The sequence below is a fragment of the Kogia breviceps genome, chromosome 6, assembly GCF_026419965.1.
Source record: "Kogia breviceps isolate mKogBre1 chromosome 6, mKogBre1 haplotype 1, whole genome shotgun sequence".
NCBI lineage: Eukaryota > Metazoa > Chordata > Mammalia > Artiodactyla > Physeteridae > Kogia > Kogia breviceps.
In genome coordinates, this window is record NC_081315.1 from 72492540 (window position 1) to 72636718 (window position 144179).

The window sequence follows — 144179 nt, forward strand, 5'->3', positions numbered from 1 at the left end:
ATTTTGAAGCTGAGGAAAAAAAAAGTTCAGTAACTGGCTATTTACAGTTTTTTGCTATTTCAAAAGTGCTTCCATGAATAGCATTCTGCATATACCTTTTCATGTATTTGCCAGTGCATTCTGAGATAGATTCCTAGAAATGAGATTGCTGGGTTAAAAGATAAATGCAAAATATAGCCAAATTCTCCTTCAGAGAAATTTACCATTTTCCATTCCCAGTAGCAATCTATGAAAGTGCCTGTTTTCCCTCAACCTCATCAACATTTAGTCAAACTTTGGGATTTTTGTCAATCTGATTGGTGAGAAACAGTATCTCAGTTTAGCTGTAATTAGCACATTTCTCTTACGGAAAGTAGTGAATATTTTCATGTATATAAGAGCTATTTGCATTTCTTTTTCTGTGAACTGTCTGTTCATATCTCTTTTGCCCATTGTTCATTTACCTCTCTACTTTCAGAAGGCTTTTATATATTAGGGATATTAACTCTTTAAATTGACATAATTTTCAAACACTTTTTCTGATTCATCATGTGATTTTTACTTTGCTTATTGGAATTTTTGCAATGTAAAAGTTATTTCTTTATATGGTTAAATTTATCAATATTTTTTTCTCCTTGCATATGGACTTTGATTCATAATTAGGAACAATTTCACACTCTTGCATTAAAAATTCCCCCATGTTTTCTTCTTGTTTTATATTTTCTTCTTGTTTTATATTTTCATTTTTTGTATTTAGAGATACAAATCAGTCAGAATTTATTCTGTCTTCAGTGTCAAAAATGGATACAATTTTATCTATTTTCCTTGTGGTTGACTAGTTATCCCAACACTATTCATTAAAAGTTCATCTTCTCCCCACTGTGTAAATGCTACTGAGGCAAGAGATAGATGGGCCCCAGGGTGAGCAGCAGGGGTTCATTCCCTGTGGACAGACAGGAGGCTGGGCTCTGCCCAGATAAAAGATAAGAAACCACATATTTCTCATTCTCAAAACCACATATTTCTCATTCTCAAAGTCAAGGAGACCTTCCTGACTATAAAGCTTCTTGGAGGTCAAAAGGGGAGTGATGTTAAGCTACCCATAGGCCTCTTTGCTGGAATCCATCTTGGCTAAGAGATGCGTGTGCACACATGGGAGGTTACTGAGATATACCAAATATGGACTCAGAACCAGGCAAATCAAAATGATTTGCCAAAGGAGACCCAGAAGAAATGCTCTATAAAAGTGATTGAAACTACCACAGAGGCTGCGACTCTCTCTCTCTGAACCAGCCCATGTGTCTATCCACACATACCCTTTTCCCTCCCAATAAACACTTCACTTGTTTCACTACTTTCCGTCTCTAAGTGAAAATTCATTTCCACACAGTGACGGGCCAAGGCCTTGTCACTGGCTACTGGTCCCTTGTGGTCTAGTGGCTAGGATTTAGCGCTCTCCCTGCCCCATCCTGACTTCAATCTCTGGCTGGGAACCGAAACCCTCCTTCAAGCCGTTGCAGGCCGAGGCCAGCCGAGATCACTACCTTTGTCATATGCTAAATACAATAAGGTCTATTTACGGATTCCCTATTCTCTTATATTGAACTTCTATTTGTACACGATAGCACAGGGCTTTAGAAATACAGACTCTGAAATATGTTTTAATAACTAAGAGAGTCAGTCACACACTTACAGGATTTTCATGTGTCCTGATTATTTGCTCTGATAAATAAATTTTATAATTAACTTGCCAAGTCCCAAAGAAATATAATTTATTAGTATTTCCTGGAAAAGCTTTAATGTTATAATTATCTCAGGGAAGATTAAACTCTATATGACATTAAGTCTCCCTGTCCAAGAACATGGTATGTATTTTCATTCGTTCATATAGACACACACATATATGTTGGACATATGTCTATATCTAGGTGTTCTATGTGTTCATTTATTTTTCCTTTTGTAAACAGAATTGCCTCATCCACATTATCCTTTCGAACGTTGATTTTATGATTTTATAATCTGATCCCACCCTGGAATTCTCTTATTGTTTGTACTTACCCCATCAGTGTTTTTTGGTTTTCCACATACATAGTTCTATCATCAGCAAAAGAAGTTAACTCTTTCCAATTCCTATGCCTCTAATTGCATTTTAATTTTATAAACTAATTCCTCCAATAAAAATATTGTGACGACAGAAATACAGAACATATTTGCTTTGTGCTTGATAGTAATCAAAAGTCTCAAATGTTTTTCCATTAGGTAAGATGCTGACTTTAGGGTCAAGGGTTGTAGTGGGTGTGTGTGTGTACGTGCTCACATGCATGACTCATATTTTTGTTTTTAAAGCATAATACATTTTAAATATTGTTAAATATTGTTATACATCTATGAACATGAGCAGATGATTCATCTCTCTAGCTCTATTAATACAATAGTTTATATACATGTTTGTTGATATTTAACTATCATTACACATTGCATTCCTGGAATAAATCCACAGGATCATCATGTATTATTCCCATACTAATATTGAGATTGGATTGTAATTTTATTTTAGGTAAAATCTTTGTAATGTTTGGAGTCTATAATACACTGTCATTCCTAAATTGAATTTGGAAATTTCCTCCTTTTTTTCTGTTCTAGAATAGTTTAGATTGAAGATTTTCTTATTTTCAAAGTTTGGCAAAATTTTCAACTGGGCCTATTAAGGGTTTTGTTTGTTTGTTTGTTTTTAAATTGGAGTCATCTCTCTACTTCCTCTGTTTATTCTATGTTAATTGGTATGTTTAGACTTTATATCCTTTAGGATTAATGCATTTTGATAAATTACTCATTTTATCTAGATTTTCAAATATATTTGCATAGGAATATGCAGAATAATCTGTTACAGTTTTTCCTCAGTTTGAAGGAAACATTGCACATATATATATATATATAAAATTCATTCCAGGTGGATGAGGCTTTCTGTTTTATAATTTGGGGATTTTTTTTTTTTTTTTTTGGTTTTAATTGTAATAAGGTCATAGTATTTATATTACTTCAATCACACACACACACAACACAATCTTACTGTTTCTATAACCATATTGTTTGGGGGGAAAAGAGTGAACTTATTTTGACTTGAGAGATATGTAAATCTCCTTCCTTTTATTAATGCTTCTTATTTGTCCTTGCATCTCCAGTGGCCTCTGTTGTTGCTATGGTGTTGCTTCCTGCCCTGAACCATGTGCCTATACTGAACTGCTAAATCAGAGAGAAATAAATTTCAATTTTCTTGAAACTGCATTTTAGATTTCTCTCTTTAGCTCAGCCTTACTGTATCTAACCATAGACAAACTTACCAAGTTTACCAAGTTTATAAAGTTTAGCTCTGAAGAGAGATTTGGCTCAGTGACAGGGAGCTTTACAAAATGGTCAGTTCCAACTAATTCAAATAAGGTGTGGCATGTATTTGGGACTAATTCATAAAAGAAGATGCTTTTTATTATTTTGCCACCCTCTTTCCCACAGTCACTTCAAATTCCAATAATCCTATTCCACAGACTAGTTAATTATATTATATTCTGAGGAGATTCATAATGCAACCCAATAAATTATAAATTTTGAATGAATAAAGTATTCAAAACATTTGTCTTAGTATATTCAGGCTGCTATAACAGAATCCCATAGACTGAGTGGCTTATAAACAAGAGCAATGTATCTTTCACAGTTCTGGAGGCTGGGAAGTTCAAGATCAAGCTGCTTTCAGATTCAGTGTCTGATGAGAGTCTGCTTCCTCATTTAAAGATGCTTCTTCTGGCTATGTTCTCACATGTCCGAAGGGCAAGTGGACTCTTTGGGATCTCTTTTATAAGGGCACTAATCCCGTTCATGAGGGCTCTACCTTCATGATCTAATCATCTCCCAAAGTCCCCACCTCAAATACCATCACACTGGGGATTAAGTTTCAACATGACTTTTGGAGGGATACAAACATTCACTCTATTGTAGCATTCTATTAATTAAACAACTATAGAAATATGTGACATATAAGTAAAGACCAAGAAAATAATCTTGCTTAAAAATTTTATGTAATATTTCAGAAAAAGTAGTTGTAGTTGTGTGCAATATAAAATTCCTCTTCATCCAACTGTCCTGGAATCTTCCTTTTAAGTGTTATTAATGGCATTTTTGTTTCATTTTACAGAAGCAACAATCCTAAATTTCTTCACTTCTTAGGTAATAACTCAAGAATTGACTACCGAAGTTGGATAACATTTAGCAAATAAAGAAAACGCTATTTTTTCCTGTTGGTTTGATTCTTTAATTAGCCAAATTTTAATGCTGTTTGTTCCAACAAGGTGAATTAAATTATTTTTTTTAATTTACAGAATGATTCTCATGTTCAACAAATCATTCTATGTTGTCACATTAGGAAAATAACAAGCATATTTCAAACTTATTTGTATTTCAGATATAATATTGTGAAAGTACATTGAAAATTAATTTTCACTCATATATGAAGTGGGTGGTTTCTTACAAGCTTAATTTATGATTAACTTTTAAAAAATAATTATAAGGTCAGAAGTCTTACCCTATTCCACTGAGGATAACAGCTTTTATTGCTTTTCAGTATTCTTAGGGAGTAATTTTTACAGTTACTAGAACTGAAACAATTTCTTAGTATCATAATTTAGAGAATGTAGGAAGTAAACAAACTTTGGCAGGATAGCATATGATCCTAACCAGCATTCTCATTAACATCGAGTGATGTAAAAATCACATAATGTCTTTATTACTACAGTCCTAAGAGTTAAAAACTCAAGTTCACAAATTATTTAGTAGGTAGGGGAAGTAGGTATATAGAGAAAAGAAAGAAATTGGAGTGAATTTAAGGTTTTGCTAGCATATGCCCCTCCTATATATTAACATTTGAATGTGTTTCATCGAGAAAAAAAGGTGTGTGGTCAAATGTAAGGCACTTGAAATTGTAACATAACTGAAAGCCTATATCTTAGCCTGAGGTAAGCAAAATTTTAAAAATATAGTTCTTTAACATACTTGAGGTAAATAAATTATAACATACTTGAGGTACATAAATTATCATACAGCTTATGAATGTTTAGTTATTTCCTTAAAAAACAGTTTGAGAAATTCTATAATCAATGTGTATTTAAAATACTTTTTTGAATATCCATGACTTCTTAACCCACAAAACATGAATGTTTCTATTGCTTTCTTTCCTTATTTTTGGAAAAATAAAATTCTGAATACAGGCATAGAAGTTTGTTGTATATCATTCAGCATGTGTTGCAGCAGAGAAAGTTTAAAAGCTGCTTAATTTTAATATTGTTTCCAGGGTGATATAGTGGAGTCACATCATATGTATTTAATTTAATCAGATTCAACTACGTAGACGTGGAGACAAAGAGACAGGAACAGAGGAAAGGAAAATGGAAAGAGGTGTGGGGAGAAATTAAGAGACTGTAACAAAGATACAGAATGACAGAGACAAAAAAAAAAAAAAAAGGAAAAATAGTGCATACAGGGCAGAACATTCCATTTATTGTTCTGCTCCATAAGTCTGTGTATTCTTGAGTGGTTCACTTTGCTCTCACAAAAGGACATGTCCTCACACTCTGTGGGGGGTATATTGTACAATTATATTTGTCATGTGTATGTCTGGTAAACGTATACTACTGTATCTATTCTTTATATAACAGAACACCACATTAAATGAATACAGAATTTTATGTGTTATTTAAGGTAATTTTGAAAATATGATTTTCACCTTATGGGCTTATTTTAGAGCCTACTCCTATAATATGATGAAGTCCCTTCCCCACCCCATTCATATGACCCAAGCTCCAAACAACAATCTTAAAAATAAATTTTTGGAGATTATTCAAATTTTGAACTAGGGATAGTCTTTGTATTATCAAAGCTAAATCACAGTCAAAGCCCTTGACAGTTACATTCCTATTTAGTCTCTTTCACCTAGAACAATACTATCTCTTAACCATTCATTAAAGGGCTGAAATCATAACCCTCTACCTCATCCTCATCTTCAGCAGTACTTCCATCACTCATTTATTCATTTAACCAGATAAAAATTTATAACTGCTTATTAAGCATTTAGTTTAACTCATTAGCAAACAGAATCTGTAAATCAGGTATTATATCCCTTAACTTTATAATAAAAAAATTGGGAGAGATAAGCCAGAGAGCTAAGGGGCAGAGTTAGGCTCTGAATACAGATCTTTCTGAATTCAAAGTCCGTATGAGTTTAGAAAGTTGCCTTTAATGCAAAAATCTAGAAAGAACAATATTTAAATAGAGTGTCAGAACATTGTTTTCAAAACTGTATTTTTATTTCTGTAGTTGGCATAATACTTACCATTTAAATGTTCTCATTTATGAAGCGGTTTTAAAAATCTTCTGAATGTATTATATAATAAAATATCCATATACTTTTTTTGTTGGTGGTGGTATATTTGTCAGACACCCATCAGTTATGGTTGTGTGTCTGATTGGAAGATCTTTCATTTCAAGAAAATGTGATATGTTTCCATGGAGATCAGCTTGAGATAGCCCAGTGACGAACTTCTTAGCTATAATTTCACATTGGTTTCTATGGTTTCCAGATAGGGGAAGAAAATGAAGTTGCCGATTTTTTTGTAACATAAAAGGTTATTGGAAAATAAGAGATACTGCTCAAATTAATGTCATTCCCCCAGGAAAGCAACTGCTGTTACTGCAAAACATGAAAGATTTTATGATGTATGTCGTACATCTCTGCCATTTACTATACTCATAACAGATGAAGAACTAACATAATACTTAAACAATTTCCAAATTTCACGGAAATTTCTCTTAAAAGGGGGAATTCTCTATTGAAATCTGTTTTAACAATGGCTGCTAATAACTAGCTTGCTATCTCCACTTCATTTTTCTTACATCTTTGAAGATGGCACACACTGCCTCTTTAGATCAGTTAAGGACGTGAGTGAAAACTCTAACACAGACATATGTCTTACATTATTTTACACCCGAGACCAGAATTTATAGTTTCTTTTGGATAGTTCTTGTCATTGTTATTAACTTATCTATAAGTTTGTGTCATGAAGCAAGAACTAGTAAATACTGGACCTCATATTCAAATCTCATTAAAGTGGCTGCACATAAATTAGGCTGATCAAACACACACCACCCTTTCAGTCTTATTCTCCAGCCTGACTCTTTAACTTACCAACCCTCCCAATAGTTGGCATGCAGCCACACCAGTTATTTATCAATTTACCATCATCACATAGGATAAGATCAGGGTTGTCTTTTCTTAGAAAGCATGAGAAATTCTAATGGAACAGTAGACCAAAAGCCAAGAGATGTGGATTCTATTTCTACATTTTTAGATGGCTTCCATGTCACTTAATCAACCCATGGCTAATCATGTGTATACATATATTCAATAGGATACATGACCAGCTTATGTACTCTACAGGATTACTATAAATTTCAAATGAGAAAAGCATTCAATCCTTCAACAACTATAACAGCACAAAGATATAGAAAGCTTTATTCATTCTTCACTTATTATTCATACTTAAACCCAGTACCAAAGTGTAGCCCTAGTAGCCCAGTGTTTCCAAGTAAAGGGGGAGTATGTGTCAAAATGAAGTTCTCCTCCTTTGCTGACAGCAAGCAAATGTATTCAGTAACTGCCAAGTAATATTTTCCTCAAAATAATATATAATAATATAATTTTCCAAGAAGTGTATGAGGAACTATAAGAATTACATTATGGCTGGAAATTTGATAAATTCATTCAAAAGTTAGTTTTAAGACATATGGAGAACAACAAAACAGCTTGCATTTGATGTTTTATGTATGATCAGATTATAATAATACAGTGAGAAAAGTCAGAAATAGCAAAAGATTCAGTATCTCAATTTTCTTATAAGAAACCAGTGGTCACAAATTTTAATATAAAAATAATTTACATATTTATGTGTATATACATTCCTAAAATAATTGTTTTTAAAATATATATGTATATGTATGTGTGTATATCTGTATAGATATATGTGTGTGTACATATCTATATCTATACAGATATACCCACGTATGCACACTCCACACACACACATACACACACTCGCACGCATGCGGGCACATGCTTACACATACATATATAAACCTAAAGAGGTAGGCTTTAATCCTCACTTGAAATCAGAAAATATTCAGGGTGAAGGTAAGAAAGAAAGAAATTGCCATTTTAAAATATAGTACTCATTGCATGCCTCATGCATTCCCTATGCCTACTTCCTTGTTGATATACTCTCTTGATAATGTTTTTCACCCCCATGGTTTTCACAACAATCTAGACAGCTCCCTATCTTCTCTAGCTCCAGCTTGAATCCTTCTCCAGAACTTTCAACCTGTAAACTTGAAAAAAGACTAACAGACAGTGTAACTTGGAAATAAAAGAACATATTCTAAAGCTTGACTCCAGGCTCCACTGTTTACAAGTTTTGTGTTTGGGAAGGTTTCATGTCACTTCAAACCTAGGATTTATAGGTTTGTAAACCATTTGACCTAGGAAGAAAGAATTTGGATCTGGTTCTACAAAATATGCTGGCCATACCTGAAAGCAGATAGCTTCAGTAATACAGCTTAATTCCAAACTGGCCCTGAGGAAGGGAAATCTTCCTGGTGGGCAGCACATGAAATAGTACACAGAGTTGTTGCTTGGCCAGAGGTACAACTGTTTACCAAGCCATAGATGCCAGCTAATGGCTTGGCAGGCTGGGCCAGGAATTAGAAGGAACACTATTGGAAAACTGGTGACAAGCATGGGAATGGATTATGTGACCAGACTTCTCTAAATGAGCACAGAGTAGGAAGATATTCAGGTCCCATATAAATACTCACCAAAAGGATACTCAGCAGAGGAGTATCTTAATACTCTGGTGGACAAGATGACCCCTTCTTATGGCGATCACTCTCTTTCTCAGCCACCCTGTGCTTTCACAATGGCTCAGAGACAAAGTGGTCATCACAGCAGGGATGGAGATTATGTGTGTGCTCAACAACGTGGACTTGCACTCGTCAAGGTTAGTCTGGCTATAGGCACTGTTGAGTGCCCAATCTACCAAACGTACAGACCAACACTGCATCTCCATTGGCACTATTCCTTGGAGGAAGGAAGGGAATCATCAGTGCCAGGTTGATTTCATTAGACCATTTCCATCATGGAAAAGGCAATACTTTGTTCTCACTTTAATACACACTTAGTAACAATGTAGATTTACTTTCTCTCCCTGTGACTTTCCTGTGAATACCATCATCCATGAACTTACAGAATGTCTTAATTACTACCATGGTATGCAACACAGCACTGATTCTGACCAAGAAGCTTATTTTTTATAATAAAAAGCAAATAATGTATAGTAATGGGTTTATGCTTATGGGAGTCACTGATCTTACCATGTATCCCATCACTGATAAAATGGTACAATGGCCTTGTGAAGTGTTAGTGACTGCGACAGCTGGGTAACACCACCTTGCCAGGCTGAGGTAATGTCTTCTAAGATGTTGGACATCCTGTAAATAACCAACAGATATATAGTGCTATTTTCCCAGAGTTGAGATTTACAGGTCTGGGAATCAAGAGGTGGAGATTAGAGTGGCTTCTTCACAATTACCCCTAACAACACACTACAGAAGTAGTTTCTTGTTTCCTGTCCCTATAACTTTGAGCTTTGCTGGTCTAGAAGTCTTAGGCTTTCATTAGAGATCACAGCAATGGTTCCATTAAACTGGAAGTTGAGAGTGCCACACTGCCATGGATAAAGGGTCTTTGTGATGTCCTCTTTTGGGGATAGGATTAGTTTTAAGAGAGAAAGTTGCATCATGTTAGGTGAAAGCCTATTTTTGCTACTGTCTTTATTTGAAATATAGGTACAGTTAGGAAGGATGTGCACTGATGTCCATTTGACAAGGGGTGGATTACTGTGGCTTTCTAAATGTCAACTTAGCTAGCCTTGAACTACTTTTTCCAGAATTCCCTCCCCTCTATGGTTTCAGGTTAGGATTGGCCACAAGAGAGAATGCATGAGATAGCGATGGTGGACATGAACCAGCATCCATTTTACACTTGGAAGGTTGGTGTGGAACAGCAGCCCTGCACTGCAACAGCCTGTGTATGCTGCTACTGATCTTTTGGCTTGATTGATAAGAAAAAGCACCTGGGCCTGTAGCAATTTTAACTCCTATCAGTTCTTCTCTAGCTCTTTTGAGTCCTGAGCAAGGTGAACATGTAGTTACACAGTGAAGGGTACCAGCTTCTCCCATAAATCATCCATGTCACCTTGGTTAGAGACAGTGAGAAACAGGCACAGGTTCCAGTTTACAGTCAGGATCCCAGTGCATCCTTCTCAATTCCCATTGGCCCTGGCTCTCTCTTTCTTCATGTTCAGTTTTCCTCCTTTACTGTGAACATATTTAGTACCAGATACAAAGGCAACAGTCTTGTAAAAATTTCTCTACTAGCTCTCACAGATGCATTAGTTTTAATTCCCCCAATCAATCCTATATTCTATACTACTCACACTGCTTCTGCCTCTCTGATTAAATCCTGACTGAGATAATTAGTATAAAGAATATACAAAAAAATTCTACAAATGATTAATACACACAATTGAATAGAAAAATGGCAAAAGCAACAAATAAAAAGGTCAGGGCTTCCCTGGTGGTGCAGTGGTTAAGAATCCACCTGCCAACACAGGGTCATGGGTTCGAGCCCTGCTCCGGGAGGATCCCACATGCCACAGAGCAACTAAGCCCATGCGCCACAACTACTGAGCCTGCACTCTAGAGCCTGCGAGCCACAACTACTGAGCCCACGTGCCTCAACTACTGAAGCCCCCGCGCCTAGAGCCCATGCTCCACAAGAGAAGCCACCACAATGAGAAGCCCATGCACTGCAATGAAGAGTAGTGCCCACTCGCCACAACTAGAGAAAGCCCACAAGCAGCGATGAAGACCCAACGCAGCCAAAAATAAAATTAATTAAACAAAAAAAAGAATGATTAAAAAGGAAAAAGAAAGGTCATATACACAAAAACCCCCTAACACAAGGTGTTTGACCTGATCAGTAATCAGGGAAGCATAAATTAAAATATGAGCTATTATTTCATGCTCATCAAAGTAGCAAATATTAAAATACATGAAAACTCTTAAGAGTGAGTTTGGATGTGGAACAAGAGGAGGTTGTACACATTGCTGGTGAGAATGTAACCACTTTGGGGAATAACTTAGCAATACTGATAAAGCTGAAAATCAGCATTCCCTAAGACCTATAAATTATATACCTAGGAACATGTCTTTTACCCAGAGAATAATGATATCTATATATATTTGAGCTTGAGGAACAGTACACTTACCCTGAAGCTGATCATCCAGGAGTAGGAGGTGGTCTCCATTGCCAACTGTGATAAGTCACCCATAAGATAGTTCCAATTATCCTTGCCTTGAGACACTCATGCCCTTGTAAAATGGGGAGTCATGGTGTTTTGAAAAGAGGAGTGATATTACTAAACTGATTTTTTAAAAAAATTATCATTCTCACAGTTGGGCTTAAAAAAGATTGTGTGTGACTGCGTTTGGGGGGGTTCAGGGCAGGCTTGACTGTCATCAAGTGTAAAGGAAAGGAGACTGGCTAGAGAGTTTTTATAATAATCCAAGCGAAAGTATGGTGGTTCAGATCAGGGAAGGAAAGATAAAGGATGTGAAAAATGGTCAATTATGAATATGTTTTTAAGAAAGATTCAATAGGATTTGCCAAATAATTAAATTGATTTGTTAAGTACCTATGTGTGTATGTCCACTGAAAGATACCTAGCATAAATCATTAAGCCAGAAAAATACATGCTTCATTAATTCTACTTTCAAATATTTATTATTCATAATCCCCTGTAATCTATACCCACTGTTACTGCCTTGCTTTCAGGCACTATAATGACAATTTTCAACGATTTTTTAATGTTTTCAAATGTATTTTATTTCTTCGATTATGCTATATTTCAATGAACACAGAATATTTAAATGACAAGCTGACTTTGAGACAATTCTGTATTACAGTAACTGTGATGCTTATTCATCATTCCATTCTTTTGGGGTGGCTCTGCCAACAGGGGAGGGGTTCCATTCTATTCCAACCTGTGTGGCTGTAAACAGCCACACAGCAACACAGAAAGCGGTTCCACCAGCTAGTAGAATATCACCATATTTGTCATGAAAATCTGGTGAGTGTTTTGAGTGGCTCTGTCTTGCCCTCATTTGCTGAATGCTTCGAATCCTGAGACTACTTAGTGCATTTCTGACCAAGGGAAACATCATGAAGGTATGACAGAACTGCAGTTGATTGAAGCTGCTGGTCTATTCCCTTGCAAAGAAACCTGCAAAAACAAAAGATAGGCGATGACATCTGATCTACGTTTAGTTCTTCCCCCTTTGAAGGTTTCACCCACACCACAACTTGCAGTGTGGCCAGGCAGGTAAGTTTTGATATCATGATGTCTGGAGTTGAGTCTTAGCTCTGTCACTGATTAGCTATGTGAACTTGCGCAGTTAGTTAACCCACTGATTAGAGAAATTTTCCATCTTGCTGAACTCCACATGACTTACTTCTACAATAAATTTTGTGTTATCTAGGAGCCTTAAGCCTATTACCCAAAGAACTGAAGCTATAGATTCTAATAACCATAGGAAAGCATAAAAAAGGAAAATTCAATCGCAAACTGAGACAATGTCCAGCTGATAAAATGGCTAAAATTCCAACATGCCCCACTAGTCCAATGACCTGCCTATGTCTACTATAAACTCTGGTTTCAGTCAGAATTACAAGGCATTCACAGGGTATGTCATACCTCCTCCTCTTCTTCTTGCTCCTTTTCTCCATTCCTTTTAACCTCCTCCCTATTTCTCATTTCTACCGGTACTTCTTGCCTTGTACTTTCTTACAGATAAAATTCTACTTGCCTTTTAAATCCCACTCTAAAAGCCACCATTTCTGTGAAGTCTTTTTAAACCTCCCTAGGTTGAATAAGCCAACTCTTCTCTGAGCTTCTACACTTTTATAACCCTTCTTTCACACCATGTGACATGATGCATTCGCTTTATCATTTTTAAAAATAATTTTTTAGAGTAGTTTTAGGTTCACAACAAAATTGAATGGAAAGCACAGTCTCAAAATAATTCCTGACTCCATACATGCATGCCTTCTCCATTCTGTACCAGAGTAGCACATTTGTTATATTTGTTACAATCAATGAACTTAATTACAGTCCTTTATCACATATGTCTTTTGCGAATATTTTCTTCCAGCCTGTGGCTTGTCTTGTCATTCTCTTGAGGAATTATCTTTACATTCTCCTCCAACAGTCTGCAAACTCTTCAAGATCAAAAGATGTAATTTTGCATACACAATAGCTGACTCAAAAGCAAAGAAAGAACATTTTTGAGCTAATCTGAAATATAAATGAATGTTGGTATCCTCATAAGAAGTTAAACCCAACTGAGAACAAGCCAAAAACATCATGAAATCAGATGTACATGTCCATAATACCCCTAATAATTCTTTTTTTAAAAACAGATAATTATACTGAACAAAAGATATAGAAGCAGAAACACATGAAGGAGTTCTTTCTGTCAATGTCTCTTCTCTGTGCAAGCTGTCAAACAGTGCTGTCTCTAGCAATGACATATGTTAACTGTGGCCCAAATGCAGGCAACATGGATACAAAAGGGCCTGAGGTCAATACTTGTAAACTTATAACTGCTCACCGAGATTTGCTAACTCAAATTATTTTATTCCCAACTTAGAAAACAAGACCCTAAGGTTCTCTTTTATTTCCTACCAGATGGTAAAGTGGTACTTTTCGTGATGGTGACAAACAGGGCTAAAACAGAACCAAATGTATTTCCTCTAAGGTTCCAAACATTCAAAGTTTTTTCCTGTTAGTCATGAATCTCTTCACCAAAAGGCACTACAGGTTTGATTTGAATTGAATTCAGAGAGTTGGCTGAAAGTGAAATGGATCAGAGTATGACACGTGCAGCCTTAATCCAACACAAAAGCACTTGTGCCACACACAGCTTTCAGTCTTTATGAAAGCACAGAACCAGAGAATAATTTGTGATAATAGGGATCTCTTGTGGATCATCAACTCATGCCTGCTACTTTATGACAAATTGGTTTCATTATTCCTATCCTTTCCACGTTAAGTTGAAGCTCAAATACTTTGTCTCTAGTGACAATGATCGCATCCCTTTGTAAATCAGTTCATCCTCTGGCTATTCCCGTATCTGTGAACATTTTCTTTGCCATCTAGTCTGAATTTGCCTGTACCAATGTACCCATTATTAAGAATCTTTTATTAGGAATGCCTTCTGTAGTACCTTTGATCTATTTTTGTTTATGAAACACATGTAAGAGCTAGGAACCCACTGATTAGAGAAATTTTCCATCTTGCTGAACTCCACATGACTTACTTCTACAATAAATTTTGTGTTATCTAGGAGGCTTAAGCCTATTACCCAAAGAAATTAACTATAGATTCTAATAACCATATGAAAGCATAAAAAAGGTAAATTCAATAATATAATGCAGATAAAGAAAATGCTTCTCAAAGTAGATGCTTTCTGATGAAAACAGCCTACAAAGAGAAGGAATAAGACAGATTTCTCTAAGTAATAAGAACAAAGCAGAGGTTCTCTCATGCCTGTGGCAATAAAAGAAAAGAAATATGTTCTGAATAAATATAAATAGTTAAAGGGAGCGAAGTATCCTATGAGGATGAAAAGGAAAGAGTGATCATCTCATCTATTTTATACAGCAATGCTGAAGCTGTTCAGGAAAAATAATTAATACTGGACCTCAATCTAATGGCACTGGGGAGGTATACAGATTTGAAGCTTCACTGGTAACAATAAGAATTTTAAATCACTAAAGGCCATAAAAAGAAGTAAAGCATAATGCAGGAAGGAAACTAATATTTATTATATATGCTTGTTTGCCAAACATCATGCCAGAATTTTGCACATCTGCAAAAAGAGTGTGAGATGGTGATTATCTCCATTTTACACACAAGAATAAATGACAGGACAAGATGTGAACTCAAGTCCTGTGATTCTAAATCCGGTGCATTTTTCAGCTATGTCATGTTTCCTTAAAGTATATTCAATTCCAAGCATTGGAAACAAACATACAAAGAAACAAAAAACAATGTGGTTACCAGAGATGAGTCTTTAGTTGAAAATGTTTCACTTCAGTTTACTATATATTATATTTATGGAGTGACTACTGGAGTGGCAGGGCCTGGTCTGGGTGCTATTGGTACCACCCCTACTCTTAAGGTAGCTCTTGGTAGAGGGAGGGGATGGACAGAGCATTGTTATAAGGGAGGAGACAAGGCTACAGAAGAGCACACGGTGCCCTTAATCCACAGAGGAGAGGTACATTTCAACCTGGGGTTCTAGGAATGGTTTTAGAGGAAATGACACCTAGGTTAGATCTTGAAGGATGATTAAGAAACATAAAACACAAAACTGGTGGAGAAAAAAAACATAGACCAAGTAGCACAAGCGAAAGCACAGACAGCTGAAATAGTATGGGGGCAGGGCAGCCTGATGAGCTCAGTAACACTAAGTAATAAATGCTGAAGCAGCAAATGCCCACAGATGAGCCTGGAGGGATGAGAAAAGGACAGCAGCAGACACTGAGGACTTCATATGCCTTGCTCTGGCATCTGGACTCAATTCTATAAGTCAGTGTTTCCTGTTGTTGAGAAAACCGTGCTCAAACTCAAAGCCTTTTATGTGAGTTAACAAAGACAATTCTTAATTCTGTGATTTTTCCCTTCACAATAATATAAAGAAATACAAGAAAATAATATTCAACTATTCTTTGTTGAATAGTTTGATTCATTTTTAATTTGAAAATTTGTTTTGGTTTCATAGTTGTGTTAAGCTTTAAACATAGAGGATGATTTTGGTTTTATGTTTACAATATATGTGATTTTATAATCAAATAATTTAAGATGATACAAGTTGAGATGAAATAATTTTTTTCCTCTTTAAAAAGATGCCATATGTATACCCAGAGAAAACCATAATTCAAAAAGACACATGCATCCCAATGTTCATTGCAGTACTATTTACAATCACCAGGACATGGAAGCAACCTAAATGCCCATCAACAGACAAATGGATAAAGAAGATGTGGCACATATATACAATGGAATATTACTCAGCCATAAAAAGGAATGAAATTGAATCATTTGTAGAGACGTGGATGGATCTAGAGACTGTCATACAGAGTGAACTAAGTCAGAAAGAGAAAAACAAATATTATATATTAATGCATATATGTGGAACCTAGAAAAATGGTACAGAGGAACCAGTTTGCAGGGCAGAAATAGAGACACAGATGTAGAGAACAAACATATGGATACCAAGGGGGGAAAGCGGGGTGGTGGTGGTATGATGAATTGGGAGAGTGGGATTGACATGTATACACTGATGTGTATAAAATGGATATTTAGTAAGAACCTGCTGTATAAAAAAATAAAATTCGAAAAAAAAAGATGCCATATGTAATCCACATTTGAGAAACATTCTTATAGGTGAGGAGAAACTACTGATTGGTTTAATCAGGAAAAGGCCGAGGTGGGAAAAAATCTGGAGGAAAAAGCACTTTACAAGATAGGTTAGGTGGAGAAATGGTAAGAAAATAGCAAATGTGGCAGAAAAGTTAAGAGGTTAGTTAAGTGTTTATTTCAATGGTTTATTAAAAAGATGATGAGGATCTGAATTAAGTACTGATAACAGACAGAGAGGAGACAGAATTGAGAAATATTAGGAAAAGAAAATCATACTGATTTGGAAAATAAGTTGTTCTAAGTAAATTGTGTATTCTATTCACATAGCCTCTGCATTAAGATTATGACCAAACCTCTGTCTCAATTTCTGTTAAAAATCAGCAGACATTGACACTGTAGCTTTTAGCTGATCCCAGGGAATTAGAGTTTGGGTGATTTAGATACAGAATGCAGAAAGGTCAAAGGAGACATAATTGAGGTGTGCTAGGAATGACAGGTCTAGATACGTGAGTAGAAGAAAGAGGAGGAATCCTAAAAAGATTTACTGTATGGTCTTAAGGTGGGAAAAAAAAAAAATTCATCCAGTCTAAGTATAGCCTAACATGGATCAATAAATGACCTGCTTAGCTATGATATAAGGCTTTCTATCTAACTTCAGGAAGAAAATTGGAAACTGTGTCCTACTTCTCAAATGTGTCCAGATAGTACTGTTAAGTATCTCACAGGGAGATAACGCTCAAGAAGCAATCAATACCAAGGTTTCCCAACCTGGACACTATTGATATTGTGGTCCAAGTAATTCTTTGTTGTGGGTGGATGTCCTGTGCATTACAGGGGGTTTAGTAGCATCCCTTCCTCTATACCAGTAGTACTTCTTTCTCTTTAGCTGTGACACCAAAAATCTATCTCCAGACATTGCCAAATGTCAATTGTGGAGCAAAATCATTCCCTGTTGTGTACAGAGAATTCCACTGTCATATAGAGAGTAAAGTGTCTCATCACTTCTCTCACAGTCTTCTAAATGGCATTGTTCTATTCAATACTGTAGGCTTAAATTCTAAGAAAATACATTCCCTACTATGGGATGCATGAAGGTTGCCCAACAATATTTCTTTTCCTGAACTAATCTCAATTTTTCAAATTTTTTCTGCAGTATAACTTGGATGAATCACTTAATCTATCTAGGCATCTGCTTCCTCATCCATAAAATTAAAAAGTGGAACTAATTTCGCTTTTCCCAAACCTGCCTGATCCTAAGAGTTATTTGGACTCTTTGTTACAAAATGTAGATTCCTGGGCTCCAAGTCAAATATATTGTAACAGAGTATCCAGGGGAGTAGCCTGAGAATCTGTATTTTTAAAACAAGTTCTCAGGAGAGTCTTGTTATCAGATGAGTTTATGGAACACTGAATCAGATAATCTCTAAGGTCCCATCCAGCTCTAATATTCTAGACCTTTCAAAGAGCAAAACATTTAAGGAAGACCATTTATTCTTTTAGGCCACTGAAAGAGTACAGTAGTAATTGAATTCACCACCATGGTAATTTAGAAAGCAGTACTCGAGTAACCTGAAAGAGTTACAGGGACCCCCTGAGAATAAGTTAGTCAACAGAAACATTTGGCGGCATTTAAAAACATTAAAAGCACTAGTAACACTGGTGTTCTGCTGTATAACGAATGATACACTTCCAAAGCTAAGGCTCCTAGACTCCATTACTCAACTGTAACACCTTTATTTCCACCTTTTATTTCTACTTTTCTTTGACAGCTTCAGAACATCAACAGAAAACAAGAAACAGTAAAAAGGCAATCTTCTTGAAATGAAATGCACCTAACCTGCAGTGTCTTCCATTCATTTATGTATTTCTCAGAAAAGTAGGTTGCTCAAGGAGGGATTAAGTGTACATGGAGCAGTGTCTCCCATCAGGATTACTTCAACCTTCAGCCTTTTTGTAACAGGAAATCTCGGAACCCTGCACAAGCAATGCTGCTGGTGGAAATGCTGAAAAATGGTTCTGTTTCAGATGTGATGGTATCATCTCCTGAGTCACTGAATCAATGGACGGTACAGCCATTTGAGTAAGGCTGTAGATTATGTCACTTTATTAAGCCTAAAAAGTGACATAATGGATGTTACCTCAACAAATAAATGGGCAGATTACAGCGGTGGATTATTATGCCAGGAGGGAGAAATGACAGAGTGGACAACTCACGAGTCGATGTCCTCAAATGGCAAATGTTGCTTGAAGAGTGAAGGGATATAAGGTATGTACTCTCCCTCAGGTACTTCTTCCCATGGCCACCATGAACAGACTGTTTCTATCCTATATAGAATGCTGAAGGTATTCAATAATGTCCATCCTGGGAATAACCACAGTGTTCATTCAGGCAATTCCTTTTATGAACCTAATTACATTAATATGGTTCACTCATGAACCCCATTATATTTTTTTAGTCACAAAGTGCTCTCAACTATACTCACTTTTTCCCTTTCTGATAGCTATGTGTAAACAATAACAGAGACACTGGGAGCTTTTCTCCATGCCACACTGCATGTCAAAGGCATGACTGTTCTCTATTAAACTTTATTTTGTTCTCTATTCAACTTTAGTAGGCCCAGCAAATTGCCTTAGAGCCCATGTTATTTTTACATTACAGGCATTTCAAATATTGGAAATTACAAGGATTGAATAACAAATCCTTGTTATTTCAAGCAATGTATTAAGTGTTAGAAAGTGGGCTGCTGTGCTTACTCCCAAAAGATTTCATATTAACTACATTCCACGGCTTGTAGGTTGTGATATAGTCATGTCCAGCTAGAAGAGTCTATTTCAGTGGATCTGGCAAATCAAAACATCTGGATAAATGCATAGCATTTCTCCAACTTAATCTTGGAAAAGAAAGAGATTGTGGTTATAATAAATTCTAGAAACGTTGAAAAGTATCCAGAAAATGATATGGAGCCATTGAAAGATATTAGGAATGTGAGTTATGGGGTCAAATTTGCAGCTTAGACATTACTCTGGGGTGGGGAAGAGTTTGCAGGGGAATAATGCAGATGTTAGTGAGTAATAGTAAGCACTTGTAAAGTTCACCCAGTCAAGATCTTAAAATGTGCCAGTCCCTTATTTCTGCAGTCATTATAATTCTGCATCCGATCCTTTGTTTTGCAGAGCCAGACCACAATTCTTTTGCACATGCACACAAAGGTGAGAGCCTCTGAGGATCCACCTTGGGCCACTGGAACTCTCAGAACTTGACATATAAACTAGAATGTGAGAATTTATTTTATTAACTTTAAAAAAAGAATATTCCATTCCAGTGACTGGAATACATAATTTATCTTTTAGCTTAACTGGCTTGACACTGATTCCAAATCGTAAAGTAACCTTCTATCAGTATTTCCCCAAACACGTGCCTATTTCAGTAGTTCTGTTTGATGCTTGCGGGTGTTATTTACAAAAACGGCTTCTGTGTCATTAAGTTTGAGAAATATGCAGGTAACAAAGTCAAATTCTTTTTTACCGAAGTATTTCCCAAACCTCTATGGTGCTAATGCATACAGCTATTCTCTGAGAGGGATACCATGTGGTGCTTTCCAAACTTAGCTGAGCATGCCATGCTTTTTTCCCTCTGGAGCATATCTCCCTATTAGTGTTTTCCAGAACACACTTTGGGGAATACCAAAGGATGTCTCTGTTTTCTCAAGGCTATTACACCATTGTACTAATTTTAAATTGTTTAATAGTTCCAGGAGGCATTTCACAAACTAAATCACTTCCTTGTGGGGACTTGTAACATATGACTCAGGGAGTACAGAGTGTGTGGTAAGCCTATGGTATCATAACAATACCCAGAGCAATTAACTCTTGCCTTCGTTATGTGAGTCTAACTTTTGCAGTTTTAGTATTTGTGCAGATGTTTTTCTCCTCTTCACATCTACCTTTATTCATTAAATGCTCTATGAGCAGAAAGATTGTATGATTCTTCAGTGGCCATTAGAGTTGCATCAGTGACCCCTCATTGCATAATTTGAAACTTTCATTTAAACCTTGAAATGAAAATGTACAAGCCATTCTTGTCTTTAAGTATGTCACTGATATAGTCATATAAAGAAAAAATAAAATATTTAACTTTTAGATATCAAAGACATTTTAATTTTGAAAGACACATTTTCCAAGTGTTTCTATTTTTCATGAAAATTGTTTTCAGTTGCTAACCAGAAATTAGGCTAGCAGGGGTCTACTCCAGAAGTTAATTATGATCAAATTCACATTGGATTCTAATATTTAGTGCTGCAAAACAATACTTTCCCTGTTGTTTCCAAAAACTCCAGATTTTTAAAATTTCTTACTTGGACTATCTCTGCCCTCCTAAACTCTGTTCAAAATATATCTGTAAATAAAACCTTTATGAGTAAGGCTTTTTTATTGCCATCACCTGGGCAACTTCTGGAGCATTTGCAGAGAAATTCCATTTGATGAGAAGAGCACTTCACAGCCCTGAAGTAGTAACTGTGATCACTTTGCAAGTTGTTTTACCAGGCTAGTTCTGTCTTTCAGTATAATTTATTTTTTTCTTTTCACTTTCATAAAATTTTGGAAACTTCTTGAAAACTCTTAACAAGATGTTGGCATTCTACTTTTTTTTTTCCTTTCCATTTAGAATTCATTATTTGGAAGTGAGAAAGACTTTGGCCAGAGGGGCTGACTTTAGTAAACTGATTTTTTTTTTTCTTTGTAGATCCTCAGAAGAAACAGTGAGACAGGATGCACTTTGCCAAACCTTGGGGCAGGGTGCCTGTTTTAGTGAACTGATATTTTATTTTGGTTTTTCTTTTAAATTCCCGAGGGAAAAAGGCTAAAGAAGAAAGCAAGCCTGAAGGAGGTTACCCATCTAAACACATACGACAGAAATTCAGAACAGATTCTTGTTTTGAAGTCTTAAGATTTCCAATTAGAATTCTGGTTTCAAAGAGGTTACTTTCAGTTTCTTTAATCTAATGGAGTCTAAAATTTCATAGACTAAAAGGGTATGCTTAAACTAAATTGGTATAATTTAACCATTTGAACATTTGTTAAGGGAGAAGTGAGATTTACATGCAAATAGGCCATAATTTTGATTATACATACAATTTATGCAGCTTAGAACGATAGCTGATGGTGGATCTGTGGGCTTCTTATATAGATAATGTATTTTATCACATTAATTGAATTGTAGATTGAACATATTATAATCATCATAAAAATGTGCTGTTAACGTTACTAAGAAATAATAGCGGATAAACCTGAGAGACTTCTTTGAGAACAAATGTAGACAACTTATAAGACTGGGTAGACACAAAATAATGAGTTAAGACTGTTAGAATCTAATTGTGTTTTGACTTAATAATATCCAAAGTGAAGCAATTTCCTGCTTTTACTTCATAGTTCATGATTTTGCAGTTTCACCTATAACTTTATAACTTATATTAAAGAGAACTAAGAAAATCTTGGAATTAATACTGGGAAAATAAATCATAGCCATGCTTCAGAAGCACATGCTCCCTCCAGGACTGGATTTAAGCTAAATTGTGAAAATGTTTCCTTTAAGTATGCCTTATAACCAATGTCACATATTATGTAAGAGTCTACAAATGGTATTTGCCAAAATACTTGGGAAAGTCCAAAAATATTGATACAACATACACCCAGCACCTAGATGATTCTGAGGATTCCCTACATAAAACATTCATTTATTTAACTGGAGAAAATAGTTCCAGAACAACAACAAAAATACCTTAAGCCAAAAGAAAAATTTATATTATGTGAACTGTACACAACGTATGAATGTGTAGAAGGACGCTATTCCATGGAAAATGGGATCTAGTTTCAAACAACAATTAATGAACCCTGGAAAATTCCTGAGTTTCCATTTTTTCTTCTTGCACCCCATCCAGTTTCCACCTCACCATTCAACATAAATAGATATTACAAAGAGAAATAATGGCCCCTCTGTCCCTAAAATGGACATATTAAGTCACTTTTCTTGAATTTTCCACTATAATAATACCAATGATGCACTCTTCCTCTGGATACCTTCTCTTCAATTAGCTTCTATAATATTCCCTTAGTTTTCTTTCTATTTCTATTTCTATGGCTATTTCTTCTTTACAAACTCATCTTTCTGTAATAGGTCCTTAGTGAAGGAGTTCTTCAAGGCTAAGACATAGGTTTTATTTTCACTTTATATGCTCTCTCTCTCTCTCTCTTTCGGTATTCCTAGGCACACTAATAAACGTTATCATCAAACGGCAATTAGGTGACCCCCAAATTACGTCTCCACATATAAACCCTCTTCTTAGATCCAGGGCAATACATTAAACTGCCTTCTTAACATCTCTCCCAAGATAATTCAAATTCCAAAATAATTCAAAGATAATTTGATGTCTAAAAAATCAATAGGCATAAGTGTACAACCATGCCCTTCCAGTCTCAAACTTGGTCTTTACCAATGTCCCCCAAACCACTACACATCACTTCCACACATGTAGTTGAGAAAGTTAAACTCAGAAATCCTTCGTGATACTTTCAACTCCCTTGAAACATTTAATATATCCACTGGCTTCTTTTATTTATTTACTTTACCTTTATTTTACTTTTAATGTATTTATTGGAGTATAATTGCTTTACAATGGTGTGTTACTGTCTGCTGTATAACAAAGCAAATCAGCTATACATATATATCCCCATATCTCCTCCCTCTTGTATCTCCCTCCCTCCCATCCTCCCTATCCCAACCCTCTAGGTGGGCACAAAGCACACCGAGCTGATCTCCCTGTGCTATGCAGCTGCTTCCCACTAGCTATCTATTTTATATTTGGTACTGTATGTAAGTCCATGCCACTCTCACACTTCATCGGGCTTACCCTTCCTTCCCCCCATGTCCTCAAGTCAATTCTCCACGTCTGCGTCTTTATTCCTGTCCTGCCTCTAGTTTCTTCAGAACCTTTTTAAAAAAATTCCATATATATGTGTTAGCTTATGGTATTTGTTTTTCTCTTTCTGATTTTACTCTGTATGACAGTCTCCAGGTCCATCCACCTCATTACAAATAACTCAATTTCTTTTCTTTTTATGGCTGAGAACTATTCCAATGTATATATGTGCCACATCTCCTTTAGCCATTCATCTGTCGATGAACACTTAGGTTGCTTCAATATCCTGGTTATTGTAAATAGAGCTGCAACGAACACTGTGGTACATGACTCCTTTCGAATTATGGTTTTCCCTGGGTATATGCCCAGTAGTGAGATTGCTGGGTCCTATGGTAGTTCTATTTTCAGTTTTTTAAGGAACTTCCATACTGATCTCCATAGTGGCTGTATCAATTTACATTCCCACCAACAGTGCAAGAGGGTTCCCTTTTATCTACACCCTCTCCAGCACTTATTGTTTTTAGACTTTTTGATGATGGCCATTCTGACAGGTGTGAGGTGATATCTCATTGTAGTTTTGATTTGCATTTCTCTAATGATTAGTGATGCTCAGCATCCTTTCATGTGTTTGTTGGCAATCTGTATATCTACTTTGGAGAAATGCCTGTTTAGGTCCTCTGCCCATTCTTGGGTTTGTTTGTTTATTTGATATTGAGCTGCATGAGCTGCTTGTAAATTTTGGAGATTAATCCTTTGTCAGTTGCTTCATTTGCAAATATTTTCTCCCATTCTGAGGGTTGTCTTTTGGTCTTGGTTATGGTTTCCTTTGCTGTGCAAAAGCTTTTGATGTTCATTAGGTCCCATTTGTTTATTTTTGTTTTTATTTCCATTTCTCTTGGAGGTGGATCAAAAAGGATCTTGCTGTGATTTATGTCATACAGTGTTCTGCCTATGTTTTCCTCTAAGAGTTTGATAGTATCTGGCCTTACATTTAGGTCTTTAATCCATTTTGAGTTTATTTTTGTGTGTGGTGTTAGGGAGTATTCTAATTTCATTCTTTTATATGTAGCTGTCCAGTTTTCCCAGTACCACTTATTGAAGAGGCTGTCTTTTCTCCATTGTATACTCTTGCCTTCTTTATCGAAGATAAGGGGACCATATGTGCATGGGCTTAACTCTGGGCTTTCTATCCTGTTCTAAAGATCTATATTTCTGTTTTTGTGCCAGTATCATACTCTCTTGATTACTGTAGCTTTGTAATATAGTCTGAAGTCCAGGGGCCTGATTCCTCGTTTTTCTTTCTCAAGATTGCTTTGGCTATTCGGGGTCTTTTGTGTTTCCATACAAATTGTGAAATTTTTTGTTCTAGTTCTTGAAAAATGCCAGTGGTAGTTTGATAGGGATTGCACTGAATCTGTAGATTGCTTTGGGTAGTATGGTCATTTTCACAATGTTGATTATTCCAGGCCAAGAACATGGTATATCTCTCCATCTGTTTGTATCATCTTTAATTTTTTTCATCCATGTCTTATACTTTTCTGCATACAGGTCTTTTGTCTCCTTAGGTAGGTTTATTCCTAGGTATTTTATTCTTTTTGTTGCAATGGTAAATGGGAGTGTTTCCTTAATTTCTCTTTCAGATTTTTCATCATTAGAGTATAGGAATGCAAGAGATTTCTGTGTATTTTGTGTCCTGCTACTTTACCAAATTCATCAATGAGCTCTATTAGCTTTCTGATAGCATCTTTAGGATTCTCTATGTATAGTATCATGTCATCTGAAAACAGTGACAGTTTTAGTTCTTCTTCTCTGATTTGGATTCCTTTTATTTCTTTTAATTCTCTGATTGCTGTGGCTAAAACTTTCCAAACTATGTTGAATAACAGTGGTGAGAGTGGGCAACCTTGTCTTGTTCCTGATCTTAGTGGAAATGGTTTCAGTTTTTCACCATGGAGAATGATGTTGGCTGTGGGTTTGTTATATACAGCCTTTATTATGTTTAGGTAAGTTCCTTCTGTGCCTACTTTCTGGAGAGTTTTTATCATAAATTGGTGTTGAATTTTTTCGAGTGCTTTTTCTGCATCTATTGAGATGATCATATGGTTTTTCTCCTTCAGTTTGTTAATATGGTGTATCACATTGATTGACCTGCGCATATTGCGGAATTCTTGCATTCCTGGGATAAACCCCACTTGATCATGGGGTTTTTTGATCCTTTTAATGTGCTGTTGGATTCTGTTTACTAGTATTTTGTTAAGGATTTTTGCATCTATGTTTATCAGTGATACTGGCCTGTAGTTTTCTTTTTTGTGTGACATCTTTGTCTGGTTTTGGAATCAGGGTTATGGTGGCCTCATAGCATGAGTTTGGGAGTGTTCCTCCCATTTTGGAAGTGTTTGAGCAGGAGAGGTGTTAGCTCTTCTCTAAATGTTTAATAGAATTCACCTGTGAAGCAATCTAGTCCTGGGCTTTTGTTTGTTGGAAGATTTTTAATCACAGTTTCAATTTCAGTGCTTGTAATTGGTCTGTTTATATTTTCTATTCCTTCCTAGTTCAGTCTTGGAAGGTTGTGCTTTTCTAAGAATTTGTCCATTTCTTCCAGGCTGTACATTTTATTGGCATATAGTTGCTCATAATACTCTCTCATGATCCTCTGTATTTCTGCAGTGTCAGTTGTTACTTCTCCTTTTTCATTTCCAATTCTATTGATTTGAGTCTTCTTACTTTTTTTCTTGATGCATCTGGCTAGTGGTTTATCAATTTTGTTTATCTTCTCAAAGAAATTTTCATCCTAAAGACATCTCAAATCCATTAATTTCTTTCTATCCAAAGTGTATCTATCATAGCTCAACTTTTCTACACATGCTTTCCTTAAATGGTATTCCCACAACACCTCTGCCATCCCCCGTTTATTCTCCCAACTGCTCATAAATGATCTCTTTCTGTTTGCTTGGGATTTTGCATTTTTGTTTCCGCCCTAGCTTTATTAAGGTATAACTCATATATGACATCATGTAAATTTAAGGTGTATAATGTGGTGATCTATGTATACTTTGTGAAATGATTACAACAATAAAGCTTGTTAATCCATCACCTCACATAGTTATTGTGTGTGTGTGTGTGTGTGTGTGTGTGTGAGAGAGAGAGAGAGAGAGAGAGAGAGAGAGAGAGAGAGAGAGAGATGAGGGGCATTTAAGATTTACTTTCTTAGTAAATTTCAAGTTTACAGTACAGTATTGTTAATACGTATAACAAGCTATCAATTAGAGTTTCAGAACTTATAACTGGAAATTTGCACCCTTTAACACACATCTCCCCATCTCCCCCACCCCTGTCCCTGACAACCACCAATATACTCTGTTTCTATGAGATCAGGTGCTTTTTGTGTTTGTTTTTTTTTGATTCCACTTATAAGTGAGATCACAGAGAATTTGTCTTTCTTTGTCTGATTTATTTCACTCAGCATAATGCCCCCTAGGTTTATCCATGTTGTCCCAAATGGCAAGATTTCATTCTTTGTTATGGATGAATAATATTCCATTATGCATAGATAGATAGATACATACATACACACATAGATATAGTATAGATATACCTGCCACATTTTATTTATGCATTAATTTGTCAACAGACACAGGTTGTTTCCATATCTTGGCTATTGTGAATAATGCTGCAATAAACATGGGAGAGTAGATATCTCTTTGAGATACTAATTTTGTTTCCTTTGGTTATGTACCCAGAAATGGGATTACTGGATCATGTGGTAGTTTTATTTTTATTTTTTTGAGGAACCTCCATACTGTTTTCCATAATGGCTACCCCAATTTATATTCCCACCAACAGTGCACAAGTATTCCCTTTTCTCCATATCTTCTACAACACTTGGTATCTGTTGTCTTTTTGATAGTAGCCATCCTAACCGGTGTGAGGTGTTATTTCATTGTGGTTTTGATTTGCATTTTCCTGATGATTAGTGATGTTGAACACCTTTTCATGTGCCTATTGACCATTTGCATATCTTCTTTGGAGAAATGTCTATTCAGGTCCTTTGCCCATTTTCTAATTGAATTATTTGTTTGTTTGCTATTGAGTTGTAAAAGTTCTTTATATATTTTGTATATTAACCCCTTATCAGAAATATGGTTTGCAAATATTTTCTCCCATTCCATAGGTAGCCTTTTCATTTTGTGGTTGTTTCTTTTGCTGTGCAGAATCTTTTCACTTTAATGTAGTTCTACTTGTTTATTTTTGCTTTTGTTGCCTGTGGTTTGGTGTCAAAATTTAAAAACATATTGCTAAGACCAAGAACTAGGAGCTTTTTCCATATGTTTTCTTATAGGTGTTTTATGATTTCAGGTTTTACATCTAAGTCTGTAATCCTTCTCAAGTTAAACTTTATGAGTGGTGCAAGATAGGGGTCTAGTTTAATTCTTTAGTGTGTAGATATCCAGTTTTCCCAATACCATTTATTGAAGAGACTATCATTTCCCCAATGTGTGCTTTTGGTGCCCCTGTCAAAATTAGATGACCACATACATGTGGATTTATTTCTGGCCTCTCTACTCAGTTCCATTGGTCTATGTGTCTGTTTTTAATGCCAGTACATACTGTCTTGATTACTATAGCTTTGTAATATAGTTTGAAATAAGTAATTGTGATGCTTCCAGTTTTGTTCTTCTTTTTCAAGATTGCTTTGGCTAATTATGGTCCTTATGGTTCCATAAGAATGTTAAGATTATTTTTCTATTTCTTTGAAAAATGCCACTGGTATTTGGTAAGGATTGCATTGACTATATAGATCACTTTGGTAGTATGGAGATTTTTACAATATAAGTTCTTCCAATCCATAAATATGTGATATCTTTCCATTTATTTGTGTCTTCCTCAATTTCTTTCATCGATGCCATAGTTTTCAGTGTACTGGTCTTTCACCTCCTTGGTTAAATTCATTCCTAGGTATTTTATTGTTTGTAAATGTGATGGTTTTATTTCTTTTTCAGATAGTTCATTATTAATGTATAGAAATGCAACTGATTTTTGCATGTTGATTTTATATTCTGCAACTTTACTGAAAATTCTTTTGGTGGAGTCTATAGGATTTTTTATGTGAAGTATCATGTCATCTGGAAACAGAGACACTTTTACTTCTTCCTTTCCAACTTGCATGCCTTTTATTTACTTATTTATTTTTCTTGCCTGATTGCTCTGGCTAGGACTTCCAATACTATGTTGAATAAAAGTGGCAAGAGTGTGCACCCTTGCATTGTTCCTGATCACAGAGAAAAAACTTTCAGCTTTTCACCATTGACTATGATGTTAGCTGTGGGCTTGTCATATATGATCTTTATTACGTTGAGGTACATTCTTTCTATACCCAATTTTTTGAGAGTTTTTATCATGAAATGATTTTGAATTTTGTCAAATGCTTTTTCTGCATCTATTGAGATGATCATATGATTTTTATCTTTCATTCTGTTAATGTCTGTATCACATTTAGTGGTTTATATATGTTGAACCCTCCTTCACCAGGGATCTAAAAGCAGAAACATGACTGTATCACATCCACACTGACAAATCTTTGTTATGCTCTCAGATGATTTGCTTTTAAAATGTTTAAATACAAATAGTATGATATACATGTGAATAAATTAACCTCATTTACAGTTTAGGGGTTGTTAGTTAGCATTTGAAGTAAACTAATCAGAAATGCACACTTCAGGAATGGTTACATATGCACCTGACATATAACCATAGAAATATATATCAGAGGGTTTAATTAGCATGAAGAATGTTAGAAACAATTTTTCACTGATAATATGAGTTGTATTCAAGATACATGGTTCACTAGAAATGTTATATTAGGGCTAATACTCTTGCATTAATGAAGAATGAAAATCTCACAAGCATAGTAGCCTGATAAACTGGGAACAGCCCCTTAGTTCTAGAGTTCTATTGGCCCTGAGTTTATCTACTGTATGCAGAATTCTACTATGTAATTAAACAATCCAGTTGGCTGCTCATGCATTTAAAAATAATATCATCGGCCTTGTTTTAATGTAAGATGTATGCCAAAGTGTCAAGGATAGTGCCTGAATTTCTGTTCTCATGGCTTCCTTCTATTCAATTCCATATATCTGATAGTATTAAATTGAAGAATTTCTTTCATAATAATACCATCCATGTGAACAACCTACTCAAACTATTAGTGAATACAAATATTTACCAAAAGAACCTGACAATGGTGAAAGGCCAAATTGTTTTAGGTCAGGACAAAGTACCACTCAATAGTTTCTTATTACTTTTAAGATAAAGACTTACATCTTTGACATGACTATCCCAGTCTGCTTGGGCTGCCATGAAAAAATACCATGGATTGCATGACTTAAACAACAGAATTTTATTTTCTTACAGTTCTGGAGGCTGAAGATTCTAAGACCAAGGCCCAGCAGTGTTTGTTTTCTGGTGAGGGCTCTCTTCCTGACTTATAGACATCTACTTCCTTGTGTGTCCTCACATGGCAGAGACATAACAAGCTCTGCTATCTTCTTTCTCTTCTTATAAGGACACCAGCCTTATTACATTAGGGCCCCACCCTTATGACCTGACTTAACCTTGATAACCCCACAGGCTCTATCTCCAAAAACAGTCACATTGGGAGTTAGGGCTTCCACACATGTATTTTAGGGAGACACAAACATTCAGTCCATAACAATGACCTATAAGGCTTATATGATCCTTGACCGTTTAGTCAGCAACATCTCACACAAATCTTCTATTCACTTCCTGCATTCCAGTTACATGTGGACTTCTTTCAGGTTTTGGAACTCCTATTCCTTCTCTCCACTGTGTTTGCTGAATTTTCTCCTCTTACTTCATGTAGCCAATTCTAACTCATCCTTCTGTTATGAACTCAAGTTGTTCTTAGAGACACCTTTATATTTTCTCATTGATTGTTTCAATTACTTAAAAACAAAACAAAACAAAACAAAACCTAGATCTATGACATGACTCATTTGGAATTTTATTGAAGCACACATATGAATTTGTTAATGTTGGTGGTGGAGTTCGTGGCATGCCATTTAGTGAGTATTTGTATGTCTACTTTAGGATCTACTTCTTATGCCAACAATTTCTTTTAACTTCCGAAAATGTGGAAGTTAATTATTATCTTCATTTTAGAGCAGATGAAGTTGAGAAGATTTTATGCTATGCTGTTATTTGTAAATTTGAGTATTTACTGAAATACCAGTAAAAAACCAGACACATTCTCTGGCCTCTAGGAGCTTACACAGGTCACTGGGAAAGAAAGTCATTAAACAACCATAATCAGATACAACTGCAGTATGGGATAAATTCTATAAAAATGCCAAGTATTAATAACTTTAAAGTTATTTTATAATCAGTGGGCAGGAAAGACCTCTCTGAGCAAAAGACATTTATGGTGAGACCAGACAATGACTAGAAATGTTCCAATAGAAGAGAAGGAAGGAAAGTCTAAGAAGGCTCAACACACATGGAGGCCCTGAGGTAGAAACTAAAGGAAGCTCAGTGTGACTGGAGAATTGTGAACTGGAGGGAAACCAGCATATGAAAGTTAGGTAGTGTTGGTAAAAGCCAGTAATGCAGAACTTTGCAAGCCTCAAGGGGATTTTGGATTTTATTTATAAGTACAATACTTTAATTTTTATATATAACCATTAGTTACAGTATTGCTCCATAAAAACTGGGGTACTATTCAATCAGAATTCAGTGAAAATTTTCCTATAGAAATTAAGATAATCTAGGCTAGATATACTGCTGTCTAATGTTCTAAGCTGAGAGTAATAGAGCACAGATAATCTAGAGAAGTGGGTGGTTGTTAGGGCCCTTGAAGACAATCAATCTTCTTCTCTTTTTAAAGAAAGCCATTATCTCAGCCATATATTTGCCAGGAATTAGATGACAAGTCAATTCACGTCTCTGCATTCAGGTAAGTGCCTAAACATGCAGACAGTCTGTATGTGTTTTCTGATGAAACTTTAATATATTTTCATCTCCAGAAGTGGAGGTAACAAAGCTGGTATTACATGAAGAAAAGAATAACGAGGCATTCCACCTCAGCCAAAGAAAAGGAAATTATAAAAATAGTTATGTGTTAGGTCAAATTCTCTTTTGTAGAGTGTTTTTAATTAAGATTTATATTTACAGTAATGTGGCAGGATACACAGAATTATATCCATCTCAAAGCAGAGGTTTAGTGATGGAGGAAGCCAGTCAAATAAGCACAGGAGGTTGGACAGCATTTATTCTGAGATCTTTTCCAAAAAAAGTGAATTGGAACTTCAGTTTTCATAGTTTCATTGTGTATGGAAACCAGTATACAAAGCCCAAACCTGTCCAAGGCAGAAACCTGTCTTCTTACAACTGAGATTCTAAAGGGTTATATCTTCAGGGAAATGGTAGGCCAGAAATAACCCACTCTGCAGAAAACTACAAGAAAAATAACTCTGTTAAACCTTGAAACTGCCTAGAGAGCACTGGTTAAAAATGGTGGGTAAGGTTTTAGAACCACAAACTGGCTTCTTGCAGGTTTACAGCCCAATTTCACAGAGTTGTCTGAAAGCCCACAAACTGAGAATATAATTAAGAGAGCCTAGGGCTTCCCTGGTGGTGCAGGTTGGGAGTCCGCCTGCCGATGCAGGGGTCACGGGTTCGTGCCCCGGTCCGGGAGGATCCCACGTGCCGCGGAGCGGCTAGGCCCGTGAGCCATGGCTGCCGAGCCTGCGCGTCCGGAGCCTGTGCTCCGCAACGGGAGAGGCCACGACAGTGAGAGGCCCGCGTACCACACATACACACACACACACACACACAAAACCAATTATTACTATACTTTAAAAGCACACGAACTCGATTACAGTAAAGAATTAAAAAAAAAAAAAAAAGAAAAAAGAGAGCCTAGACTCACAGAAGTAAATGTAAATCCTTTCTGGAAGAACACACCTCTACCCCAGATCTCAGAGGATTTTCACAATTAAAAGTCTAAGGAAAATGAGCAGCTCATAAACAAAGTACAAAACACAAAAGAAACGAGGCATCACAGGCAAGCACCAGAAGAAATAATAGAAGAAACTGACTCAAGAGTACTTCAGATGATGGAATTATCAGAGATAGTCTCCCTGATAAACATATTTATGACATTTGAATTTTTTTATCTTGAAATATATACTGTGAACAGAAACTACATAGAATGACTAAGAAGATTTGAAAAAAGAACCAAAAGAATTTCTAAAAATATAAATAAAATTTAAAACCCAATGAATGGGTTTAATGGAAGTTAGTTACAACTAAAGAGAGAATTAGTGATCAAGAAGATAACTATGAGAAAATTATTCAAAATTCAGCAGAGAGAAACAAAGAAAAAAGTATGAAGAAAGGTTTTTGATGTGTTCAGATGCCTAGAAGAGAATTCAGACCACACTGATGAGTGTACATGGCAGCAAATTACAGTAAAGTATGTCTTCCAACTGGGCCTCTCAGAGATTTCCTCCTTTTGACCCTTAAAACCAATCTGGCCTTTAATTTCTCAGTCACTTGAGCTGCCTGCAAATCAAAAACAGTAAAACTTCTTGGAAGGCAGGTGAGTTGCTTACATAGGAAGCTAAGTATTCTCTTAGCAGGGCTTCAGCCCTTGCTCAATCAGAGGCTCTTTTTTTTCAGTGAGTAGAAAAAGCTTTAAAAAGAATGCTATGCCAGCAGAAGTCAGAGCTCCCTGAAAAATTGCCCTTCCTTCTATGTGTACAACTTACTTGTCAGCAGAACCAGGAGCAGGGGGCCACCTAAATGGTAGCATCTGAAGTTCAATATAGTTTCCTGCTGTTTTCATGCAGCCAAGGTATCCATTAAAGATCTGGCACAGCTTCCAGAGCCACATTAGAAATGGCCTTTACTAAATACACAGTCTCCTCTTCCTTCCACATACAGATTATACTGCTTTAATTGGTCATTCATTCCTATTGTGTTTTCCAAGTCTCAAGAGAGGGGAGAGAGATGAACTGTTCCTGTATGCGTTATGGTACCACTGTTTCTTGCTGAGAAAGTATGGATAGAATTAAGGCTGAGAATGCATTTTCCAGAACTACTAGTTTCTTTTAGTTTTATGTTTGAAATCTGAATGCTTGGATTCAATATCCCAAGCAGTTTGAAACTCAAAGGTTCATTGCTTTGCCCCAGGGAAATATGGATCTCTGCTGGCCAAACATGATGAATTGCTTTTGGTTATGCCCTTCTCAGACCTTTGGAAGCATTAGGGAATAAAAATGAAGAGAGCCCAGGAGATATCAGAAATTCTAACTATAGGTCATAAGTTGTTGAGAAGAGTGAATTACAAAAGACCTAAAAATCCCATCATTTATTAAGGCAACTTACTGATTTCTTTAATCATGACTGTCATATTCATCTATTGTCTGTAATTTTTTAAACTACTTCTGAGACTGCAAATAACCACATGAACAGTATGATACTGGGTGCAGGATCCCGGAAATTCTAGTCTCAGCTCTGCAACTTCAATAACTATGTGATTTTGGGCAGGCTGCAAAATTTCCTTGCTTCATTTTCCTTATATATAAATAAGGATAATGTTAACTATTGTAGTCTAAGGGGAAATGGCTTATAAGAGGTTTAATGAGAGCAGGAATAGGTGACAATGGAATACAGTGTCCAACAGAGGAGAACAAAAGGGCTTTTAGCTCTATAATTTCATATTCTAAACTTTATTAAGAAGGCCTGCCCTCTGATTTTTTTCCCACTTAATCAAAATCATTAATAATAGGGAGTCTTTTATTCATATTTGAATTACTAGCACCTATGGAGTATCTTCCATATAAAAGTTCTCAATAAATGTCTGCTGGGTGAATAAATTCGGATAGAGTTAAATCAAGATAGGTGTCCAACTATAGCACCATAGCAGAGATGACAAGGAAATGGGGGAGTATACATCACAGTTTTCATATGTGACATCAGTTAAATGGAAACATATACATATAGACATATAGATACATATAACTGCGTGCTTCAGTTTTCTTTTCTATAAAGGGTATGACTTCATGAACTTAAAAAAGAAATGTCCAAGACGGCTTAAAGATGGCGGAAGAGTAAGACGCGGAGATCTCCTTCCTCCTCACAGAGACATCAGAAATACATCTACACATGGAACTTCTCCTATAGAACACCCACCGAACGCTGGCAGAAGACCTCAGACCTCCAAAAAGGCAAGAAACTCCCCACATATCTGGGTAGGGCAAAAGAAAAAAGAATAAACAGGGACAAAAGAATAGGGACGGGACCTACGCCAGTGGGAGGGAGCCGTGAAGGAGGAAAGACTCCCACACACTAGAGGCCCCTTCGCGGGCAGAGACTGCGGGTGCTGGAGGGGGAAGCTCCGGAGCCGCGGAGGACAGCTCAGCCACAGGGGTGCGGAGGGCAAAGCGGAGAGATTCCCACAGAGGATCGGTGCCTACCGGCACTCACCAGCCCGAGAGGCTTGTCTGCTCGCCCGCCGGAGCGGGCGGGGCCGGGAGCTGAGGCTCGGGCTTCAGTCGGATCCCAGGGAAAGGTCTGGAGTTGGCAGAGTGAAGACAGCTTGAAGGGGCTAGTGCGCCACGGCTGGCCGGGAGGGAGTTCGGGAGAAGTCTGGAGCTGCTGTAGAGGCAAGAGACCTTTCCTCCCTCTTTGCTGCCTGGGCGCGAGGAGAGGGGATTAAGTGCGCCGCTTAAAGGAGCCCCAGAAGCGGGCGCGGAGCTGCCAAAGAGACAAGAGACTTTTTCTTACCTCTTTGCTTCTTCGGGTGTGAGGTGAGGGGATTAAGAGCACCGCGTAGAGGAACTCCAGAAACGGGCGCGAGCCGCGGCTGTCGGCACGGACAGTAGAGACGGGTGTCGGACGTTAATGTTGCTGCTGCCACCACCAAGAGGCCTGTGTGTGAGCACAGGTCACTCTCCACACCGGCCCTCCCGGGAGCCCGTGCAGTCCGCCACTGCCGGGGTCCCGGGATCCAGGGACAGCTTCCCCGGGAGAACGCACGGCGCGCCTTGGGCCTGTGCAGCGTCACGTCGGCCTCTGCCGCCGCGGACTCGCCCCGCCCCCGTGCCACTCCCTCCCCCCAGCCTGAGTGAGCCGGAGCCCCCGAATCAACTGCTCCTTTAACATCGTCCTGTCTGAGCGAAGGGCAGTCGCCCTCGGACAACCTACACGCAGAGGCGGGACCAAGTCCAAAGCTGAACCCCAGGAGCTGTGCGAACAGAGAGGAGAGGGGGAGGTCTCTCCCAGCAGCCTCAGAAGCGGCGGATTAAAGCTCCACAATCAACTTTAAGTGCCCTGCATCTGTTGAAAACCTGAATAGACAACGAATCATCCCAAGTTGAGGAGGTGGACTTTGGGAGCAAGATATACTATTATTTCCCCCTTTTTTTTTCTTTTTGTGAGTGTGTATGTGTGTGCTGCTGTGTGAGATTTTGTCTGTATAGCTTTGCTTTCACCATTTGTCCTAGGGTTAGACCGACCCATTTTTCTGTTTTTTTTTTTTTTTTTAAAGGAAATTTTTCTTCTTAATGATTATTTTTTATTTTAATAACTATACTTTATACTACTCTGTCTTCTCCCTTTCCTTCTTCCTTTCTTCCTTCCTTTCTTCCCTCCTTCCCTCCTTTCTTCCTTCCTTCCCGCTTCTTTCCTCCCTTCCTCTCTTCCTTCCTCCCTTTCTTCCTCTGCACCTTCCTTCCTTCCTTGCTTCCTTCCTTCATTTCTTCCTTCCTTTCTTCCTTCCTTCCCTCCCTCCCTCCCTCCTTCCTTTTCTTTCCTTTCTATTTATTCTACCTTTTATTTTGAGCCGTGTGGATTAAAGGTTCTTGGCGCCCCAACCAGGCACCAGGGCGGTGTCCCTGAGGTGGGAGAACCAACCTCAAGACACTAGTCCACAAGAGACCCCCAGCTCCACATAATATCAGACGGCAAAAATCTCCCAGAGATCTCCATCTCAACACCAAGACCCAGCTTCACTCAAGGACCAGCAAAGAACAGTGCTGGACACCCTATCCCCAACAAAGAGCAAGACAGGTCTACAGCCCCATCCATTAGCAGAGAGGCTGCCTAAAAATCATAATAAGGTTACCAACATCCCCAAACACACCACCAGACGAGGACCTGCCCACCAGAAAGACAAGATCCAGCCTCATCCACCAGAAGAGAGGCACTAGTCCCCCCAACCAGGGAATCTACACAACCCACTGAACCAACCTTAGCCACTGGGGACAGCCACCAAAAACAACAGGAACTATGAACCTGCAGCGTGCAAAAAGGAGACCCCAAACACAGTAAGATAAGCGAAATGAGAAGACAGAAAAACACACAACAGATGAAGGAGCAAGATAAAAACACACCAGACCGAACAGATGAAGAGGTAATAGCCAATCTACCTGAAAGAGAATTTAGAATAATGATGGTGAAGATGATGCAAAATCTTGGAAATAGAATAGACAATTTGCAAGAAACAGTTAACAGGGACCTAGAAGAAATAAAGAGGAAGCAAGAAACGATGAGCAACACAATAAATGAAATGAAAAATACTCTAGATGGGATCAATAGCAGAATAACTGAGGCAGAAGAACGGATAAGTGACCTGGAAGATAAAATAGTGGAAATAACTACTGCAGAGCGGAAGAAAGAAAAAAGAATGAAAAGAACTGAGGACAGTCTCAGAGACCTCTGGGACAACATTAAACGCACCAACATTCGAATTATAGGGGTCCCAGAAGAAGAAGAGAAAAAGAAAGGGACTGAGAAAATATTTGAAGAGATTATAGTTGAAAACTTCCCTAATATAGGAAAGGAAATAGTCAATCAAGTCCAGGAAGCACAGAAAGTTCCATACAGGATAAACCCAAAGAGAAACACGCCAAGACACATAATAATCAAACTGTCAAAAATTAAATACAAAGAAAACATATTAAAAGCAGCAAGGGAAAAACAACAAATAACACACAAGGGAATCCCCATAAGATTAACATCTGATCTTTCAGCAGAAACTCTACAAGCCATAAGGGAGTGGCAGGACATATTTAAAGTGATGAAGGAAAAAAACCTACAACCAAGATTACTCTACCCAGCAAGGATCTCATTCAGATTTGATGGAGAAATTAAAACCTTTACAGACCAGCAAAAGCTGAGAGAGTTCAGCACCACCAAACCAGCTCTACAACAAATCCTAAAGGAACTTCTCTAGGCAAGAAACACAAGAGAAGGAAAAGACCTACAAGAACAACCCAAAACAATTAAGTAAATGGTAATAGGAACATACATATCGATAATTACCTTAAATGTAAATGGATTAAATGCTCCCACCAAAAGACACAGACTGGCTGAATGGATACAAAAACAGGACCCATATATATGCTGTCTACAAGAGACCCACTTCAGACCTAGGGACACATACAGACTGAAAGTAAGGGGATGGAAAAAGATATTCCATGCAAATGGAAACCAGAAGAAAGCTGGAGTAGCAATTCTCATATCAGACAAAATAGACTTTAAAATAAAGACTATTGCAAGAGACAAAGAAGGACACTACATAATGATCAAGGGATCGATCCATGAAGAAGATATAACAATTGTAAATATTTATGCACCCAACATAGGAGCACCTCAATACATAAGGCAAATACTAACAGCCTTAAAAGGGGAAATCGACAGTAACACAATTATAATGGGGGACTTTAACACCCCACTTTCACCAATGGACAGATCATCCAAAATGAAAATAAATAAGGAAACACAAGCTTTAAATGATACATTACACAAGATAGACTTAATTGATATTTATAGGACATTCCATCCAAAAACAACAGAATACACATTTTTCTCAAGTGCTCATGGAACATTCTCCAGGATTGATCATATATTGGGTCACAAATCTAGCCTTGGCAAATTTAAGAAAATTGAAATCGTATCAAGTATCTTTTCTGACCACAACGCTATGAGACTAGATATCAATTACAGGAAAAGATCTGTAAAAAATACAAACACATGGAGGCTAAACAATACACTACTTAATAACGAAGTGATCACTGAAGAAATCAAAGAGGAAATCAAAAAATACTTAGAAACAAATGACAATGGAGACACAATGACCCAAAACCTATGGGATACAGCAAAAGCAGTTCTAAGAGGCAAGTTTATAGCAATACAATCATACCTTAAGAAACAGGAAACATCTTGAATAAACAACCTAACTTTGCACTTAAAGCAATTAGAGAAAGAAGAACAAAAAAATCCCAAATTTAGCAGAAGGAAAGAAATCATAAAGATCAGATCAGAAATTAATGAAAAAGAAGTGAAGGAAATAATAGCAAAGATCAATAAAACTAAAAGCTGGTTCTTTGAGAAGATAAATAAAATTGATAAACCATTAGCCAGACTCATCAAGAATAAAAGGGAGAAGACTCAAATCAATAGAATTAGAAATGAAAAAGGAGATGTAACAACTGACACTGCAGAAATACAAAAGATTATTAGAGATTACTACAAGCAACTGTATGCCAATAAAATGGACAACCTGGAAGAAATGGACAAATTCTTAGAAATGCACAACCTGCCGAGACTGAACCAGGAAGAAATAGAAAATATGAACAGACCAATCACAAGCACTGAAATTGAAACTGTGATTAAAAATCTTCCAGCAAACAAAAGCCCAGGACCAGATGGCTTCACAGGCGAATTCTATCAAACATTTAGAGAAGAGCTAACACCTATCCTTCTCAAACTCTTCCAACAGATAGCAGAGGGAGGAACACTCCCAAACTCATTCTATGAGGCCACCATCACCCTGATACCAAAACCAGACAAAGACGTCACAAAAAAAGAAAACTACAGGCCAATATCACTGATGAACATAGATGCAAAAATCCTCAACAAAATATTAGCAAACAGAATCCAACAGCACTTAAAAGGATCATACACCATGATCAAGTGGGGTTTATCCCAGGAATGCAAGGATTCTTCAATATACGCAAATCAATCAACGTGATACACCATATCAACAAACTGAAGGAGAAAAACCATATGATCATCTCTATAGATGCAGAGAAAGCTTTTGACAAAATTCAACACTCATTTATGATAAAAACCTTGCAGAAAGTGGGCATAGAGGGAACTTTCCTCAACATAATAAAGGCCATATATGACAAACCCACAGCTAGCATCGTTCTCAATGGTGAAAAACTGAAACCATTTCCACTAAGATCAGGAACAAGACAAGGTTGCCCACTCTCACCACTCTTATTCAACATAGTTTTGGAAGTTCTAGCCACAGCAATCAGAGAAGAAAAAGAAATAAAAGGAATCCAAATAGGAAAAGAAGAAGTAAAGCTGTCACTGTTTGCAGATGACATGATACTATACATAGAGAATCCTAAGGATGCTACCAGAAAACTACTAGAGCTAATCAATGAATTTGGTAAAGTTGCAGGATACAAAATTAATGCACAGAAATCTCTGGCATTCTTATACACTAATGATGAAAAATCTGAGAGTGAAATTAAGAAAACACTCCCATTTACCACTGCAACAAAAAGAATAAAATATCTAGGAATAAACCTACCTAAAGAGACAAAAGACTTGTATGCAGAAAACTATAAGACACTGATGAAAGAAATTAAAGATGATACAAATAGGTGGAGAAATATACCATGTTCTTGGATTGGAAGAATCAACATTGTGAAAATGACTATACTACCCAAAGCAATCTACCGATTCGATGCAATCCCTATCAAATTACCACTGGCATTTTTTACAGAACTAGAACAAAAAATTTCACAATTTGTATGGAAACACAAAAGACCCCGAATAGCCAAAGCAATCTTGAGAACGAGAAATGGAGCTGGAGGAATTAGGCTCCCTGACTTCAGACTCTACTACAAGGCTACAGTAATCAAGACAATATGGTACTGGCACAAAAACAGAAATATAGATCAATGGAACAGGATAGAGAGCCCAGAGATAAACCCACACACATATGGTCACCTTATCTTTGATAAAGGAGGGAAGGATATACAGTGGAGAAAAGACAGCCTCTTCAATAAGTGGTGCTGGGAAAACTGGACAGCTACATGTAAAAGTATGAAATTAGAACAATCCCTAACACCACACACAAAAATAAACTCAAAATGGGTTAAAGAACTAAATGTAAGGCCAGACACTATCAAACTCTTAGAGGAAAACATAGGCAGAACACTCTATGACATCAATCACAGCAAGATCCTTTTTGACCCATCTCCTAGAGAAATGGAAATAAAAACACAAATAAACAAATGGGACCTAATGAAACTTAAAAGCTTTTGCACAGCAAAGGATACCATAAACAAGACCAAAAGACAACCCTCAGAATGGGAGAAAATATTTGCAAATGAAGCAACTGACAAAGGATTAATTTCCAAAATTTATAAGCAACTCATGCAGCTCAATAACAAAAAAACAAACAACCCAATCCAAAAATGGGCAGAAGAACTAAATAGACATCTCTCCAAAGAAGATATACAGATTGCTAACAAACACATGAAAGAATGCTCAACCTCATTAATCATTAGAGAAATGCAAATCAAAACTACAATGAGAGAAAACTTAGGAGAAGATGGCGGAAGAGTAAGACGCGGGGATCACTCTTCCTCCTCACAGATACATCAGAAATACATCTACACGTGGAACTTCTCCTATAGAACACCCACCGAACGCTGGCAGAAGACCTCAGACCTCAGACCTCAGGCAAGAAACCCCCCACGTACCTTGTTAGGGCAAAAGAAAAAAGAATAAACAGAGACAAAAGAATAGGGACGGGACCTGCACCAGTGGGAGGGAGCCGAGAGGGAGGAAAGGTTCCCGCACACTAGAAGCCCCTTCGCGGGCGGAGACTGCGGGTGGCGGAGTGGGAAGCTTCAGAGCCGCGGAGGAGACCACAGCCAACAGGGTGCGGAGGGCAAAGCAGAGAGATTCCCGCACGGAGGATCGGTGCCGGTCAGCACTCACCAGCCCGAGAGGCTTGTCTGCTCATCCGCCGCGGTGGGCGGGGCTGGGAACTGAGCCTCGGGCGGATCCCAGGGAAAGGTCTGGAGTTGGCAGAGCGAAAACAGCCTGAAGGGGTTAGCACACCACGGCGGGCCGGGAGGGAGTTCGGGAGAAGTCTGGAGCTGCCGAAGAGGCAAGAGACCTTTTCTTCCCTCTTTACCTCCTGCTGCGCGAGGAGAGGGGTTTAAGCGCGCCGCTTAAAGGAGCTCCAGAAACGGGCGCGGAGCTGCCGAAGAGACAAGAGACTTTTTCTTGCCTCTTCGCTTCCTGGGGCGCGTGGAAAGGGAATTAAGGGCACCACATAAAGGAGCCCCAGAAACGGGCGCGAGCTGCGGCTGTCGGCGCGGACAACAGAGACGGGTGTGGGGCGCTACGGTTGCTGCTGCCGCCACCAAGAGGCCTGTGTGCGAGCGCAGGTCACTCTCCACACCGCCCCTCCCGGGAGCCTGTGCAGCCCGCCAGTGCCGGGGTCCCGGGATCCAGGGACAGCTTCCCTGGGAAAACGCGCGGCGTGCCTCGGGCCGGTGCAGCGTCACGCCGGCCTCTGCCGCCGCGGACTCGCCCCACATCCGTGCCCCCCCACCCACCGCCTGAGTGAGCCAGAGCCCCCGAATCAACTGCTCCGTTAACGCTGCTCCTTTGACCCCGCCCTCTCTGAGTGAAGGGCAGACGCCCTCGGACGACCTGCGCACAGAGGCGGGGCCAGGTCCAGGGCTGAGCCCCAGGAGCTGTGCGAACAAAGAGAGGGGGTGGTCCCTCCCAGCAGCCTCAGAAACAGCAGGTTAAAGCTCCACAGTCAGTTTGAAGTGCCCTGCATCTGTGGAAAACCTGAATAGACAGCGAAATATCCCAGGTTGAGGAAGTGGACTTTGGGAGCAAGATATACTATTATTTTCCCCTTTTTTCTTTTTGTGAGTGTGTATGTGGGTGCTGCTGTGTGAGATTTTGTCTGTGTAGCTTTGTTTTCACCATTTGTCCTGGGGTTAGACCGACCTTTTTTTTTTTTTTTCTTTAATAGAAATTTTTCTTCTTAATAATTATTTTGTTATTTTAATAACTGTATTTTACCCTACTTTATTTTGTCTTCTCCCCTTTCTTTCTTCCTTTCTTCCCTCCTTTTCCTATTTCCCTCCTTCCTTCCTTCCTCCCTTCCTTCCTTCCTCCCTTCCTTCCTTTATTCCCTCCTTCCTTCCTCCCTTCCTTTCTTTATTCCCTCCTTCCTTCTTCCCTTCCTTTCTTCCTCCCTCCCTTCCTTCATTCCCTCCTTCCTTCCTCCCTTCCTTTCCTCCTCCCTCCCTTCCTTCCTTTATTCCCTCCTTCCTTCCTCCCTTCCTTTCTTCCTCCCTCCCTTCCTTTCTTCCTCCCTCCCTTCCTTTCTTCCTCCCTCCCTTCTTTATTCCCTCCTTCCTTCTTCCCTTCCTTTCTTCCTCCCTCCCTTCCTTTCTTTATTCCCTCCTTCCTTCCTCCCTTCCTTTCTTCCTCCCTCCCTTTCTTTATTCCCTCCTTCCTTCCTCCCTCCCTTCCTTCCTTTATTCCCTCCTTCCTTCCTCCCTCCCTTCCTTTCTTCCTCCCTCCCTTCCTTTCTTTATTCCCTCCTTCCTTCCTCCCTCCCTTCCTTTCTTTATTCCCTCCTTCCTTCCTCCCTCCCTTCCTTCCTTTATTCCCTCCTTCCTTCCTCCCTCCCTTCCTTTCTTCCTCCCTCCCTTCCTTTCTTTATTCCCTCCTTCCTTCCTCCCTCCCTTCCTTTCTTTATTCCCTCCTTCCTTCCTCCCTTCCTTTCTTCCTCCCTCCCTTCCTTTCTTCCTCCCTCTCTTCCTTTCTTCCTCCCTCCCTTCCTTTCTTTATTCCCTCCTTCCTTCCTCCCTTCCTTCCTCCCTCCCTTCCTTTCTTTATTCCCTCCTTCCTTCCTCCCTTCCTTTCTTCCTCCCTCCCTTCCTTTTATTCCCTCCTTCCTTCCTCCCTTCCTTTCTTCCTCCCTCCCTTCCTTTCTTTATTCCCTCCTTCCTTCCTCCCTTCCTTTCTTCCTCCCTCCCTTCCTTTCTTCCTTCCTTCCCTCCCTTCCTCCTTTCTTCCTTCCTTTCTTGACTTTCTACTTTTTTCTCCCTTTTGTTTTGAGCCGTGTGGATTAAAGGCTCTTGGCACTCCAGCCAGGTGTCAAGGCTATGTCTCTGAGGTGGGAGAACTAACCTCAGGACACTGGTCCACAGAGACCTCTCAGCTCCACGTAATATCAAACGGCGAAAATCTCCCAGAGATCTCCATCTCAACACCAAGACCCAGATTCACTCAAGGACCAGCAACAAACAGTGCTGGACACCCTATCCCCAACAAAGAGCGAGACAGGTCTACAGCCCCATCCATTAGCAGAGAGGCGGCCTAGAATCACAGTAAGGCTACCGACATCCCCATACACGCCCCCAGACGTGGACCTACCCACCAGGGAGACGGGATCCAGCCTCATCTACCAGAACAGGGGAACTGGTCCCCCCAACCAGGAAACCTGCTCAACCCACTGAACCAACCTCAGCCACTGGGGATAGCCACCAAAAATAGATAGAAATTCGAACCTGCAGCCTGCAAAAGGGAGACCCCAAACATAGTAAGATAAGCAAAATGAGAAGACAGAAAAACACACAGCAGATGAAGGAACAAGATAAAAACACACCAGACCTAACAGATGAAGAGGTAATAGCCAATCTACCTGAAAGAGAATTTAGAATAATGATGGTGAAGATGATGCAAAATCTTGGAAATAGAATAGACAAATTGCAAGAATCAGTTAACAAGGACCTAGAAGAAATAAAGAGGAAGCAAGTAACGATGAGCAACACAATAAATGAAATGAAAAATACTCTAGACGGGATCAGTAGCAGAATAACTGAGGCAGAAGGACGGATAAGTGACCTGGAAGATAAAATAGTGGAAATAACTACTGCAGAGCAGAAGAAAGAAAAAAGAATGAAAAGAACTGAGGACAGTCTCAGAGACCTCTGGGACAACATTAAACGCACCAACATTCGAATCATAGGGGTCCCAGAAGAAGAAGAGAAAAAGAAAGGGACTGAGAAAATATTTGAAGAGATTATAGTTGAAAACTTCCCTAATATAGGAAAGGAAATAGTCAACCAAGTCCAGGAAGCACAGAGAGTCCCATACAGGATAAACCCAAGGATAAACACGCCGAGACACATAATAATCAAACTGTCAAAAATTAAATACAAAGAAAACATATTAAAAGCAGCAAGGGAAAAACAACAAATAACACACAAGGGAATCCCCATAAGGCTAACATCTGATCTTTCAGCAGAAACTCTACAAGCCAGAAGGGAGTGGCAGGACATATTTAAAGTGATGAAGGAAAAAAACCTACAACCAAGACTACTCTACCCAGCAAGGATCTCATTCAGATTTGATGGAGAAATTAAAACCTTTACAGACAAGCAAAAGCTGAGAGAGTACAGCACCACCAAACCAGCTTTACAACAAATGCTAAAGGAACTTCTCTAAGCAAGAAACATAAGAGAAGGAAAAGACCTACAAGAACAACCTGAAACAATTAAGTAAATGGTAATAGGAACGCACATATCAATAATTACCTTAAATGTAAATGGATTAAATGCTCCCACCAAAAGACACAGACTGGCTGAATGGATACAAAAACAGGACCCATATATATGCTGTCTACAAGAGACCCACTTCAGACATAGGGACACTTACAGGCTGAAAGTGAGGGGATGGAAAAAGATATTCCATGCAAATGGAAATCAGAAGAAAGCTGGAGTAGCAATTCTCATATCAGACAAAATAGACTTTAAAATAAAAACTATTACAAGAGACAAAGAAGGACACTACATAATGATCAAGGGATCGATCCATGAAGAAGATATAACAATTGTAAATATTTATGCACCCAACATAGGCGCACCTCAATACATAAGGCAAATACTAACAGCCATAAAAGGGGAAATCGACAGTAACACAATCATAGTAGGGGACTTTAACACCCCACTTTCACCAATGGACAGATCATCCAAAATGAAAATAAATAAAGAAACACAAGCTTTAAATGATACATTATACAAGATGGATTTACTTGATATTTATAGGACATTCCATCCAAAAACAACAGAATACACATTTTTCTCAAGTGCCCACGGAACATTCTCCAGGATAGATCATATCTTGGCTCACAAATCTAGCCTTGGCAAATTTAAGAAAATTGAAATCGTATCAAGTATCTTTTCTGACCACAACGCTATGAGACTAGATATCAATTACAGGAAAAGATCTGTAAAAAATACAAGCACATGGAGGCTAAACAATACACTACTTAATAACGAAGTGATCACTGAAGAAATCAAAGAGGAAATCAAAAAGTACTTAGAAACAAATGACAATGGAGACACGACGACCCAAAACCTATGGGATACAGCAAAAGCAGTTCTAAGAGGGAAGTTTATAGCAATACAATCATACCTTAAGAAACAGGAAGCAACTCGAATAAACAACTTAACTTTGCACCTAAAGCAATTAGAGAAGGAAGAACAAAAAAACCCCAAATTTAGCAGAAGGAAAGAAATCATAAAGATCAGATCAGAAATTAATGAAAAAGAAATGAAGGAAACAATAGCAAAGATCAATAAAAGTAAAAGCTGGTTCTTTGAGAAGATAAATAAAATTGATAAACCATTAGCCAGACTCATCAAGAAAAAAAGGGAGAAGACTCAAATCAATAGAATTAGAAATGAAAAAGGAGATGTAACAACTGACTCTGCCGAAATACAAAAGATTATTAGAGATTACTACAAGCAACTGTATGCCAATAAAATGGACAACCTGGAAGAAATGGACAAATTCTTAGAAATGCACAACCTGCCAAGACTGAACCAGGAAGAAATAGAAAACATGAACAGACCAATCACAAGCACTGAAATTGAAACTGTGATTAAAAATCTTCCAACAAACAAAAGCCCAGGACCAGATGGCTTCACAGGCGAATTCTATCAAACATTTAGAGAAGAGCTAACACCTATCCTTCTGAAACTCTTCCAAAAGATAGCAGAGGTAGGAACACTCCCAAACTCATTCTACGAGGCCACCATCACCCTGATACCAAAACCAGACAAAGACGTCACAAAGAAAGAAAACTATAGGCCAATATCACTGGTGAACATAGATGCAAAAATCCTCAACAAAATACTAGCAAACAGAATCCAACAGCACATTAAAAGGATCATACACCATGATCAAGTTGGGTTTATTCCAGGAATGCAAGGATTCTTCAATATACGCAAATCAATCAACGTGATACACCATATCAACAAACTGAAGGAGAAAAACCATATGATCATCTCAATAGATGCAGAGAAAGCTTTTGACAAAATTCAACACTCATTTATGATAAAAACCCTGCAGAAAGTAGGCATAGAGGGAACTTTCCTCAATATAATAAAGGCAATATATGACAAACCCACAGCCAGCATTGTTCTCAATGGTGAAAAACTGAAACCATTTCCACTAAGATCAGGAACAAGACAAGGTTGCCCACTCTCACCACTCTTATTCAACATAGTTTTGGAAGTTCTAGCCACAGCGATTAGAGAAAATAAAGAAATAAAAGGAATCCAAATAGGAAAAGAAGAAGTAAAGCTGTCACTGTTTGCAGATGACATGATACTATACATAGAGAATCCTAAGGATGCTACCAGAAAACTACTAGAACTAATCAATGAATTTGGTAAAGTAGCAGGATACAAAGTTAATGCACAGAAATCTCTGGCATTCTTATACACTAATGATGAAAAATCTGAGAATGAAATTAAGAAAACACTCCCATTTACCATTGCAACAAAAAGAATAAAATATCTAGGAATAAACCTACCTAAGGAGACAAAAGACTTGTATGCAGAAAACTATAAGACACTGATGAAAGAAATTAAAGACGATACAAATAGGTGGAGAAATATACCATGTTCTTGGATTGGAAGAATCAACATAGTGAAAATGACTGTATTACCCAAAGCAATATACAGATTCAATGCAATCCCTATCAAATTGCCACTGGCATTTTTTACAGAACTAGAAAAAAGAATTTCACAATTTGTATGGAAACACAAAAGACCCCGAATAGCCAAAGCAATCTTGAGAACGAAAAATGGAGCTGGAGGAATCAGGCTCCCTGACTTCAGACTATACTACAAGGCCACAGTAATCAAGACAGTATGGTACTGGCACAAAAACAGAAATATAGATCAATGGAACAGGATAGAAAGCCCAGAGATAAACCCACACACATATGGTCACCTTATCTTTGATAAAGGAGGCAAGAATATACATTGGAGAAAAGACAGCCTCTTCAATAAGTGGTGCTGGGAAAACTGGACAGCTACCTGTAGAAGTATGAAATTAGAACACTCCCTAACACCATACACAAAAATAAACTCAAAATGGGTTAAAGACCTAAATGTAAGGCCAGACACTATCAAACTCTTAGAGGAAAACATAGGCAGAACACTCTATGACATCAATCACAGCAAGATCCTTTTTGACCCATCTCCTAGAGAAATGGAAATAAAAACAAAAATAAACAAATGGGATCTAATGAAACTTAAAAGCTTTTGCACAGCAAAGGATACCATAAACAAGACCAAAAGACAACCCTCAGAATGGGAGAAAATATTTGCAAATGAAGCAACTGACAAAGGATTAATATCCAAAATTTATAAGCAACTCATGCAGCTCAATAACAAAAAAACAAACAGCCCAATCCAAAAATGGGCAGAAGAACTAAATAGACATTTCTCCAAAGAAGATATACAGATAGCCAACAAACACATGAAAGAATGCTCAACATCATTAATCATTAGAGAAATGCAAATCAAAACTACAATGAGATATCATCTCACACCGGCCAGATTGGCCATCATCAAAAACTCTAGAAACAATAAATGCTGGAGAGGGTGTGGAGAAAAGGGAACACTCTTGCACTGCTGGTGGGAATGTAAAATGATACAGCCACTATGGAGAACAGTATGGAGGTTCCTTAAAAAACTACAAATAGAACTACCATATGACCCAGCAATCCCACTACTGGGCATATACCCTGAGAAAACCATAATTCAAAAAGAGTCATGTACCAAAATGTTTATTGCAGCTCTATTTACGATAGCCAGGACATGGAAGCAACCTAAGTGCCCATCAACAGATGAATGGATAAGGAAGATGTGGCACATATATACAATGGAATATTACTCAGCCATAAAAAGAAATGAAACTGAGTTATTTGTAATGAGGTGGATAGACCTGGAATCTGTCATACAGAGTGAAGTAAGTCAGAAGGACAAAAACAAATACCGTATGCTAACACATATATATGGAATCTAAAAAAAAAAATGTCATGAAGAGATTAGTGGTAGGAGGGAATAAAACACAGACCTACTAGAGCATGGACTTGAGGATATGGGGAGGGGGAAGGGTAAGCTGTGACAATGTGAGAGAGTGGCAGGGACATATACACACTACCAAATGTAAATTAGATAGCTAGTGGGAAGCTACAACATAGCACAGGGAGTTCACCTCTGTACTTAGTGACCACCTAGAGGGGTGGGATAGGGAGGGTGGGAGGGAGGGTGACAAAAGAGGGAAGAGTTATGGGAACATATGTATATGTATAACTGATTCACTTTGTTGTAAAGGAGAAACTAACCCACTATTGTAAAACAGTTATACTCAAATAAAGATGTTAAAAAATAAAATAAAATAAAATAAAACTTAGAAAACTACTAAATACAAAATAAAATAAAAGAGCACAAAAAAAAAAAAAAAAAAAAAAAAAAAAAAAAAAAAAAAAAAAAAAACTACAATGAGATATCATCTCACACCGGTCAGATTGGCCATCATCAAAAACTCTAGAAACAATAAATGCTGGAGAGGGTGTGGAGAAAAGGGAACCCTCTTGCACTGCTGGTGGAAATGTAAATTGATACAGCCGCTATGGAGAACAGTATGGAGGTTCCTTAAAAAACTACAAATAGACCTACCATACGACCCAGCAATCCCACTACTGGGCATATACCCTGAGAAAACCATAATTCAGAAAGACTCATGTACCAAAATGTTCATTGCAGCTCTATTTACAATAGCCAGGACATGGAAGCAACCTAAGTGTCCATCAACAGATGAATGGATAAAGAAGATGTGGCACATATATACAATGGAATATTACTCAGCCATAAAAAGAAATGAAACTGAGTTATTTATAATGAGGTGGATGGACCTGGAGTCTGTCATACAGAGTGAAGTAAGTCAGAAGGAGAAAAACAAATACCGTATGCTAACACATATATATGGACTCTAAGGGAAAAAAATGTCATGAAGAGATTAGTGGTAGGACGGGAATAAAACACAGACTTACTCGAGCATGGACTTGAGGATATGGGGAGGGGGAAGGGTGGGCTGTGACGAAGTGATAGAGTGGCAGGGACATATATACACTATTAAATGTAAATTAGATAGCTAGTGGGAAGCTGCAGCATAGCACAGGGAGATCACCTCTGTGCTTTGTGACCACCTAGAGGGGTGAGATAGGGAGGGTGGGAGAGAGGGTGATGCAAGAGGGAAGAGATATGGGAACATATGTATATGTATAACTGATTCAGTTTGTTGTAAAGGAAAAACTAACACACTATTGTAAAACAATTATACTCCAATAAAGATGTTAAAAAAAAAAATGTCCCATTTCCCCATTTTTGTGTGTATGTGATCTATTATGTTAAATGGTCTTAGAGCAGACCCAAGGATAGAATCCTATTCCTACCAATGGTGACTCAGATGGTTTAGTTAGACTTCAAATTGTCTTTGATATATTTTCCATAGGACTACATTTAAATCTTCAAGCACAAAATAAGGCCTTTCATCCTGCTCCTGACCATTTCTAGCAGAGTTCATGAACATGATCTTAATTTCAACCTAATTTCACCCTAATTTAACAGACTCTATATGTACTTCAATAATTATCTCTCCACCCCTGCCAAATCATAGGAACTTAAGAGGCAAGAGATCCAGCACAAGGCAGGTATGAAGTGTATATTCTATGTAATTTCTTAAGTGGAAAATCAAAGTTTCAACTATATGAACTAAGTATGAAGCCACCAGAGAATTCAAATATCATTTATATTTGAAGTTGCATCCACATATGTGTTTATATATAAACATATATGCATATACATATACAGACAAAATAGATAAATGACTGACTTTAGCAACAAATTGATTCTCTGCCCAGGTTTTACTTATGTGAGTATCTGAATCTCTTCATGTAGTTCAAATGTAATTTGGCTACACAAATAAGGTAATTCAAACTCTTGCAGTATATTAGGGAAGACAAAATAGTTTGGAGTTAAAAATATGGCCAATTGCAACACACTCAGGACAGCCTCACTCAGAAGTAGGTAACAACCTACATAACTGATTTGAAGTGATCTGAAAGATTACCTTTCCAAAACTGTTTCCTTTCTCTAGCTGCTGCTATGCCTGAATTTTTTAGCATTTTTTTTCTTACTATTTAGGATCTTTAAGTGTATATATTAAGACAATGAGTATTATTTAATTTAGTGTTTGCTTAGTTGGTTATCAGTTTAATAACAATTATTTAGAAATTTTAAAAGAAAATATTGCCACATCAAATGTATACATTGATTGTCAGATAAACTCTGATTTCAGAAATGTTGACATGCAAAAAATTTAAAACAATAAAATGCATTTTTTCACTTAAAGAAATGCGAAGGACCAGAATAGTCAGCTACATTATGTGCTTAAGTGGAGAGATCACAATCCAGTACCTGATCTTCATTCATACAGAAAGTCCTTTTTTTCAACAACTTATGCAGGTTGTTTAGGTTTCAGATGTTTAAACAATACTGTCCAAACTCACGGTCTTAGACACCTGGATGATTTACTGCTAGTGCCTCCTTAGTGCAATACTCAGAGTACCTGACTCAAGGACATCGAATTACTTAAGGAGTCTGTGTGGTGAGCTTTAAGTAAGATTGTTTTTTTAAAATTTTGGATTGTTGAGAGTACAGCACAAGGTGTAGACTTAAATGTCCACAGAAGCTAGAAAAATAATGGAAAAGTAGCAAAGGGGTTAAAGGTTTTCATAAGAATTAGGTAGAAAATTTTTACATTTCAACAAAAATATAGGTATTCTCTGTTTTCTTGTAGTACATGAAATACAACGTCTATTTTTACACTGATTGGACTTTCCATTCTAGATAGAGATGTGGGCACAGAAAAATATTCCTATATTGTTACAAAGAAAACCCATGGTGTAAGCATGATAAAAATTGAGAACTGACACCATGCTTAATGTTGGGGAGAGATAGACTATGTTGGAAAGCGTGGTAAAGTAATGAAATCATATTCTTTCCACAAAAGGAAACTGTATTTCACTGTTGCCTTGTTAGAATTTGAGCTAGGTTTCCAGATCTAATTTTTAAGAGAAGCTGACCATCTGGATGATGAATGTGAGATATTCTGATTTTCAATAGTAGGTTTAATTTCTAAAAATAAGGAGTAAGGCAAACAAAACACATCTGGGGGCCATATTCAGTCTATGAACTGCTTCTGTAAGATCCTCTCTAGAGGAATGTTGCTATGGTCTATATACTTGTGTCTCCCCAAAATTCATATGTTGAAATCCTAACCCCCCAAAGTAATGGTATTATAAGATGGAGCCTATGGGAGGTGCTTAGACCATGAAGGTGGAGCCCTCATGAATGGAATTAGTACCTTATAAAAGAGGCTCCAGGGAGATCCCTAGCCCCTTTCACTATGTGAGGACATAGCAAGAAGTTGGTAGTCTGCAACCCAGAAGAGGGTCCTTACCCGACCATGCTGGCATCCTAATTTCAGACTTCCAATCTCTAGAACTGTGAGAAATAAATCTCAGAACTTCCAGCCTCCAGAACTGTTGTTTATAAGCTACTCTACGTGTAGTATTTTGTTCTGGCAGACCAAATGGACTGAGAAGTATGTTTCAGCCAGACAATCACTAAACTTGATTTCATGATCCAGAGAAGGCTATACTTCCTATAGTAACTGGAAACATGCACCCTCCTAATTCCCTCATCCCATTTTTCTCTTTGGACTGACCTGGATATTTGCTCTCAGGCTCTGGTTTTCACGAATCCAGCCCATTAACAGTTTCTAAAAAGTATGGTACAGATTTGGTTAGGTTATGCTTTTAATGGTTACTTTTCAGTCAAAACATTCACCTTTTAATGTTTTCAATAGCTCAAGTAGCCATTAATCCCTTCTTGAAAGGTGCTTCCAATTTTTGCAGATGGTTCTCTTTGAAAACGCCACCTTCCTTACTTGCGTTGGCTCGCCATACAATTATAACTAATTATCTGAAGACTTGATTCTTCTATTAATGGATACTTTCAAAGATTCTGTACTGGAATTTAAATTTGCCTGACCTTGTCCTCACATCCAGACAAATTGTACTAACTCCCCATCTCCCTATACTCAGTACTGTTCCAGTACTCTAGTTTTAATTTTTCATGCCTATCACCAGTTTTCCACTCTAAATCTTTTGTGGATAGTCTTACTATGTTGGCACAAAGTGGAATACTTGACTTTAAAAGGAAGGTGATATCTGTCTTACTCTTTGTCCATTGGTAGACTATTGTCCGTTTCCCCTAATTCTGTGTAAACTATCATTTGTTGGATTGATGGCTATAGAAAGTTTACCCATTACTTCTCTTTCCTCCTTCTCTGTTACACACCCTACTCTTCTTTCATATCTCCAGCTATTTTGAAAGTTCAATTTTTACCTGGACTTCTCCTCCCCTCAAATCGTATTGCTGGTGGGTAAAAATGGTAGCTGACAATAAACCCTCTTGGGAGTAGTGAAGGCACTAGTTTTCCTAGGATTGATCCTGACTCCAAAAGGAAACAATTTAACTGTATAAGAGATTTGACAAAATGTAAAATTTACACTTTCACTATTCAATTCACACAGCAAGTCATTCACTCAGAAACATATGGCATTATATAAGAAGACAGGTTATGTTTACTTTGAAATATAAATAAAAGGTACCATTTAATCATCAAATAGACAACTGATATTTCTATATCTTTGAAATAAAATTAGGCTTTTGTAAGTTTTAGTATTCTGATTAGTTACCTCAACTACATAATTACCCCTACTCTAGATATTATATGCGGTACTGCTTGATACTTAAAAATACACTATAAATATACATGGTTTGCTAGTCATTATTCAGTACTATTAAATATACTTACTAAGAAAAGACAAGCTATATTATTTATAGGAAAGTACAAATAGGACTTCCAGTATGTTATGAAAAGCCTATCTTATAAGACTATATATTTCACAAACCAGAGTATCAGGGTTTCTGGAGCCAAATTTTAGCACTACAGTCATATATTGTTAATGGAATCATGTCTATTAAGTTTGGTGTTCCAATACAATTGCAAAAAGTCATTGTACTTTAGAATGACTTTAAATCTTTCATCATGGAAAGCATAATACCCAGTCTTTAGAATTTTACATTTCCCCAAAGTATACGGAACATAACTATGCACTACTTTTATTAGCATAATCTCTCACTGTTCAGTGATAAATATGTCATTTAAATGCTTTTGTCTAATTGCGTCATATTGCAATGAACAGCCCTCTCCATTAAGTATTGATGTATAACAGGAAGCTCCTGAATAATATCTTTTTCTCCACATACAAAGTAAAATCTGTTACAGCAGCAAGGCACATAAAGAGCCAAAATCTTCCATTATTTATGATGTCTGCAAGAACAATAGATGGGGTTTAATGGGGCAAAAGTAAGACAAATTAGAACAGAACTTTAGAGGTAGATTTTGGCTCAATATGAAGAAAAGGATTATAAATATTAAAGCTATCTTATAAGGAAACAGGGATCTTGGGAGGTAGTGAGATCCCTGTTATTTGAGGTGTTCAAAGAAGGCTGAAAGTGATGGAAAATTCAAATACTAACCAGGGCAATGGCCACCATTATTTCCAAGTCATTGTCAAAAGATGAGATGCCAATAACTGGCAATTTTAGAAAAGATAGTAGAATATTTATTTTACTTGGAGAACATTTATCTAACATATATTTATTTTGTGTTAGGAATTTTCCTATGCCCTGGAGATAAAACAGCAAAAAAGGCATATTTCCTGATTTCATAAAGTTTATAGTCCATTGGAGAAAACTGTCAACAGACAATTACAGACAGGTTGAAAAGCATATGCCCCCCAGGTTCTCTGACTATGGGGCAGTGAAGGACTATCTAATAGACAAAGCTCCAGCTTGCAGCATCAGGAAAGCAGGGGACCAAAATTTAAAAAAAAACAAAAGATGCTTTTAAAGGAATCTGCATGTGATATAAAACAGCAAAGCTGTTAGGATGGCAAAACATAGCTTTTTTTGAACTGACTTTACCATTTCCAGGTAAGGTGTTTGGACTAGATCTTGATGGCCATAAGGGGCCACTAAAGAATTTAAAGTTGGAGAGTAGTCTCATGATATTATAAATTACAGAAAGACAACTATATTCACAAAGAGGAAAAGGGCAGACCCACAAGCAAGATGAGCACTGGTGTAATAAACTCAGCAGGAATTGATTCAGAGCTTAAGGTGGTGGCAATGGGAATGCAGAGAAGAGGAGCTGATCAAGAAATATTAGCCTCTCCTGAATCTGGTGACTGACTAATTATAAAGAAGGAAAATAGGGCTTCCCTGGTGGCGCAGTGGTTGGGAGTCCACCTGCTGATGCAGGGAACGCGGGTTCGTGCCCCGGTCTGGGAGGATCCCATATGCCGCCGATCGGCTGGGCCCATGAGCAATGGCCGCTGAGCCTGCGCGTCCGGAGCCTGTGCTCCGCAACGGGGGAGGCCACAGCAGTGAGAGGCCCGCGTACCGAAAAAATAAAAAAATAAAAATAAAATAAAAAAAGAAGGAAAATAAAAGAGGAGTAATAATGTCTTTTGGATTTCCGTCTCCTTCCTTCAGCAGCTGGAAAGGAAGCAATAAAATAAGGCCTTGGACTTCTGCATGTACCCAGGAGGAGCTCAGTAAAGATTGTGAACCACATCCCTTACCTGCACCCTACAAAAGCAAGAGAGGCTCTCCAAGAATTCTATCCCACACATTCAGCGTTTTTCTTGATTACCATACAATAGCTAGTTTAAAATTTAAGTACCATAGACTGTTTTCCTTCTTTTAACCTACATGTTAACAAGTAATGTGCAACAGGTGGCAGTAAGGTGGTCCTAGTCAACCTTATTTTTAAGGCAACATCCCAATTTCTTCTTACCATTTATACCCTTCCTCTGGATGCATATTAAATACAAACATTGTACAGATACAGAAAGACGGTTGCATTACTCAGAGTAAATACAACGTGTATGTGAGTTAGTAAGCTTAAGTGATGGAGAAAAGCTAGTCCAAATGCAACTAAGAATACTAAGCTGTCTTATAGATGTATTTTCTGTCTCTGAGAACTATATTTTTTGAAAATTTTACTCCTTTGGAGAAAAACATGAATCTTGAATACAAGAGATTTTAGAAAATCTTGGTTTGATGTGTCAAAATCCACTGATGTAGAGCGATCCTTTCCTGAAATTTAGCCTCTTGCATGGTAAGAATAAAGCCTGAGGAATTATTTTGGCAACTTAGAAGACCATAGTTTCATTAGAATTCAAGAGGATATATATCTTATGTCAGCTTGAACTGCTATAACAAAATACCATAAGAAGGTGGATTAAATAACAGACACTTATTTCTTATAATTCTAGAGGCTGGGAAGTCAAAGATCAAGGTGCTGACCAATTCAGTTCCTGGTGGGAGCCCTCTTCCTGGCTTGCAGATTGCTGCCTTCTCACTGTGCCCTCTCATTTCACAGAGAGAGCTCTGGTCTTCCTTCTCCTGGTAAGGACATTAATCCCATAATGGAAGCCACACCTTCATGATCTCATCTAAATATAATTACCAATCCTCAACAAAATACTAGCAAACACAATCCAACAGCACATTAAAAGGATCATACACCATGATCAATTGGGGTTTATCCCAGGAATGCAAGATTTCTTCAATATATACAAATCAAACAATGTGATACACCATATTAACAAATTGAAGAATAAAAACCATATGATCATATCAATAGATGCAGAAAAAGCTTTTGACAATATTCAACACCCATTTATGATAAAAACCCTCCAGAAAGTAGGCACAGAGGGAACTTACCTCAACATAATGAAGGCCATATACAATAAACCCACAGCCAACATCGTCTTCAGTGGTGAAAAACTGAAACCATTTTCACTAAGATCAGGAACAAGACAAGTTTGCCCACTCTCACCACTGTTATTCAACATTGTTTTGGAAGTTTTAGCCACAGCAATCAGAGAAGAAAAAGAAATAAAAGGAATCCAAACTGGAAAAGAAGCAGTAAACCTGTCACTGTTTGCAGATGACAGGATACTATACATAGAGAATCCTAAAGATGCTACCAGAAAACTACTAGAGCTAATCAATGAGTTTGGTAAAGTAGCAGGATACAAAATGAATGCACAGAAATCTCTTGCATTCCTATATCCTAATGATGAAAAATCTGAAAGTGAAATTAAGGAAACATTACCATTTACCACTGCCACAAAAAGGATAAAATACCTAGGAATAAACCTACCTAAGGACACAAAAGACCTGTATTCAGAAAACTATAAGACACTGATGAAAGAAATTAAAGATGATACAAACAGATGGGGAGATATACCATGCTCTTGGATTGGAAGAATCAACATTGTGAAAATTACTATACTACCCAAAGCAATCTACAGATTCAATGCAATCCTATCAAACTACCACTGGCATTTTTCACAGAACTAGAACAAAAAAATTCACAATTTGTATGGAAACACAAAAAAACCCCGAATAGCCAAAGCAATCTTGAGAAAGAAAAATGGAGCTGGAGGAATCAGGCTCCTGGACTTCAGACTATACTACAAAGCTACAGTAATCGGGCTTCCCTGGTGGCACAGTGGTTGAGAGTCCGCCTGCCAATGCAGGGGACACGGGTTCATGCCCTGGTCTGGGAAGATCCCACATGCCGCGGAGTGGCTGGGCCCGTGAGCCATGGCCACTGAGCCTGCGCATCCGAAGCCTGTGTTCCGCAATGGGAGAGGCCACAACAGTGAGAGGCCTGCATACCAAAAAAAAAAAAAAAAAAAAAGCTACAGTAATCAAAACAGTATGGTATTAGCACAAAACCAGAAATATAGATCAATGGAACAGGATAGAAAGCCCAGAGATAAACCCATGCACATATGGTCCCCTTATCTTTGATAAAGCAGGCAACAATATACAATGGAGAAAAGACAGACACTTCAATAAGTGGTGTTGGGAAAACTGGACAGCTACATGTAAAAGAATGAAATTAGATCACTCCCTAACACCACACACAAAAATAAACTCAAAATGGATTAAAGACCTAAATGTAAGGCCAGACACTATCAAACTCTTAGAGGAAAACATAGGCAGAACACTGTATGACATAAATGACAGCAAGATCCTTTTTGATCCACCTCCAAGAGAAATGGAAATAAAAACAAAAATAAACAAATGGGACCTAATGAAACTCAAAAGCTTTTGCACAGCAAAGGAAACCATAACCAAGACCAAAAGACAACCCTCAGAATGGGAGAAAATATTTGCAAATGAAGCAACTGACAAAGGATTAATCTCCAAAATTTACAAGCAGCTCATGCAGCTCAATATCAAAAAATAAAAACCAATCCAAAAATGGGCAGAAGACCTAAATAGACAATCCTCCAAAGAAGATATACAGATTGCCAACAAACACATGAAATAATGCTCAACATCATTAATCATTAGAGAAATGTAAATCAAAACTACAATGAGGTATCACCTCACACCAGTCACAATGGCCATCTTCAAAAAATCTACAAACAATAAATGCTGGAGAGGGTGTGGAGAAAAGGGAACCCTCTTGCACTGTTCGTGGGAATGTAAATTGATACAGCCACTATAGAGAACAGTATGGAGGTTCCTTAAAAAATTAAAAATAGAACTACCATATGACCCAGCAATCCCACCACTGTGCCTATACCCTGAGAAAATCATAATTGAAAAGGAGTCATTACCACAATGTTCATTGCAGCTCTATTTACAACAGCCAGGACATGGAAGCAACCTAAGTGTCCATCGACAGATGAATGGATAAAGAAGATGTGGCACATAGATGCAATGGAATATTACTCAGCCATAAAAAGAAATGAAATTGAGTTATTTGTAATGAGGTGGATGGATATAGAGTCTGTCATACAGAGTGAAGTAAATCAGAAATAGAAAAACAAATACCATATGCTAACACATATATATGGAATCTAAAAAAAAAAAATGGTCATGAAGAACCTAGGGGCAGGATGGGAATAAAGACACAGACCTACTAGAGAATGGACTTGAGGACATGGGGAGGGGGAAGGGTAAGCTGGGACAAAGAGACAGTGGCATGGACGTATATACACTATGAAATGTAAAATAGACAGCTAGTGAGAAGAAGCTGCATAGCACAGGGAGATAAGCTCGGTGCTTTGTGACGACCTAGAGGGTTGGGATAGGGAGGATGGGAGGGAGGGAGATACAAGAGGGAGGAGATATAGGGATATATGTGTATGTATAGCTGATTCATTTTGTTATAAAGCAGAAACTAACACATCATTGTAAAGCAATTATACTCCAATAAAGATGTTAAAAATAAATAAATAAATATAATTACCTCCCAAAGGCCCTACCTCCAAACATCATCACATCAGGGGTTAAGGCTTTAGCATAAGAATTTCGGGTGAATGTAGACATTCAGTCTGTTCTGCCCCTGGCCTCCCAAAGTTCATGTCATTTTCACATACAATACGCTTTCCTTCCATCCCAACAGTCCCCAAAGCCTTAACTCGTTCCAGCATCAACTCGAAAATCTGAAGTCCAAAGTTTCATTTTAATACCATCTAAATCAAATATGGATGAAACTTGAGATATTATTTACCCTGAGGCGAAATTTCTCTCCAGCTGTGAACCTGTTAAACCAGACAAGTTATGTACTTCCAAAATACAACTGTGGGGCAGACAACGGATAGACATTCTCATTCTAAAAGAAAGAAGAAGGAAAGGTGATGGGTCCCAAGAAAGTGTAAAACCTAGCAAGGTGAATTCCAATAAATCTTAAGGCTTGAGAATAGACCTCTTTGGTTTCATGCTCTGCCCTCCAGGCTCACTGGGGTGGTAGTCCTGTCTCCATGGCACTGCCCCAAAGTTCTGCAGGGTGGTCCTGGCCCCAAGGCTTCAAATGGAGGCCATTTGGTCTATTGACACCAAGGCAGTGTCCCATCTCTAAATCACTTTCAGGGTAATTTTTTCCTCTTTTTGAAGAATAGCACACGTTCACAGCTGAATAACTCTATATTCTCAACCTTGTCAAATCCAGAGTCCAACAGTCTTCCTTCATTTCATCCCATCTCTGCCCCCTTCAGTTCAAATTGGCAGAGCTTCTGCATGAGTAATTCTATAAGCTTTCTCTGTCACTTTATCAAGTGATAGTCCAGCCACACCTTTGGTTCTCTTCAGAACATGATTTCTCAGTCTTGTAATAAAATTAGGCTGAGAATTTTCTAGTCTTCAAGTTCTGGTTCCTATTGCTTAACAATCCCTTGTTCAATTCATTTCTCTTTGCTTGCAGTTTACCAAGTTGCTCCTTTAACACTTTGCTTAGAAATCTCCTCAGCTAAATATCAAATTTCATCACTCACAAGTTTCATCTTCCATAACACACTAGAACACAGTTCAGGCAAGTTCCTTGCCACTTGATAACAAGGATCACCTTTCCTCCTGTGTCCAATAACATATTCCTCATTTCCATCTCAAAACTCACCAGAATTGCTCTTAACATCGAAATTTCTAGTATGCACCTCAAAAGTCTTCCATCCTCTACCCAATTCCAAAGCTGCTTCCATACAGTCAACTATTTGTTACAGCAGCACCGCACTCCTAATACCAAAATCTGTCTTAGTCAGCTTGGGCTGCTATAACAAAATACCATATACTGAGTGGAAAAAAATTATTTCTTAACAGTAGACACTTATTTCTTACAATTCTGGAGGCTGGGAAGTCTAAGATCAAGGTGCTGGACAATTTGGTTCCTGGTGAGAGCCCCCTTCCTGGCTGGCAGACTGCTGCCTTCTCACTGTGTCCTCACACGTGGAGAGAGAGTGAGACCCGGTCTTTTCTTTTTATCAGAAAACTTCTTTTTATCAGGATACTCATTCTTCATGGGGGCTCTATGCTCATGACCTTCTATAAATGTAATTATGCCCCAAAGGCTCCACCCCCTAATACCAATAACCTCAATAATATTGAGGGTTGAAGCTTCAACAGATGAATTTTTGGGAGACACAAGCATTCAATCTATAACAGCATATGTGGGAGTATCAAGAAAGACCTCAAAATGTTCACTTAACAAATATTTATTGTGCCTATTATATGACCAGGTATTGTGTATATAGAAGTGAACAAACAAACAACATGTTCTGCAGTGTTATAGCACACATTCAAACGGGGGAGGAGAAAACAACCAACAAGATATGTCCTCTAATATAACAGAGATGGAAAATGCTATGGAGAAAAACAAAAGGAACGGGTACAGGGACTACAAGTAGTGTAATGTGGAACTGGGTGTTGAAGAAAAGCCTAACTCAAAAGACAGGATTTGAGCAAAGACCTAACAGGTGAGATAGTAAACAATGTGGCTAATTGGGTGAAAAAGGTTCATGAGAGAGGCAAAAGCAGGATCTTCATATATTCTAAAAACAACAAAGAGGCCAGTGTGGCTGAATAGAAGTAAACAAGTGAGAGATAGGTAGAATTTAAAAAGGAAATAAGAGACAAGATTAGGTTTGGGCTTACAAGCCATTTTAAGGATTTTGGTCTACCTCTAAATGAGATGGGAGCTAATGAAAAGTAATGAGCAAAAGAATGACATTTCAATGATCATTTCAAAATATGACTGCCATGTGAAAATAGGCTATGGAGGAGTAAAGGTGGAGGCAGGGAGGTTCTTTTAAGTCCATGCATTAAATAACTGTGATTTCGACTAGGATAGTAGCAATGTAAGAAATAACAAGTATCACGATTATGGATATACTTCTGAAGTAGAGCTAATAGGATTTCCTGATTGGAATATGGGGATAATGATAAAGAGAAGAATCAAGGATGATTCCATGTTTTTAGCCAGAGCAAATGAAAGGGCAGCACTCATAGGGAAGCATCAGGAGTATTGGGGGAAAGAATAGGGATTTCGTTTTGGAAATGTTAGGTTTGAGAGGTCTGCTAGTCATCCAATTAAAAATATTGAGCAAACACTCAGATATGTAGGTTGGGAGTACAAGGAAAGATTGGGCTAGATATAGAAATTAGGGAATCCTTGGCACACAGGTGGTAATTTAGTCAGCTCTGCAGCAGTAGCAACCCCTTCTCCAAATCTCTTTGGGTTAAAACAACACATATTTATTTCTCACTCACATTATTTCTTGGTAGCTATATGGGCTTCATGCTGCACTTCTGTTTCTGTCTTCTTATTCCAGCACCCTGGCTGAAGAAGAACCTATTTCTGAGACATATTAGTTTTATTTCTTATGAGAAAAACAAGAGAGTAAGAGTGTGGACAGGTAAAGCTTCTGGTTGGAACTAGCATACTCTCACTTCCACTTACATTTCATTGGCCTAACACAATCACCTGATCAAGTCAGAGAGAGGAGTAGTGATACATACTGTACTTACAGGGGGCATTATTCAATGCTAGCCAGGCTACAGGAGAAAAGAATGTGACATCTTGTTGCAGGGACACAGGGAATGAGTGACTGAGTGCAATGGTATAGTGTATCACAGATTATATATTTGTATTTAAAACCTCAAGACTAGATGAGATCACCAAATAAGTGAGTATAGCAAAAGAAGCAAAATTATCAAGGACTGAGCCCTGGCTCATTCTATCATTAGAAGAATGACTAGATGAAAAACCGATAAAAGAGACTGAGAAAAAGCTAACGCTAAAATAACAAAGCAGAAGAGTGTGGTCAACTGGAAACCAAGTATAGAAGGAATTTCAAGAAAAAGAGAATTATTATTTGTATCAAAAGTCAATGACAAGTTAATGGGAACTGACAAATGACCACTGGATTTAGGAATTTGGAAGACTTTGGACTTACACAAGGGAATTTCAGTGTAGTGAAAGCAAGTGATAGTCTGAATGCAATGGTTTTAAGAAAAAATGGAAGAAGTACAATTGAATATAGCCAGCATGGATTACTCGTGAGAAATTCTGCTTTTAACAAAGAACAAACAAATGAGTCAGTAACTGAAAGGTAAAGTGAGGTAAAGAGAAAGTGCGTGTATACATATGTGTGTGGGTGTTTTAAATAATAGAGAATAATAGCATTGATGTCTTCTGATTGGGAATGATCCATCAGAGAAAGAGAGGGAAAAAAACTAATGCAGAAAAGAAAGGAGAAAATTGCTAGAACAAGGTCCTTAACTAGATAAGAGCAAAGGGATCCTGGGTACCAACGGAGGGGCTGGCTTCAGAGTGGCACTTAGAAAATTCATCTGTATCATAAGAATACAGGCAGAATATGTGGGTACAGATGCTGGCAGATAAACTTCAATTTTCTCAAGAAATGCACAGGGCTGTAAAGGAAGAATCAGTAGACTAGGAAAAGCAGAATATCATGGTAGAGCAAGACACTGCATGGCTTTAGTTCCTGGCTCAGTCCTTAAATAGCCATTTGCCTAAAAGCAAATTACCAAACTTCTCTATGCCTCGATTTCTTCAGTGGTAGATGGAGATAATACTGGCACCAAATGAATAAAGTTGAAAAGGATTAAATGACACAGTGTATTTATTTTCCAATATATTTCCCAATAAAATATAACCTCCATGAGGACAGGAATTTCCATCTTTTTTCCCCCTTTTTTATGTTATATCCCTAGTGTTTGTGTCCAAGACTTAGGCATACATAACACTTGAAAAGTATTTACATGGTACCTGACATACAGTAAGTGTTCAAAAAGTGTGACCTATTATTATTACCACCAGTTACTAATTTTAACAGCATCTTCATTGATTCAGAGTGAAATGATTCATTCCATGATAAAGACATGGGACCTTTCCCTGTGGTTAATGTGTGTGTGAGATGGGGGGAGAGTGAGTATGAAAGATGTGATCTAAAAATCAAGTTCTGTAATAGACTGAAGACTTCCAGAGTCTTTCTCAGAAGTATCCATGAACAAGGCTAAAACCTTTCCTATCACTACCCTTACTGTTTATATTTCTCCTAAAGGTAGTTACAGTATCTGCTATTCTCATTAATTTTTCTTTTTCAATACCTAGTAACCATTACAATAACATGCATTCGGCAAACCGAGTTATCTTCTGAATTTTCTAGGCTATCAGTATTTTCTCCTGGTAGTACTGTAGTTACAGGTAAATGCATGCAGATCTTGAGTTTCATTATTTTTCATGACTACCCAACCAAAATGTTTCTTGACTAGTAAAAAAAAGAAAAATAAACACTGTATATCAAATTCAATTATGAATGACCTACTTAAACAGTCTCTCACTGTTACACTAGAATTTTAAAATGTGCATTTGGTGTTAATGTGGGAGATTAGGCATATAGAATCAGTAGACATTGTTAAACATAGCTTATATCTTGCATATTTAATCACATCAACTGATGATCCACTGAATAATTTGATATATCAATTAGCTCCATCAGCATTAAAATATTTGCTAGTATTTTTAGCATTTGTTAATTCAGCTAGTAAAATAATCAATGAAATTAAACTTTCACTGTAGAAATTCAAGAGTCCATCTGCCTATTTTATTCAACTGCAAGACCCATTCTTCTCAAATAACAATATTTTATATAGCAGGCACATGTTCTTATTCAATAACACCGAGTTTTCATAATTGCATACGTTCAAAAATACTATATTAAACACAGATATTACTCTTGCATTGTAGATACTGGAAATGTTTACATTCATTGATATAATTCTTTTGACAAAAAACATGGCTTTTACCAAGAAAAATTAGGTAGTCATTCACTTAAGAAGCCACAAATGTTTATTGAATAACCAATGCTACTAGCTATACTTCATCCAAAACTTATCTGCCAAAACTGTGATTAGAAATTTACTTACATTATCACATCTAATTCTCACACTACCCGAAGAGGCGATGTTATTCCCAAATCACATATAAAAATATAATAAGTTGATTAGATTCAATGACTTACCCATGGTTACATGGCTAGAATATGGTAAATCCAATAATCAAATTCAGCTGTCATTGAAGCCTTGTTCTAAGTCTGTGACTATCATGTCCCCAACTGAAGACGAGATTATGAGATATAGAAATGACACAGTCCCTGCCTCACAGTGTGATAGGGGGACAAAAAACATAAAACCAAAAATTTCAGAACTACTATAATAAATTACTCTAAGGAAAAAGTATGGAATGATGCAGGCATACAATCTCTGAGAGAACTTGGTTGGTTCCCTAAGAACTTAAAATGTCAAATCTGTGATTACATACACTTGAAACATAAATACAACCCTAATTGCTTTGGCTTTTTTCTTTGTCCTCAGGTTGGCATGCCTATGTATCTATGTGACCCTCTTTTGCTCCCATTTATTACCTATTTGAACAACAGCAAAATCTTCGTTTTTACATTATACCATAAGTAACATTTGGACTTAGTCCATACTCATTTTCTCTATAAAATTAATGAAATTATTCCAGAACACATCATTTTTATGATGTGAAGCCAATGTCATCATTTATTGCACTTAAGAAAACATTAAACTTATTAAATATATGAAAATATTTCCATTATAATTATCCCTGCAAAGGAGATTTTTTAGCTGATGATGAATTTCAATATGACAGACATAGGATGACAATTATCATTTTGAAATTAGAAACAGTCACCCCAGTAACAGCCAGATATGCTTATCAACAGTTCAGATCATATGTTCAACCATATAGCTAGGAGAATAGATTTTTCTATTAAATGGTGGGCATTAGGGATAAGAGGGAGGCACATAGGAAACATACTGAGAAAGCAAAAGTAGTAGCTACTACAGTCCAGTCCTTGGATGCCTAATATTTAATATACTTCTTTCTTCTGATAATGGAGTCCTCCCCACCCTGATCATAGGAGTGATCACAGACCCAAACTAAGCCAACCAGATTCTCTCCTCCAGAAATGTTAGTTTCGGGAAATACACACACACACACACACACACACACACACACACACACACACACACACAGAAACCAAAATTAGTTAGAGCTTAGTTTCTGATGACAATGCCTTAGAGATTCAGTCAGCATCATCTACTGTAGACAAAAACAGAGCTGCCCTAGTTTCTGACCATCTCAAGGCTTGGTTTTCAAATCTTCTCGTCAATCCTTTCCTACATATTCTGTTTGACAGTTCTTTTTTCACTACTAAAATAGTTATAAATTCTAACCTGTTACCTCAAGTGGGGTACATGAAAAGACTAGGGAACCCACTGGCATTGGTCCACCGCATTCCTTGTTCCATTGTAAAGTGAGACAGAAGACGAGAGAGGATGTGTGTGGAATATTTTGGGAATATTTAGAACATTCAGTTAACCTATGAGTAATGGATCTGACAGAAACATTACAGGTAGGATCTGACAGAAACATTGCCTATAACCAGGTAGCTGGCTGATCTCTTAGAAATACCATTTCATATTAGGGCCCTGATGCTTATCAACAATTTAGGAAAATTAGGCACTCTCAGTAGCTGTAGCCAGGTCAGTCTTGGTAAGAGGAAGTCCATATTATTGAACACACCATCATTTCCATACTCACCCTATTTTTCCATTTTGTAAATGACCCCACTGAATAAATATTGGGTTGACAAAGGAAGGAGAATGACTGCACCTACAAAATATGTCATCCTATTTACCTTTCTTTGAAGCAGGGTCTGACTAATGAAAACTCACATATATTGGGCCTATTTAATGAGGTCAACTCACATTTGTGTGCAAATGATATGAAGCAAACTAAAAAAAATGATCAATTTACTTAACTGGGAAGGTTAGAGATGGTACCTATATCAGACATAGAGTAATCAGACATTGCCAGGTCTCTGAATTTGTCAGCTTGGCTCCTCTCCTTAGTTTCCTCATCTTTTCTACTAATGGTGGGAGTCCTCTCTTTGGTAGAGGACATGACATATAATATCATAAACTAATCTTCTATTTCCCGGTGTCTGCATATAATGTTTCATTAAATGTTAAATATGTGCTCATCGCAATCACAGCCAGATCTCAGTTACATTACAAGCCTCCTACACAACCCAATGACTTCTGTGAATAGCAGTCCCATCAGAACCTCATGGGGTAGAAGAGTGGCAAAGTATAAAGATGGTACAGTACCAGTATTAGCAAAACTGATACTGGGTAGACAAAAATCAAACTGTGCATTAAAAAATACTACATTGCAAAATATAAAGTATCATACAAATTTAGCATTAGATAGTAAAGATTGAACAGGCTTAGAGAAATAAAACAAGTTATGTGAATCAAGTGAATTATCTATTTCTATATTATTAAAAACCAACTGGAGTAGAATTCTCAGCCCCAAGATCTATGTCAGACATAGAAGGATAGGTTCTGCCATGACAGTTTGTAATTCTCATAATTCAATGGTGTCTTATCAATGAGTGTTGACTACTTAGCTTTACCTTTACTACCATCTAGAAGAGCTGCTCATACACAGTATTATGTTTGTAAAGTATTAAAGATCATCAATTATTAACTCCCTGATCATGAGAGGACTGTTATCATCTCTCAATTCACACAAATTAATTTCTTACTTATTTATTTATCAGGTAAAAGTGTTTATTAAGGAGAACAATTACACAGTAATATAATATGCTTACGATACATAAAAAGAATTTGGCATCAAATTGTAAAAATAAAAGAAATTAAAGTATCCCAATAAACTTTCAGATCTATTTTATTACTCTGAGTTCTAAAAATATATTTCAGTAGCATTAAAAATCATAAGATAAGGCACATGTTTTATCACTTTATGTCTCATTGCTTGTGCAGTTGTCTGATTCTCAAATCAGTAGAGCTTCACTCACATGCCCGTTAAATGAGTGTATGATACCCTGTTAAGGAAAGTTATACCATCACTGAGGTGGAACATACTACCAAAGGTTTAGCCCTAACACAATGCTGCTTTCCTGAGAAATCTCTCCTCTTGCTGGGAAGTGAACACAAAAGAATTCCAGGAAATCTAATCCAGCAATTTGTGCAGAAATGTCTCAACAGTTATCTTTTTAAAAATCAGGTTTCTTCTCATTCTTAGGCTTAAAGTCCATTTGCTCTCCCTTCATCACTACATTCTACCCAAATTAACAGCAATGGCAAGCATGCTAAGACATTAATCAAAGAGAAAGGAAAAAAGAAAGCTTTGGTTTGAGGGATCTTCTTCACCTAACCATATGGATGGAGTAGAAGAAGGGCTACCCATGAGAGAAGAGCCTGTAACCACACGGCAATCCTGCCCAGAAGGAAACACGGCTCTTCCATCTACCAATCTGATTAATACTTCCTTCTCTAGGAACAAATAAGGGAAATAAACAGAAAAAAAATTCCATTTTATACCAATGTTTCTGGACTGGTGAGAAAAATAGAAATAATGTATGTAAAGTGCCTACCAAAGTGACTACACACAGCAAACACTTAGTAGTAGATGGAAGCAATTAGATCTTTTTGAAATTCAAAATCGTTCTTTTTAGTTTTATTTTCATGGTGAAAAGAAAATACACATTCCTTGGAGAAAAACTTAAAAATGCAAGTGAACAAAAAGAATAAAGCTGAAAACTCTAGAATTCCCACTAAAAGGACTACTTAGTCATAACCACTGGTAACAAACTTAGGTATGTATCTTGTCAATCATATTCTTTATAAACTATATTTTGCATCTAAATATATATTGTGAACATTTTCTAATGTCAATATCAACATCATTTTAATGCCCATGTACCCATGTAGCAGATCCTTGTACTGATGCAACTTTATTTGACCACTTTATTTGACTACTCTCCCATTGCTGAGCACTAATGCTGATTCTTTTCTAATAAGTGATTCTGTGATAGGCATAAACGTAGCTAAATACTAGTGTGCTTGATTGTTTGGGATAAATAAATCCTCTAGGTGTATTTGGTAGCTATAACTACAATTATTTTTCTCATCTATAATAGTTACTTGTTCAATATCTGCCTGGCAAGTAAATTTTTGATAACTTTAGATACATTTTTTTTCTTTTTCCTTCCCCCATTTTACTGAGATAATCTGGCTTTGTACTTCTTCCCCTCAGGGTTTACAGCCTGGTAGAAAGTGGAAGCAGCCTAAGAGGCCTGTCCTTTATAAAAAGCCTAAAATCACTGAGAAGACTACGTCAGGTATCCTAGGGTGGAAAACAGTAAGGTAAGGAGGCCTGCTTGTAGAAAAAGATGTCTATAGGTCCCTTTGGTATTATAGACCATAGTTGGTCTCCAAGGTGGCCAGACCTAAGAGGGTATAGTGGCAGGAGAGAACATCTTAGAAACTTGAATCCTAGCAAAAATGTAGGAAAATAGATAAAGTTCCTGAACTTCAAGTGTCTGCTATGGGCTTTGAAAAGATGATCATACTAACAATCATGACAAAGAGACCAGTGACAGGTCTTCTTCCATTTTCTAATCATTGAAAATTCTCCTTTTGTGGTGTTAGGAGAGAATGCGAGACCAAGAAAGACTGACAAGCAATTTCCTAGCAAAATGCCTGAAATATTGCAGCCACTCAATATTTAATAAATTGAATTAGAAAGTAAAAATACAATGGGAATATTGGTGGATATTGAGGGGACATATTAACTGTAGCTTGAGGGATACCGAAGAGACTTTATTGAAGAGAAAACATCTGAGATGAGAATCCTAGAAGAAAGTGTCTGGCAGAGCCTTGATATACGTAGACCTCAGCGCCTGCTCATCAGGACTTCATTAAGCTGTAAGGAAACTGGAAATGAATTCTGAAATTACTTTCATACCCTGCCTTGGCTCTATGTACTCAAGTATCCTCCTTATTTTCTTTCCTGGGATTTTAGTCTACTCTAGGTTTAGTGACTTCTGCCTATCCAGTTCCTGACCACCCATGCAATCCCACCATTTGAAGTGTATCTTCCTCACTCCAAGTCTCTTGAATGGCTTTTAGTCCTGATGTGTATGGCTTATGATCTCCAATTCCTTTTTTTAAAAAATCTCTCCCTCCTTTTTTTAAAAAAATTATTGTGCTAAGAATATTTAACATGAGATCTACCCTCTTAATACATCTTCAGCCTATAGCTATCTCTCTTGTAGCTTGGAACTTCAGTGACAAGGCTTTCAACAAATTGAGCTGGGTACCTGGACTTAGAATATTTCCAAATTGAGAAAATAGCACAAGGAAAAACCGAGGAAAGAAAAGTAAAGGGAAAAGTTGTAGAACGGCATTGTAGAACAAAGTATCAGATAGGAGAGAAGCCCCAAATTCCATAGTTTAACATGTTCAATATTTTTGGTCATATATATTCAGTTCAGTTATATTTAAATCAATATAAATGAAACCAGGCAAGTCTGGATATTACATAATATTTAAAAACTGCACTGAAAAACCAATTTTATTCCTATGGCAGACAATAAAAACATTATATATAGCAGGATAACAAAAGGCAAAAGTTGCCTTTTGATAGTTTTGATGACACTAATGTGTCCTTGAAAATATTTATTTTGTTAAACCCATGCTATTTTTTAAATACCTAGGGGTCACTTCTCAGTTAAAACATCCATATCAAGTGAAATGGCTATTTTTAAGGAGTCAGAAAGCTAAAATAAGGAGTTAGAAATTCAAAAAGAATTTCTAACCACCATACTTTGACCTAAATGATAATTTTTAGAATCCTTAGAAGCACCAGGATTGATTCTTGCCATGTTAAAAAATATATATATGTGTGTATATATATATATAATTAATAAATAAAACTTAAGAAGTCACAAAAGGAGTAGTCTAATTAAAGCAATACTAGTAGTAATTTCATATTGTCCCAGGTTAAAGAAATGCTATAGAAAAAAAAAAAAAAAAAAAAAAAAGAGAAGTTCATGGAAAACATGATTTTGCCTATCTTAGTGAAAAGCAGAGAAAAGTGTTAAGTCAGCCCCTGAATGATCCATGGAACAAACTACTTTATCCTCAGGATTGTAGAGAGACTTAGGTGTGGAGGCTACCATTTCTAACAAGCACTGTGCTGACTCAGCTAGTTTCCCAAAATATCTGCTTTCTATTTCCTGTTTTGGGCCCTAAGTCACCCCTGGTGTGTTCGAACTTAGTATTTGGTTTCTGAACTTCACAAAGTCTTTTACTGGGAAGCAAAAATAAGTTGAAGTTTAGTCAGAAGAACTTTACGGGACTCCATTTCATGGCCTGTGAATCCAATCAATGCTCAAAAATTAGGTGGATGATTAGCTAGTGTATGGATTATGGGGGCATTTACTTCTCAAAGTCCAAAATAAGTAAACGAGACAACTGAATCATAGAACAGATCAATATTGTGCCTCTCCTACTCGTTATGTTACTACTGGTTAAAAACAACCATTACAAAAAATAAAATCTCGAAACAAAATAGATTTTAAAAGTTGTATTCTTCAGGAATGTTGAAATTGTTTATTGAAAAAAAAAGACCCTTTTATCTGTCAATTTCATTGATCTACCACTGTTTATCATTACTCAGAAAATTCTAGAATGAGCTATTTCTGGTGGGCATATTACTGTTCACAGCATTAATAATGTCATAATCCTGGAGCACTGGAGAAAACTACATAAAATGAAATAAGATGATATTTCATCCAATCTAAGGGGAAAAAAAATATGAATTGTCATCCAAATGAATCACTGAAACTTCATCCCTCAGTTTTTCCTCTAAACATTAAAAACATTAAGCTGGGCAAAAGAAGACTTGTAGTTTTTCAGTGTTTTTTTTTTTTTTTTTTCCCTCTCTGTAAACCCTGAATTGGTTTCTGTAAACTGGTTGGAGCTAAACTCTTTGGGGAATTGCTTTTATAGATCCAATTAAAGTGTAGCCTACTAGTATTCTGAAAGTTCAGGTTCAGCAAACATTTCTAATATAGGTGACACTTCTTAAAATTTTAAAAACAACATGAGAAAAGTGAGACCCTCTGTGGAATTGCCACTTAGTAACTAAAGGAAACAAAGGTTATCATACATTTTTCATTAAAAAACTATTTTTGTAGGTTTGTTTTAAAAAGGTAGCAAAAATATATTGGTTTGGACATGCTATATCTTAAAATCAAGTATACTTTCTGTGAAAAGGTATAATGTCTTTAATTTTTATGTCTGTCATCTAAGCACATCTTTATACAATGTCTACTTACAATCAGGAAACATTGGGAAATTTGAGGCAGAAACAGAGTAAGCAATTTATCTGTCTCAGGTGTGTTCTTTATGACTCTATTAACTTACTCAGCAACTATTTATTAAGCCCTGACCTAAGGCTAAGCTCTATAGATAACTCATAGTTTATACCCTAAATGTATGGGTTTTATTTCATTGGAGGTGGGCAGCTAAATAGCCCCTGAAAAGCCAAACTTCTGAGTCTTTTAGGCATACATATAACACTTGTAGTGTTTTGAATAATATTTTTTGATCAATAGTTTGGTCACTTCATTTTCAAAACTCAAATTATGTATGTAGGTAATTTATTATTTTATTATTGCTATGCTTATCTTATTGTTGTGCCTCTTTCATTGTCACTGCTCCACCCCAGATCAAGACTGTGCCATTCAGACAATCAGGGTCACCCCAAACTATATTCCCTGCCTTTGGTACCCTACCTTCCAATACATTTTAATTATTTTCAGCCCATACCTGTTCTAGTTTCCTATATCCTCCTGGAATTTCTAAAAATCTCAGGCTCTTACTATTCCTGACAAATCTGTCCAAAGAAAGCAACACATATCAGTCTCACTGGGGTCTGTTAAGGTAAACACTACTAGATGAGCTCAGGGCCCATGCCTGACCATCATTTGGAACCATCTATTATGCCCCTACTCTGCTGATAAGACACCCCATTCTTTTTGCTTATGAATGAAGCCCTAGCCTATTCTCACTTTTCTGATTTTTTCTCCAAAATGTCCTCCCTCAGTGAGAGTAGAATTCCATTGTAAACTTCAGTTAGTTTCATAGGGGTACTTCGTTTTACCCTCAGTCAATGCCTGAAGTCCTAATACTGTATACTAATTACCCAGTTTTTTTTTAGTAGAAATAGTATCAGGGAATACATAATTCTATAATTCTATTTTTTAAAAAATAATGTTATTTTGAACAAAAGTAGTGGGTTTTAAATAGATTTGTAGGTGAATCGACTAACTTGCAGATATCCATTTGTCTCCTTTACCTCACATCGTGTAGGACTATCTAGTGAATGACATTGGGAGGCTCCTCTAGACCGCTTTGCAGTTAGTTAGCTAGGACCAAGTAGCTCTCCTCCCAAACCAACTCCCAGAGGGACCAGGAGCTTCCAAGATCTCAAAGTGCTAGGTACCTGGCTTGCTAACACTCAGTTAAATGCCTAGCACCTAAGCCCAAACTGTCCATTTCTTCCCATGCAAAGCTGTTTTCACATTTGCCCTATTTAAAGAAAACAATAGCTGTTAGAATCCAAACCCATGGAACATACAGCTGTACTCTTAACCAAGCATTCCTTTCCACAGAATTCTGAAAAAACAGGGGACCTCTCTACCTGCTGACTCTCCCACCTATAAATTCCAGCTTGCACCCAGTGATGCGTATTGGTACACACCCAAGTCTTTAGACACTACAAGAAAAGATGGCATTATAATTAACAGCTATTTTCAATTCTGACTTTAGTATATATCGGTGAAATGAGATAACATTGTTCAAATGGGTACAGAGCCAAAGAGCACCTCAAATTCCCCCAATATTTCAGTTATCACAAAGATCCAATGAAACATGCCTGATTAACTTCCAGAAGTAGGTTTCAACGTCTGCAGTAAGAACCCCTATTGTCTATCTAACCCTTGATAGATCAGGAATCCTTTAGGATAGCAAATACTTTAATTAGAATCTTTCAGATTCTCAATCAGATTGTCTAAGACCATGACCTTTAGATGCTTAAACAAGACTCTAACAAGGGTCTTGAGTCTATACTGACCCAGAGGAGATGTCATTGAAATTACTTCTATATTGCTTGAGCCAGGTATTTTTGCAAGATATTCTCAAGATTAATTACTCCCATTCCAGATTCCAAGAAGCCAAAGAGAATACGATTTATTAGGCACTGTCAACCTTTAATATATTGCATGACCCAAATGAAACATTTGGCATTGCAATCACCCAAATCAGATTTTTTTTTTTTTTTGGCCGCTCTAGGGGGCATGTGGGATCTTAGTTCCCTGACCAGGGACTGAACCCATGCCCCTTGCAGTGGAAGTATAGTCTTAATCACTGGACGACCAGGGAAGTTCCCCAAATCAGATTTTAAATGCTCTATCATTCATTGCTCTACCAGATATCAATGACTTAGATTCACCTGGGCAGTCTTGTTTAGTGAATTTTTTAACCCTCACCATTCCATCTGAAACAGTCGATTGAGAAGGCTGAGGAACAACCCAGGCCCCAAATTAAGTACTTAGTACGTTCGTTGCCTATGAGTTCCCCATTTGTTTTCTTAACATAGAAGGGGCCTTTGCCAGGAAGATCAACTCATACAAAATATGCCTCAGAAAGGTCTGAATGTATCCCTTGTATGCAGAGGTCTTTCGAGCTTAGAGCAGATATTATTCTCAGCACTGTGAGCTCCATACACAATGTCAATAGAGACAGCCCTTTCTTGGATATAGTTCTTTCCTACTTTAAGAGGACCTCCCGATAGACAACAACCAGCACAGAAGTTACCTCTGTATGAGAGTTCAGTCTGAGATGATTTCCATTTGTTTGGTCAGAACAAACCAGGCAGATGTGCCACTCTAAAGGGCCAGTGCTTAGATGAGGAGCAGAGGAGCCCAAATGATTTTTAGGGATATATTAAGTGGTTTTGGTTACATGTGATGTGGGTAAGTCTATTAGTTTAAAGGAGATATGCAGGACTAGACAAGGGAATTCGGTTGAATGTGTATGAACCATCTTGGAAGGTATCCTTCAATGTGCCCAAAACTTGCTTATTTAGCTAATTTCTATGGCTTCTTCCATGGAATGAATAAAATGGACACTGGTTTTATGGAAGTGCTGATGTTGAGAAAATCATGCATATTAGAAAAATTTGTAGGCTATTTTATTTTGGTTTTTTTTAACATCTTTATTGGAGTATAATTGCTTTACAATGGTGTGTTAGTTTCTGCTGTATAACAAAGTGAATCAGCTGTACGTATACATATATCCCCATATCCCCTCCCTCTTGCATCTCCCTCCCACCTTCCCTATCCCACCCCTCTAGGTGGTCACAAAGCACCCAGCTGATCTCCCTGTGCTATGTGGCTGCTTCCCACTAGCTATCTATTTTATATTTGGTAGTGTATATATGTCCATGCCACTCTCTCACTTTGTCCCAGCTTACCCTTCCCCCTCCCCATATCCTCAAGTCCATTCTCTAGTAGGTCTGTGCCTTTATTCCCGTCTTACCCCTAGGTTATTCATGACTTTTTTTTTTCTTAGATTCCATATATACGTGTTAGCATACGGTATTTGCTTTTCTCTTTCTGACTTACTTCACTCTGTATGACAGACCCTAGGTCCATCCACCTCACTACAAATAACTCAATTTTGTTTCTTTTTATGGCTGAGTAATATTCCATTGTTATCTATGTGCCACATCTTCTTTATCCATTCATCCGATGATGGACACTTAGGTTGCTTCTATGTCCTGGCTATTGTAAATAGAGCTGCAATGAACATTGTGGAACATGACTCTTTTTGAATGATGGTTTTCTCAGGGTATATGCCCAGTAGTGGGATAGCTGGGTCATATGGTAGTTCTATTTTTAGTTTTTTAAGGAACTTTCATACTGTTCTCCACAGTGGCTGTATCAATTTACATTCCCACCAACAGTGCAAGAGGGTTCCCTTTTCTCCACACCCTCTCCAACATTTATTGCAGGCTATTTTAAAATGCACTTTTCTTGGCACACGGCTCTAGTTATAAGTCAGGTACTCAACCCACCACCCACCCCCAACAACATTACTATCATTTCATACAAGTTATTCAAGGAACAAAGAATGAATTACACTATCACAATCTATTTAAGGGATTTCTCCTTTAGCTAGTTCTCCAAAGGTTAGCCACAAGAGCTTCTAACTACAGGAGAGGCTGAAAACTAGGCTGCCACATTTACAAAATGTCTCATGCTTGGTTATCTTGTAGAGGAGTTGTGGAAAACGAAATTGGAGGGATATGGGACTTGCTTAAATTATCCCCACAACTATGTGTAGTGAAGTTATTGGAGCTTCAGGTACTGATGAGCCGAAAAACTTAGTCCTTTAAAACTGTGAAGGGATTATACCTGAGGGGAATTCTGGTAAGGCTTAAAAATAGGCTTCCAGAGCAAAAAGGTACCTGGAGAAGTTTATCTTCCACTCCCACAAGCACAGGAAGGATGAATTTTAGATGGTTTTGAATCATCTACAATAAAGGAGATTCCATAAACTCTCTTAGCAACCAATAACTGTGGCAAACAACTTTCTATATCATGTTCTATCTTAGAGAAGCCAAATCATTCATTTTACTCTTAAAATTAAGGAATTTCCCAGATGTCACATAGGGGTTCCTTTCAGTCTTGTGATTCCATGGATTCTAGCACTTATAAATCTTGACAAACCCCCTGAAGTCAGGTCTATGAGTAGTTTTCGGCTGTGCTGGCAATTTATTTATTCTCTATTCCTTACATCCTCAGAGAAGGGGAAAAATTGAGCCAGAGAATCAGTGGAAAAAAATGTCTAGAAGAAGCATTGCTGATTAAAATATTTGGTATATACTTATACTAAAAAATTATTCATTGTTTATCTAAAGTTCAAATTTAACCAGGTGTCCTGTATTTTTGTTAAATTTGGCAACTCCACTCTAGAATGAACAGACCCTAATCCCAACTAGAACTGAAGAATCTTAGCACTGGTAAGGAATTTAGAATTACTCCAACTTAAGTTCCACTCAGTAATAATACTAACAATATGACCTTTACTTGAGTACTTTTAGAAATGGAAGTTTTACTACCTTCTAGGCTAGACCATCAGATTTTCAGTTACTGAAAATTTATAGCATGTCCCACCTTTCATGGTGGCTCTTTTGGGGTAACTTTTTCTACTTGTTCTGAATAGCTATGTGGAGGTAAGAGGTTCTACGTTTCAACCACTTCCTACTTATTGGAGAAGATGGAATTCAAATAAAACCATGGTGTTCTGACTTCTTGCTTCATGTATTAACATCATTACATCTATACACAGCTAGGATTCTGTCCAACTTTTCTTATTACAGATAAATTCCCTGATTCTTATATTTAGCACTTTTCTCAAATTGTAGCTCATTCTGAGCTCTGTTTGCTATTCCTTCATCATGCTGTGTGGTTAATTGATGCTCCTTTCATCATTTCTCTGGAACTTTACAAAAAATCTGAGCTCAATTAGTGTTCCCTGTCCAATTACCATGCTTCTGACTTGTTCAACAAATATTTTATTTCATTAGAGTCAATATTTTTAAGATTCTCATCTGCCTTGAGCCAATGTTCCTTTAAGAGTCTCAGACCATGAAATCATATCTTTACATTTTCTTCCACTTCCTCCCCCACCCTAAATATGTTTAGCACTTATAAATATAGTACATATCTTTATTCTCAGGTAACTCAGACACTTTCTTTCCACTTTCTTTCTTTTCCCAGTGCTTTCATATCACAACTGTTCTTGCTCTTTGGCCAAAAATTAAACCTAATTTACTTGACTGCTTTTTCTACTTTCCAATATATAAAGCTGTCCACAAAGAAAGTCAAATATTCATTATAGTTTACACCCTCCTCGTTTAAAAAAAATCAGAATAAGACTTTCTAAAGCAATCTTGCCTAGTGAATCTTGCCTTTGTGCTACCTTTGAGGTCTCTGTTAGGAAAATATCAATATACTCCTTCCAAAAAAACTCAAAATGCTACATGTTAATTAGAGAATATATTCCAAAAACTATGTGTGTGTAAGACTATGTTACAGGTTGTAAAGTTCTTTCACACCCATTATCTTATTTCATCTTCATTATAATCCTGCAAGATAAATATAGCAAAATTTTTTGTTTCTTTTTCACAGATGGTACTACTAAAAGTAAGAATGGTGAAATTGAAGGTTACATGGCCAACAAATGGGAGATACAGGGGCTAAACCTAGATTACTTAAGACTTCAAATCTTACAATGGAATATTACTCAGCCATAAAAAAGAATGAAATAATGCCATTTGCAGCAACATGGATGGACCTAGAGATTATCATACTAAGTGAAGTAAACCAGCTAGAGAAAGACAAATATCATCTGATTTAGTTTATATGCGGAATCTAAAAAAATAATACAAATGAACTTATTTACAAAACAGAAACAGACTCACAGACATAGAAAACAAACTTATGGTTACCAAAGGGGAAGGGGAGATAAATTAGAAGTTTGGGATTAAAATATACACACTACTATATATAAAATAGATGATAACCAACAAGGACCTACTGTATAGCACATGGAACTGAACTCAATACCTTGTAATAACCTGCAATGGAAGAGAATGTAAAGAAAGAATATACATATATATAAATATGTATAACTGAATTACTTTGGTGTATACCTGAAACTAACACATTATAAATCAACTATATTTCAGTAAAATTTTTTTAATTAAAAAAAGACTTCAAATCTAATGTTTTAATGATGTCTTTTTTGTTTCCTTCTCCTTTTTGTTTGGTTTGGTTCTCTTCATTTATCTTCATGCAATGTCCTCCTTTTCCCTCATTTTCAGCCACTTTGTGGATTTTCAAAGGTAAATGAGATCTTTGACATGTTTTTACTCTTTTCTGCTTCTATTAGATGTTGTTTAAAAAAAAATAAGAAGAATACCCTTCCATGTCTTCAGGTAACCTTTAAATATTTGAAGGAATGGGAAGATACAAGCTCTTTACCAGATGTCTTGAATACCGTTATAATTTGATCAGCTGGGGTCCAGGTCTTTTTCTTCCTCTTCCTTTTTCTTCCTAACTCTTGGCAGAGCATGTATGCTTAATCAATATGGACAGGCATGCACACGTGTGCACACGTACACATATACACACATGCACACACACATCTCAGATGCATTGTCTGTGCCTTTGTAATTTACCTCATAAGAAATGCTTGTTTGGTTCAAATTCAAATCTTCTTGTCATTGTGCATTCATCTTATCTCTTTGTTGCTAGTCTATGTTACATGGATTCATGCTGGCCCTTAATGTACTGGCCCTAATTATGCCCTTGCAATCTTTCTCCTTTTATTCATCTCTATGGTAACAGGTAACAAGGTATCTATATCTTGATACCCCATTTTAATATTTCATGTCCTAAAAACCAACAAAGTCAAATGACAAGAAGCATGGCTTAGGGCCTCTAAATGGAAAAATAAAATCACAATGCTAATGATTGACTTTCCATATCAGGAAAATTAAAAGATAAAACAAAAGGAATGGTTACATAAATATTTTCCATAAAATGGTGACATAAATATTTTCATGTAACCACTTATGAGTTAGTTCTGGTTTTGTTTTTGTTCTTTTTAATAAATGTGGACCTAAACTGTATGACTTCCCTATTTTTAGTATTGAATCAGAATAGCATTGTTTAATTACTATAATAAATATTTATATGAGTTAGAGAGTCATTTGTAATGACTATAACAAATACACTCCATAATATAGTACAAGTGAAACATATTAGAAATTTATTTCTTGCTCACTTAAAAGCATTAGACAGGTAAACAGTAGAACTGACCTCCCATGGAAAAATGCAGTATTAATTCCAGGCTGCTGAAAGGGGCAATAAGCAGGGAGGCACTTACATGAGATGTTTCATTTCATTTTCAAGCCTGTAAGTGGCATGTTTCACTTTTGCTCCCATTCCACTTTCTGGCACTGTCACATGGCCATGCCTATTCACAAGAAAGATTGGCAAATGCTACCAGTGTGACTAGGAAAAAGATTAAAACATGGATTTTGGTCAGCAACCAGCAATGTCTATAACAATATCATTAGTTGCATCTGAATTTTGAGGTCAATTTGATGATACCTCTTTAGTCATATGACAAACTTTTTTTTCTTTTATCATCTTTATTGGAGTATAATTGCTTTACAATGGTGCGTTACTTTCTGCTGTATAACAAAGTGAATCAGCTATACATATACATATACATATACATATGTACATACAGCTATACATATACATATATCCCCATATTTCCTCCCTCTTGCGTCTCCCTCCCACCATCCCTATATCCCACCCCTCTACGTGGACACAAAGCACCGAGCTGATCTCCCTGTGCTATGTGGCCGCTTCCCACTAGCTTTCTATTTTACTATTGATAGTGTATATATGTCCATGCCACTCTCTCACTTCGTCCCAGCTTACCCTTTCCCCTCCCCATGTCCTCAAGTCCATTCTCTATGTCTGCATCTTTATTCCTGCCCTGCCCCTAGGTTCTTCAGAACCAAATACTTATTTGCCTAATTACTGGTCTGTCATTGGATACCAAACTTGTAGCACTGCAGATTTCAGAAGCAGATTTCCATTTTATTTTCTGTAGTTCACCAGAGAAGTTGCCTTGTGCAAAGTAATATATCATCTGATTTCCTTTAGGTGGATCAACCTGGGAAAAGTGATCTGTAATATACCTATTTAAGTGTATCCTCCCTGGATGTAATAATCTTCCTACTGAAAACTTCTACCAAAAATGCATAGTTGATTTGAGTGCAAACTATAGAATATTTATAAAATAAAATGTTTCATTTAGGAAATGAACTAAGCCTACAGTTATTTTTTAATAAAAGCACCTTAGAAAAGCTTCTTTCTGTAAAGGCATGTATATGTAAAGTAAGAGTTACAACTCATACTAATGAATCATGATATGTTATAAGGTTGTTGGCAATGAATGATTTCAAAGATTATATTGCATCGTCATTTTTTATGGCTGTGTACTACTGATGAGTTGACTGTCATTTGACACTTTTGTTGAAGAGACATCAGCATTAGTTATGATTTCCTAATGTTATATTTGAGATGTTAGGGAATTTGTATGTGTTGGAAGAAAAAATGCTAGCAATCCTATCATTGTTTTATTTATTAATATATAGATGTGGTTTAAAAAAATGTCATTCAGAGACATACAAATTATTCAGATAGTAAATAAAAGTTATCTCCAGTTGGGGTTGAAGTTAGACTCTTCTTTTAAATAATCAATAAATGATCAATTAATGTTGTAGAATAAGTATGAACAAATTTATGTCTATTAACTTCACACTGCATTGACTCTATTTAGATAGAAATCATGATAGTTACATTATGCCCTGTAATATGATCATTAACTATCCTATTTGTTAATAATTCTAATATATCCTTTCCCTATTTACATTGTACCTTTTGTGCATCTTAGATCTGTCTTCCCCATACCTTTCCTTAGTGCTAACCAAGAAAATTCCAGAGCTTAACCTTGGAAATTAAAGACTGCCCTGACTCTAGTAAATGAAATCTCAGCAAATTAAAAAGGAGGACATGTTCTGCCTTCACCTACAACTGCAGAAATGCAGATTCAATTCTGCTCAAATAGTGAACTAAAAACTTAAAATTTTTACTTTCTTGTTCAGGTGGGAGGAAATATACAATCCTTTTATCTTCTATTGTTAAAGCTGTCCTTGGAAGTGTTATTTCAACAAAGAGTATTTGTGATATCAGGACTTCTAAGAATGTTGCAATGCCCTGTGAAAGTAAGTTTTAACCTCTAAAATGTCTGTAATACAGATTAGTTGTCTTAGTAGATAACACTTTGTTTCCCTGGTAATAGTTAAATTGTCATTTCTACTTTGGAAAGGTACCAAGTAAATACTTGTAAGATTTGTCAAACTACAAGATCAGTGACACTGTCCTATTCTGTCTTATGCATGGGAGTAAAGTGAGACTTGTGACTGTTATATTTTTAATATAAATAAAAAGTCTGAGAATCTATCAAAATAAAAACTTGATGACATTAGGAGAAACAGATATGTAGATCCCCTTATATCCTCCACGAACGTTGACTACCCTCAGTCAGTCCACTGAACAATAAAATATATATAGTGAATACAAGACTGGGATTACATCCTGTAATTGCAATAGCAAGTAAAATTGCTCTATCCATGAATATATGTGAAGGAAACAAATTGTAGCTTGTTATTCAATGCCCTTAATGATATAGTCAAACCTTAACTCATATTCTCTCTTTAGACCTCATGCATATTAGATTTCTTTGCCATTGTTAATACACATTTCATCTTCTCTGGCCTCCAGTTATTTGCTTAGGTTGTTCCCTTGCCTAGATGCTCTTTCTTTTTTCTAAATCTTCTATAGTTTAATGGACATCTAAAATGCTGCCATTTTTCAAAATATTCCGCCCTTCTTTAAACCTAAACTGAAGTAATCATGTTCTTCTCTGAATTCTCACAGTATGTTATTAAAAACTTTTAAAATTATTTACCCTGTATTATAATTATTTAAATAGTTATCCTATCTGTTACTATACTATAATCACCTTAAAATCATGACTGGTGTCTGAATCTTTTTTAATCCTCTACAAAATATCTTGTACATAGCAGAAACACAAATCAAATTTTGAAAATATTTAATTTCAAAAACTATTTAATTTAAAAATAATATCTTGTTTGCATTAGGATGATTTTCCACAACCAGAAAAAAACACTCTACTGCATAATAATAAAAAATTCATAAAATAGCATAGTATTCACTTGTGGCGGAATATTACATATCTCACTGATTCATTTTCACCATAACCCTGGCTATGTGTGGACTAGAAGTGGACCTACATAACAGGCATCTAGCTAGTGAGTATTTGCTGTACTCTCTCAATTTATTTATTTATTTATTTATTTTTATTTGTTTTTTTTAAGGGAGGTTAGATTCAGGATTTTGCTTCAGTTTGCCTTTTAGATTTAGTGTGGAGAGAGAGAGTGATTCAACCTTACCTCAGTATTTTCAGGCAACAGCTCATAAGTGGGAAGTTAAAATAAGAGACAGACAAGAAGAAAGGGGATAGAGGGGAAGCACAAGGTCAACAGACAAGCCAAGTGAACAGTTCATCCCATCAGTTCTTCAAGTTTATGACCTCTCCACTATAACATGCTGAATAAACTTAGGTACGATCTGAATACTGACACTTTCACTGTCACTGTGCTTTTTAAAAATTTTTTTCTTACTTCTCCCTAACATTCTTTAATTGGGCAACTTTAATTCACTGTCTAACTACGGGCTCTAAACATTCTGAATCATTACATAATTAAGGCATAATCCTAGGTCACAGAGTAAAGAGCACCTTCTGAAATATGTTCCCCTCTTGAGCAAACATGATGAAGTTAAAGCAAAAATAGCACAAAGAGGCTTAGAGTCTGGTTGCAGAGTCAGGCTCAATGAAATTTAAAGAAAACCAGGAGATGGGGAAAACTGGGGCAGTTGAAAGAAGGCCAGACACTCTAATCATCTCAGTAGCTTAGAGTTTTGGTACTGAGAAGAGTTGGAAGTTCACCCTATTGAGACCCTCTTCAAACACGTTTTCTCCCTTGACTTCAAAACTTGCTTTGTACATGAGATGTCTGAATAACTCTTTGAACCTACGCATTTCTCAGCAGAACACAGAAAAAGAACTGATTAGAAATTTAAATTTCAGAAACATTCAAAATTACAAAAGATAGATTTATTCCCAAAATATTGTGCAATGGCTTCTTATTATGCCCCTAACAAATGGTAACTGCACTGGCATCCATGCCAGAATGGACTGTTTGAAAACATCCATAACGGTTGTACAAGTGAGAATGAGTAATGAGAAAAATTATGTCAATTCTCAATTATTCAATTCTCCTGTATGTACTCAGTAAGTTTTACTGAATTTACTGTCTTATTAATCCTGATTTTAAGGTAGGAAGGATCAGTTTGTTGGGTTTTTTTGTTCTTCTTTTTTGTTTTAATTGGAGGTCCACTCCGTTCCATGTATCACAGTGAACTTTGAAAAGAATACATGAGCATAAGAGACAGACTCCTAGACTTTAAGCATCTTTCAATATAATGGAAAAACAAATAGGTGAACAAAAATGCGCTCAATACTATGAACAGTGCTCTTAGACGTGGCATACACATGTGTATGCCCACTTCTGTATGAAGTGTACCACAGATAGCATATCTGTCTTATCTGTGCCATAAACTTGGAGCCTCTATTCTGTGATATTTCAGATATTCCAATGTTGCAGAAAGCTTCCACTTTGCTTTAACTACTCATTTGGCTGTCTTTCTTCCCCCAAACACTGTAAACTTCAAAAATGAAGTGACCATTATTTCTACCTATTAATGTATATGTGGTGCTTTATATAAGTGCTAAATAACTATTTTTTAAATGAATGACTGAATAAATGAATACAATGTTTTCAGAGTCACTTTGACATGTTTACAATCACCTCAAATTTTGCCCTTTTTAAAACAAAGTCTTTTCTTTCATAGCATGCTAGCTTCTCTGGGCTGACAAGTAATAGAGTTCCTCATATAACAGGGATTATTAAATGAGTACTTCTCACAGAAACAATTGCAAAATGAGGGCAAATTTCATTTGGAGAACTTCTTGATTCACCTTTCCATCAAAAACCCCTTTTCTGGTACCATTTCAGGATCACACCTGATTCATTCTTTCTACATATGGAATTAAAGCTCCCATGCTAAGGGCTGAAAGCAGAAGAGCAACTAATACCTCACTGTCAGTGTTCTTACAGTCCACAGGTAAAGAAATCAATAAAAGCAACAAATAAAAATTACAAACCATGATTAAATGCTAAAGCAAAGCAGAGTAATGACAGGAAATCCTGATCTAGTCCCAGATAGAAACTAGGAGATCAGGATGAAATGCCAGACCTTTCAACTAACTGTCTTCATTTCAAAAGGTAACTGTACCATTTCTGCAAGGTTGATTGCTTGGTATTCAGATTAAAATAACTCTCTTAATCTGATGACTTGCTTTTTACTTACACAGAACAGTAAGTTAGGCAGTACATCTCAAAAAATAGTCCCATCTAAGGTAAAAGTTAAAACTTTAGATACAATAGCCCATCACAGAAAGTCAACCAGAATTACTACAGTTGAAGACTAGGAATCTGAATTTTAACAGGTTCATCAATTAAGTTTTCTGCATACTGAAATTATATCCACTACCTTATGCTGACTTTGCTTACTTAAAAACCACCTCTGAGTTTCAAACCTGGTTGTTTTTGTTGAAGCTCTTCTGCTCTGAATGCAACTCATATATGAACTTTTAATTATTTTTTAACAAGGTGTCATAAATTCAGCTGGAAAATATGAGGTAAAAGCCATGAGAGGCACTTTGAAAACTGCACCAGAGAAAATTCAGTCACTCTTATCAAAGAAAGTAATATTAGATAGCATAGATAATTCCTCTGACAGAAACTACTTTTCCAGAAGAAAATATGAACTCTATTTGGCAGCAACATTCTTTGAAGTTTTCAGTGAATCCTTAAGTATTTTTGACTTTATGTGTTACAGCCTGTGTGTAAATGGACACATATTAACACACAACATAATAAGCAAAGAAGGGTGATCACACACAGCAGTTTTTTTAGCAATACAAGGACTGGATTTGGAATATGCAGACCTGGTGGTTGCTCTACCATTTACTTTTTTATATTAAACAGATCATTTAATCCTTCTGAGCATCAAATTCTCTAATCTTGGATATGTGAACAACAGTACCTTATACCATACTTGCAGAAAAGAGAATCAAATTGAATGCAGATAAGCAGTATAAACTCTGAAGTGTTATTCAAATGTTGAAGTTGAATAATAATCACTGTCACAAATATTTATTATCCATGTCAAATACTTGGGATTATAATGGAATATGGAGGAATCTCTGTTGATTAACCATATTATATTATATAAACTAAGCCTAGGAAACAGAAATCATGAAGTATGTCTCTATTACATTACCACAATAGCTGTCAAGTGTTTAATATACTTTAAGAACTCAGTTTAGTCAATTGTTTTTAACAGAAAATATGGGAGCTTCTGTTTCTCAAGAATGACCACTAACATCAACTAGATCCCTTCCACAAAACCAACATGGGATATACTTCAAAAGTGAGAAGGAATGACTAAAAGAGCCCAGAATACAGCATAAAAAACCACAAGAAACCCCTGGGGAGACAAAAGATACATAAAGGAGGTACAGGTGGGGAAAGGGCTATGGGGCATAGGATAGGGAGAAATATCTACTTATGTATTATTTTTCTTCCTCATGATGAATTTTTTGCCCAACCGTTGTCACAGGCAGGAAAAGAGCAGCACTGTGACAAATTGGCACAAAAATAGAAAAAAATTAAACAAGATGAAATTTTATTAAAAGAAACGCCTTCCCTTACCAAAACATTAAAAAAATCCTAGATGTTTTCAACAATCACAGTGTTTTAAAAAACAGATGATATCTGTGTCATATAAATTCCTACAGAAAAACTGAAATGATGCTAACAACTTATTTTATGGGCCTAGTAAAATCCAGACTCTAAAACTGGATAAGGAGAGTGTTCATGAAGGCAAATATAAATTATTAGATAACAATACCCTAATATATTAAAAAATAAAGCTTAGTGATAAAAAAACTAGAAAGTGCCTCACTCCTACCTTTACATAACAAAAACAAAAACTAGACAAAAAGCAAAATAACGATTTTCTTTAACCCACCAGACAACTGAGATCTCAATACAAACAGTAATAGGCATACCTCAAAGATATTGCTGGTTCGGTTCCAGACCACCAAAATAAAATAAATAATGCAGTAAAGCAAGTCACATGAATTTTTTTGTTTCCTACTGCACATAAAAGTTATGTTTATACTACACTGTAGTCTATTAAGTGTGCAATAGCATTATGTCTAAAAAAACAATGTAAGGACTTCCCTGGTGGTCCGCTGATAAAGAATCCGCCTTCCAATGCAGGGGACGTGGGTTCGATCCCTGGTTGGGGAACTAAGATCCCACATATTGCAGGGCAACTAAGCCTGTGCACCACAACTACTGAGCTCACGTGCCTCAATGAGAGAGCCCACACGCTGCAAACTACAGAGCCCACATGCCCTGGAGCCCATGCACAACAACTAGAGAGAGAAAACCCACACGCCACAACTAGAGAGAAGCCCATGCGCCACAACAAAAGATCCTGCATGCTGCAACTAAGAACCAATGCAGCCAAAAAAAAAATAAATATATAAAAACCAGTGTACATACCTTAATTTAAAAATATTTTATTACTAAAATATGCTAACCAAAATTTGACAGTGCAAGTTTGCCACAAATCTTCAATTTGTTAAACAAACAAAAAAATACAATATATCCAAAGTATACTAAAGTGCAATAAAATGAAGTATGCCTGTAACCCAAAATCTGGAGTAAAATAGGTGCCTACAGGGAGAAAAAGGGCCATCATTTGCTTACCTGGTACAGATACTACCATAGGCCATTTAAGCTAGTAAGAAGATTCAGCTAGAAATACTTAACCAATTTTTAAAGGTTATGTGTGGGTCACTGTTTAGTGTGAAGTCCCTGACCCCTATAGGCATGGGGTGTTCCAAGCTTTTATAGGCTTTTCCTCCAGGAAACTCACCTGTTAACTGCGAAAATCCTAAAAGAATTTTTACCATGGTGCTGGCTGGAGGAGAACAGCATTCTGCTTTCAGAATTCTATCCAGACATATCACCATTGTTTCTACTATAGAACAAACGCATTAATTTGCCGGGGGAAGATTAAAACAACAGAAAAAAAACAAAATAAAAAACAAAAAAAAAAACCCTCAAAAAAACAAAAAAACCTGTAGCCTGAGTGAACTGGTGGAAAGCCACTACAGATGAAGGAGAGAACAGCAGCCAACACCCAAACTCCATCACATGCCTTATGTCTCTTCAGGAACAAAAGCCTTAATATATAAGGGGAAAGGTAATAAAACTAAGCCTCAGGCACTGGTGGAAAGACACTGAAGCTGGGGAAGGGCAACAGGAAAAAAAAAGCTCTATCTCTGGGGTCTAGAGTGAGACAAAAATATGTGCTATCTCCAGGATTACAACTGTAGAAGGGGCAAGAAGAATTGTGAAGACCACAATCCAGAGAATTAGGTTCACAGTGCCAGCCTATAGCAGGCTTAATTAAAACATGACAAAATCATCAGTTCCCCTAATCCTCACCACCATGCTAATAAGTATAGAGTAAAATAACACTGGAATACAGCACAACTCTTGACTACATTAACACAAACTCCATACTACAGGCTTAGCAGAAGGAAGGGTGTGTTAATTTCTATGCATACAAGAAAATCCAAAAAACAACATCAAAGAAGCTTATTTCAGTATCTACTGTCCTTTATAGCATATTAGGTCTTCAACAACAATGACAAAAATCACAAGACATGTGAAAAGGCAAAGGAAGAAAAAAAATGTTTAAGAAATAAAACAATCATCAGAATAAGATCTAAATCAGATATGACATAGATGGGACTATCAAACAAGAAATTTAAGATGATTGTAATTAATGTGTTAAAGACCATACTGAAAAATATAGAAAAATGCAAGGATAATAGGTAATTTGAGTAGAAAGATGGAAATTATAAGAAAGAAACAAATGGAAATGCCAAGAATGAGACATACAGTAAAAGAAAGAAAGAAAGAAAAAAAGAAAGAATGAATGAAAGAGAGAGAGAGAAAGGAAAGGGAAAGAAAAAAGTTAGTTTAGTTAGGAAGGAAGGAAGGAAGCCAGGCTTTGCCTGATGTATAAGTAGAATTTAAACAGCCAAAGAATCTGTGAGGTGAAAGATAGGTCAGTAGAAATTACCTTAACTTAAGGCAAAATGAAAAAAGAGTAATAGCACAAAACAAATCAAAAACCTACCACAACAGAACTGAGCTGTGACATAAGAGCTGCTAACAATATCAAACATATTAACATATGTGTAATTGGAATCTCTAAAATGAGAATAAGGTTAAAAAAAGGAAGAAAATGGCTGAGAAATTTCAAAAATTAGTGAAACACACCAAATTACAGATCCAAAAACCTTGAAGGACACCTAATAAGAAAAATACAAAAACATGTATTTATTTCAAACTGCTGAAACAAAAGATAAAAAGAAAATCTTAAAGAAATAAGATATATTACAGAGGAACATAGACAAGAATTACAGCAGACTTCCCATCAGAAACCAGACAGACAAGAAGACAAGAGAGTGATACCTTTAAAGTGTTAAGAGAAAACAAAACAGAGAAAAACTTGCCAACATAGAATTCTATAACAAAATATCCTTCAAAAAGGAAAGTGGGGAAGAAAGACTTTTTCAACCTAACAAAAACTGACATTGATTACCAGCAGATATCTATAAGAAATGTTAAAGAAAGTTCTTAAAGTAGAAGAAATATGATAGAGCTCATAAACTTGGATTTACACAGACATGAAGAGCATTGGAAATGGAATAATGGTAAAATTTTATCATGTTTTTATTTGCTTTAAAAACACTGTTTAAATCAACAAGTGTAACAATAGAGTTTGTATTTAATAACATATGTACAGTGAAATGTTTGATAAAAATAGATCAAGGGATGGAAGAGAGGAGCTGGAAATATACTATTTATAAAGTACTCACATTACATGTGAAGTGGCATACTGTATTTGAAGGTAGGCATAAATTATTTTGAAATGTATATTGTAAACACCTAGGACTAAAGAAATAAAGAAGGAAAGAAAGAAGAAAAGAAAGAAAGAGGGAAGGAGAGAGGGAGAAAAGAGAAGGAGACGAAATAATAATAATTAGGGGCAAAAAGAAACAAAGAAAAAATGTAATAAGTAGAAAACAGCTAGCATGATGGTACATTTTAATCCAATATATGGAAAATCACTTGAAATATGAGTGGTCAAAACAAACCAGTTAAATGACAGAATTTATCAGATTGGATAAAAGAGCAAGATCTCACTGTATGTTGTCGACAAGAAAGTCACTTCAAATATAAAGTCTTAGGTAGGATAAAACTAAAAAGATGCAGAGATGCATACCATGAAAACAGAAATTAAAAGAAAACTGTTGTAGTCTTATTAGTTTTATACAAAGTAGCCTTAAGAACAAGAAAGGTTATCTGGTATAAAGAGGGACAATACATAATTGTAAAACAGTCAATTCTATGAGAAGGTAAAAGAATTTTAAATGTGCATGAACCTAACAAAAGAACTTCAAAATAGATTAATTGACCATAAGTGAGTGGGTTTATTTCTGGGTTTTTTATCCTGTTCCATTGATCTATATGTCTGTTTTTGTGCCAGTACCATACTGTTTTGATTACTGTAGCTTTCTAGCATAGTCTGAAGTCAGGGAGTGTGATTCCTCCAGATCCATTCTTTTTTCTCAAGATTGTTTTGACTACTCAGGGTCTTTTGTGTTTCCATACAAATTAAAAATTTTTTTGTTCTAGTTCTGTGAAAAATGCCTTTAGTAATTAGATAGGGATTGCATTGAATCTATAGATTGCCTTGGGTAGTATAGTCATTTTAACAATATTGATTCTTCCAATCTAAGAACATGGTATATTTTCCATCTGTTTGTGTCATCTTCAATTTCTTCCATCAGCATCTTATAGTTTTCATAGCACAGGTATTTTGCCTCCTTAGGTAGGTTAACCTACAACAAAGGAGGCAAGAATATAAAATGGAGAAAAGACAGTCTCTTCAATAAGTAGTGCTGGGAAAACTGGACAGCTACTTGTAAAAGAATGAAATTAGAACATTCTCTAAAACCATACACAAAAATAAACTCAAAATGGATTAAAGACCTGAATGTAAGACCAGATACTAAAAAACTCCTAGAGGAAAACAGAGGCAGAACACTCTTTGACATAAACTGCAGCAATATCATTTTGGATCCACCTTCTAAGTAATGAAAATAAAAACAAAAATAAACCAATGGGACCTAATTAAACCTAAAAGCTTTTGCACAGAAAAAGGAAACCACAAACAAAACTATATTCAATATCTTATAATAACCGACAATGGAAAAGAATTTGAAAAATATATAATATAATATATATATATTATATATACATATAACTGAATCACTTTGCTCTACACTTGAAACTAACATAACATTGTAAATTAACTATACTTCAATTTTAAAAATGGTTTTCAAATGGGAGAGGAAAAAAAAGAACTTCAAAATATATGAGTCAAAGACTGATAGATCTGAAAGGAAAAAATTACAAATCCACAATAATAGCTGAAAACTTCATCATTCTTCTCTCAGTAACTGGTAGACAAATTAAGCAAGGAATCTTTAAGTATGTAAATAACTTAAATAGCACTATGAACCACCTTGCCCTAATTGACATTCATAAATCAATCCACCCAACAATAGGAGAATATACATTTTTCTCAAGTGTACATGAAACTTTCAAAGAAATATACCATATTTCAAAGAAATATACCATACCATATACCATATCCTGGGCCATATATTAAACTTTAACAAATTTAAAAGAATAGAAATAAAGCAAAGGACATTTTTAGACCATAAGGGAATTAAACTTAAACTAAATAACAGAAAGATATCTGGAAAATCCCCAAATATTTGGAAATTAAACAGCACATTTCTAAATAACCCATGAACAAAGAAGGAATTCTCAAGGGAAGTTTTTTAAATGACAAGCTAAAACATAATTAAAATACAACATATGGAAATATGTGTATGCAGCAAGTGCTGTGATTGGAGGGAAATACATAGAATTAAATGCTTATATTAAAAAATATGTAAAATCAGCAACCTAAGCTTTCAGTTTAAAACACTAAAGAAAGAGGAGCAAATTAAATGCAAAAACCAGCAAAAGATAAGGAATGTATAAAGATCAGAGTAGAAATCAATGAAATTAAAGCAGAAAACAATAGATAAGAATCAAAGAACCAAACACAGGTTCTTTGGAAAATTAGTAAAATCAACAAATCTATAGCAAGACTGACAAATAAGAAAAGAGAGAAGACACAAACTACCAATATCAGGAATGAAAGAAGGGGCATCGTGACTGATAACAAAGGCATCCAAAAGACAAGAAGGAAATCCTATAAAACAGATAACCTGATTAATCCTATATATATTTTTTTTTTAAAAAAGAAATTTATAGGGAAAAAAAAAAACTTCCTAAAAAAAAACTTTACACCCAGGAAGTTCCACTTCTACATTCTACCAAACATTTAAGGATGAAATAATAGCAATTATACACAATCTTTTCTAGAAAATAAGAGGAAACACTTTCTAATTCAATCTATAAGGCCAGCATTATCCAAAACAAGATAAAGATATTTCAAGAAAATGAAATCATACTCCAATATCCCTCATAAACATAGATGCAAATATGATCGACAAATATTAGTAAATCAAATCAAGCAATATATATATTGTGTTCATTCTATGAATTCAAGGCTGATTCAATTCTCAAATATGAATCACTGCAGTTTACCATCTTAATAGGCTAAAGAAGTAAAAATATAGGATCATCTCAGTAGATACCAAAAAGCAATCAACCAAATTCAATATCCATCCTTGATAAAAGTGAACAAACAAAACTTTTAGCAAAACAGAAATAGAAGGAGACTTCCTTAATTTAATGAAAAATATATGAAAAACTGGCAGTTAACATAATACAAAATAATGAGAGACTGAATTTGTTCTCCCTAAAGTCAGAAAAAAGACAAATATCTTCCCTTATCAATCTTATTCCTTGTTGTATTGGAAGCCCTAGCAAGTGCAATAAGACAGGAAAAAGAGATAAAAGGCATACAGATTGAAAAGGAGAAATAAAATTGCCTTGCTTTATAGATGACACAGATACCTATGGAGAAAACCTCAAAGAATCGAAAAAAAAAAAAATTCCTAGTACCATTAGGTGAGTTTAGCAAAGCTGCAGGGTAAATGCCAATAAACAAAAGTGAATCTAAAATCCCATTTGAAATAGCATCAAAAATATTTACAGGGCTTCCCTGGTGGCGCGCGGTGGTTGAGAATCCGCCTGCAGATGCAGGGGACACGGGTTCGTGCCCCGGTCTGGGAAGATCCCACATGCCGCGGGGCGGCTGGGCCCGTGAGCCATGGCCGCTGAGCCTGCGCGTCCGGAGCCTGTGCTCCGCAACGGGAGAGGCCACAACAGTGAGAGGCCCGCGTACCACAAAAAAAAAAAAAAATATATATATATATATATATATATATATATATATTTACATATAAATTAACCAAATACATATAAGTTCTATGCATTAGTCCAGTTCGCCAGAATAACAGACCAGTTGTATATGTGTGTGTGTGTGTGTGTGTGTGTGTGTGTGTGTGTGTGTGTGTGTATGGAAGGCAATCTGCTTTAGTCAAAGTCTAATGATTTAAATGTTAATATCATCTAAAAAATACCTTCACAGTGAAATACAGACTGGTGTTGATTATGTACCTGTATACCACGGTACAGCCAAATTCACATAAAATTAGCTATCACATTTCTATATTGAGGACTACACAACACTAATAAAATATATTAAAGAAGATCTAAATAAATGGAGAAATATACCACATAAGTGGCTTGACTCAACAGATATAAGACAATAGATATAACTTCTAACAAAATTAATCTACAAATTCAATGCAATTGTAATCAAAAACACAGCAAACATTTTGGTAGATTTTGCCAAGCTGATTCTAAAATTCACATGGAATGACAAAGGAATTACACTAACCAAACAATCCTGAAAAAGAACAAGGTTAGAAGATTCACACTCCCCATTTCAAGACTTACTATAAAGCCAAAGCAATTATGACAGTGTGGTATTGGTGAAAGAACAGACATAACTTAGTGGAGTAGAATAGAAAGTCTAGAAATAGACCAAGATGAATACAGTCAATAGATTTTTGCAAAGGCAAATTAATAAAAAGGGATAGTCTTTCCAACAATTATTGCTGGAACTGCTGGACATCCTTATTTTAAAAAATGAATCTCCACCTACAACTCATAGCTTATTCAAAAATTAACTCATAATAGATCACAGATGTAAATGCAAAATGTCAGACCAAAATTTCTAGAAAAAACATGAAAAATAAAATGATATCTGTAAGATTTGGGGTTTGGTAGTAAGTATTTTTATGACACCAAAAGTAACATACATAAAAGGAAAAATAAAACTTGCTAATTAGGATCTCATCAAAATTTAAAACTTAACTTTTGCAAAGGATACTGTTAATGAAAAGACAAGCTACAGACTGAAAGAAAATATTTGCAAATCACATAGATGATTAAACATTTGTATGTACAATATATTAAGACCTTTTAAAACTCAATAATAGAGATATAGGGATATATGTATATGTATGGCTGATTCACTTTGTTATAAAGCAGAAACTAACACACCATTGTAAAGCAATTATACTTCAGTAAAGATGTTAAAAAAAAACTCAATAATAAGGAGAAAACTCCACAATAACAAATAACTATTTTAAAAAGATGTAAAAGATATAAACAGACATTTCACCAAAGTATATATACAGGTGGTAAATAAGCATAGAAAAAGAGTCTCAACATCCTTAGGCATTTAAACTACAATGAGGTATTACTATATACCTATTAAAATGGCTAAAATTAAAACAAATGAACAAATCTTGACCAATCAAAATCTGCTGAAGATGTGAAGCAGTAAGAACTCTCATTCATTGAGGGTGGAATTCAAAATGATACAGCCACTTTGGAAAATGGTTTGGCATGTTCTCATAAAGTTAAACATATATTTACCATATGACCCCATAAGCGTTAGACTAAATAAATAGAATATTACTAAGGAAATAAAAGATTTGAATGACTCTATTAATCAACCTGATCTAATTGACATTTATGGAACTCTCCACCCAATCATTTAAAAATAAATCATACATTGGACCATAAAACTAGTCACAGTAAATTTAAAGTGCTCATATCACAAAGATTACATTTCATGACTACAATACAGTTAATTTAAAAATTATAGAAAAACTAAGTAGCCCTATACATACTAGGGAAATTGCACTTGTAACTTAACAACTCCCTACAAAGACTACTGTAGAACAAACTGCTTTACTGATAATTTTACTGAACTTATAAAAAAGAAACAATACCAACCCTGCCAGAAGAATTTTACAATGAGAGGAGGAAATACATCACAGCTCATTCTTTGAATCCAGAAATTACCCTGAAATCAAAACTAGACTAAGACATTATTAGAGAAAAAAAGCTACATAAAAATCAAGATTAAAACTTTAACAATATATTACAGTCAAATCTAGAAATATATAAAAAGGAAAATAAAAAATATGTAAGTAGGTCAGAATCAGGGCTTTTGCATTTGAAAACCAACCAATGTAGTGCACAATTATAAGATAATAAAGTAGAAAAAATTATGTCAATAACTGAAGAAAAAGCTAATAGACTGGATGAGCCTCAGAATCTGAATATAAACTCTGCACATAAAATTCTTGATTAATTACTAAATTGCAGGCTCAGGTAAGAGCTGGGAGGCTAGACAAAAGAGGAAAAAGAAAAAGAAAATAAAGAGAGAAGAAGGAAGAAGAACTGGAGAGAAGAGGAGGAGGACAAAGAGGCAGTAACAGCAACTGGAAGCTGAAAAAAAGTATGAAAAAAGTATCAGCTGCTGAACATTGCAGGAGAAATAGATTTCAAAATTTGATTCCAAACAAGTTAACTAATAAGGAATTTCTCCTCTTTTTTTTTGGAATAACAAAATCATCATCATCATCACTGAAAGAAAAAAGGAGTTTGTAAATTATTAAAGTATATTACTTACGATGTCTACTTTTCCACCAAAAATTATTAATCAAGCACCAAAACAACAAAAAACACAAAGGCTTCCCTGGTGGTGCAGTGGTTGAGAGTCCGCCTGCTGATGCAGGGGACACGGGTTCGTGGCCCGGTCCGGGAAGATCCCACATGCCACGGAGCGGCTGGGCCCGAGAGCCATGGCCGCTGAGCCTGCGCGTCCGGAGCCTGTGCTCCACAACGGGAGAGGCCACAACAGTGAGAGGCCCGTGTACAGCAAAAAATAAATAAATAAATGCAAGAAACTGTGACCCCTATTCATGAAATAATCATTTAATAGAATCTGACTCTGAATGGGCACACATGCTAGACATACCAGGCAAATAATTCAAGGAAGTTATTACAAATATGTTCAAAGAATTAAAGGGAGACATTCCAAACTTAAAGGAAAATATACTTTAATCTATAAACAGATACAGAATCTTAGCAGAGAAATAGAAACTATAAAAGAGAATGAAATGGAAATTCTGGGTCTGAAAAGTACAACTGAAATTTACTAAATGGAGTCAACACTAGTTGAAGAAAGAATCAGTGAATTTGAAAATATATCAATGGAATGAATAAAATTTGAACAACAGAGACAAAAAATGTAGAAAATAAACAAAGGTTCAGAGACCCTGGGGTAACATCAAATGATTCAATGTACATTTCACTGGAGTACCAGGAGAGTAGAGACAAAAAGTGAAAGAAAAATATTTCAAGAAATAAGGGCTATAATAATCTTCACAAACTTAGTATAAAGGAAAAAAAGAAAGAAAGAAAAAAGTAATATTAACTTACATATCCAAGACGTTTAACAAACTCCCAGTGGGATAAACACAAAGAAAATCACACTCAGGTACTTCATAGTCAACTTCTGAAAGCTACAGATAAAGAGAAAACCCTGGAAGCAGGGGCAAAATTGATACATTACATAGATGTTGACAGTGATGCAATCAATGATGGACTTTATATCACAAACAGTGGATGCCAGAAGACAACAGAATGGCATGTCCAAAGTACAAAAGGAAAAAAATTCAGCTAAGACCTAATCTATATCCAGTGAAACTACTCTTCCAAAATGAAGTTGAAACACACTTTTTAAAAAATGAGTTAGCAGCAGATCTTTACTAAAAGAATTGCTAAAGGAAGTCTGGAGGATTGAAGAGAAATGATACCAAATAGCAACTTGGATATATAGGAAGAAAAGTAAACTGTACATATACATATAGTATGTATACATCTATCTCTGTGTATGCATATACACATATGTATGTGTATATATATACATGTATATACATACATGTATACATGCGTATATATGTATGTGTGTATGTATATATATAAATTTTCTTTTAATTCTTTAAAAACGTTATGTTGAGTATAAATAGAAGTGAAAAAGAAAGTTCACACTGCATGATCCCATTTATATGACATTCTAGAAGAAACAAAACTAATCTTTAGTGACAGAAAACAGATCATTAGTTGTCTAGGGTTGGGGATGAAAGGCAGAAATTGACTGCAAAGGGTCATAAGGGAAGTTTTTGGTGTGATGGGAATTTTCTATACCTTCATTGTGATGGTGAGCACACAGATGCATATACGTATCAAAATTCTTCATACTGTACTCTCAGCATGGGTATATTTTACTGTATATAAATTATACCTTACTAAATTTGATTAAGAAATACATAAAGCAAAAACTACTGATTTGACAAAACATAAAGAATTTCTGTTCAATGAAGAATACTATAAGCAAAGTTATATATACTACCAAATGTAAAACAGACAGCTAGTGGGAAGCAGCTGCATAGCACAGGGAGATCAGCTGGGTGCTTTGTGACCACCTAGAGGGGTGGGATAGGGAGGGTGGGAGGGAGGTGCAAGAGGGAGGAGATATGGGGATATATGTACAGCTGATTCACTTTGTTATACAGCAGAAACTAACACATCATTGTAAAGCAATTATACTCCAATAAAGATGTAAAAAATTTTTTTAATTAAAGAAAAAAGATAGAGATTAGGAGAGATGCTTGCAAAGTATTAATTGAGAATATACAAGGAACTGCTAAAAATTAACCAGGAAAAGACAAGAAACCCAAAAGAAGTAATGAACTAAGGCTGCATATATGAAAAAGAGGCTCATCTTCACTTTTAAGGTAATACAAATTTCAAAATACCAGTTTTCAAAGTGACAAAAATCAGGAAATTGGATAGTACAAATGTTAGAAAGTATAAGGGTGAAATTAAGCTGCCAGGTTTTGCTGTTAGGCCTGTAAATTGTTTTAGGAAAGCAATCAGGAAGTACTTAGTAAAATTACATGTACATGTGACCTACAAAATCCTCTTCTGGTAATACTAAGTGTCAATCATAGGAGATAAGATGAATAAAATGCAGTATATGCATGAGATGAAAGTCAAGGTAACAATCAAAAGAATAAATTTAGATGCACAGTAGAATTAATAAATCACAAGTAAAAATAGTGTTGAGTAGAAAACTTATTAAACAGAATAAGATAATTAATAATAATTTATGTAAACTAAAAACACACGAACACATACATATAGAGTAAGCCTATATAATTTTAAAGGTTACATTCAACTCGAAGACTAATATGTGTATGAGTGGAGAGGAATGCCAGTGGAGATGAGGAATCAAGTAAAGGCAGTGATTATGAAAAAATAAAAGGAGAGAGGCCTTGCGCTGACTGATATCAGAGAAGTATAATTAATTTTCTGAATAAAGGAAAAAATGTATCTGTTACACTGATGCTTCTCAACACTTATGTACTGTTGTAACCATATCCTTATATCTGAGCTATTACTCCTTTCTCAAGTGATAGCCTAAACTATGAAGACAACAGTAGTATTCTAAGCATGTGCTTTGGATTACTGTCTTTCTACATATCACAATGGATACAGCATTCTCTGGGGAACATCAAAGGATCATTTCATCACTACTTATTCCTCTCTAAAGAGAATATATTGATTTATCATGGTATGTGACATACTGCCAAGACTCATCTCATTTTACATTGAAAAATATGCCAAGAATCATGATTCAGTTTAGATGAGCATTATGAAGTAACAGTATCCCTCATCTCACAACAATTATTTGGTGACTGGGAGTAAGTGTATCTTATGTTGTCAAAGAATAATCTACAAGTCCACTGGAGACCTATTTTCTACTTCAGCTTGTACCCACTTTTACTCTATTACAAAAATATTTGATATCTTTATTTCCAGGTACAATTTTTTTCAGGTATAATTCTATTAATAATAGTTTTATTAAAGTATGTCATCATGAAATTCTTTCTCTAGTGGAAGAGACAAGACATACAAGAATAACTGTAAGAAAAGCAATGTGTCATAAATGATACCCCTTCCTTTAAGGAGTGAATAAATTATTAAAGAAGAGGATCAGAGAAGCTTTGTGGAAGAAATATCTTTTAAGTTGGACCTTGATGTAATGGAAAATTCACATATTCTGAGATGGAGAAGCAAGATATTCCTAGTAAAGAGAAAAAAGGGAGGTAAGAAAATAAAATGTAAAGTAACTGCAAGTATTTCAGTTCACACAATATACTGTACCATATGGGGAGCCATATGAAATAAGATAGCAAAATTAAGTCAAAAGGCAGATCACAGATAAAGAATTTGAACTTTATTACATACAATTTGGGTAAAAGGTCCTGGTATATCAGAAACAAGTTAGGGATATTAATCAGTTCCATGGGAAGAGCTTGTAGAAGAAATGAAATGAAATATTGGTTAGAAAGTTATGACAATTGTCCTACCAAGAGATAAAGAGAGCTTGAATTAGGGGAGATGCTATGCAAATAGAGACAAAAGGAACAATGTACCTAGAAATTTTTTTCTAGGAAATGGAAAGCCATTGGGTAAGGAAGATAAGAAGTTAAAATGACTTTTTTTTTTCCTAGTCTAAGTGACTGGTAGTACACTTAATTCATTACTAGGAAGAAAAAAAAGGTGGAAGACCAGGTGTTAAGTAATGGTAAATATAAATATTTGTATATATATATATATATACATATACATATTTGCCCCTGGTTCCTGCTACTATTTAGTTTTTTACCCCAGTTTCTAACACAGAGCTCCCAAAACACTTATAATTTCCTGAGTGATGGAAACACCTTTTGTTCTAATGAGGGGACTCCTGACAGGCACCTGGATGGGGTATGGTCATGAGAAAGCAAGTCATGATTAGAAGCTAGGAACTTTCAACCCCACCCCACCCCTATTCGCTAGAGAAGGCAGAGAGATTGGAAATTGAGTTAATAATTGATCATGCTCACATGATAAAGCCCCCATATAAATCCCAAAAGTACAGGGTTCAGAGAGCTTCTAGGTTGGTGAATACAGACACATGCCAGGAGGATAGTACACCCAACTCCACAGAGACAGAAGCTCTTGCACTTGGGACTCTTCTAGGCTCAACTTATGTATCTCTTCATCTGGCTGTTCATTTGTATTCTTTAAAATATCCTTTATAATAAATTGGGAAGAGTAACTAAACTGTTTTCTTGGGTTCTATCAGCCACTCCAGTAAATTATCAACATGAGGAGGGTATGATGGGAACCTCTAATTTGTAGTCAAGTTGTGGGTAGCCTGGGGACCTACAACTTGCACTTGACTTCTGAAGTGAGGAGCAGTCTTGTGGAACTGAGCCATTAATCTGTGGAATTTTTACTAACTTTGGTTAGTGTCAGAATTTAACTGAATTGCATCAACATCTGACATGTTGGAGAACTGGTTACTGTGGGGAAAGAAACACACACAGACATCTGATAGCCAGAGCAGTAGTAGAGTTGTGAGGAAATACGGGACTTTTTCCTTTCTGGGCATTGGGTTTAGCAGAAGATAAGAAAATGTACTCTGGACTTAATAAGTTTTAAGTGCCTAAGGCAACTTTAACAGGAAATGTTCAAAGGGTGATTGTATTAGTTAAGGTAATGGAAGCTGCTGTAACAGAAAAAACTTGACATTTAATGGCGTAACACAATAAATATTTATTTCTTGTTCCTGTAGTCTAGTAAGGGTGTGGGAAAGGGTAGGGAGTCTGTTTCACAGATATTCAGCAACTTTGGCTTAAAAGTTTCTACCATCTTTAACAAAGGGCTTCCACTGTTTCTCTGGGTAATGGAAGGCATATTGTTAAAGTAGAACTCATCAGAAATGATGCACCATGCTGTTTATTGCTACATTGTTTGTTTATAATATCAAAGTTAGCAACCAAATGTTCTTCTAGTTTCCTGTAATGAAAATGGATTGTTTTCAGAATCAGAACAATGAAATAACTGTTTTGAGATACACCAATACATCTCTCTCTCTCTCTCTCTCTCTCTCTCTCTCTCTCTCTCTCTCTCTCACACACACACACACACACACACACACACACACACACACACACTCATACATACACGCACACATAAATTCTCACTTACACTCAGAGGGCAGACCACTGGAGAAAGGCAATGGAAGAATGGTCCGTTAGCTACATTTGAGACAGTAAGCATGCCTAGTCCTCTTATTGATTTAGAAGAAGTGAAAGAAATGGCTTTTTCTAGGAAAAAAAAAAAAAAAACTCACTGAATAGGATATAGCTTCTTAAAGAAAACTCAACTACTAACCCAGCCTTTAAGTGCATTAGGTAGTGTAAGTCCGTTTATGTCTTAGGCCATAAGACATATACATGAAATACCTAGAAGAGGCAAATTAGTAACAATGCAATGTAGATTAGAGATTATCAGGGTCTGGGCAGAATGAGGAGTTATTGCTTAATGGGTACTGAGTTTCTCTTTGGAGCAATGAAAAAATTTTGTAAATAGACAGTGGTGATGGTTGTACAATATTGTGAATGTAATTAAAGCCACAAAATTGTACACTTAAAAATGGAAAATTTTATGTTATATATATATATATATATATATATATGTCACCACAATTTTAAAAAATGTTTTAAAATGAGTGTATAGAAGTTGGCTTGTAACTACTGACTGCTATTTTAAAGTTAATTAATTTATACTTACCTACTTGATGAACTCCCTTCTTTTCTACCTGATTCTAAAGCATCCTAGAATGGTTCTGACAGTTTGTATTTTAAGCACTTCATTCTTTTTTTTTAACTCATAAAATGATTTTATTATTTTTTTACATTTTAAAACTCATATTTATAAGAACATATTCTTTTAAAAATCAAGTGGTTTTTAACAGGTTTATGAGATAAAACACAAGCCTCCTGCTGTTCCTGCCCTGTTCCTGATTCTTACTCCCGCGAGGACACTATTTTAATAATTGTAGTGCTTCTTCTTTCATATCTTCCATATTTTTATTTTAGCACTTATTTCTGAGAGTTCAATTAAATTTTAATTTTATTTCCTCAAGTTTTAGAACAAGCTTAACTAACAACAATAATAAATATGTTCTACTTGATAATAAAATAGAACAATTTTGTTTGCTGTTGCTCTGAACACTCACACCCACATACCCACAAACACACAAACTCATGTTACTTTCACAAATATATTAATTTTCCTAGGTTGTTACAGAAATTAGACTATATATATTGTATAGCAATGAGATTTTATATGTGTATGCATGTGTATGTACACATTTAACTCAATGCCCAGCACAGAATAAGTACTTAGTACTACATAGTGATATGACATAAACTATATATAGAGCTCTGTTTAGACCTATATTAATTTCAAAAAGTAGTGTGCAGAATCAGTTGTGCTTTAAGTAGTATGCTTTAAATAGTTTATTTTACATTATATCAATCTCCTAAGTCCTCTCTTACAAAATTCTTTAGATTAATGACTATTATGATGAAAGTGTCAATCTCTTCATTATAAATTCAACTACTGAAAAATACTTTTAAGAGTTAAGATTTGAAACAGTTTTTTTTTTCAAAAAAACCATTAACTTGAAACTTTATCTAGAATTCTCTATATTCCATTAGTAACATAAGGTGGCAAATCACACAAAACTAATATTAGAGAGTCCCATTACAAACGAAGCCTATGCATTCTTCATCTTTATCCCTCCATCGTACTATAGAATGAGAAATATGCTTCAGGGTAAAGTTTCCAAATGCAAAAAAACCACATTCAGTTCCGATTACATTAAGGGAGAGAAGATAGGATAGCATTTTACTGATGATAAAGAAAGTTGTCAATAACAACTGAGTCACAAAGGACATTCAGCTCAAATTTTATCAAAGATCCAATTAAATTAGAACACTGTTCTCCAGGCATTCTGTTTAACCAAGTTTTTCCATATTTCAATTTAGTTATAGAAAATATCTGCACTACATTTTCCAAACATTCTATTTCCTGATAGATCATCTTTTCAGTAATGCTCACTATTGGTCATTTGACTGCCATTCTTTATTGATACTTGAAGGCAGCTGTGAGTTTAGTAGCCAACTTTAATTAGAAAAAGATCTGAGGGATTTCCCTGGTGGCACAGTGGGTAAGACTCCGCACTCCCAATGCAGGGGGCCCAGGTTCGATCCCTGGTCAGAGAACTATATCCCACATGCATGCCACAACTAAGAGTTCATATGCCACAACTAAGGAGCTCACCTGCCACAACTAAGGAGCTGGCGAGCCACAACTAAGGAGCCTGCTGGCCACAACTAAGACCCAGTACAACCAAAAAATATATAAATAAATATATATTTTTTAAAAAAAGAAAGAAAAAGATTTGATATTTTTCAAACTGTTCCTGGCTTATACTGTATTAATCTGTTCAGGTCACTGTAACAAAAAACCATAGACTTAGTTGTTTAAAAAACAGAATTTCTCACAGTTCTGGAGGCTGTAAAGTCCAAGATCAAAGTGCTGGCAAATTTGGTTCCTGGTGAGAGCTTTCTTCCTGGCTTGCAGTGTGTCCTAGCTCATTGTGTCCTCACATAGAGCTCTAGTCTCTTCCTCTTCTTATAATAATTATACTGATAATCCTTATACCTCTAATACTAATCCCACTATGGGGGCTCCACTCTCATGACTTCATCGAAACTTAATAAGCTCCCAAAGGCCCCATCTTTAATACCATCACACTAGAAGTTAAGGTTTCAACAAATGAATTTTGGGGGAACACAAATATTCAGTCTGTAACATATACTTTGCAATTATTTTTAATTTGAAGTGAACACAAACCCTTAAACATATTTCTAAGTATCTTCTCATTATAATAACTGTCTCTCTTCACAAGTTTATTGAATATTTTAGGATGTTCTCATATATTGATGTGCATCAGACTCACCTGTGGGAGCCTGGGCAACATAAAAATGAGATCCAACCCAAACATACAAATATAGGCACAAATTAATGAAAACATTAACTTGGGTTTTCTATAGATGAAAACTCGTGGCATAAAAAAATCTCTTCCTATATAAATAATCTAAAGAGGATATTGGAAAGCTAAAAAAACACCTTTTTAAATCAAACTTCTTTGCAAATTCATAAGTAATTCCTGATTATTATATGTCCTTGATCTCTTTTGGAAATCTAATGCAATCTTCAAGTCATATTCATCAAATATTAATGGCTCACTATAATCACACACTTGTTTATAAAAATCAAGAATATATAATTTTGGGAATAGGTTTCATCAACAGAATGAGACAGTGCTCTCAGAAAAGTAACAATGATTAAATATCCACAAAGAGTTTTTTATAACATTCTGTTTTATGTGTTCCTATGCAGCCTCATGCTGTTTTTGCTGCCACAATTCAGAAATACCAAAGAGCAAGGTAAGGTTTGGAGAAGGACAATAATAATAACAAACCACAGAACAGATTTATAAGTGAAAAAGATACCAAAGGTCAGAACTCCTCATTCCGAAAGACTGAGGTTGAAGTAACTGAAATTAGTGTAAACAAAGAAGACATGGATAAAGTGAACATGGGTATTTACTGAATTCTGGATACATAGAATGTAAATTAAGAAAACAGTATACTCTTTGAAAGCACATTATTGTTTCACAGATGAGGCAAAGCAAGCAAAATAGTTTCTAGGAAAATTTAGGTGAATTCACACATTCTAGATCAGTATCAAATTATGAAGGAAAGTTAAAAGCTATTTAGGTCAAATCCCTATTCTATGACATTTGACATCATGCAAAATAATCATGCTTCCTCAGAGGCAGCACTTTAAATGTAAAAAAAAAAAATCATCATGAATGAACTACCTGTATGTCTTACATTAGAAATAATTTACATAATTTGTAATATTATAAGTGATTTAATATAGTTCAGATATAAAAATACATAAAATACAAACATATCTCATATATATGACATATATATATCTCAGAAAACCACTCTTGATCAAATTTCATTAGAACAGGTAATTAGCATCCCTCATTAGATGAAAAGTGTAGATGGAATATGGTCACAGAAGCCAAAATACCTGTTACCTATGTTAGCTGTTCCCTGTTTTTTTCAGGAAGATTGGACTTACGCCCTAGAAGAGTATTTATAATTTTCTATCAGACCCTGGTGGTCATGCAGTAATGGACCAAGCATAACTTGGTCCATTAATCCTGAGTAGAGTAAAAGTATGGAGTATTCTGTGATCACACAACATGTCTTAATCCCTTATCGGTATTCATAGCTTCTCTCAAGTGTGTGGTAGGCTGGAGATGGTCAGTCCTTATTATTCAAACCTGGATCACTGGTAGCTCTCCTCTCATTCATCTTCTGGGAAAACCCTGTGTCACAGTTAGAATAAATGGTAATGTGCTCAGTTCTGTAGCTTATCCCAAGACCTGAGAATTCTGAATGGCATTTGGCCCAATCCCAGAAATTTTATTCCACATTGATTTTGCCTTTCCTGAGCTTTTTTTCATTTCAAAATCTGTACCAAAAAAAATCACCTCAAGATCAAGCACTGAAATCAATGCCAATGTCCCTGGACTCTCTTTTTGAATCAGGTTCTTTGAGTGTTTAGTGTCTTTTCAAAACATTGACTGATTAAAATTGTTATGCTTTATTTTGAAACCATTTTCTCATTTTAACTCCTTTGAGTTGCTGTGATTTTATGAATAGTGTCCTTATTGTGATCTGCTTCTGGCCTTCCTCACAGACTTCAGTGAGAGTCCTGGAGTGCTGGAGCCTATTTTTGTGCTCTCTTGAGGAGGCTTGTTCCCTAGCTCTCCCTCATTATGAGTTTGTTCCGGGCTGTTGGCTGCCTGATGCTTTGATGTCTCTCTCCATTAACTAACTCTTGCCTTTCAACAACTGAGCTTCGGTTTCTTGTTTACTGCCATCCTTGTCACAGCTCTTGGCTTACTACTCTGTGTGTCAGTAGAATCCTTGGCAACTTCCTGTGTCATTTCTTGCCCCTCCTTCTCCACAAATTGCTTTTCACCAGTTTGGCTTTCCAAAGACAGCCTGTCAGCAATTCAAAGTGTGGATTTTATCTCTGGTCTCCTAGACCGTGCTCATTTTAATTATTAGTAAGAGGCAGAAGGCTGACACATAAAGGTAAGTAACCACCTACACTGTCACTAAAAAGGCACAAGGATTAAGTCCTGTTCAGGGTGCCTGAAATCCCAGATGAGAGATTCATTTCTCTGATTTTAAAAATTTTGGTTTTTGGACTTCCCTGGTGGTGCAGTGGTTGAGAGTCCACCTGCCAATGCAGGGGACACGGGTTCGTGCCCCAGTCCAGGAAGATCCCACATGCCGCGGAGCGGCTGGGCCCGTGGGCCATGGCCGCTGGGCCTGCACGTCCGGAGCCTGTGCTCCGCAGCAGGAGAGGCCACAACAGGGAGAGGCCTGCGTACCGCAAAAAAAAAAAAAAAAAAAAAATTGATTTTATTTTTAGGAGAGCTTGATCAAATTGTAAATACTCTCTTCTGTTTATCTTCAGGGCTTTTCTACATATACTGCTGTGGCATTTGCCATATTATATATTCTATCTCATACTGTCACAATTAATCATAGTTAACATACAATATCATCATTAATATTGTTTCTATGCACCCATGACACTGTAAGCCATTTGCATAGGCATGGTGTTCCAGTCATTATATCTTAGTGTCTAGGGTAGTACATACATGGTGACAGTAGGTCTAAATACATGATTGTTGAGTTAACAGATATAAAACATAGGTGGAGAAGTGAAAAACTTATACCACTAACTTCTAATGCATTCATTTTAAAGGTAAGAAGTATCAGTTTGGGAATTGAGTCAGTTGATGCAACAGAAAACTCAAATAACAACGGCTTAAACACAAAATGGTAAATTTTTATCATATAATGAGAATTCCAAGGGAATGAAATTACTGTTATTGATTTGAAAGTTCAAGTATGTCATGGCTAAAATCTCAGTAATATTCCTAACCTTTCAAGGTAGCAAGGTAGCTGCTCCAGCTCCAGTCATCATGTGTACCTTCCAGGAACAAGGAAGGAAGAAAGGACCAGAAGGAAGACAAGATACCATCAACAGCAAGAACACAGAAATTCCATCACATTTCTGTTTATATTTCATTGGACAGAATTATGGCACATTGTCTCCCATAGCAAAAAGGAGAAGGAGATAATGGGGGGCTTGTGGGTTTTTTTTTTTTTCTCTGGACACCACAAGTAAAAAGAAGAGAATGAATATTAAGTCACAAAAAATCGCTGTCACAGAGGGGTACTGAGGCGTATATGAGTGCTGGGAAAAAGTCAATTTAAGTGAAAATGTAAAAGATTTAATGTAAATGAAAGAGAGCATATAAAGTCAACTGATGGCTGCTTCACCATCTTGCCCAGTAATGGCTGACAGAAGTCAGACATTTTGATCTATAAGCTTGAAAGCCTGACGGAGGCATGGGATCTTCGTGGGAATCCTAACACAGTATCTTTCTATTCTTCATTAAGCCTCTTCATGGCTTCAGAAATAAAGTTGTCCTGAGCATTTTCTAAATATCTGGCTCTGTGGTACATTGACTAATATACCATAATACTTGCCTTCAAGCTGCCCACCTTAATCTAAACTTTGTAACAACAGAAGTGAGCATAGGACCTTGCAATTCCCCTGAAGAAGCACTTAGACTGAGTATGTGCTTGTGGGGTGAGAATTTGTCAGGGAAGGATTGTCTTAGAAGGAGAAAGTGGAGCCCACCAAATGAAGTGTAGAAGGGTGTTACTGGCATAAAGGCGTATGCATTAGTGCATAGAGGCACAGGAAGGCAAAGAAAGTGAAAAGCATTATGAGATTTGTAATTTTTCAGTGGTGCAAAGCACAGAATTCAGAGGGTAAAGACAATGGTAGGGAGACAAATTACAAGAGAGTAAGCGAGAACCAAAGGCTCTTTCTGAACAACGAGACAATGAATAATTTTAAGCTGTTATGAGTTCTATGTTTTAGGAAAATTATTCTGGTGTTTTTAGGGACAGTTTACTGGAGACATGTAACACTGGAGAGAGAGAATTCAGTTAAAGGAGTATTCCAATTGTTCAAATGAAAAATATGAGGGTTTAGCCCAAAACAATATCAGAGGATTTGGGAAAAAAAGACTGGATTCCACAAACATTAAACAAGTCCAAGAACAAACTCACCAAATGCTGTGTGTGCACATGTGTGTGGTAGGTAGGCAGGGGAATAAGTGTAGAGGTGGAGCAGAAATGAGGGTAGAAAACTAAAACAACTCCTATTTCTTCACATTCATGGATTCAATAATGATGACTGAGTTGATTTTCCTAGTGGCAGTGTGTGTTTGGCATAATGTGCAACTTCAATAAGACATAATGATACACACAGCTGTTCATATTAATGCCTATACATCTGACCCAAGCACAACATGAGGCAACTTCAACAAGAAAACAGTCACTCAGCCATTAAGAAACCCAACAATGTGCTCTTGAATCATGGTTGAACAGCCTACTTCCTAGAGCAAATCTCAAGGACCAAAGGAATACTATGAAACACCAGATTTTATTAAACAAAGAACAAGCCTTTTCACACCATGTTTCCATGGTGAGTTACTCAGTAGCCTTCAAAACTACTTATTAGCGAAACCAGAAACTTATTATATTAGCCTCTGTAGCAATTAATGAATAAAATCTGGTATCTAAAATATAAGGAAAAATTCTTAAACCATAAGGAAAATGATGCAGTCTTCACAAAGCCAATCCAAGTAATTAGATACTTAAATAAGAACAGCAAGGCAAAAAGGAATAGATTGTGGTCCCAGCTCCAGAGAAAACCATCAGAAATAGTGAGGTGGAAGCATGCAACAGTTCCTAAAATTAGCATTCTGTTATCCTGCCTTTATATTCTGCATGAAGGTGCCTTAAGGTTCACCAATCTAATAGTCCTTGTCACTGCTATTAGCTCAATGAAAATAATAACAAAGGATCTCTTAGTGCACTGCCTGGTTTGAAAAAAATTGTATAGAAGAATAAATTCTCAAAATAATTCTGGTTTTGGGGGCTTCCCTGGTGGCGCAGTGGTTGAGAGTCCGCCTGCCGATGCAGGGGACACGGGTTCGTGCTCCGGTCTGGGAAGATCCCACATGCCGCGGAGCGTGAGCCATGGCTGCTGAGCCTGTGCATCCGGAGCCTGTGCTCCGCAATGGGAGAGGCCACAACAGTGAGAGGCCTGCGTACCGCAAAAATAAATAAATAAATAAATAATAATTCTGGTTTTTGGACAAGAAGAGCATCCATGTTAAAAGATTCCAGGGCTTCCCTGGTGGCGCAGTGGTTGAGAATCCTCCTGCCGATGCAGGGGTCACGGGTTCGTGCCCTGGTCCGGGAAGATCCCACATGCCGCGGAGCAACTAAGCCCGTGAGCCATGGCCGCTAGGCCTGCGCGTCCGGAGCCTGTGCTCCGCAACGGGAGAGGCCACAGCAGTGAGAGGCCCGCATACCGCAAAAAAAAAAAAAAAAGATTCCAGCTCTTCTCTTTCAAAAGACTGGTTTCCTGTATGTTTGTTCATTGGGAGATAATCTGACCTTAAGGACAACAAAATCAATAAATTAACAGAAATGAGTAAGTATGATTAAAACATAGTGTTTATAAGCATAGTGTTTATAAGCTAATTTTAAGTCAAAAAGACCTCGATTGGAATTTTCGCCTTTGCAATTACCAGGTTTCTTAGCCTCTCGAAGCCTCAACAATAATATAGAAATAAAAGCACCTAGTTCACAGAATTGTTGTGAGAACTAAATGCTCATGAGGCATCCAGCCTTAAATCTTGCAGATAGTAAATCTCAAATACGTATTAACATAAAGGATGAATTAACAACATTCTGCAAAGTACTGATTTGCATTCCCCCTTTTACAGGAGAAGAGATTAAGGCTCTGAGAGGCTCACTGACTTATCCAAGGTCACGATGCTAATAAATTTGCAAACCAGATTCAAACACAGGTCTACTATGGTAGGTTCGCTGTTCTGATTTTTTTTAATTCTATATTTTAGAAAATTTCCTTTTAACAGGGATGGACATAATATAAATACTGTGCTAAGCTTATGGCTTCAGAATTCAATAGAAAGAGGGACCATACAGAAGAAAATGAATGTAAAAGCAGTCTATTCCAAACAGCTCAGTGTGATAGCCCTGTAAATGATCAAGTTTAGAACATAGAACCTATGAGAAATGGTTAAAACGATCATGACAATCTAAGTTTGGAGAAGGCATAGTAGAGAGAAATATAACTGCAGTTATCAAATTTACTGAAATGTAGTTTAGAATATTATGCACACTTTCACTTTGCAAGGATGGTTTAATTATTCCCAAAGGACTAAATATTAAATGCAAGGAAAAATGAGTTATAAAATAGGCACCCTGCTGCCAAGTTTGAATGAGAATTTACAGGAGTGGGGGTGATTTTAGGGGATGGATGAGAGGTCTACTGTGATTAAGGGATGAATTATTATGTTTACATTTGCAAGTTCCGTGGTTATAGGGGGGCTGCTGGGTTGTAAGAAAATCTTAAAACTTGGATTAACTTTTTCACACAATGAATATTTCAAAATCAAAATGCAATGTCTGAATTCTCATGTTTAATTATTAAAATGCCCATGAGTTTACCAAAAAGAAACTGTTCACAGAAATTTGCCATTTAACAAGGTTATTACCACCAAGGAATTTGATTATCCTATACAATTTTATCTCAGTATATAATTTCATAATTACCAAAGGATATATTCTTGGTCATTAACTTTAACTGAAAAAGTTTAGGGATTACTATTACCAAATTCCACTTTCAAGCTAACCACTGATACCAGATATAAACATGGATAACGGCAAGGAAAAAATTAAATTCATATTTCTAGATAGTTACATACCATACTGGTCAGGTCAGCAGAGTATAAAAAGAAGGTCTAATAGCAAAATGAAGTTTTAAAAACAGTGTCTAATATAGATAAGCAACAAGGATATACTGTACAACACAGGGAATTACAGCCATTATCTTGTAATAACTTAAAATGGAGTATAACTTGCAAAGATATTGAATCACTATACTGTATACCTGAAACTAATATACTATTGTAAATCAATTATGCTTCAATAAAAAAAGAATTCAATAAAAATTTTTAAAAATTAAAAAAAATAGTGCCTAAATTTCTCATAAACATAATTATACAATCACACCAGGGGGCGCTCTTAACACTGAAATGATGGATGACATTTTAAAACGTGGTGGTCTTAGCTGGCCAAAGTAAAGATTTTTCTAAGCATGTAGAGTACTTGCAACAAGTACTTATCTCTCCAAAATGTTTGCTGGCAATACACATATTTTATTTTTCATCTAACTGATTGCATTGTTAAGACTATCAAGTTAGTCAATCAAGTAAAACTTTTTCGACGGATAGGAAATACCTTATTTTGGAAACGTTTGTCTATTTAGACTGGCATATGTCTCTTATACTTTCTGTGGTTGGACTAATTCTGAATAATAAATAGAGTGCTTAAGAGTACATACAACTTTTTAAAACGGTTTTGTTGTCAATTTTATTATTTTTTACAAAATTTCTTACCAGAACTTTAACTCTTTTTCTTTTTCATAAAAAAGGAGGGATCCTCAAAATTACCTAAAATTGACACTCATAGTGAAATTCTAATCTCAGCACCATGGGCCTTTTCCATGTTTTGTCATTACCTGATAGGAACTCTGAAGCTCAGATGCTCTCCTCAGAAAGTTCAAGATTCAGATTCCTAAAAATATATTTAGAAAATCAGTGTGAGGTTTCAAGGAAACACAAAAAGGCAAAAGGTAAGGAGGTAAGGGTGGGCTATATTACCCAGAGAAAATCACCATAGACTACTCCACCAACAATAAATATTTTTATACGAGTGATACCTGATTAAATAAACTTTAAGAAATAACTTAAAGTACAAAGGAAAGAATTGTAAAGTATTTGAAAGGAAGAGGACATAGTTACCTGTCTTCCTATAGTGACACAGAAGGAGTTTGTAAATTTTTCTCAACCCATGTAGTTGAGGTCACCCCCTTTCATCTGTCAGCTGCCTCCATTAGTTACTATCTACCTGTGCCCAAGCTCAAATAGGGAGAGTTCTGATCAAGGTTCACCTTATGTGTATGGAGAATAGGCAGCTACCTCTTCCATATGAGTTCAGGGAAACAAGCATGAACCTCTCTATTGTTTGTGCCATAAATCAAATTTACCATCACACTAATGTCTCAAATTCTAGTGATAGGAACAATTTTTTTCATTCTATAACGTAAAAATACACCTAGAGAAAATGATACATTTATTTATTACTTTAGACCAAAGTATATGTGGATGATAGGAAGCCCTACCTACCAGAAACAGATATTAACACAGTTTTCCAAAATGTGGGTGAGGGACTTCCCTGGTGGTGCACTGGTTAAGAACCCGCCTGCCAATGCAGGGGACACGGGTTCAAGCCCTGGTCCAGGAAGATCCCACATGCAGCGGAGCAACTAAGCCTGTGCGCCACAACTACTGAGCCTGCACTCTAGAGCCCGCGAGCCATAACTACTGAGCCTGTGTGCCACAACTACTGAAGCCCGTGCACCTCGAGCCCGTGCTCTGCAACAGGAGAAGCCACTGCAATGAGAAGACGGCACACCACAACAAAGAGTAGCCCCGGCTCACCACAACTACAGAAAGCCTGCGCACAGCAATGAAGACCCAACGCAGCCAAAAAATTAATTAATTAATTAAAAACAAACAAAAAAATGTGGGCGAGAAGGAAAGAAAAGAAGAACATTGGATGAAAAGAGGACAGGCCTCAGAGGAGAAAACCCTGCAGAGAGAGTATGTTAGGAGGAGTTAGGTGACTACCATTACTCCTTAATCTTTGTACAGAGAGGTTCATTAAGGCAAATGCAGCCTTGTTTGGAGAGAGGCAACATCTGACATGAACCAATCTGACATGTTGCAAAGCCACAAGAGTTTCCATCAATAGCAAAGTCAGAGAGCAGTGGTGTTGGAGTTTCATGTGGTCCATCCTGTTAGAAGCAGGCCTGGAGCCAGCTGGTAGAAAATGGAGATAGAGGTTACTTCTTCCCATTAGGACTCCAGTTTCCAGAGAGCCACCAAGTGCCCTATATTTTAGATCAGATCCTGAAGATAAGTATACTAACCAAGAAATGGCAAATTAAAAATAAAGATTTAATAAATTGGATGATGGATATGAGAGAACAGGAAGAATCAGGATGACACAAAAGTCTTTGATCTGTGCAATTGAAAGAACAGAGCTGCCATTTAGTGGGACTGGAAACCATGGGAAAATCAGGTTATTTTTACTTTTATGGGAAATAATTACTTTGACTTTGGATATACGAATTTTGAGATGTCTATCAGAAGAGGAACAATATAAAGAAAGCAGTGGCTATATCAGTGTGGAGTTTAGAGAAGGAAATCAAGCTCTAAATATAAGACAGGGTTGTCCAATCACTGACAGTATTTAAAGACATGAGATACAAGAGGAAGTGAGTACAGACAGAGGAAATGGAAGACAGAGACTAGCCCTGGGGTGGACAGACTCTTCGGTGCCTCGATCATCCCTGCCTCCTGGTGCTCATGCTCTTGTATGATTCCCATTCCCTAGAGTGTGGGCAGGACCTGTAACTTGCTTCTAATCAATAGAATATATGACAGCATTCAGGTGATTGACACTGTGTGATCACATTATTATAGTGCCAATTGTGCTGGAGCTTCTTCCCTCACTAGCTGACTTTTGTTAAGCAAGCAGCCATATTGGGGAACCTCAACCTTTGCTGGGCAAAGAACTAAGGGTAGCTTCTTGAAACTGAGGGCAGCCTCTAGCTGGCATCTTGTAACGTCTCCAGCCTCCAGCCAACAAGAAATGAAGCCCTCACTCCTATAGTCTTAATAAAACAAATTCTGCCAACAACCTGTTTAAGCTTGAAAATAAATCTTTCTCTAGTCAAGCATTCAGATGATACCCCAACGCCAGCTGACACCTTGATTGCAGTCTTACAGAAGACCTAGTTAAGCTACACTATACTTCTGACCCAAAGAAACTGTGAGTTAATATATTTCTGTTGTTTAAAACCACTGAGTTTTAGGTAATTTGTCATGCACCAATAGAAAAGTAATGCAAGACCCGAGATACTACAAAATTTAGAGGTGAGGGAACTATGAAAAAGCCAGGAAAAGACCAAGGAAGAGAGGCTGGTGAGGTAGGAGGAAAACCAAGAGAAAAGCATTTCTCCAAGAGACTTATTGCCAGCTTCCTCAGAGAAATCTGACACATAGATAAAGAGCAAAGAGAAAGTTGAGTCCCCTGACCTGCCAGAGGCTCATGTGTAATCACCACTAAAGGTACACGAGAAGCCAGGTGGAGCCACCTCCATTCCAGCCATGGGGTCCTCTATTTTACCCCTTCCTGGAAGAAAGTGGTAAGAGCCAGTGATTCTACATGGATACTGGTAGAAGCCAGAAAGCATTCAGTTCTTTCTGTTGTAGGTGGTCATTCACTAAGAATATAAGTCCTTTCATTGAAACATTTACAGCTGTTTTTTAGCAATGATGAGTTTCCCTACAGATGTTTTTGAGGGGGTGGGCTCTAGTAGTCTAGCCAGCTCATAGGTGATCACCATTGAAAGGGACATGAGAAGCCAAGTCCGAGCCACCTCCACTTCAGCCTCCTTCCAAGGAGAAAGTGGTAATTGGCACTGCTAAGTAAAAGACATGCAGCCTTATCAGGCTCCCTGGAAGACCCAATTAGTGCCAGAGTTGTGCTACTTCACTGTTTATAAGGCTTTGAAAGTTGGTATTTCAAAACTGGCTAACACTTAATATTAATCAAAGTCAGTTCATTTTAATTACTAAGTAGCTAACATAACCTATTTTTAAACTTTTGTTTTTAGATATGCTTAGATTGGCTTTTAATGTGCATGTTTTTTTTTTTAAATCAATACAACCAAATCTAATGAGCATGTATTATGTGAAAGGCCCTGAGTAAACTAGGTATAGCTCAGTGAAAGAAGCTGTCCTGCTACTTTTTGTATATCTATAATTCATATGCAAACTTATACTATTTATAAAGCACTGTCACACAATCAAAGACTATGGTGTGCCCTAATGTGACTAGTATTCAGCTTTTATCTAGGTTTATCTACAGTGAGCATTCTATTTCCCTATAATGCTTTGAAAGCAATTTCTTTCCTATTCATTCATTCAATGAAGATATACTGAGCACTCACTTAGTTACATAAGGGGCAAATTGGATAAAAAATGCACAAGTATTCAACGTTCCTGTTCTATAAGAACAATGCTATCCGAAATGTGCCAAATATCTCCCTTTTCATTTATGTCCTCAATATACTTTATCAATGCATGTGTGTATACATATGTGTTGTGTGTGTGTATAAGTATACACACACACACACACACACACATTTGACTCTTAAACAACAGGGGTCAGGGGTGTCAACCCTCAGCGCAATTGAAAATTCTCCTATACCTTTATAGTCAGCCTTCTGTATCCATGGCTCCTCCATATTCTCAGTTCCACATCTGTGGATTCAACCAACCTTGGACCATGTAGTATTGTAGCATTTACTATTGAAAGAAATCTTCCTATAAGTGGACCTCTGCAATTTAAATCTGTGTTGTTCAAGGGTCAATTATATACATAAACATATACATATATATATTTACTCTGCCTAACTGATATATGGTGTATATACACATATATGTATGTATGTGTGTATATATATATATATTTATTGTATATTTATCTGTAGATACTCTGCTAACCTAGCAATGCAACCCTTGCATCATCAGCTTCTCCCCAAGTTTTGCTCCATCATCAAGGCTAAAAGTTAAATCAATTGCTGATGTACTTCACTTGGTTCAGGTTAGTAGGCTTCAGTATTCTCAGTAATGTCCTCGGCACCATGAAACAAAGGGAAGTATAAGACTAGATCATGGCACGGAGGAGTTTTCAACTTATTTTATTACTAATGGCTTTCCTAATCTTTTTTGTCACTTGAATGTATGCCCTTCCATAGAATTTACTCCTATTAGCTTTCCATTGAAACACTTTTTAGCACACAGTATGTTCTCAATAAACATTATCTGACTGAAAAGCTACTTTCTAAAATAACTGAGGTGGCTTGCAGGAAAATGAAAATATGCATTTAGACAAGCAAATGGAAATACACCATTAGATAAACATATACAAACTAAAGCTAAATAAAAAGGGCCTACAAAATGTTTAACCCATAGTTTTCACTCAACAATTTGTTTAATGAATTGAAGACAATAGCTATTTTTAAACCTATGTCCATATAACTATATTTGAAAATTAAATCTGGCCCCATGCTTTCTCACAGCTATTACAAAGAGCAAAACACAGATTGTGTAATCTTTTTCTTTTTTTTTTTTTTTTTTTGCTGTACACGGGCCTCTCACTGTTGTGGCCTCTCCCGTTGCGGAGCACAGGCTCCGGACGCGCAGGCTCAGCGGCCACGGCTCACGGGCCCAGCCGCTCCGCGGCATGTGGGATCTTCCCAGACCGGGGCACGAACCCGCGTCCCCTGCATCGGCAGGTGGACTCTCAACCACTGCGCCACCAGGGAAGCCCCGGATTGTGTAATCTTATTTCCAACAAAAAGAAGTACTTCATTTTATGAAAGAAAGCATTTTTTTCCTGGGTGATGAATTCTAAGAATTTATTGCAAAGATAATTAGATTAAAGCAAAAATCAGAGCACATATCTTCCTTAATGATCTAAAGAAAGATGGATAAATTGACATAGAATTGCTAAAATGAATGTGTTGGATTGATTGAGATATACAGCTCTTTCCAGAATTTCTGTTGTGATTCTATCAACTATCATTCTTTGTGTTATTTATGCCTATACCCAGGGATAATTATTATTTACTAGAACAAGTTGGTGAGCATTTTCAAGAAGAGAAGAAAAAGAACACCAGATTGCTAAATGAGTATACATGCTTTATATGCTTTCCCAAATGCACAATATATTTGTACAGTATAGGTTATCTTGCATGAAAACACATACCTCAATATTAATATCTATTTTTACACCCCTAAAGAGCAAACTTGGGAGATTCAAGATGGTGGAGGAGTAGGTGGACATGGAGTTCATTTCTCTCCAATACATTTATAGATGCAACAATTCTCACAGAACACTGGCTGAAAACTACCAGAAAACCTTGGACACTGGAAAGACTATATAAAGATCCCTGCATAACTGGGTAGGATGGAAAAAAAGAAGGGAGAAGGAGGAGGAGAGGAAACGGGACGGGACCTGCACCCCGGGGTCGGGGAGATGAAGCAGAGGAGAGATTCCCAAATTTGGGGAAACCCCCTCTCCAACAGGGAAATCGATTGGGACAAAAGGGAAGCATTTGAGGCTGTCGGAAGAAGATGAAGCAGCCGATCTGTGGCAGACGGGACAGAGTGAGAAATACATATATGGTCCATACCACGGCTCTACATGCCCCAGACTGGGATGTGTGTTCACAGGTGTGCAAGGGGGCTGGGAGCTGATGCATGGGGATTGGAGAACAGGCCCAGAGAGAAAACTGCTGTTGGCTGTGGGGAGACAGACTGAGGGGATGGGAGGGAGGAAATCTGCAGCAGGGAATGCCTATGGAGGAAGACTGGATTGCCATTGGGCGCTAGTGCTGAGTCACACACAGCGGGAGGGGCCACTATTGTAACCTCTCTCTCCCCACATGCCGGCGCCTGCTGACGACAATAAAAGAAGCTGGCTCACAGCTGGCTCTTGTGTGCCAGCTGCCAAGCAATACAAAGAAAAGCCCCCTCAGAGCTTAGCCCTCACGTGCCTTATGCCAGGCACCAGAAAAGGCCCTCACTAGGGCCATATCTCTTGCGCCCAGGGCCACTGGCTTCCCTGTGCATTTGGTGCCACTGGGGCTCCCAATATCCAAGCAGTCATACCACCTCTGCACTCGGTCCTCACAAGTGCAGACCCAAGAGCTCCAAGGCAGCCTCAGGACCAGACTCCTGTAGGTGGACCACACACAGAGGTAGGGATAAAACCAAACCTTAACCCCAGAGACAGGGTGACTAAAGAACAAAAATCTTTCCATCAGCTGTACAAGCTACAGACTAAATCCCCACGATCAGCTGGGTAGTCCCTGCATCTATGGAATATCTAAGTAGACAATGAGTGTTCCCACAGATGAAAACTGTGAAGCTCAGGCAGCTGCGGACTTTGCGGGTAGCACACGCAGGAAGTGGGCCAGATCACAGTCTGAGTGGTGCCCACAGGGCCCACAGCAGGTCCAGACACCAGCCCAGAGGCAGAGGAGAGCCTCTTGGGGAGGCAGAGGTAGGCTGTGGCTCACGGCATGTGCAAGAACACGTACAGTGGAGACCCCAGGGAAACATAATTATTACTATTAATTTTTTTATGTTTTGATTCATTCTGTTGTTGGTTCTAGTTTTTTGGGGGGTCGTTGTTTAGTTTTTTCTTTTTTTTTTAGTCTTTTGGGATATCTATGTTTTATAACATTTTAAATTTTTATTATTTTTTTTAATTTCTATTTTTACTTTGCTTTCTTGTTGTCCCTTGTTTTTGACATTATTTAATCACCTTTATCAGTTTGTTCTCTTTCCTTGCTTTATCCTTTAGTTAACACACTGCTTTGGTTTTGTTTTTAGATTATGTGTTTTTGTCAGTTTTAATCTTGTTTGATTTTAGTTTTGAGTTCTATTGTCTGGTTGTTCTCTTGTTTTTTGATTTGTTTGGCTCAGTTTTCCTTTCTTTTACCTGTATGTGTGTTTCCTTGTTTCTGTTATTGTTTGTTTGATTTTGCTTTTACCATTTCTCTAGGGTTTTCTTTATCCTTTTTTTTGTAAATATATTTCCTATTTTTTTGTATATTTCTGTTTCTATGTTGAATTTCTGCTGTTATCCCTTCTTTCCCCTTTCTCATTTTCTTTTCTTTTTTTAATATCATTTTTGTCAGTTTGCTTGGTTTCTTTGCATCACTTTTCAGTTGGCACTCTGCTTTGACTTTGTGTTTTGGTTTAGGGGTTTTTGTCAGCTTTCTTCTTAATTGTTTGATTTCATTCTTGGGTTCTTCTGTTTGTTGGTTGTTCTCTTTCTATTTGACTTATTTGGCTCTGTTTTTGTTTCTTCTGTCTGTGTGTGTTTCCTTGTTTGTTTGTTGATTTTACTTTTTACCATTTATCTGGGGTTTTGTTAGTCTTTTCTTTTTATTTTTCAAATCCCCTTTATTGCCAGGACAAGTGACTTGTGGTGTCTTGGGCCCTCGACCAGAAGTTGGGCCTGAGGCTCTGGAGTTGGAGCACCGAGTCCAGGACGTTGGACACTAGAGAATTCTGGGCCCAGGGAAGATTAATCGCCAAGAGCTCTCATGGAGGCTGCTGTCTGAATCCAAGATCCACCCAACTGACACCACCTCCCAGCACTGGATGCCTCACACCAAACAACAAACAAGACAGGAACACAAACCCACCAATCAATACACAGACTACCTAAAGTAATACTAAGCTCACAGACAACCCAAAACACACCACCTGACATGGCCCTGCTCATCAGAGGGAAAAGATTCAGCTCTACACACCAGAACACAGGCACCATTTCCTCCCATCAAGAAGCCTACACAAGACACTGGACCAACCCCAGCACTGGGGGCAGAGAACAGAAGCAAGAGAAACTATGACCTTGAAGCCTAGGGAAAGGAGACTTCAAATATTGTAAATCAGACAAAATGATTAGAAAGGGAAATATCATACATGCAAAGGAGCAAAATAAAAAACCCACAAAACCAAATAAATGAAGAGGAAATAGGCAAACTACCTGAAAAAGATTTCAGAGTAATGATAGTAAAGATGATGCAAAATCTTTGAAATAGCATAGAGAAAATACAAGAAACGTTTAACAAGGACCTATAAAACTAAAGAGAAGACAAACAGTAATTAACAACACAATAACTGAAATTAAAAATACTCTACAACAAATCAATAGCAGAATAACTGAGGCAGAAGAATGGATAAGTGACCTGGAAGATAGAATGGTGGAAATAGCTGCCACAGAGCAGAATAAAGAAAACAGAATGAAAAGAATGGAGGACAGTCTGAGACCTTTGGTACAACATTAAATGAACCAAGATTCGAATTATGGGCATCCCAGAAGAAGAAAAAAAGAAAGGGTCTAAAAAAATACTTGAAGAGATTAGAGTTGAAAACATCCCCAACATGGGAAAGGAAATAGTCACCCAAGTCCAGGAAGCACAGAGAGTCTGATACAGGATAAACCTAAGGAGAAACACACTGAGACACATATTAATCAAACTAACAAAAAGTAAACCCAAAGAAAAAATACCAAAAAACAGTAAGAGAAAAGCAACAAATAACTTACAAGTTAATCCCTATAAGGTTAACAGCCGATCTCGCAGGAGAAACTACAGGCTAGAAAGGAGTGGCAAGACATTTAAAGTGATGAACAGGAAAAACCTACAACCAAGATTACTCTACCCAGCAAGGATCTCATTCAGATTTGATGGAGAAATCAAAAGACTTACAGACAAGCAAAAGCTAAGAGAACTCAACACCACCAAACCAGCTTTACAACAAATGCTAAAGGAACTTCGCTAGGCAGGAAACACAAGAGAAGAAAAAGACCCATAAAAACAAACTCAAAACAATTAAGAAAATGGTAATAGGAATATACATAGCAATAATAACCTTCAATGTAAATGGATTAAATGCCTCAACCTTAAGACACAGACAGGCTGAAAGGATTAAATGCCCCAACCAAAAGACACAGACAGGCTGAAAGGATACAAAAACAAGACCCGTATATAGGCTGTGTACAAGAGACCCACTTCAGACCTAGGGACACATACAGACTGAAAGTGAGGGGATGGAAAAATATATACCATGCAAAAGGAAATCAAAAGAAAGGTGGAGTAGCAATACTCATATCAGACAAAATAGACTTGCAAAAAAAGACTACTAAAAGACACAAGGAAGGACACTGTACAATGATAAAGGGATCAATCCTGGAAGAAGATATAACAATTGTAAATATTTATGCACCCAACATAGGATCACCTCAATACATAAGGCAAATACTAACAGCCATAAAAGGGAAATCGACAGTAACACAATAATAGTAGGTGACTTTAACACTCCACTTACACCAATGGAGATCATCCAAACAGAAAATAAATAAGGAAAAACAAGCTTTACATGGCACGTTAGACCAGATGTACTTAATTGATATTTATAAGACATCCCATCCAAAAACAACAGAATACAGTTTCTTCTCAAGTGCACACGGAACATTCTTCAGGATAGATCACATCTTGGGTCACAAATCAAGCCTCAGTAAATTTAAGAAAATTGAAATTATATCAAGCATCTTTTCCGACCACAACACTATATGATGAAATATCAATTACAGGAAAAAAACTGTAAAAAATACAAACACGTGGAGGCTAAACAATGAGCTACTAAACAACCAAGAGATCACTGAAGAAATCAAAGAGGAAATCAAAAAACCTAGAAACAAATAACAATGAAAACACGATGCCCTAAAACCTATGGGATACAGCAAAAGCAGTTCTAAGAGGGAACTTTATAGCAATTCAATCTCACCTCAAGAAAATCTCAAATAAAAAACCTAACCTTACAAGTAAAGTAGTTAAAGAAAGAACAACAACAACAAAATAAATACCCCCAATGTTAGCAGAAAGAAAGAAATCATACAGATCAGATCAGAAATAAATGAAAAAGAAATGAAGAAAAAATATCAAAGATCAACAGCAAAGAACTAAAAGCTGGTTCTCTAAGAAAATAAACAAAATAGATAAACCATTAGCCAGACTCATCATGAAAAAAGGGAGAAGACTCAAATCAGCAGAATTAGAAATGAAAAAGGAGAAGTAACAACTAACATTGCAGAAATACAAAGGATCATGAGAGACTATTACAAGCAGCTGTATGCCAATAAAGTGGATAACCTGGAAAAAATGGAAAAATTCTTAGAAAAGTACAAACTTCCAAGATGGAACGAGGAAAAAATAAAAAACATGAACAGACCAATCACAAGCACTGAAATTGAAACTGTGATTAAAATTCCTCCAGCAAACAAAAGCCCAGGGCCAGATGTCTTCACAGGAGAATTATATCAAACATTTAGAGAAGAGCTAATGCCTATCCTTCTCAAACTCTTCCAAAATATAGCAGAGGGAAGAACACACCCAAACTCATTCTATGAGGCCACCATGACCCTGACACCAAAACCAGAGAAATATACTACAAAAAAAGGAAAACACAGGCCAATATCACTGATGAACATAGATGCAAAACTCCTCAACAAATTTCTAGCAAACAGAATCTAACAGCACATTAAAAGGATCATACACCATGATCAAGTGGGGTTTATCCCAGGAATACAAGGACTATTCAATATATGCAAATCAATCAACGTGATATACCATATTAACAAACTGATGGATAAAAACCATATGATCATCTCAATAGATGCAGAAAAAGCTTTGGAGAAAATTCAACACCCATTTATGATAAAAACTCTCCAGAAAGTGGGCATAGAGGGAACCTACCTCAACATAATAAAGGCCATATCCAACAAACCCACAGCAAACAACATTCTCAATAGTGAAAAACTGAAAGCGTTTTTTCTAAGATCAGGAACAACACAAAGATGTCCACTCTCACCACTATTATTCAACATACTTTTGGAAGTCCTAGCCATGGCAGTCACAGAAGAAAAAGAAATAAAAAGAATACATACTGGAAAAGTAGAAGTAAAACTGCCACTGTTTGCAGATGACATGATACTATACAAAGAAAATCCTAAAGATGCCACTGGAAAACTACTACAGATAATCAATGAATTTGGTAAAGTTGCAGGATACAAAATTAATGCATAGAAATCTCTTGCATTCCTATACACTAACAACGAAAAATCAGAAAGAGAAATTAAGGAAACACTTCCATTCACCACTGCAACAAAAAGAAAAAAATACTTAGGAATAAACCTACCTAAGGAGGCAAAAGACCTGTATGCAGAAAACTATAAGACACTGATGAAAGAAACCAAAGACAATATAAACAGATGGAAAGATATACCATGTTCTTGGATTGGAAGAATCAGAACTGTGTAAATGACTATACTATCCAAAGCAATCTACAGATTCAATGCAATCCCTATCAAATTACCAATGGCATTTTTTACAGAACTGGCACCAAAAAATCTTAGAATTTGTATGGAGACACGAAAGACCCCAAATAGCTGAAGCAATCTTGAGGGAAAAAAACGGAGCTGGAGGAATAAGACTCCCTGTCTTCAGACTGTATTACAAAGTTACAGTCAACAAGACAATATGATACTGGCACAAAAACAGAAATTTAGATCAATGGTACAGGATAGAATGCCCAGAGATAAACCCACAGACATATGGGAACCTAATTTATGACAAAGGAGGCAAGGACATACAATGGAGAAAAGACAGCCTCTTCAATAAGTTGTGCTGGGAAAACCGTACAGCTACATATAAAAGAATGAAATTATAACACTCCCGAACACCACACACAAAAATAAACTCCAAATGGATTAATGACTTAAATGTAAGACCAGACACTATAAAACTCCTCAAGGAAAACATAGGAAAAACACTCTTTGACATAAATCACAGCAAGACTTCTTTGACCTACCTCCTAGAGTAATGGAAATAAAAACAAAAATAAACAATGGGACCTAATGAAAATTAAGTTTTTAAACAAAAGGAAACTATAAACAAGACAAAAAGACAACCCTCAGAATGGGAGAAAATATTTGCAAACGAAGCAACTGACAAAGGATTAATCTCCAGGATATACAAGCCGCTCATGCAGCTCAGTATCAAAAAAACAAACAATCAAATGCCAAAATGGGTGGAAGACCTAAATAGACATTTCTCCAAAGAAAACATACAGATTGCCAACAAACACATGAAAAGATGCTCAGCATCACTAATCATTAGAGAAATGCAAATCAAAACCACACTGAGGTATCACCTCACACCAGTCAGAATGGCCATCATCAAAAAATCTACAAACAATAAATGCTGAAGTGAGTGTGGAGCAAAGGGAACACTCCTGCACTGTTGGTAGGAATGTAAATTGATACAGCCACTATGGAGAACAGTATGGAGGTTCCTTAAAAAACTAAAAATAGAACTACCATACAACCCAGCAATCCCACTACTGGGCATATACCCTGAGAAAACCATAATTCAAAAAGAGTCATGTACCACAATGTTCATTGCAGCTCTATTTACAATAGCCAGGACATAGAAGCAACCTAAGTGTCCATCAACAGATAAATGGATAAAGAAGATGTGGCACATATATACAATGGAATATTACTCAGCCATAAAAATGAACGAAATTGAGTTATTTGTAATGAAGTGGATGGACCTACAGTCTGTCATACACAGTGAAGTCAGAATATCAAATACCATGTGCTAATGCACATATATGGAATCTAAAAAAACAGTACTGATGAACGTAGTGGCAGGGCAGGAATAAAGATGCAGAAATACAGAACGGACTTGAGGACACAGAGGGGGAAGGGGAAGCTTGGATGAAGCGAGAGAGTAGTATTGACAGATATACATTACTAAATGTAAAATGCATGGCTAGTGGGAAGCTACTGCATAGTACAGGGAGACCAGCTTGATGCTTTGTGACCACCTAGAGGGGTGGGATAGGGAGGATAGGAGGGAGACGCAAGAAGGAGGGGATATGGGGATATATGTATATGTATAGCTGATTCACTTTGTTGTACAGCAGAAACTAACACAACATTGTAAAACAATTATACTACAATAAAGATATTTTTAAAAATTAAAGAGTATAACTATTTTAATATGAAGTATCACACGAAGTTACATAAGTGAACACAATTTTAGCTTATAAGGCACTGCAAAAACGTAAATTAGTGACTAACATTGAAAAAAGTATAGTTATTTATCAGTGTTGTATTAGCGAGAACAAATTGCTACTCTGCATAGGCCAAATACATTGCCTGCTAGTACCACAGCAAGCCGCTGAAGCCATTATCCCTGATGAATGCAATCATTAGGCAGCCAGGCTTTGTACCGTGTGTCCATGCCCCCACAGGACCAGAAGTCAGTGTTCCTGGGCTCAGCATCTAATCCAAAGGCAGTGAAACTATTGGGTTGGTTTGTGACATTAAATGAGAACTGGTTCAATTTTTTAAAATGCTGGGGCAAATGTACTTCTTTCTCTTTGGATTCAAACTAAGAAATGCCAGGAAGATTGAGCAGTGACAGAACTGAAAGTGACAGAGGAATAATGAGGTAATAAAAATTACTTAGGAATATAGGCATAGAGGATAATAGAGTTGCCATCGGAGGTGTTTTGGTTTATGACAGGATCCAAGAAGGTAGGGGGCCTCCAAAAGCACTTGCTTTGCAGTTCAATACAAATCCATCTGTGTTCTAACAAGAAAACATCTTAACCCTTTTTTATTCCAGGTTTAGTGAGATATAATTGACAACACTGAGTATGTTTAAGAGCCACAATGTGATGATTTGATTGACATATATATTGCAAAACAATTACCACAGTAAGGCCAGTTAACACAACCATCACCTCAGAAGATAGTTACCAGTGCGTGTGTGTGTGTGTGTGTGTGTGTGTGTGTGTGTGGTGAGAACCTTTCAGATTTGCTCTCTTAGCAATTTTCAAGCATGTGATATATTAGATCCCCAAAACTTACTCCTTATAACTGGAAGTATGTACCTTTTAACCATCATCACCCAATTCCTCTCTCCCCACTGCAACTCTACTCTCTGTTTCTGAGTCCAGTTTTTTCAGATTTCACATATAAGTGGTATCATAAAGTATTTCTCTTTCTCTGACTTATGTCACTTAGCCCTCAAGTTCCATCCTTGTTGGAAATCGTACGATATTTTTCTTTTTTTATGGCTGAATATTATTATTTATATTATTTAGAAAATATTATGTATGAATAATTATATTACACATCAACAGTTACATATTATCAATATCAAGAATTAACACACTACATTAATAGTTAATATTATATATATATATATATATATATATATATATATATATATATATATCCTGCTTTTCAAAGGCTTGCTTTACACCACTTGGCTTTTAGAACCTGTTTTTGTTAATCAAAAGAAATCTGAAGAGGATTTTTCACATACATAAAAAAAGGCAAAAAGTAAAAAGTGTTCAGCGCTTCTTTTGCAGTGAGGCCATTACATAAGCACTGTGTACTTGGAGTAGCAAGAGTGGCACCGCCAAGCTCCTTCCCCATGAACTACACTCAGCATCAAGCCACTATAGTTTAAACTGTGTCTGTGAGCATCTGTGCTTTATCCAGATTTATTTCGTGCATCCATTAGCAAAATGTATGTATCCTAAGGTAACTGCTTCTTCACTTTACACCATTTCAGCTTAAGAAAGGTTTCACAGGAACACTCTGCTTTCAAATAGTGAGTGAAACCTGTATAGGACATCCTTATCCATACATCCATCAACAGATACTTAAATTATTTCCATATATTGGCTATTGTAAATAATGCTACAATGAACATGAGAGTGCAGCTATCTCTCCCTATGGAAATGATTTCATTACTTTAGGCTATACACCTAGAAATGGAATAGCTAGATCACGAGAGTAGTTCAATTTTTAATTTTTTGAGGAATCTCCATATCATTTTCCATATGGCTGCCTCAATTTACTTTATCACCAATAGTGCACAAGTGTTAATTTTCACCATACTGTCCCCAGCATTATATCTCTTGGCCTTTTGATAACAGCGATCCTAACAGGTGAAGTAATACCTCATTGTGGTTTTGATTTGCATTTCCCTGATGACTAATGATGTTAAGGACCATTTCATGGTACTGTTAGCCATTTGTATATCTTCTTTGGAAAAATACCTATCCCAGTCCTCTACCCATTGTTTAATCCGATTACTTAGAGTCTTTTGCTATTCAGTTGTATGAATCTCTATACTTAGGATAGTAATCCCTTATTAAATATATGGTTTGCAAATATTTTCTGCCATCCCATAGATTGCCTTTTCACTTACTGACTGTTTTTTTTGCTGTGTGGAAGCTTTTTAGTTTGATGTAGTCCCACTCATTTATTTTTGCTTTTGTTGCTTGTGCTTTTAGTGTCATATCCAAAAATGCCAACACCAACATCAAGGAGATTTTTCCCATTTTCTTCTAGAAGTTTTACAGTTTCAGGTCTTACATTTAAGTCTTTCATCCATTTAAAGTTAATTTTAATTCTAAGTTTAATTTTGTGAGTTGTGTAAGATGGAGTCCAATTTCATTCTTTTCCATGGAAATGTCCAGCTTTCACAACGCAATTTATCGAATAGGCTACCTTTCTCCCAATGAGTATTCTTGGCTCCCTTGTCAAATATTAGTTGATCATATATGCATGGGTTTATTTCTGGGCTTTCAATTATGTTCCATTTATCTATGTGTCTGTTTTTATGCCAGGACAATACTTCTTAATTATTACAGCTTTTTAATATAATTCAAAATCAAGAAATGTGATGCCTCCAGCCTTGTTCTTTCTCAAGGTGACTTTGGCAATTTTGGTTGCCAAATTTGACTTTGTGGTTCCAGACAAATTTTAATATATTTTTTTCTACTTCTGTGAAAAATACCATGGGAAGTTTGATAGGAATTTCATTTAATTTGTTGATGCCTTCAAGTAGTATGGATAGTTTAACAATATTAATTCTTCTCATCCATGAACACAAGATATTTTCCATGTATATATGTCTTCTTCAATTTCTTTTGTCAATGTCTTATAGTCTTCAGTGTACAGGTCTTTCACTTTGCTTAAATTTATTACTTTTGATGATGTTGTAAATGAGACTGTTTTCTTGAGTTCTTTTTCACATCATTTGTTATAAGTGTATAGAAACACAATTGATTTTTATACGTTGACTTTATATCTTGGAATTATTGAATTTGTTTATTAGTTCTAACAAGATTTCAGTGGAGTCTTTAGGGTTTCCTATATATAAAATTATGTCATCTGCAGACAGACACTTATACTACTTCCTTTCTGATTTAGATGTTCCTTATTTATTTTCTTGCCTAATTGCTCTGGCTAGGACTACCAGTACCATGTTGCATACAAATAGTCTACCTGGGCACCCTTGTATTGATCATGATCTTAGAGGAAGAGCTTTTAGCCTTTCACTGTCGAGTATGATGTTAGCTATAGACTTGTCAAATACAGTCATTAATATTTTGAGGTACATACCTTTTATACCCAATGTTGACAGTTTTTATCATGAAAGAATGTGTATTCCACTATTTTTGGATGAAACATTCTATATACATCTGTTAGGTCCATTTGAACTATTGTGTTGTTCAAATTCACAGTTTCTTTATTGATTGTCTATCTAGGTAATCTATCTTTTGTTGACAGTGGGGTTTTAAAGTTCCCTACTATTAATTGATATTTATAGGACATTCCATCCCAAAACAGCAGGTAACACTTTCTTCTCAAATGCACACAGAACATTCTCCAGGATAGATAACATCTTGGGTCACAAATCAAGCATTGGTAAATCTAAGAAAACTGAAATGATATCAAGCATCTTTTCCAACCACAACACTATAAGATTAGAAATAAATTACAGGTAAAAAAAAGACGTAAAAAACACAAACGCATGGATGCTAAACAATACATTACTAAATAATCAAGAGATCACTGAAGAAATCAAAGAGGAAATCAAAAAATACCTAGAGACAAATGACAATGAAAACATGATGATCCAAAAGCTATGGGATGCAGCAAAAGCAGTTCTAAGAGGGAAGTTTACAGCAATAAAATCCTACCTCAAGAAACAAGAAAAATCTCAAATAAACAATCTAACCTTACACCTAAAGGAACTAGAGAAAGAAGAAAAAGCAATACTCAAAGTTAGTAGAAGGAAAGAAACCATAAAGTTCAGAGCAGAAGTAAATGAAATAGAAACAAAGAAAACAATAGCAAAGATTAAAAAAAACTAAAAACTGGTTCTTTGAGGAGATAAACAAAATTGGCAAACCTTTAGCCAGACTGATCAAGAAAAAGAGAGAGAGGACTCAAGACAATAATATTAGAAATGAAAAAGGAGAAATTACTATGGACACCATAGAAATACAAAGCATCATAAGAGACTACTATAAGGCACTCTATGCCAATAAAATAGACAACCTGGAAGAAATGGACAAATTCTTAGAGAGGTATAAGCTTCCAAGACTGAACCAGGAAGAAATAAAATATATAAACAGACCAATCACAAGTAATGAAAGTGAAACTGTGATTAAAAATTTTTCCAACAAACAAAGTCCAGAACCAGATGGCTTCACAGGTGAATCTATTAAACATTTAGAGAAAAGCTAACATCCATCATTGTCAAGCTCTTCCAAAAAAATTGCAGAGGAAGGAAAACTCCCAAACTCATTTGATGAGGCCACCATCACCCTGATACGTAAACCAAAGATACTACAAAAAAAAAGAAAATTATAGACCAATATCACTGATGAATATAGACGCAAAAATCCCCCCCCCCCAAAATACTAGCAAACAGAATCCAACAACACATTAAAAGGATCATATACCACGATAAAGTGGGATTTATCCCTGGGATTCAAGGATTCTTCAATATACGCAAGTCAATCAATGTGATACATCATATTAACAAACTGATGAATAAAAACCATATACTCATCTCAGTAGACACAGAAAAAGCTTTAGACAAAATTCAACACGCATTTATGATAAAAACTCTCCAGAAAGTGGGCATAGAGGGAACCAACCTCAACATAATAAAGGCCATATCCAACAAACCCACAGTAAACATCATTCTCAATAGTGAATAACTGACAGCATTTCCTCTAAGATATGGAATAAGACAAGGATGTCCACTCTCGCCACTATTATTCAACATGCTTTTGGCAGTCCTAGCCACAGCAATCAGAGAAGATAAAGAAAAGCAATACAAATTGGAAAAGAAGAAGTAAAACTGTCACTGTTTGCAGATGACATGATACTATACATAAAAAATCCTAAAGAAGCGACCAGAAAACTACTAGAGCTAATCAATGAATTTGGTAAAGTTGCAGGATACAAACCTAATGTACAGAAATCTCTTGCATTCCTATACACTAACAAGAAAAGATCAGAAAGAACAATTAAGGAAACAATCTCATTCACCACTGCAACAAAAAGAATGAAATACCTAGGAATAAACCTACCTAAGGATGTAAAAGATGTGTACTCAGAAAACTATAAGACACTGATGAAAGAAATCAAAGATGACCCAAACAGATGGAAAGATATAACATGTTCTTAGACTGGAAGAATCAACATTGGGAAAATGACTATACTACCTAAAACAATCTAGGGATTCAATGCAATCCCTATCAAATTACCAATGTCATTTTTCACATAACTAGAACAAAAAAAATCTTAAAATTTGTATGGAGATACAAAAGACCCCAAACAGCCAAAGCAATCTTGAAGGAAAAAAAATGGAGCTGGAGGAATCAGACTCCCTGTCTTCAGACTATACTACAAAGCTACAGTCATCAAAACAATATGGTACTGACACAAAAACAGAAATATAGATCAATGGAACAGGATAGAAAGCCCAGAGATAAACCCACACAACTATGGTCAACTAATCTATGACAAAGGAGGCAAAGATATACAATGGAGAAAAGACAGTCTCTTCACTAAGTGGTGCTGGCAAAACTGGACAATAAAATGTAAAAGAATGAAATTAGAACACTTCCTAACACCATACACAAAAATAAACTCAAAATGGATTAAAGAACTAAATGTAAGACTAGACACTATAAAACTCTTAGAGGAAAACATAGGAAGAACACACTTCGACATAAATCACAGCAAGATCTTTTTTGACCCACCTCCTAGAGTAATGGAAATAAAAACCAAAATAAACAAATGGGACCTAATGAAACAAAAGGTTTTGCACAGCACAGGAAACTCTAAACAAGATGAAAAGAAAACCCTCAGAATGGGAGAAAATATTTGCAAATGAATCAACGGACAAAGGATTAATCTCCAAAATATATAAACAGCTCATGCAGCTCAATATTAAAAAAACAAACAACCCAATCCAAAAATGGGCAGAAGACCTAAACAGACATTTCTCCAAAGAAGACATACAGAATGCCAAGAGGCATATGAAAAGCTGCTCAACATCACTAATCATTAGAGAAATGCAAAACAAAACTACAATGAGGTATCACCTCACACCAGTTAGAATGGGCATCATCAGAAAATCTACAAACAAAAAATGCTGGATAGGGTGTGGAGAAAAAACCCTCTTGCACTGTTGGTGGGAATGTAAATTGATGCAGCCATTATGGAGAACAGTATGGACGTTCCTTAGAAAACTAGAAAATAGAATTACCATATGACCCAACAATCCCACTACTGGGCATATACCCAGAGAAAACCATAATTCAAAAAGACACATGCTCCCCAATGTTCACTGTAGCACTATTTACAATAGCCAGGTCATGGAAGCAACCTAAATGCCCATTGACAGGTGAATGGATAAAGAAGATGTGGTACAATGGAATATTACTCAGCCATAAAAAGGAACAAAATTGGTTCATTTGTGTAGACGTGGATGGACCTAGAGACTGTCATACAGAGTGAAATCAGAAGGAGAAAAACAAGTATCATCTCTTAACGCATATATGTGGAATCCAGAAAAATGGTACAGATGAACCACTTTGCAAGGAAGAAATAGAGATACAGATGTAGAGAACCAATGTATGGACACTAAGGGGGAAAAGCAGGGGGTGGGGAGGTGAAGGTAGGATGAATTGGGAGATTGGGATTGACATATAAACACTAATATGAATAAAATAGATAACTAATAAGAACCTGCTGTATAAAAAAATAAATAAAATTCAAAAAAAAGTTCCCTACTATTATTATATTGCTGCTTATTTCTTCTCTTAGTTCTTTTAGTGTTTGCTTCATATATTTAGGTGCTCTGATGCTGAATGCATAAATATTTACAATTGTTATATCTGTTGGATGAATTGACCCCATTATAAGATACAATGGCCTTCTTTCTCTCTTGAAAACAGCTTTATCTTCAGATAACATGAGGACGTATTAGTTGCTGGGAACCAGAAATGATAAACTAGAGCAATTGTATATCTAAGGTAAACCAAACTTCTCTAAAAGTATTCTTAGACATTTGTAGAATCTGTTTCCAGATAACAAAACTAACTCCAAATCAGACATGAACGCAGAAGCATGGAGTCAATAAATTTTAATTGTATTTGTAAAACCTTTTTATTTAAATAATTTTGGCATGAAGTAAACTTGCAAACTTAGTGAGAAAGATGTTTCAGCCTTCACTCATTTCCCCTAATGTTAACATCTTACATAACAAAAGTACAATTACTCTGAAGAGAAAATTAACAGTGATGCAATATGATTACTAAACACTAAATCTTATTTGCTGTTCACCAATTTTTCCACCACCAGTCATTTACTGTTCCAGGATCCTATCCAGGATCCCTTATTGCATTTAGTTGTTATTTCTCCTTAGTTTCCTCTAGCAGTTAATAGCTCCTTAGTCTTTCCTTTTCTTTCATGATCTAGACATTTTTGAAGAGTACTGATCAGTTACTTTGTAAAATATCCCTCAATTTGTGTTTGTCCAATAATTTCTCAAGATTAGAATGAGTTATGAATTTTTTTGGAAAAATACCACAAAAACAATGTTGTGACTTTCCCAGTACATAATACCAAGAGGTTCATGATATCTATCAATATGTCATATTACTAATGATGGTTATCGTGATCATTTGATTAAGTTGGTGTTAGCCAGGTTTGTTTCACAGGTTTCTTTCTGTTGAAAAGTATCTTAGGGACATACTTTGAGACTACGCAAATGTTTCTCCTCAATGTCTCCCCACTACCTTTAGAGGGTTTTATCTGCAACATGTATTACTGTGGTGTTTGCCTAATAGTAACTTCTTATTTCTCTATTTTCTTCTACATTTTTTAATTGAAATTCCACTGTGAGGAAGAGCGATCTCTTCTCCCTCACATATTTGCTTATTTATGGATTTATTTATTAATATCAGCAAGAATGCGTGAATATTTCTTTTATTCTTTGTTCAATACTATTATTATTTATTTTGTTGTTCTATTTGTTATGGCTTTGGCCATTAGAGGCTCTTTCAGGTTGCCTATGTTCTTTGGAAAAGCAACCAACTTTATTATTATTATTATTATTATTATTATTATTATTATTATTATTTTGGTATTTTCTTACTTCCTGGAACCACTTGATGTTGCAGACTCAATTTGTGTTTTTCTTGTCTTATGCCTGTAATCAACCACTTCTCTAAGGAATCCTGGTTCCTTTTTACTGGAGAATGGTGTTTAGGACCAAGATCTAGATGTTGGGTATACTCACTGTTACTTGAGCATCATGGCTTCTGACTGTCAACATACATAGCTAGATTATATATATATATGTGTGCCTACAAACTCACACACACACACAGTTGATCTGATTGTATTTATAAAATCCCCTAATGGCTAAAATTTATTTGCAGCACTTGTAGCACTTTCACAGTCATCAACACTTGCAGCACCTTCACAGTCAACCTCAGACATGTGGAGAGCAGTGAAAAATTTGAGTCACCTGCCATACATGTTTGCAGCTAAGGTAAAACAAGTTTTTGCCTTCTTATTTCAGCTTTCATAGTATAAACATGTGTTTTGGGGCAGTCTATTTAGTGTCATTTTTTTTGCATTTTTGTGCATTTTGTTGGTGATTTTACCGTTTAATATGGCTCCCAAGGGTAATGCTGAAGTGCCATCTAGTGTTTCTAAGCACAAGAAGGCTGTGACGTGCCTTACGGAGAAAACGTGTGTTAGATAAGCTTCATTAAAAATGAGTTATAGGATCACTGGTTGTGAGTGTAATGTTAAAGAATCAACAATAAATAAGGTGTCTTTAAACAGAAACACACATAAAACAAGGCTAAATATTGATGAGAATACTGTGAGCAAAGGCTTGCAGGAAACTAATCCTATACTTTCCATAGGAGCAATGATTTGGTATTCACTAGCTCACTGTCTGTGGTGACTTTGTAGATTACAACCATTGTGAATAATGAGAACAGGATATATTTCTTTATCTATCTGTTTATATATTAAAAATAATGAATTTATATTGATACCTCTGATTCCAATACAACACCACAGGATTCACTTTAGCCTTTCCTCCTTTCTTTATTTATACTTCTTTCTGAAACAGTGAGGAGCCCAACTCTCATTACCTACAGTCTATTTAGTCTATTTATTTGTTCAATTCTAATATATACATAAAAGTTCTAGTATATACATAAAAATTCTACTATATATAATATGTGTATAAAATATGTGCTTTGCTAACCCATTCCTGTTAGGAACACTTTTACTAATTAGATTATAGCATTTATGTACATGTTTTTGTCATATGTATCCAGTTAAGATTCTGTTCTCCACAGTAAATTTGGTTATTTTTTTACTACTCTCTTCAGTGTGGTTAAAATATTCACTTGCAATGTAGTTAGGTTAATTTTTTAGTTTGTGGTCTATTGTGGCTTCTCCCCCACCTCTTCATTAATTTTAATTATATATTGGTTTATTTGAGGTATATATAAAATATTACTATATAATTCCAAGAATCAGTTACACAAAAAGATATACCCACAGAAGTGTCACTAGTGTCACTAATGATATATTTCAATTGAATTGATTCTGTTATTTACAAATTATAAATTTAAATGTTGTCCATTTCAATTCTAGAACCTAGGTTTGCAACATGCAGTTCTACATAACTATAGGTGTTCATATAGGTTAAATGAGAAAATCTAAAAGCAGAAGAATCAAATGTCTTACTTTCAGATAATACAAGTAAACTCTACTTCGTTTAATCTACTTTTAACCATGTAAATAAAAGCAGTAAGGTACACTGAGCAAAATGTAGAGTGATTATTTTTAAATTAGACAACTAATTAATTTTTTAGTTCATCTTAATAATTTGTAAAAGATATAGTACAATATATAATAACATATGCATCAGTATGTATCAACATACAGTTTTTAAGGGTTTTCACATTTACTTCAGATAGCTAGCTACCTAATTAGCACACTGAGTTTGGAAAAGTATTATTGAATTTAGTAAAACCTCTGCAATAGAATAACAAAGATATTTCCCGTCATAGAATATATGAAAGGACATCTTAATACAGATCTATGAAAGTTCTAACAGTAAGCAGCAGTTAAGATAGTTAGCAGATTCAAAAATACAAATAGTTGAATTCTATACTTGCTCAATTCAAGACAGTAACCACTAGACATATGTGGCTATTGAAACTGAAACTGAAATTAGTTACATACAGTTATAGGTCAACATATAAAACCCATGGTTCATCAAATCAAAGAAATATGAAACATACACAAAAACTAGAGAGAAAAGAACACAAGCATACCACTAAAAAAATAAAATCATTAAACCACAGGGAAGAAACTAAAAGAAGAAGAAAAGAACATAGAAGAACTACAAAAAGCACCAAATAACAAATAACAAAATGGCAATAAGTATATACCTATCAGTAATCACTGTAAATGTCAATGGACTAAATGCTCAATCAAAAGACATAGGGTGGGTGACTGGATAAAACAACAAGACCCATCTATATGCTGCTTACAAGAGATTCACTTCAGAGCTAAAGACACACACAGACTGAGAGTGGGGGGATGGAAAAAGATATTTCATGCAAATGGAAATGACAAGAAAGCTAGGATAGCAATACATATATGAGACAAAGTAGACTTTTTTAAAAAGTATATAACAAAAGACAAGGACATTGTATAATGATAAAGGGATCAATACAAGAAGAGGATATAACACTCATAAACATGTATGCACCTAACACAGGAGCACCTAAATATATAAAGCAAATATTAACAGACATAAAGGAAGACATTAACAATAATAAAATAATAGTAGGGGACTTTAATAACCCACATATATAAATGAAAATATCCAGACAGAAAATCAATAAGGAAATATTAGTCTTAAATGACAGTTTAGACCAGTTGGACTTAATAGATATCTACAGGACACTGCATCCAAAAAAAGATTATACATTCTTTTCAACTACACATGGAATGTTCTCCAGGATAGATAACATGCTATGTCATAAAACAATTCTCAAAAAATTTAAGAAGACAGAAACTATATCAACCATTTTTCTTCAAATACAATGGTATGAAACTAGAAATCAATTACAGGAAGAAAAATGGGTAAACACAAACACATGGAGACTAAACAATATGCTATGAAAAAAACCAATAGGTCAATGAAGAAATAAAAGAAGAAATGAGAAAATATCTCCAGACAAATGAAAATGGAAACAGAACAATCCAAATTCTGTGGGATGCAACAAAAGTAGTTCTAAGAGGAGAATTTACGATGATACAGGCCTACTCCAAGAAAAATGAAAAAGCTCAAAGAAAACAAGGTTACCTATCATCTAAAGGAATTAGAAAAAGACGACCAAAAAAAGCCCCAAATCAGCAGAAAGAATGAAATAATAAAGATCAGAGAGGAAATACATAAAATAGAGATGAAAAAATAGAAAATTTCAATGAAAACAACAGCTGGATTTTTGAAAAGAAACAAATTTGATGTGCCTTTAGGAAGGCTCATCAAGAAAAAAAGAGAGAGGATCCCAATAAACAAAAGAAATGAAAGAGGAAAAATAACAGTCAATATCACAGAGAAACAAACAAACAAAAAAATCATAAGAGAATACTATGAACATTTATATACCAATAAATTGGACAACCTGGAAGAAATGAATACATTTCTAGAATCATACGATCTTCCAAGACTGAATCATTAAATAGACAATCTGAACAGACAGATCACTAGTAGTGAAGTGGAATTTGTAGTTTTAAAAACTCCCAGCAAACAAATCTCTAGGACCAGATGGCTTCACAGGGGAAGTCACCCAAACATATAAAGCAAAGCTCATACCTATCCTTCTCAAACTACTACAAAAAATTAAAGAGGAGGGAACAGTCCCCAACTCATTCTACAATGCTACCATTATCCTGAGACCAAAACCAGAAAAAAAAAAAAAAAAAAAAGAAAGAAAATTACAAGCCAATATCTCTGATGAAAATAGATGAAAAAATTCTCAACAAAATATTAGCAAATTGAATCCAACAGTATGCAAAAAGAATTGTACACCATGATCAAGTTGGATTTATTCCAGAGTCACAAGGATGGTTCAACATTCACAATCAATCAATGTGATACACCACATTAACGAAAAAAAGGATAAAAATCACATGATCATATCAATAAATGCATTAAAAGCAATTGACAAAATTCAGCATCCATTCATAATAAAAATTCTCATGTATAGTTGGTATAAAGGAAACATATCTAACATAATAAAGGCCATTTATGACAAACCCACAGGTATCATCATACTCAGTGGTAAAAAACTGAAAGCTTTTCCTCTAAAATCAGGAACAAGACAAGGATGCCCACTATCACCATTTCTATTTAACATAGTATTGGAAGTCTTAGACACAGCAATCAGACAAGAAAAAGAAACAAAAGGCATCCAAATTGGAAGGGAAGAAGTAAAACAGATGACATGATACTATATATAAAAAGCCCTAAAGTCACTATTAATAAATGAAGACAGTAGAGTTGCAGGATACAAGATTGATATAAAGAAATTTGTTGCTTTTCTATACATTAAATGAACTACCAGAAAGAGAAAGCAAGAAAACAATACCATTTAAAATCACATCAGAAAGAAAAAATACCTAGGAATAAACTCAACCAGGATGTGAAAGACCTATACTCTGAAAACTATAATACCTTGATGAAGGACATTGAAGATAATACAGAGAAATGCAAAAATATCCCATGTTTATGGACTGGAAGAATTGATATTAAAATGCCCATACTACCCAAAGCAATTACAGATTAAATACAATCCCTATCAAAATACCCATGACATTTTTCACAGAACTAAAACAAATAATCCTAAAATTTATGTGGAACCACAAAAGTTCCTGAATCCCCAAAGCAATCTTGAGAAAAAAGAATAAAGCTGGGGATATTATATTTCCTGACTTCAGACTATACTACAAAGCTACAGTAATAAAAACAGTATGGTACTGGCACAAGAACACACACAGATCAAGAGAACAGAATACAAAGCCCAGAAATAAACCCACACACCTATAGTTAATTATCCTATGACAAAGGAGACAAGAATAGACAATGGAGAAAAAATAGTGTCTTCAATAAGTGATGCTGGGAAAAGAGGACAGCTACATGTCAAAGAATAAAATTAGAGTATTTTCTCACACCATATACAAAAACAAATTCAAAATGGATTAAAGACCTAAATGTAAGACCAGAAACTATAAAACTCCTAGAAGATAACATAGGCAGAATATTCTTTGACATAAATTGCAGCAATATTTTTTGGATCTGCCTCCCAAGGCAAAGGAAACAAAAGCAAATATAAACAAATGGGACCTAATTAAACTTTAAAACTTTTACACAGCAAAGGAAAACATCAATACAACAAAAAGACAGCATACTGAATGGGAGAAAATATTTGTAACTAATATGACCAATAAGGGGTTAATATCCAAAACATATAAACAGCTCATACAACTATCAAAAAAAACTGATTAAAATCGGGGCAGAACTGAATAGACATGTTTTCCAAAGAGGACATGCAGATGGCCAACAGGCACATGAAAAGATGCTCAATATCACTAATCCTCAGAGAAATCAAACGAAAACCAAAATGAGGTATCACCTCACACCTGTCAGAATGGCTATCATTAAAAAGAACACAAATAACAAATGTTGACAAGGACATGGATGTAAGGGAACCCTAGTACACTGATGGTGGGAATGTAAATTGGTGCAGCCACTATAGAAAACAGCATGGAGGTTCCTCAAAAATTAAAAATGTAACTACCATATGACCCAGCAATTCCACTGCTGGGTATATATCTGAAGAAATTGAAAACACTAATTCAAAAAGATAGGAGCTTCCCTGGTGGCGCAGTGGTTGGGAGTCCGCCTGCCGATGCAGGGGACACGGGTTCGTGCCCCGGTCCGGGAGGATCCCACGTGCCGCTGAGCGGTTGGGCCCATGAGCCATGGCCGCTGGGCCTGTGCGTCCGGAGCCTGTGCTCCGCAATGGGAAAGGCCACAGCAGTGAGAGGCCCACGTACCACAAAACAAAACAAAACAAAAAAAAGATACACCTCAATGTTCAGAGCAGCAATATTTACAATTTCTATAATATGGAAGCAACCTCAGTTTCCATCAACAGATGAATGGATAAAGAAGATGTGATTGATATATCTATAGATCTATCTATCTACCTATCTATAGATAGATATAAAATGAAATATTTATAAAATGAAATATTCAACCATAAAAAAGAATGAAATTTTGTCATTTATAACAACATGGATGAACCTGGAGGGCATTATGTTTAGTGAAATAAGTCAGAGGAAAAAAGACAAATACTGTATGATATCATTTGTATGTGGAATCTAAAAATTAAAACAAATAAATGAACACAGCAAAACAGAAACAGACTCACAGATATTGAGAACAAACCAGTGGTTACCAGTGTAGAGAGGGAAGAGGGGAGGGGCAAGATAAAGATAGGGGATTAAGAAGTATAAACTATTATGTATAAAATAAATAAGATACAGGGATATATTATACAGCACAGTGCATATAGCAAATATTTTATTATAACTTTAAATGGAGTAAAATCTATAAAAATATTGAATCACTATGTTGTACACCTAAAACTAATATTGTAAATCAACTATATTTCAACTAAAAAATGAAGAGAGAAAAAAATGCAGGAGAGCATAATAGGAGAATAACAAAATATACTAATCATCACAGAAGAAAACATGACAAAGGCATTAAAACATGGTTTTGAGAAATATTAAATGTATGCAAACTAGTTGTATATTTTGTGCTACTCTGACTTTTGGGTTAAGTGAGAACAAATAAGCTAAAAATTACATAGATAATATGCTCCTAAATTTGTTGAACATATATATAATATAGAGGCAATGGAGAGGTGTTTAGGCAGTTAAATACATGGACCTGGAGAAAAAGATAATTAACTGTTTACAGTAGATTTCTCTGGGTGTTGGATGAAAATATTGTTTTAATACTGTTTTTACAGTTCTATAGTATTCACAGTTGTTAGGTTTTGTTGTCTAATCAGAAAAATAAAGTGTTCTAAAAAAAAAAATAGCCCAGGATCTGAATTATGTGTTTCCTCTGAGTTCTTAAAGATCAGTGAGGAATGAGAGCCAGGCAGAGGATATGACTACGGAACCGGAATTGGACAATATTTCTTTCCAAAGCCCTTGACTAACATCACTCGACTCAACTGTGCTTCCTTCCACACACTCAGCTCAGCTCAGCACTAGAGGACTGGGACACTGACTTTCACTGCTCAGGGTCGCCTTATACGGACTTAAGTTATTTGCCAGGTTGTTCATATGTTTTACTTCTCAACTGCGAAGTCCAGGTTCCAATCCTTTGGTCTCCTTACATAGTGTCTATCCAGCACTGGATTTAGCTTTTGCAAAAATAAGGACATTAAAAAGCTGAACAGAAAATTCTCCCTTGACTAGAAAGTGCCCAGTTTTTTATCCCATCAGGCACTCTTTTCATACAAAGGGTGAAATTAATAGTTGAAGACCAAAACTACTCCTATGGGAAACGAGACTTTTTGAGTAACTGAGAAAAAGCTTGAGGCAAACTTATTAAAAGAATTATTTGGCTCATCCAAAGTCATCATAGCTAAAGTGTTTTTGTTTGTTTGTGGCAAACATCCATAGAGATATTTGCAGTGGAAGAAAATTCCCAATTTCAGAATTTCACAGACAGGTGAAATGAATAGGTACAGAAATAGTTGGAACAATGAGATACAGTTTGACAGAACTGTATAATGAAGGTAGAAACTTTTCAGGGTCTCTCACTGTTGTGGCCTCTCCCGTTGCGGAGCACAGGCTCCGGACACGTAGGCTCAGCGGCCATGGCTCACGGGCCTAGCCGCTCCGCGGCATGTGGGATCTTCCCAGACCGGGGCATGAATCCATGTCCCCTGCATCGGCAGGCAGACTCTCAACCACTGCGCCATCAGGGAAGCCCAAGGTAGAAACTTTTAACTTTAAAAGTTAAACTTCAAGCAATCACAGATAGACTGAAAACTTTGTCAACATTATACCAGTTCTTATACATGGCCATGACAAATTCAGGACAGAATAGAGAAAATAAGCACATGATGACAAGGCAGGTGGTCTAGTGGTTACAGGCACAGAAGCTAAAGTCTGATGGCCAGAGCGGAAATCTCACCTCCACCATCACTAGCTGTCTAACTCTCAACAAGTCACTCAGATTGCTCTACCGTAAAATTAGGATAATAACAATACTTAACCTACATGGCTCTTGCGAGAATAAAATAAAGCCACATAGTAAGTTTAATAAATACTAGTTGATTTAGATTATGAGGTGGAGAACATAACTATTTCAGTTGAATCCATTTTATTTGCTTTACAACATGATAAAAAGTTGAATTACTATTTAAAATTTAAACATCAGTTTGAACTGGAGTCATGAATGCTAGGCCCTAGTTGAGGTTCTTCGATCTCAAGGTGAGCTATGGATACACCATTTTCTTTTCTAAGCCCCAGTGGTGTCATGAGGTGTACTGGATAAGCTCTACATTCTCTTGCTGCTTTCAAATTCCTATGATCTATATAGCTGTGAGAAAAAAAATGTTTTAATACTGCTGCTTAAAAAATATTTTCACAGCAGGAACTGAAATAGTGAAGCATTTCAACATATTTATGTAACAGCTAAATTAAACAAAGAGCGAGTACAATTTCCCAGTGGGGGACCTACAGAAGTAAAAACCGATCAAAACAAAGAGTTTTCAGAATGTATGCACACTAAAGTTTCAGCGAATGGAAGAAAATCCCTGAAAAACCAATCCTAGTATTGGAAAGAGAAAAAAAATAAGCTTTTTCTTTTCTCTGCATGTACCCTCCTTCATAGTCTCATAGAGAGATGGAAGGTATACTGATAACAGATAAAATTAATTTCACTGACACATTACATGTTTTCACGTTTTAACATTATAATTTAATCTAACTAGTATTTATTAACTTACGATGTGATATTAGAAGCTGGTACGGTTTTTAAGATTTTTTTAAAATCTCATGTCTGTCCTAGGAATTTATATATTATATATAATAGAATAAGACATATAAGATGTTATATATAATAAGGTACATTAAAATATATGGTATTAATGTGGTATTTTTATATACTATAGAATATAGTATATAAAAAATATATGGTATTTTTATATACAATAGAATATAGTGTATAAAAAATATATGGTATTTTTATACACTATAGAATAAGATACATATAATTAAAGATGAAAGGTAGAATGTATTCAAATACAAAAATAAATGGCTTAACTCCAGGATAGTAAATTCAAATGATAATCAGACTCAAGAAAGGCAAGTAAGTGCAATGGGCAAAGTAGATACTGAGCCACACTGAAGCATGTTTTCTCAGAAAAGCTGCCCATGGATTGCTGTCATTTGATAATGGAGGTCCAGAGTTCCCAGATCTCCTAATTTTCTAAACAGAAACAAGAATTTAGATGTTTATATAAAATATCTATTTTTTTTCTAGTGTTGGAAGTTATTTAAACGTCTTTAAACATGGTATAAATCAAATAGACACAACTCTGAGGCCTATGCATCCTGTGAACTGCTACTTTACAATCTTTGGATTATTAAACGCTATAGAAAAATATTTGTTAACACTATGATTCTTCAGATGTTTAACATGCTGTAATAGTTTTCTCATAAAGCTGGAGGCAATTATTACACCAATATTTGCAATTTCACGGGGAAATTGAGGATCAGGGAAGCTAAATAATGTCTACACAGTCACATAACAATAAGCAGAAGATTTGGTTTCAAAACCAGGTTTGTCGCCCTCAAATATCTGTCCATATCCTTTTCTAATAGGCAACATTTTTTATCAAAAAAAGGGTATATGAAAAAAAAAAAAAAACCCTTTATTTTAGACCTGGGAGGGTAGGTAAGATTTGGGTACCCAAAAGGGAGATATAAAATGGTTTCAGTTAGAGGCAACACGTGAATGCTGGAGGAAGGCATGAGCATGGTATTTTTAGAGGCTAACTTGAAAACTGGACTGGTGTCAGCAGACACTTCACAGTGGGAACCAGGGAAAGTGGATTATATATAATACATAAATAATATTTAATTTAACATTCACCACAAAACAGAACATCGATAGCTAGTAAACTTAAAGAAATTGCTTTTTTTATTCACGTTAGTCTTCAGCGTCAAGCAATGATCAACAACCACCTTTATTGTCATTACGATTTTAAAGTTACATTTCTTAATTTCATCTGGAGATT

The 144179-nt window shown here is 36.3% G+C and overlaps 1 protein-coding gene across 1 annotated transcript; it reads right to left on the reverse strand.

Annotated features, from left to right (window-relative positions):
* Positions 1-12029: 12029 nt before the first annotated feature.
* On the reverse strand, positions 12030-112204 carry COX7B2 (cytochrome c oxidase subunit 7B2). Its single transcript, XM_059066313.2, has 2 exons — positions 112148-112204; positions 12030-12416 (listed from the first exon to the last, which is right to left on the reverse strand). Exon 2 carries the CDS (start codon positions 12355-12357, stop codon positions 12112-12114), a length of 246 nt encoding a protein of 81 aa, XP_058922296.1. The 5' UTR covers positions 12358-12416; positions 112148-112204; the 3' UTR covers positions 12030-12111.
* Positions 112205-144179: the final 31975 nt, after the last annotated feature.

Coding starts and splice junctions, on each gene's coding strand:
- COX7B2 (XM_059066313.2), bottom strand. CDS start 12,357: ATGATGTTTCCCTTGGTCAGAAATGCACTAAGTAGTCTCAGGATTCGA.